This window comes from Ochotona curzoniae, unplaced genomic scaffold (genome assembly GCF_017591425.1).
Source record: "Ochotona curzoniae isolate NIBS_2020 unplaced genomic scaffold, NIBS_Ocur_1.0 scaffold_3208, whole genome shotgun sequence".
In the NCBI taxonomy this organism is placed as follows: Eukaryota; Metazoa; Chordata; class Mammalia; order Lagomorpha; family Ochotonidae; genus Ochotona; species Ochotona curzoniae.
The window spans coordinates 27,656,697-27,800,533 of NW_024467106.1; the positions used below are offsets into that span (position 1 = coordinate 27,656,697).

Consider the following 143,837-nt stretch of genomic DNA (forward strand, 5'->3'; position numbering starts at 1 on the left):
TAGTCCAATCACCTATGCACACTGTGGGGTACTTTGTGTATGGAGAGAGTATGTATGTGTGGTGGGAGATAGGGAGGATAGGTGAGCCAATGACACAAAGCTACATGACATGCACAAGGGAATAATGGATGTTTAGGGCAGTGTTCACATGACAGACAAAATTCAGGGCTGAGAGGAAGATGCAGGCAAAAGACAGAGAGGAGCTTTTCACAGTGGGGTAACACTGTGGTTCTTAATCTAAGCATTGGGACACACTGCTGGTTGTTTAAATATCACATATTTGAGATGTATGGCATGCACACATATGAATACACACCTATTACTGACATGTATAACTAAGCAATAAGCCATGACTCTGTGGTTCTTGAGCGCACAGCCACAAGTGGAAGGCTTACATCACAGCTGATATATCACCCAGTGAGATCACAAGAAAATACAGAGGCATTTCATTTCAGCTAATTACATGACCTTGGGTAAGTCATTTCATTTCTGGAGGCCTAATTCTTTGCATATATTACTTATACATAGAAATATAAAATGTATATATGTTATATATATATTTATCTATGCAACACATACATAAGTACATATATGTACATAATGGATTTAGTATGAGAACCACAGTTTATATATATAACATAATGTACAATATACTATATATTACATATAATATATAAATATATATATAAACCATGAAAAAAATGTTTGACCAATTGAACCACGAACATGCGAGATAGGGTGGGCATCTTTGCAATTGCCACTTTCTGCTATAAAGCGGCTTCCCCATAATGTTTGGTGCTCAAGTGGCAGTCTGAAGCAAGTAGAGTGGCTGTAAATTACTCTCAAACTAGCAAATTTTGTGCTAGAACAATAAGGTGCCATTGGCTATTACTGAGTAGTCTGCAATTGTCAATACCAAGACTTGGAGCTTGAGAGACTCAGGGGCTGGCAGAACAAGGAGGATGAGCTGGGGAAGCTGGAGCTACGAGCTGGCAATACGCTGCACCATCTCTGATGGAGCCTTTGTGTGGTGGGCAGGCCCTCACTGCCACTCTCCCGCAGGGCCCCGGCAGGTGCTGTTCCTCATGTCCAAGCACAGATACAGATCCCTCCCCAGCTCCTGGGAGCCAAGGAGGAAGCATAGGAACACCCTGGCTCCTGGGGTCACCAGTGGACTTTCTCATGAGTCCCAGACCTGTCCTTGCCCCTCTCCTCCATGGGACACAAGCACAGATCTGCAATGTGCTTGCTTGAGCCCCACATTTCTGCTTCCCTGTCATCTACGGATGAGGGGTCCTGCCTCTGAGGCTTGCTGTCAAAGAGTAGGGACAGATTTAGTATCAGGCCCCAGAAGTTCAGGTTCATGGATGCTGCAGACTCACTGACTTCTGAGAGCAGACTCCAGGGATTCTGCCTTCTGGGATGGAATTCGTATCAGAGAACCATGGCCACTGATGCCAAGACTTGATCAGATTATTTATCAGTCATGGCAGGTGGCACCCTCAACCAAGGTTTCTGAGGCAAATTTAATAAATGGGTTTTTTCAAGAGACGGCAGAGTATGGAGAAACCACAAGAGGAATTTAGAATGTCACTGAGCTCATCAAAGCCCTCATGACAACAGGTGTTATTCTCAGGCCAGGCCTGAACAAGTGAAGGGAGAAGCACTTCAGGTACTGGGAGAGAAAGGCCTGCGAGGAGAGGAGCCACTTGACAGGAGGTGCTGTTTCTTTCTTTATTTTCTTTAAAGATTTATTTAAAAAGAGAGAGAAAGGAGAGAGAGAGAATCTTCTATGCATTGCCTTACTTTCCAAATGGCCATGATTGGACCCTGGATACCCATCTAGATATCCCACATGGGTAGTAGGGGTCCAAGCACCTGGGCCATCTTTCCTGCTTTCTCAGGTGCATTGCAGGGAGCTGGATCAGCAGAGGAGCAGCTGGGACTTAAACTAGTGCTCGCATGAATGCTGGGGTTGCAGTAAGCTGGCCTCTGAAGTTAGTTTTCTTTCTTTTTTTTTTTTTTTAGATTCTTCTTCTTATTATTTTTATTGGAAAGCCAGATATACAGAAAGGAGAAAAGACAGAGAGGAAGGTCTTCCATTTGTTGATTCACTCTCTAAGTGGCTGCAACGTCTGGAGCTGCACCAATCCAAAATCAGTAGCCTGGAGCTTCTTCCAGGTCTCCCACATGGGTGCAGCATTCTAACGCTTTGGCCCGTCCTTGATTGCTTTCCCAGGCCACAAGCAGGGAGCTGAATGGGAAGCAGGGCTGCTGGGATTAGAACTAGTGCCCATATGCGACCCCTGTGCATGTAAGGTGAGAACTTTAGCCCCTGGGTTACCACACAGGGTCTCTGAAGTTAGTTTTTAATGGAGGGATGCATGCCGCAGCCCTTGGGGATCCCACAGAGAGAGGAAATGGGCAGACAATACTCTGAGCTCATGCTCCTCTCTCCTGACTCTACCCAGTTGGTTGATCGCAGCAAAAGGGTCTGATATTGTACTCAAGGGAGATTAGGCACAGAGTAGGGGGAAGTGGGAGCTCCTCATGGTCTGGCTGTGAGGCAGGGGCTACAGAGGCCAAACCTAAGTATCACAACCCTAAGCTGGCAGGCCCAGAAGGGCCAGAGATGACAAGTACACAGCCAAGCAGACCCCTGGGTATATAGCAACTTCAGGCCACAGGGATTCAGGGACTGAAAAATCCACCCCAGAAAGGGATGGCTCTGTGAGCAAAAATGTGACCTTGATGGCTGAATTATTCAAGCACCGTGTGTATATACCAGGATGAAGTCACATCTTTGTAGAGATATTTTTGGCATGCAAGAAGTGAATCCATTTCTCAATTTTCACTTGCAGCTCCAGGTTGAAATCTCCCATCAACTGCTTTCAGGGATATTTAAAAGCACATCTGTAGCAGATACACTACTATTTACTTTATTAAGCATCCTCAAATGACTTCATGGAAAGATCTTTGTGCAGGGATTTAAACACATCAGTCCTTGGACCCACAATGCTTCTAAATCAATGGTTTTAAATCCCTTCATTCCATTTTCTGGGCTCTGGTTGCCTCCTGTGGAATGTGAGAGGTTGGCTGTGATTCTGGCATGCAAAGATTCTAACAGAGACCGTGATCAGAACAAGTCACGCATATTAGCTAAGCCCAGCTTGACAGTCACTATGGGATTCCATTCTGTAAGCTGCATTATCATCCCTTTGAAATACCTCTTTTAAATTAATTGCTCCATGAGTTTAGCATCAAGGGATAAGTCTTTACTTGAATACCCCCATCCTATGCCTGAGCTCAAGTTCTGGCTTCACTTATGATTCCAGCATCCTGCTAATGTGCACCCTGGGAGACAGCAGACTCAAGTACTTGGTTCTTGTAGCCCATGGGAGAGACCTAGATCGAATCCCAGACTCCTGGCTTCAGCCTCGCCCAACCCTGGCTGTTGTGGTCATTTGGGGAAATGAACCAGTGGAGGATAATGTGTGTGTGTGTGTGTGTGTGTGTGTGTGTGTGTGTGTGTGTGTGTGTTTGCTTTTCTGCCTCTCAAATAAAAAGCAAAAATAAATAAGTAAAAATTTTACATTGCTCCATGTGTTTGATGTGGCAAGCAGCAAAACAAAATCATTGCTCTCCCGTGGATTTGAGCCCATGAAAACAAACCCAAGTGTACTGCTACTAAAAAGGATCTGTCTGCCACACTTCCTATTTATTTGACAGTGGAGGATTGGACGAAGCAGAGTCGAGGAAGGCACGACACACGGCACTGAGTCACCCCTGGAATGGCTGAGAGCCCAGCTGGCAAAGAACAGGCTGTTTTCACCACTTCCCCCTTCGTGTATTCCTCCACAATGCACAGCGCTCGCACTCACTCACTTCCTCATTGCAATTCCTGTCCACCAAGCTCCTGGCTTGTTTAAGTCAGAAGAAAACAAAAACAAAAATAAACAACAAAGAAACCAGGGCCCTGAATGCTCACTCTTTCTTCAGGTCCTGTTATCCAGCGTGACTCTGGGCACAGTCAGGGCTCTGTTCTGTTTGCCCACCCAGCTTCTTACTCCTTTCTGAATGGGAACAGCTGGCCTCACCTACTGCTGCTGTTAGACAATTCCTGCTTCTCTACTTCAGTCATGCTGTTGATTCGATGTGGTTGCCAATCACAGATTCCTAAGGGTCAGGCTCCAAGGAGGATGACATCACCTTGGCAGTGTCATTCCCATGTCTGGGGGTTTCTCCCCAGCAGCAAGGAAACCAGTGGGTCATTTTGCAATTCAGCTCTATCATTGTCTACCTGAAAGTAGCACCAGGTCCCACAGGTTGAGGACTCATTCTCCATTACTATTTCTGACCCTCCAGGCCAATCACAAGCCCTAAGTCTCTCTACCTGTGCTTCTGATTGACCTGCTATAAAGCAAGGTCCATGCAACTCCCATCTCAGAGTGATGAATTTGTTCATGTCATACCCAGAATCCAGGGAAGCATTTGGTCTAAATTTACCAGTTTATTGGAAAGAAGATTACAAAGGGTACTGATGAAGTGATGCGTGGAGCGAGGGTAAGATAAGGGCATGGAATACCACTCTTCAGGAGCCTCCACATTGCTTTGGTCCAGGAGCTCTCCAAACATTGGGCTTTTTTTTTTTTTTTTTTAAGATTTATTTATTTAATTAGAAAGGCAGAGCTACAGAGAGAAGGAGAAAAAGAGAGAAAGATCTTCCATTGACTGTTCACTTTCCAAATGGCCACAATGCCAGAGCAAAGCTGATCTGAATCCAGGAGTCAGGAGCTTCTTTGGGGTCTCCCACATGTGTGCAGAGTCCCAAGGCTTTGGGCCATCCTTGACTGCTTTCCAAGATCCAAGCAGGGAGCTGGATGTGAAGTAGAGCAGCCGGGACATGAACTGGCACCCTTATGAGATCCTGGTGCTTGCAAGGTAGAAGATTAGCCAGTTAAGCCATTGCATCTGGTACTCCTTTGGAGTTTCAATGGAGACTTTATTTCATTAGCAGGATGTGGCCTGGATAACTTTGCCAAAGTGTGATTGGATAAAAAGAGTGAGATTCTGGCTAAGGTTGTGAGTGGGGGCACAAAACAAGGCCTGTTTGTTCACATTTCTCTTGACCTCTCTGTAGTCTTCTTTCCTGGATACCGTAGGACTACTGCATTGGCAGCATTGCAACCTATCCTACAACAAGCTAGATCAGAGAATTTCTTTATGGCCAACTCTAAGACAGAAAGGTGGGGCGTGGGGAGTTCCTATCATCATCCTTAGGAAAGGGAAACTCTAGTTGCTAATGGTCTGTCTTAGGGAGGGAGTTATGAGCCAGCAACTGTGTATAAAACCACACCCAGTCATCAAGATTGAATGAGGAAACTGATCAAAGCTGGACCAGCCAACTGGAACTCTTAGGTTCTGTAAAACAAGGGATGGAGATAGTAAACACTCATTCCTTTGGCAGAGCTGAACTGAATATTATCAGCCAGGGGTTCTGGTGGCCATGATTGTCTTTGCTAGGATAAAGCCATTTGTGTAAGAGACTGTGAGGACCACAGAGAAAAGCTGAGATAAGTGGTGGAGGGGAAAACAAATGGAAGATGGGAGGAAGGGACTTGACAACATGATTTGTTTAGCTGGACAGTGATTTTGATGCCAGACCCACCCATTTTATAAGAACTGCTCTCCCAAGATCCCCAAGGCTATAGAAACAATGGGAGGACAAAAAAAAAAAAACTTGTGGATGAGTCCTTGCTATTTCTGTCCCAATAGATGGGATAGAAGTTCTTAACTGATGATAGCTAGGATCGTTTCTTATTCTCCTTTTAAATGGGAATGTTGTAGATCTACCTGGTGCAATGTGGTGCAGTGTATCATTTAGTTATAGTTGGCAAGAGCATGAGGTTGTCCAACAGACTTCTCAACTATCATCTGAACAAAATGTTATTTTTACATTTATTCAACATACAGTTACTGAGCTCCTGCTAAATGGCAGATACTCTTCTGGGCCTAGAGATACAATAATGAAGCAAATAGCCAACCGTAAACCTATCTCACCTTCCCAGTCATTTCTGTAAGAGGAAATAGCATCACCATCTAGGTATTTGGTCAGACCCAGATCTCACAATCAGGCTCCTCCTAGGGACTTTATCCCATATCTTCCCACTTCTCCCTACCTACACTGCTTCAACCACTGCCCCAGGACATTGTCTCTCTGCCAAATCATCACAGAAGTGTGTTAGCTGCTCCATTTGCTTCTGGCATCGTCCCCACAGTCCCTTCAAACACACAGAAGGCACTGAGGTCTGTCTCAAGTACAAATCACTTAGCTACTCTTAAATCTAATAGATCCGTGGAGAGTAAACCCCCAGGCAGTTGTATCCATCCCAATAATAAAAAGAACAGTAGCTGCAGTGGGTGGACAGGTGTGTGTATGACTGTGTATTTGAGCAGTCCACATGGTGCTATTTTTCTGACAGTGGAAGCATCACCATGACACTTCCAGTTATCTAATTTGCTACCTCAATAAAATCACTTTATTTATTGGAACCAACAAGTCTTTAATTATAATGTCAAAACTGTTATCTCTAAAACAAACAAACAAAAAACAATGCTAAAAAAAGAGTAAAACCTATTCAGGTATATCATTTATTTCCAGAAGTTTCTCAGAGCAAGCAGGCACACAATATTTGTTTTGTTCTCCAGTGACCCATGTGATGCACAGCTGCCTGCCTGCCTACCTTCCTATGTCTCCATCTGTCTTTACTGTGATTGCTATTTTTTTTTTAAGATTTATTTTATTTTTATCGCAGAGTCAGATATACAGAGAGGAGGAGAGACAGAGAGGAAGATCTTCCATCTGATGATTCACTCCCCAAGTGACCCCAACAGCCAGTGCTGCGCCGATCTGAAGCCAGGAGCCCAGAGCCTGTTCTGGATCTCCCACACGAGTGCAGGGTCCCAGGTCTTTGGGCTGGCTTTGACTGCTTTCCCAGGTCACAAGCAGGAAACTGGATGGGAAGTGGGGCTGCCAGGATTAAATCTTCCGTCCAATGATTCACTCCCCAAATGACCGAAATGGCCAGTTCTGCACCAATCTGAAACCAGGATCCAGGAATTTCTTCCAGGTTTCCTATATGGGTGCAGGGTCACAAGGCTTTGGGCTGTCCTCGACTGCTTTTCCAGGCCACAAGCAGAGAGCTTGATGGGAAGCAGGGCTGCTGGGATTAGAACTGGTGCCCATAAGGGATCCTGGTGCGTTCAAGGTGAGAACTTTAGCCACTAGGCCACCACACTGGGCCCCACCATGGTTGCTCTTGCTCCAGCTCCTGCCAGCTTCCCCTAGCTACACCATTATGCTTGTCAAGGCTTTTTTGTTTGTTATCCCTCCCTCTTGGGACACTCTGCTCCCAGAGCTTTGCAAGCCTGCCTCCTTCCCATTGCTCAAATGAACAGGGTGTTCCATGAATTGGGGGCTCTATGTAAGGTGCTCCAAGACGCGCAGTCCCCTCTCAGTGCTTGCTAAAGCGAGGGGTCTAATCTAACCAGCCTTTCTCCATCCTTCCTTCCCTATACCCTCCTTTTCCATCTGTATGAGACTGGAAGAAGGGGAGGAAAGAAAAGGAGGAGTTTAGGATTAGCAGCATCTGCCTGTTAGGAGTTTGCTTAGTGTTTGTGAGGAATGGCCATCCTACCTCCTCTCCCCCAGAAGTCAGAATTTAGGGATATGGCCACGTTTACCTATAAGCTAAATGTCTCCCCTGAAGCACTCATTGTTAAATTCAGAGGTAGTACCTGTGTCTGTGGCAGCCAGAGTGGTTTGGGTGACCAGCAGGGAGGAGTGATGCTGCCAGAAGCCAGCCAAGTTGTTAGCAACATCAGCACACCTCCACCTGTCAGCAGAGCATTGTAACCAGGGAAGTGGTCTGGCCACAGGGGACAGCTGTGGCTTCTCTTCCTCTTGAAAGAGAATGAGTCAAATGAATTCCTGGGCAAAGGTAAGGGCTCTTGGAGCACTTGAAGGAAGATTTTTTTTAAAGAATATTTGAGGAAGAAAAAGACTAGGCATTGTGCTAATTTTGTACCCAGAGGATCAGACTTAATAATTTGGCTTTAGCCTGGTCCAGTGTCAATCATTATAGCCATCTGTGGAGTGAACCAGAAAATGGAAGATTCTCTCTCTCTCTCTGTAACTTTGCTTTCAAACAAACAGATTTCAGGGAAAGAAGGAGACAACCAATTTTTTTTGAAAACTTAGTCACCTTAACTTCATATCAAATAAAAACAAACGTGAAATGATGAAATCAGCCTCTACTTGGCATCTATCTAACACATATTAATTATAAAAGCTAAGACCACTTCAACCCAAATGTAGTACACACAGCATACATTAGGAAACATGGATTTGGCATAACAATAAATCATACTGACCTTGCCTCTCACCAGCTTTCCAGGATGAGCTTGGGAAAGAATTTCTGGATTTGGTAATAGATCACGCTATCTTTCTTACCTTATCACCAATGTCACAAAGTGCAATTTTTCAGATTAAACCCAAATTTCTTTGGTATTTCTGCCTTTGGGGAAAACAGAGCTGTCTACAGATAAAGAAAGAAAAAAAATTGACTAGGACATCATGGTGTGCTCTTATTTCTCTGCTGGTTTCTACCTAGTTACAGTTCTTCCATAGAGTCTGTTTCTCAGAATGAGTACCTGAAGGCTATAATTTTGAGATTTGACAGTTCTGAAAGTGTCTTTTCTTTATTTTTGTACATGAAGGTCTTACTGGCTGTGCAAATTTAATATAATCCTTAACCAGGGGTTATTTATATATTGCTCAGTTGTCCTCTAAATTTTATCATTTGTTTTCATTTTATTTGAAAAGGAGAAAGGAGAGAGACAGGGAGAAAAATTCCATCCCCCGGTACACTCCCTAAATACCTATGGCAGCCAGCACTGGGTCAGGCTGAAGCCAAGAGCCGTAAAGTTGATCTGGACTTCCCCCAGGGCTGGAAGGGACCTCCATTCTTGAATCTTGTAAACTTAAATCCCTCAGAGGTCTAGGCCAGGCAGGGTGTTGTCTGTACTGTGAAAATGCCCTCCTAAAAGGAACGTAAACCATGACCAAGAAAGCACCTGCCAGGAGTCAGGAAATGCCCACCATAGCTGAAGAAGCTTCCTATGGTGATCAATGACCCATTGTTTACTATGACTGGATGGCATCTAATATGTGTCAGGAGGAATAGAGAGAGAAAGAGAAGGGGAGGGAGTGAGGGGGAGGGAGAGAGGAAAGGAGGGAGGGGTAGAGAGAGAGATGGATGTATTCCATCCACTGGATTCACTGTCCAAATGGCTGCACCTGCTGGGGCTGCATCAGCTTGAAGCCAGAAACTCCATCCTGGTCTCACACATGGGTGGAAGGGGCCCAAGCATTTGAGCTGTCTTCTGCCGCCTTCTCAGGCACATCAGCAGGAAGCCGAACCAGAGGAGGAGGAGCCACAACTATAACCTGCATGCTCATGGTGGATACCAGCATCACAAACAGCAGCTTCACCACTGCATCGCAAGGCTGGCCCCAGCTTCAGCATTTGGAAAGGCAGTGCCTCTTGCAGGTGACGTTAATGCTGACCCATGCACCAGTTCCCTCGGGGGAGGCTGCTGAACCTCTTCTGATGACCACTGACCACAAGGTTCACAGCCCTCTGGGTGCTGTCAACCATGGTGCTGTCTCTGTGAGGGTCACTTGCTTTCCTTGCAGCATTGATTTGCCTTCAGCCTCTGCAGGCATGGTTGAGTGGGCACCAGGCTCAGCTCAGACTTATGGACATGCCCAACCTTCTCTGTAGATGGAGTCTCTATCCAGGTTTACCAGGTGTCCATCTTGCAAAAAGCCCTCATGCTTCAAACATGTTTGCAGTCCTTTTAAACAGTGGTGTTGCAAGCTGTTTTTCTTCGTGTTTTTATCCTTCCAGTACAATTTGAGGAAGTTGATGTGAGCTCAGATCTTTATCTTGAAATCAAACCCCAGTAGCTTCCTGTTAGACCCTTATGTAGTAGGGCCCCAGACCTCCAAATTCTGGTTTCTACATACACACATCTCTTTGCCTGAGACTATTTTCTGGCAGCCTGAGCCCATTCTACCTAGGTTTGTGAGGCTAGCGGTCCCTGGAAGTTGCTGCAGTGTCCCCCGCTCCCTTGTTGTCCAGTGACTTATGTATAAACATTTGCACTTCAAAAAGCTTATGAGAAACAATGAGGCAGGCATTTGGACTAGCATTTATAATGCCTACCTTCTGTAGTAGAGCAACTAGAGTTGAGTCCTGACTCTGGATCCTCACCCGAGGTTTCTGCCAATAGACACTGGGAAGCAGTGCTCATGGCCCTAGTACTTGGGTTCCTGACACCAAAGTGTAAGACCTGGAGAGAGTGCCTGGCTTCGAGCTTTGGCATGGCACAGTGGAGGATACTGCAGGTATTTATGCAGTAAACTAGCAGATAGGAGATCCCTCTCTGTCTTCTCTCTCTATGTGTTTCTCTCCAATAAACCATTTAAAAAAATCTAAGTAGTCATCATGGAAATACCCTACCTTGTTGAGCTTCTTAGCACTTACCTTATGGTTTATCATTGTTATTGTTGCTATTATCGTTCCTAAGGAGACACTCAGTCAATATTTGTTGGATGAGCAAGTAAATAAATGGCTCCCAGGCTACTGGCTGGACAGCACTGTCACTGACTGGTAAAAGAACCAGAGAAGAAAGAGTAAATCTGCAAGGAGAGGAGGGCAGGAAATTTCTTCTAACCACATATCGTGTAACAGGGTGCTCTGAGCAGGCTTAGACAGGGAGATAATAAATCTATGTAACCGTCATTGTGGCACGTGCTGCTGTCAATCAGAAGGAATCTAGCCCAAGAGTCAGGGCTGAGGCTGGGAGCCCCTGCTGAGCCAGATGACAGCATATGCTTATTGGGGTACAGGCAGGATGGGCAGTGAAGTGGGGCTACTTAGGGAATTAGGGACCTGGAATAGTGGCTACTCATCAGGAGCAGGTAGGCAGAGTTGTCAGCAGTGTGTATATGTTGAGTCATAGCACAGGATGCAGAGACAAGCAGAGAAACCAGGCAGACAGAAAGAGACCACCTGGCAAGGCTGGAGGAAGGACACACAGGCCAAGGGGACAGGTTCTACATCAGCACTCCACCAGCACTCCACTCCCATTGCTTCCAATGCATCAACGCAAGGGAGAAATGTTCCCATTTTACACATGAAGAAACTAGGTTGAAGGGGAAGGATTCTATGTGGGACATTATTTTCTTTCTTTCTTTCTATTTTTGAAAGATTTATTTATTTTTATCAGAAAATCAGATTTACAGGAGAGACAGAAAGATCTTTTATCCCCTGGTTTACTCTCCAAGTGGCAGCAACAGTCAGAGCTGAGCTAATCCGAAGTCAGGAGCCAGGAACTTCTTCTGGGTCTCCCACATGGGTGCAGAGTCCCAAGGATTTGGGCCATCCTCTCCTGCTTTCCCAGGCCATAAGCAGGGAGCTGGATGGGAAGCAGAGCTGCCAGGATTAGAACTGGGCCCACATGGGATCCCAGTGCATGTAAAGTGAGGACTTTAGCCACTAGGCTATCACTCCAGGCCCACAGGGGATTATTTTCAATAACTTGGAGAGTTTCAGTTCCTTGCCTGTAATTTCACAGCTCGTAGGAGGTAGAACTTCAATGCTTCTGCTCACATGATTGTGCTGTAAGTTGGAGTACGAGGGGAAAGGTGACGGGAAGGAATTAGATAGTGGTCATTGAGCAGCTTTGAGGAGGCTCAGTAATGTCCCAGGGGCCTAGGAGTGAAAAGTCTCCAACGTCCAGGTCAAACTATCCACAGATGCTGGTCTCAGATAGCAGGGTTTCTGAGTAGTTACAGCATGAAGTTTGAAGGCCTTCCCCTAGAATTCAAGGCTGGCATGATCTCTCCCACTCCCCTCTCCCTACAACTTAGGCCTTCTCTGCTGCCATGTGTGGTGCCATTTTTTAAAAAAACCTTCTCAGTCTTCTCTTTTCTCTGGTCTCTTCCACTCTATGTGTGTGTATGAATGTGTGTGTGCACACACATACATAAACACAGACATCCAGGATGCAGGAATTGTTCCTTGCATACAGCTCATCTCACGGGGCTGAACATAGGCACATAACACAAAGGGGGCCCATGCGAGTTCTTTCCAGGAATTCATGCACTCCCAGAGGGGAGAGGAAGCCTTTTCTTTCTTCTTAAGAATGTGGTAGAGTGGTATGAGCCTCAAGCTGTCTGTAAGCATCACTACTACATGGAGTCTCCAGTTGTGTTGAAGTAATCATATACAGAGAAAAGCAGAAGCCATACACACACACACTCACGAGACCAAGTGACCACATTGTGAGACTGTGTAAGTATATATTCCCTGTCCTTTCTGGTCTCATGAGCCAACACAGGATTATTTTGACTAATCCTCATCTGGACCAGATTGCTCATTGTTCCTAGAATTCACACCATCTCTCCCTTTCATCCTTGGCAGGCTCGTGTGACATAATGCAAGCCACAGAGTCCATCGCGAAAGGAAATACGAGGGCTGCCCTCACAGCCCAATCTATTGGTTCTGCAGTTCGTCACCAGACCATGTCACATAACCACATCCAGGTGGGCAGTGGGGATTGTCCTGTATCTTTGTATTCTGCGTCATCTCGACATTTTCTCAGTCCCTTTGCTCTTCTGTCCTATTCAAGTGGAGCCTGGACACTGGCTTAAACTGGCAGTTGGTTCTGTTCTGCTTCCTTTGTCATTTCAGAAAGTTGGAAGTACCAGAGCTGAAAACCCTAAGGGTGTTCCACAGAGAACTTGGGGTCAGAACCCCAAAGACCCCAACACCGTGACAATGGCTACTTGTGGCAATTCTCCCTTCCTTCTTATGTCTGAGAGTGCCAGGCTCCTTCCAGACCCCCAGACACAAAGCTAAGTGCAAGGCATAAGTCCCTTCAGCCGTGGTGTTTCAATCACATGGCAAGATTCCTTATTGGGTGTGCAAAGGGAGAAGCATGAGAAAGGCCCAGCAGGTGTAGAGGACTCAGAGGCATCTGCCATTTGGCAAAAACGGGTCAGGACAGACCTGGAGTGAATGAGGCTTGCCTGTAACAGGGCAGGGCACAAACAACAAAGGAGTCCCTGGGGCTTGCCTAAGTGGCTCTTCAGGCTCCAGGCCATAGCCTCAGTTGCAAAGCTGCTATATGAGCTGATTGGCAGTGGAGGGTGTTGCTTGCCAGGCAGGCCCAGGGTTTCCACTGGCATTCTCAGGGTCCCCACAGGGCTGTGGCAGACTCAGAACCTGCTTCTTGGATGGCTTGTCTAAATCTGCTGCAAAGTGTGAAGAAGGCCAGGAGTCAGGAAGTGAACATCTATACCCTGTCCTGGGCTCCCAGGTCCTTTCCAGGTCTCCATCCCACTCTGTCCCATTTGCAGCCCTATGGGCTGTTCCTAGAATGTGTGGCATCTGACTTTGTGGCCTCAGGTGCTCTACTCCCCTCCTCTGGGGCTTCTATCACCAGTTCTTAATGACTGAGGAGCTTCCCACTATGCTTCTGCTTGGGAGTCCTCTCCATGGAGGTTCCGGCTGCTGGGTTTGGTTGTTTTCCCTCTCCTTTAACTTCCTTTCTACTGCCCTGGCTTGGAGGGTGAATTGACTGTGTTGAATTACTGGGCCAGCTCAGCTGAATGACAGGAAATATCCCAGTGGGCCTCTTGCCTGGTGATTATGTTTCACCTCCAGAGCTGGGAGGTAGTGGAGAGGAGCCTCGCACGGCAGTTCCTTGGAAAGATCCGGAGACAGATTCTCTGTCAGAATCCAATCCTGCGGCCCTCAGCTAGGGGATCCAGAGCAAGCCATTTTTGCACATCTGCTTTCTTTTTCTCACTCACAAAGTGGGACAAAAACATTTAGCTTGCAGTATTCTCATGAGAAATAAGTGGGATCTGTCATGAGTCTAATGGTTAATAACTGGGAGTTGGCATGCTTGTCTTAGCCTACCTTCCTTTGGGAGAGGGAGTGAAACACACCCCCAAGTCACACACTGAGTCAGTGGTAGAGGCACAGCTCATCCCGAGTCCCACTCAGCCAAAGCTGCCCCCACCAAGTGGGAAATGACAGGCAGGAGCCAACGAGCATGATGGGAAAATCTTTCAAGTCTCTGATCACCGTTTGACTGGCACAGGTGACAGAGGCAAGATCAGCAAACCCAGTGTGGCCAGCTTCCACATCAGTGGAGGAGAATAAAGGACCCAGGGAGGAAAAAAAAGTCAAATAGAAGAAGGTGCTTGGAAAAGATTTTTTTTTTTTATGTTAACTTACATGGAAAAAATCAAACTATACAGCATGAAGATTGTTCTCAGAAAAATTCATCCATATGAGCCAGTCTGTGTGAGTGGCAGTTATAATTCAAGAATTGCCAAATGGAAGTCATGGAATTGGAGGGTGGGGGTTGGGAGGAGAGCAGCTAAGGCCAAGGTGGTAATTATGTCCCATTTCTCTTCTCATTTCAGATAATTTGGAGTTTTAACTTTTCCAGTAAGTCAGTCACAGGAACAGATGTCATAGTAAAATATGCTTGTGTAAAAATAGAAAACTCCCAAAGCAACGATGGCAGTAATATTTTAGGGAAAGAAACAATAAAATCTGGTAATATCAAAGGACACGAATAGGATCATTTGAGCACTTCTGTTTCTTTGTATGAACAGCAATGTAAATGACAGATGTATGTGAAAGAAAGAAGCGTTCGGTGTACACATAATTTACATTGGAGTAACATTTCTAAACATTGACTTAGTAAGAAAACATGAAGGACATCTTACACTCAACAAAATGGTTTAAAGAAGGAAATCACTTTCTCAAAAATACAGTGGGCAAATGCCAAAGCTTTTGTTTTGAGCTTGCCCTTGATTGTGGTGGGTTGTGTTCACACTGCATGGATTTCCTGGAGAATCTAGCACCGATAATGTGGATCAGATTTTGTTATTGATCTGAGTCCTTCATGTCTTCAGTTTTGAGTGTACTGAGGTATGTTTTCTTTGGTTGTTGCTGTGATGCATGTGTAATAAAAAATGTATAATATTTACAACATTTAAACATTTTTAGATTTCAGTGTCAACTCCTCTTCACATAAGAAATATTGGAAAAACTTTCTGAAGAATCATCGGAAGTATCGCTACTTCCTAGCGTCTGTCATGAAACTGTTCTCAATACACAGAACAATTAGCCTGTTGGCACAGCTATAGGCCTTCTGGTCCAGGATCTTCCCTGTGCTCAGCTGGGAGGCAAACCCTGTGACGGCCATGTCCGCGGTTCGCCACGCTTCACAGTACTTATCCACGAGACGGACACCATGGGTGCTGGAACCATGCCATACGACCTTCTGGGGCCTAGAAAGGCAGGTTGTCAGGTTACTTTTGGAAATGACATGTGTCTTGCAAAGCAAATTGGCATATGTTTAGTGAGTCAAGTCAAACTCTTTAACCGTTTATGGTCCAATGCCAAGCCACCTATGTCCGTGAGATTTCTTCTGACTTTCTGAACATAGCTTGCCCCAGCCATACCCAACTTGCAGCCATTTCCAAACAACCCCCTCAGCTTTTATGACGCTGTACCTGTCTTCCTTAGACTCCTTAGTCTTGAGGATAATCCCTAAAATTATCTGCCTAGGGTAGTGATTGATCCTTAAGAGATCAGCAAATACCTCCTTTTGTACATGGCCTTCTCTGATTCTCACTCCTAAGGAAAAGTGATTATTTCTTTGGATACACAGTCCCCTGGCTTCCAGATCAGGGATTTCTGCATGGCCCTCAGCTGCCTTGTTGCAGCTTTGTGTTGGCCACAGCACACGGGGCAGCTAAAAGAGATACTCCACTGGTACACGCCTCCTAAATCCCTCCCAGGGAGCCTACGAAAACGTCCACCTCCACTTACCAAGAAGGATCTGTCATGATGTCTCGACCGTCAAAGGAGTAAATCGGAACATGTGTGTTGAACTGACCTCCATGGCCAGCAAAGATAGAATCCCAATTATTAAAAAGTACTTGGCCCTATAGAGACAAAATGTCATATTAAGCATTGTTGTGCCATCAGCCTACAAAAGAACTAGAGATTTCCTCATTGTCCAGGCCTAAAGCCATCTCACACAGAAATCTCTAGCCCCAAACACAGACTCTGGATGTAGTGAGAACTTGGGAATTATTTGTGGTTGAATTTTAAAATTTGACCTCTTTTTAAAACTAGCTTTTTTTCTAGTATTAAATCCTCATATTATATGTGTGTCTAAGGCTCCTCCCCATATAGAGAGTTTTAAGTCTTGGTTTTATTATTGTTATCTAAAAATTGTAATGCATATGTATTGAGCTTCACTTTATACCAGGCCTTGTCCCAGTCTACCCTGTGGATGATATGGTCATAAACCTTAGTCCTTTTCCTAAAAGATCCTGGTCTTTTAAGGAGATAGGAAGAATACAGATCATTCAAGTGGGTAAAGTGGTTGGAGTAAAACCTGAAAGATGAGATGAAAAGTGCTGACTATAGGGTCAGGGTGGAAATTACCAGCCCCTGGATTGCAAACTGGAGTACTGGGGCTACAGGGATGGAAAGGTCTCAAAGCCTCATAGAGAACTACTTAGTCATCAGGACCCAGGAGGCATGTGAGCAGCAATAAAACCACCCTTCAATAGCCTTAAAGGAGCAGAGTGATGCTCTGGTGCAATTGAGTGATCTTTCAGGACTCTAAGGGGGCTGGAGGAATGTCTGCCAGGCTCTGATGATTTGCAAGTGCAGAGAGTAGCAAGCCAGGCTCCTAGCCTGGTGCTCTGCAGCTTACTCGGGAATTGCTCAGCTGGTGCCTTCTGGAGAGTATTCCTGAATGGAGCAAGGTACAGGAGTCAAGGAGAACAATTCTAGTTTGGCAGTGACGTTGAGTCAAGTTTTCTCCTTTGGCAGACTGGAACGAGAATTACCATTCTTGGACACTATCTATTAATATAATAAAGTTCTTTGTAGCAAACAAAAGAGGTTATTATTCTCCCTCCAAGAGTCACAGACCAAGGCAGCAGGAACGGCCACCATAAGTATGAGGAAGTTGAGGTCCAGTGTGGGTAAGTGACCCACTCAAAGTCTCACATGCAATCATGGAGAGACCTGGGCCTTGAGTCAGTGCTCTTATTCTGTGGGTGTCATGGCCATGGCCACCAGGGGACTGGAAGGGAAAAGAAACAGTGTTTGTCATTACCTTGAGGTTCACTATGGGAAGGCTGTATCGCTCTGCTTTCCTCACAATGCTGGAGAGGTCTTGTAGATGAGTGGATAAGAATGCTCGGTAGGTTGACAATAATCCCGCAGCCCTGGCCTGCTGGAAGCACTGAAAGTCAGCTCGAATGTCCCCTGAAAATGGAGTGTTGAGGGCCACCAGGTGCAGCTGAAAAAAGTAAGAAAAAGAGGACAGTAAGAGGCAAATCAAGTCCCAAGACCACCGCATGTTCCTAAGAAGATCCAGATCTTTTAGATATGTTTCCCTAGATGCCATGAAGACTTAATAGCAATGCACAATCCTATTGGCTGAGGATTAAGAGGGGAGTTGGGAGACAGAGGTAATGAATGGATTTTTTCATTCATATTTTTACAAACTCAAAAGCAATTTGTATGCATTATATTATATTTTCACAACATCTAAGAAGAATGAAGACTAAATAGTAAAGTCACCTATAGTTTCACCAACACCATAGCCATTCTCTAGAGAGCCAGCAGGACAGCTTCAAAGAATTGATATGCCCCTGCAATACCTCACTCTAGTTTCTAAATTTGAAGGACACCTTTCAGTTCTTTTTATGGGCCTCCTGGCAGCCTCTGACACTGTTGGCCACTACCCGGCTTGGCATTCCTTCTTCCTCTCCGGTTATGGCTTCCCAGTCCCCTTCTCGTATTTCTTCCATCAGCATCTTTTTGTTTTTGCTCCTCATAGTCTGATCCTTTTTGCTGGACAGTTTCCTCTTTCAGGAATGCCACCACTCCTGGAATAACTGCCGTGTCACTCAGGTCAGGTCCTAGCACAGGTTTTGGGTCCTTAGCTCCCATTCCCTCCAGGTGGTCTCCATTCAAGCATCCCACCAGTGCCTCAGACTCACCAGGCCCCAAGTTGGGATCTTGTCAGTCAACAGTTGCCCTATATGAGATACGTGTCTGGTATTGGTCAGGTCCTACTTCTTGGGAAAGTATACCCACAATCTTGGCCTGAGATCTTCAGCTTCCTTCCCTCAGCCACTCCTGATTGGGTTAACAGTGGGTACTTAACCCAAGGGAAACCACCAGTCTATCTCTCCCAAGATGGAGCTGAATGAAATCAGGCTGGGCTCTGCAGTTGTATGTTCACAAGCAGCTCATGGCACAATAACTCACAGCCATGGGCATGCTCACATAACCAGCCTCTGTGCTGGGGTGTGGGATGCATGGAGGAAGCGAGAGTGATCCTTCTAGAAGGAGCTCTACAGAGATAATGAAGCACACTTGTAGCACAGACCAGAGTCCCCAGGCCTGAGCATGCTTCCTGTGATTGAGTCCCATGCCAGTCACATGTAATTATTTGAACAAGAGCTTTACTTAAGCTAGCAAAATAGAGTAAGACTAACTTATCTCCATCCAGAAATCATCCTGGGAAAGCAAAAAAATCAACATGTAATTACCCAAGCAGAAATCTGGGTCTCCTGCTTGGTCTCCCACTCTCACTGCTTTGTATCCAATCAATGACCACATTAGTCACCCCTGCCTCCTTGATGTCACTCCACTCCACTTCCTTGAGTGCATGTTCATTGTTGGGATGCACTTTAGATGGTATAGGAGCCTCCTAACTGATCTCTGAGCCACTGTTCCAGTCCCCTCCAATACATTTACATACTAGAACCAAGGTGTTTCCTGAAACATCAATCTAATTATAGCCTTCTCCTTGCTTTTAACCCATCAGCAGCTCCCAACTACCCACAGGCAAAGGTCAAAGTCCTTAATGTGGCCCAGCATTCATCTGGCTCACCTCTACAGACTAAACCCCTGTATTTTTTGCCTTGGACTAGATGGAAATAGTCATAGGAACACACAGCACTACCCGTGCCTTTCATTTCATCTTCCCCATGCCTGGCATTCCCACCTTTTTTTGGTCTATCCAGCTCACCCCTATATTCAATTATGTTATAGGTCTTAGTTTGGTGGCCACCTCTTTTAGGCAGACTTCTTGGACCTTTCCCATACTCCAACATCCTGTATTTGTCTCACCCAAACAAGACCTCTGCTGTGTTTGCCACTCTCGCTCTCTTGCTAGTTTGTAAGCATCCTGATGGTAGGCAGTGTGCACCAAGTATGAGGCTTAGCAGAGCAGACACACACCTCCAGCATGTGCAGAGTGAATGTGTGGACTGTACTTACAGCAGGCCTCTCATAATTGGCACTTAGAACAGGGTTCAGTGGAGGTTGAGGCTGCAGCTGATGTGGCTGGTAAGACAAGAGGAAAAGTATCAGTGCTGATTGCAGATTCAGTCTGTCAAACACCAGGATATGTAGGAGTGACTATAAAGAGTACAAAGTTGACTTTGGAAAGAGACAGCTATGTTATCAAGAGCACTGGACCAAGGAAGCAGGAGACCCATGTTTGGTGGTCCACCTGTTCACTTCCTGGAGCATACCACCTCTTCAAAGCCTCCATCTCACCATCTGCAAAATGGGGGTGACAGCACCTGCTTCTAAGTGTGGCCACGGCTTCAAAGAAGCACAACACCAATTGTGCACCATCTCACAGTGCCCATAATCTTACAAAACAGGGGGCATCAAGCCTTACCACCCATGTCAAACACTGATTGCACAGATGAATAAACTGAGGCCAAGCGGGGGGAACCCTTTCCAAGGAAGATTCAGCAGGTGGGGGCAGCAGGTCTCGAAGCTCTGGATCCAGCTCTCCTTACACTATATTGAGAGAATGTTCTATGGGTACCCAGTAATGTCTAGCATTCCACTAGATCTTCCAGCATGCAGAGTTTGCCATGCAGTCTGGAAAATAGGGGGCTGCAGACCGCAGGACACTGGGGGACCCATTGATGAACAAAGGAAGCACAGCATGGCTGGGGGACTACTCACATTGCTGGCGAGTGCAGGGGGCGGCGGGCTGTCAGCAGGGATGGGGATCAGCTCCCCAAGCTGGAAAGGAAACAAGACACTGACAATGAAACCCCCACCAGAATCTGCATGCTTATTTTCAACACACAAAAGTAGTATTTATGAACAGTAAACTATAATTTTCAGAGGGTATTTGGAGGCAGTATGTTCAAGAAAATGACAAAATTACCTGTAGCTTTTTCCAACCATCTCTGACGCGAATGAAGAACTCAGAGCTGTCCCTCAGGTAGACAAACGTTCCCTCTATGACCAAATGTGCTTGCTGTAGCATCTCGTGCATGCTGCTGAACGCTGTGATCTGCCGAGAAAACGGCTGCTGCTCAACTGAGTGGCAGCATTACACACACTCACACAGTCAACAGCAACTGTACTCTAACATAGAAAGGCTTATTGTACCACACACAGAATCATAGCATCATTACTGTTTCCCTCAATTGTTGGCTTATTGTGGAGGCAGAGAGAGATATAAAGACAGAATGCTGTGCATTGTATGTGCGTGTGCATGCACACGTGTATGGAGAGAGAGATTGGTTCCATCCGCTAAGTCCCAAATATTCACAATGGCCAGGGTAGAAGCCAGAGTGAGGAACCCAATCTGGGTCTTCCACATGATTGGTAGGAACCCAGTTACCAGAATTGTCACCACTGCCTCCCACGGTCTGTGTTAGCAGGAACCTACAGTCAAGAGCCAGAGCCAGGAATTCAACCCAGGTACTTTGGTTTGGGATGTGTCTTAACCGCCAGGCTAAATGTCTACCCCACAACATGCTTTGTGCTAAAAACAAAAGTATGTATTACTTTGAAACACAACACCACATGATTTAAAGATTTGAAGGGTAGAATATATATAACAAATGTTTTTTTGTTCTGTGGCTTTTTTTATTTCACAAGCCACCTGAATAGATACTAACATACTCTCTGTGATTTGCAAAGTTGCACCAATTCTGTCACCACAGTCTTAATTCTAAAATAAAAAGAGAGTTGGTCCCTAAGCACTTTCTTAAGTCTTCAAGAAGCTCATCCAACGTGGGATAATGACAACATATCCATGGGCAATGCTACTCACCAAGTTTCTGATTCCCGGAAGTCCTGGTTGCCCTGGAGGGCCAGGTGGGCCTGGCAAGGCCACAGCTACAACAAAGCAGAAAAGGGAAGTTACAAAAACACACTCGGAAAAGTATGTCTTGGATCAGCTTACTTCCATGCTGCAAGGTACCACTCTGCACCTGCACCCTGGGTGTTCTGGCCCCAGAGCACATCTTATGCCAAAATGACTGATCCAGGGAGGAGCTGAGTCCAAGCCACACTGAGAATTTTCCAATTTTCTAAGTACATAAATTCATTATGCTGTTATTGTTTGTAAAAGCTGATTTAAGTAATCAGACTCCTGCATAGAAACAGATCCTGACTCATCAGACCTATTTCTCCCCAGAGACAATCATGTGACCCTTGAGTAGAGGAAGTGGGCTCAGGAGGAAGAGAAGGTGCTAGCGGCTGTGGGAGGCAGTGGCGGCAGTTGTATGTGTACGCGTGGGTGTGTTTGTGTGTGTAGTAACAGGAGCTCTGACCCTGGGGCTGGAAGACACAATCAGGTCCCTGAGCTGTCAGCTCCCAGGGGGTGGGGGCAGAGGATCTTGAGGAAACAGCAGCTCTGAGAAATGGGGTCAGGCTTTGCTCCTTCACGGGGCTGTGCTGGAAACCAAGGGGAATGCAGAGAAAGAATGTGTTTTACCAACTGTCTGGCATTCAAACAGGGCTTCTACAGCCTTTGAGGAGTAACAGTGCCTTTCAGAGACTCATCTGGACTCCATGCGTCCAGGTGTACACACACACACACACACACACACACACACACACACACACACACACCACTACAACAACTGAGGCAGCAGATCCCAGAGGCACAACTTTGAACTCTCCATGAGTCCTTCCCCTAAGCAGTCGTAAAACAGGCTCTTCTATTTCTCTAATCCCCCGCCCCTCAAAATGCCTGCAAAGTTCTTGGTGGAGTTAAAGCTACTTTTATAAGTCCCATAAAATTACTGTGTATGATTATGTTTCCTTGGGTCATTGCATGTAAGTCTTTAGTTTCAACATGGGACTTGCACATCCATATAGTAGTGATAAATGTCTGATGGACAGAAGGTCAGGGAAGGACTTGGATTGGGATCCCAGTCATGTAGTATATATGACCTTGAGCAAGTCTCTTAACCTTTCGGAGCTCCAGTGTCTTCATCCATGAAATGAGCTTTGTAATAATACCCATCTCATCTCCCTCCAGGGTTGCTGTGAAGGTTAGAGATGATAATGGCTATGCAAGTGTTTTGTAAACTGTGAATTACCGCACATAATGTGAAGGACAGTCCTTGTTCAACGCAGCAAGGTGTCCTGGGTCTTCCAGGCTGCTAAGGACTCCAAACTCTCTGTACCCTGCACCTACTCTGTGTTTGCCCCTGAGTTGTATAGCTCCTACTCAGCTCCCAAAGCCACATAAAATTCCAGGTTCTATCCACCAGGCACCTCTGGGCATCTACCATAAAGTCAGAAAGGGTCTTCCCACAGATGAACAGATATTCAACATCATTAGTTATTAGCAAATGCAAACCCAAACCACCACAGGATAGAACTTTATGCTCGTTGGATGACTATACTCAAAAAGATATAATGAAGACATAACAATAACAAGTGAAGATAAAGAGAATTTGGGACCTTTATGCAGTATTATCAAGAATATAAAATGTGTAGCTTCTTTGGGAAAAAGTTGAGTAGTTTTCCAAAAAGTTCAACATAGAATTACCATACGACTCCCAGGCATACGTATTCCCAAGGGAACTGGAAACACACATTCACACACACACACACACACACACACACACACACACACACACACACTCTGCACATGAGGAGTCACAGCAGCGCTATCCTCAATGACCAAAACATAGGGACTATCTAAACATCCAGAAACAGATGAATGAATAAACAAAGTGTGTACCATACCATGGAATACTATTTGGCCATGAAAAGGAATGATCCATGCTTCAACACGGAAACATGATGGAGCCAGGCACAAAGGACCGTATGTTGCATGTGTGATTTACATGAGACTTCATTCCTATGCAAGGTCCCAAATAGGCAAATCCTGAGACAGAAAGAGGACAAGCACTTCCAGAGATCCTAGGGGAGGGGCAGTGGGTAGCAGAGAGGGACTGCTAATTGGCACAAAGGTTCTTTTCATTGTGAGGAAAATGTTCAGGAGTGAGAGCAGCGCAGCCTGGGTGACTTTATGAATGTATTAAAACCACTGAATTGTACACCTTAAATGGATGAACGTTATGAGGTGTAAATTATATCTCAATTTTTACAATAGAATAGAAAGCAGCCTGTACTGAGGAAACAGCCTTCAGTAGACAGTGTGGTGGTGACATGTCACCCAGACATGGCAACCTTGAACATCACAGGAAGACCTTGCCCACAGTACTAACCTGCTCCTAGGATTGCCGGAGGTCCCGGTGGTCCTGGGGGTCCTGGGGGTCCAGGAGCACCAGGTCTTCCAAATCCAGGTGGCCCAGGCAGGCCAGGAACGCCAGGGGGGCCCTGGGGGCCGATCACAGTTTCCCCTTTCTGGCCCTGTCCAGGCAAGCACACAACTTCAGAGGGAGGAAGGAGATTAATCCTAGAAGTGTCACCTGTTCCTTTCCTGAGCAGGTTAGGGACACGAGCTACTGCTATGAGCATGATATGATATGATATGATATGATATGATATGATATGATATGATTACTCTCCATCTTGGGTGCCATTCATGGAGATGCAGGCCCCAAGAGCAGTAGCCCAGGAGTGCTGAAAGACAAAACAGAGAAGCTCAGGGAGCCATGGAGTCAGGCGGGTTCTTGGCAATGACTTGCATGGCCTTTAAATGTCACAGATGAAGAAATCAAGGCTTAGCAAGAAGTCATGCTAGAGGCAGAGCTAGAAGCAGCAGGCTGAGCTTGCTGGTTCTACCTTCCACATGAGCCTTGGGGCTAATCATGTGGATCCTGAGGTCAAAACTGGGGTTCCAGGAACAGGCCTTGCTTTTCTCCCTGGAGAAATCTATCAATCCAGGGAGGCCAAGCTACCCAGCAGACCCTTCTTTGGAAACATTTTGCAAGAATCCAACAGCCTTCCACCTTCCCTGAGCTTCTGCTGAAACTAACTCCCCGAGCTTCCATTTTGCCTCCACTACTGGATATGCTCATAGTTCTTTGCATTGAGCAAGATTTCTACTATTTACATGAACAAGGCAGATGGGTTTGTGGTTTGGTCAGTTGGCTCCCCTCCATAGATCTCCACCAACTTCCCCACCAATCAACAACAGCAGCAGGTGGGGAGAGCTGGCTGAACCCCAGGCCCTGCCTCCAGCTTGTGACTCTACCATGAACCCTGGAGTCTCAGGAACTATACTGGCGGGCCTCAAGGGAGGTTGCCAGTCCCCAGAGAATACGACACTACTCACAGTGAGGCCTGGACTGCCCGGCAGACCTGGAGGCCCAGACACAAAGAAGTTGTCATTTGAGTCGCCTTTGTCTCCTTTGACTCCCCTATCTCCATTCTCCCCCTGGAAGAGAGAATACAGGAAGACAGTAAGAGTGGGGTAAACTCAGTCTCAGACATGAGCCCAAGAAAAACTGGAAACAGGTTCCTTAGGTCTAATGGTGTCCTTCAAATGGCATCCCCAAAGTTACAGGTTAATAGTCGTGAGAGGCGGGATCTTTGAGAGGTAACTGGGTCATGAGGGTTTTGCTCTCAGGAGGGGATCAATTCATTCATGGGTGAGCAGATCCACGGGTTATCAAGGGAGTGGCCTGGTTATCAGAGCCAGTCCTCTCTGCCTCCCTTGCTCTCTCACCACATGATGCCCTGAGCAGGCTGGGAACTCTGCAGGGAGGTCCCACCTGTAACATGGCCTGCATCCGATGCAGCCTCCAGAAACCAAGAGCTGAATGAACCCTTCTTCTTTATAAATGACCCAGATTAGGACAAAGACCAACTAGTTAATAGAGAGAGCCTCACCTTTAAGCTGTTGAGAATATGTCTCAGGTAGGTGGGATCCACTGGCGGACCTGAGAAAGAAATGCTCAGTCAAACCACAATCTCAATGGCAGAAGTTTGAAAATGAACCAGGCTGGCAAACCTGGGATTTTTCTTTAGAAATGACCCATGTCTTAGCTAATGAGAGTCAGAGCTGGGCTTGAGGCAGCAACAGGTGATGGGGATCCTGGGCCATTCCCAGGGTTGCATATGAAGCATGAACAATGGAATTTTTGGTATCTCTTGCCAATGTTCCAACTTGGCCAGGCTAAGCCCATGATGGGGTCTCCAGCGAACATGGTGGAGCTTCTGGCCAGGCTGTTGATCCAATTAATCTTACTCTTGGACCCAGTTGCATTTCTAAAGAACACAAATCAAAGGTGAGGTCTAGAACAAGAGCTGGAATACCTGGTGGTCCCTGGGCACCTTGGTCGCCTTTTTCTCCCTTTGAGCCAGGTAGACCCCACGATCCTTTCTCTCCTTTAACTCCTGCCACCAAACATACATGAATATTAAAACATGAAACTTGGAAAATCATCCTTACTCTAGGTCAATCTTTCCTGAGGTAAGCTGCAAACTGATCCTCTATTGCCAAGTCAAATAAAGGTCTATTGAGAAACTACCTCTGCTAAATGAAGGAGAGGGCAGAAGCAAGTGTATCCAACCCAATTCCTGATCTTGAAAATTCCAGTGACACTAGGGAGCTAGAGACAGCTTGCAGTAACACAAAGCAGGGCAGTACATGTTGTTACCAGCCATGTATTGTGGGAGACCAGTAGATGCTACTGCAAACTCTCATGGGTGTGGATAGGGGCTCAGCTTGGGTTCAGTTGTCCAGGCTCAATTCGGCTGGGCCTATGCAACCACAGGATATAAAAAGAGCAAAGGGATCTCCTGGGAATGCCCAATGAACACAGCCAAGAGTGTGAAGTGTCCTCTTCCATAACTGAGGGAATGTTATGGTACCCAAGGCACTTCCTGGCAGGACCAGCTGGAATCACTGCTTCCACAGCACTGGCATTACAATCCTACGCTTCCCCCTAGGTCTTCAACACTGGAGGGTTCAGAATACAGCCTTTCCTGGCATCAGCATTTGGGAGGGAATGGAGGGGAAAGCAATTCAGGTAGGATGGGCAGTAGACGCATGTCTTGGTTTCTGAGAGGTGTAACAGATTGGCCGAGGGTAGCAAGTGTGGAGTTGGGAGTTACAGAGTGTGGATGAGGCTTGGGGGTTCAGAGTGCTAAAACATGGGTGGAGGTCTGTGAGCCTTAGAGATGTGAGGGTGGCTGCTGCAGCAGGGAAATGCAGCCCCATTTCTTGAACCCTCAAAACCAGGGCAGTTGCTTGAGTGTGGGAACTTGGACTGCAGGAGCCTGGGGGGACTTTGTTTCCTACATCAAGACTATGGGCAGCAAAAACAGAATCAGTGAACTCACCACCACGGGCCTGATGAAAGGGGAATAGGATCAAGATCCACGAATGAATAGGAGGACAAGTTCTCTCCCCCATGGGCCAGGACATTCAGAAATGTCTGTCTGCCCCCTCTCTGGGCACCTGTTGCTCTCCAGTGTGCCCTCCATGCAGTCTTGATCAAGTTGATGTTTACTAACCAAATGTCCAAGCTTGGTTATCCCACCTGTCTTGGGAGCTTGTGAAAGGGCAGGTGCTGATGGGGCAGGGTGTATGGAGGGGCCCAAGCCTCTGCGTTCCTAATCTTCTCCCAGAGGATGGTTGCTACAGCTGCTCTGTGGCAAAGGTCTTTTGAGCTCCCACAGCCCTTCCTTGTGTCAGCTCTTGGTCTAGAGCACTGTATTAACTGTTATTTCCCTTAACAGATTCCCAGAGCCTAGGATCTTTAGACTTCATCTGTCTCAGTGCCATATGTGGGATGATACTCAGCAAGGAGTCAATGAAGGCTTTATGGACAAATGAATGGACAAATGGAGGCCTTCTGGCTATCAGAAGAGCAGTCAAACATGAGCAGTACAGACAGATATGTGATAAAACCACAGGTGCCCATGTCCACAGCCTGGGTTAGTTGCCACTCCTGCTGCTACACCTGGTCACAGCTCCCTGAGAATTCATTTTGTATCAGCACAGGGCACAAAACAACCATCTCCTTCAGAGGTTCCTGAGGCCAGATCAGGAAGATGAAGCAAGCAGTACATACCATGAAAGGTGATGAGTTCTGGGTCTCCAGAATGAGGGGTACCAACCTGAAGAATGAAAGGCCAAGTCAGATGCTGACAACCTGGCCATAGCATCTACACACACAAGAGGGATCATAGTTCAGGGGTGGGGCACTGGCACAAGTGGCGAGGTCCCAGGATCAGGAAGCCATCGCTTTGGCTCTGGAGCCCCCTAAGACTCCTTAAGCTCCACTTGGCATATAGCTGGGCTGGGGCAGACATAACTGAGACCTACTGGCCCCCAAACCCAGCAAAGGGCAAGTCCTAGGCTTTGAAGAAACAAAGTATGGTGGGTGATGGTTTGGCTGAAGATGAGCCTTGACTTCCTTTGGCATCTGAACCTTGGTCCCTTTGCATTGGCCTGAGGCCAAGTCAGCCATCAGCTTAGCTTTTGCACAAAATCAAAAATGAGCATTAGGAACAGGAGCAGATGGAGTAGTACCTATTAAGGGGTGCGGGTTATCATCAGATTCAGGGGGTTATTATGAGATCCCCATTAAATGTCAGGGATATGGGGTTCAGACTGATCTAGAGACTGTCCTTTCTCAGATGCCTACATTTCCTTATGCATGAGGATGGAGCCACCCGCAATCTTGTTTTTATGCATCCACTTTTACCTCTTTCCCAACAGATACATGAAATCAGGGTCTGGTTGGTGTCTCAGGGTCTGGCTGGTGCCAGGCTCCTTCCATGCTTACAAGGCGAGGGTCACAAGCTGCTCAGAAGCCACCAAAAGAAGACTGGGGCTGGGGAGGCTGGGAGGGAATCTTCTAGGCAAAACATCTCTAAGTTAAGGACAAAGATTGCAGGGCCAGCTGCTATTTTGCAGCTTTGCTGATAAAGTTGCTCAGCACAAACATGAGCTGCCAAGTACAGTGGGACCGGAAGGGGCTGGGATGAGAAGGAACTTGGAAAGGCTGCTACATGTGAGAGGGAGGATTCTTGTTTTAAAATACGCACTTTGAGAGCCAGTACCCCAGTTCCCATGGGGCTCAATGAGACAGCTTGAAAGGCAAGTCACCCAAATAGGCTCTCACCCTGTGCTTGGCTTCTTTTAGGGTAGCAACTCCATGATTCCCCCAAAGGCCAGTGTTACTGCCAAGGGTCTCAGCATTGACCCTGGTCATTGCAGTGACATTTTTCATCAAGTTTCCTGAAATTTCTCCAGACTGATATGACTGTAGGTGTCACATGAGCCGCCCATGGGAAGCCCCTAGCACCCAATCAACATCAGCCCCAGAACCAACCCACTGCTTCTCTGACTCTTACACAGTGAAGGAAGGGCACACCCTCCCAGGAGGGTCCCTCCGCATGGTTATTCTGTGTGTCTTTGAACCATCAACAGAAACATAGACTAGGATGTTACTGTCCTTGCATAGAGCCAGGAGTCAGCGAGCCCTTTGTCACCTTCCACAGGCAGGTCCTGTCTACCCTCTACTTCCTGGGCTGCAGTTCCGACAAGACAGTATAACGAAATACTCAGCCAAGCTGCATCATTTGCAAGTCTCATCACTAGCCCCAGCCAATGCCAATTACACACCCACTATAAGGAATATCCGTAAGTCATAACCAGCGAGCCCCTGTGAGCATGGACCACGCCTGTCTAGCTCACTTCTGTATCCCCAGGGCTTGGCAGAACACTTGGCACTCCATGAGTGCTCAATAAATATTTGTTGAGTGAATGAGAGAAGGAACACATGCAGTCCTGTGACTCATGCCTGGGCACAAGGGAGGCTCGCCTGCCACCCTGGGAATGAAGCTTTCTTCATCACTACGAGGGGAAACCTCAGGCACAGTGCTGCTGAGTGGTGAAAAGACCAGGAGAGTGAGCCCTTGGATCAGCCCCTGCACCTTCCGCCAGGAGGTCAGGAGACCTGAGTTACAGTACCAGCTGCACCATGCCCCATGACAACAAGCTCTTGTCAGAGAGCTTCTCAGCAGGCATGGGGAGAGGGAACCCCTGCCTTGCCACACTGGGAACTGTGTGGTGATATATCACTAGGAAAGACCAGAGCATGGTCAGTGACAAGTTGCAGCCCCAAAGCACCAATGCAAAGACTACAGGGCACCCTTGCTGGTTGGTCACCTGTATAATTCTAAGGGCTCTATTTCTCCAATTGTATGCCACTCTGAGCATGGTGTTTATGTGGTCACAATAACAAGAGACTCTGTCTTCCCCCTTCTTTTGGACTGCATTAAGAGACGCATACAGCCACCATGTGCCTCCTTGGGAGATCCAGTGTACAGGGGCTATGAGCACTGTGGCATGGTAGGCTAATCTGCTGCCTTTGATGTTGGCTTCCCTTGTCAGAAATAGTTTGAGACCCAGCTGCTCCACTTCCTATCTCTGCTAATGTTCTTGGGAAAGCCATGGAAGATGGTTCAAGTGCTTGGTCACTGTACCGATGTGTAATTGCAGTTTTGTGGCTTCTGGCTTTAGCCTGGCCCAGCCCCAGCCATTGTGGTCATTTGAAAAGTAAATTAGCAGATGGAAAATTTCTTTGTCTCTAATTCTGCCTTTCAAAAAATATAAATGTTAAAGAAAAAGGTCCTGTATACAGCTATGCCATCTAAAAACAGGATGAATTCTAAGAAACACATACTGAGGCAATTTCATAGTTGTACAAGTAGCAGAGAGAAATGCCTCGATATGTGATGTGATGCTTATACAGCCAAGGACAGCCACAGGGCGCTAGCTGACATGAGCTAATAGAACCACCATTGTAACACAGGTATAATCAGTGGAACCATCATTATGTACTGTGTGACAGTAGTTTGCTGCTACCATCTGCTATCTAGATGCTTCTGGTTATTTAATGGTTCACATGTAGGTAATAGAAGACATCCGAGAGGATGTTGGCGGGTAGACAGGGCCCCAGCCAGAGGCTGAGCTGCATCTCTGAGTTGCTATCCACGCAAGCCCTACTCTTTGCGCAGTGACTGTGTGCTACTTACTGGTGTCTTGCAGTGCGGCCGGGTAGGTATAGGGAAAACAGCCTGTGGGGTGAGAAACAACAGAGAGGCAAGGGCATGATGACCCCAGCACTGTTTGGTCCACACCCCTTACCGAGCCTCCCCCTTCCCACTCCTAGCTTACTCCTTTGATGTTCACCACAGCTCCAGGTGGTCCTGGGGGGCCGGGAGGGCCAGGTAAGCCAGGTGGACCCTGCAGAAACAGAAGTGAGGCTTTAGCTGAGTTTAGAGTATCATGAGGGTGGAGGTAGCCTCAGGACGCTTCCCTCCAGTGCTGGGACCACCACAGCTAAAGGAGGGTCCTTAGAAACCCACCACCTTTCCCCTGGCCACAAAGCACTCCTATGCCCATGATCTTACAGGAGCCTCATAGCAGACCAGGGGAGAGAGAACAGATCAGTTGGGCTTGTCCCTGGTTGACAGCTACACTTGATGATGCCTAGAGAAGGGAAGCAACATGTCCAGGACCTTACAGCAGCTCTCAGCAGATCAGTTCTGCTTTCAAGAACAGTGCTGGCTAGACAGGCAGCCTGTGGCCTCACTGCCAGCATATCCCCAGCATGGAGGAGAGATACAGTGGTGCTAGGGTGCCTCCTAAATGCATAGATCAACACAAAGACCCCCTCAAAGCCAGGTCCACTTGATCCAAACTCCTGGCAACAGTGTCCACTTGTGAACCTGAAGGCCAGACTCGCAGCAAGAGAGGTAAGGCCCTGGGTGCTTACCAAGATGGAGGCTGAACTGGCAGCTCTCCACACAGTCCACAGGTCACCTCCCAGGCCCACAGGTGACATGAGGCATGTACGTCAGCTTCCCAGGGCCTCAGGAAAATCATGTCCCTGGACTTACAAAGCAGAGCCTAAGTAGGACAGACAGCTGCAGCCGGGACCCCCAAGCTGGGTGTGCCTCTTGGCTTGAAGTGTGTATCTCCTGTTCCAGGCCCCAGTTTTCTCTGAATCAAATAAAGGCCCTGCAGAGTATCTGGTGGGACAGTTATCACCAAGACCACATGAGCTGCTATACTTAAAAACACACCCTGCATGCTGTCTTGGAAATGGCAGGTTCTCTGGAAACCCTGGTTTCTTTTTTGTAGACCCTGTACCTTCCTATATCCTAGCATGTCCCACCTAAGTAGCTGGGCTGCCTCGGACATTATTCAGAGGCGCTGCCTTAGTGAGGGAACCTGGAAAGGAGGGATGAGGGGGTGTCACCCTAGGGACAGAAGATCTGAGATTTAGAAGCACATTTCCTGAGCATGCTCAGACACCTCCTCCCACCACCGCCCTTGAGTTTGGCCCACTGTGGTCTTCTGGGTGGATGCCCTTGCTCCTCCCTCCTCCGGACATTGGCCTCGGGGCTCCATGCTTGGGGGTGTGGGGGTGGTAGGCATGGACTCACCGGCATCATGACCCCTCGGTCTCCTTTGGCACCCTTGAGGCCATTCAGTCCTGGGCGACCCTGAAACCCACAGGAGACACTGGGGTCAGTCCCCTGACCATGGGCCAGCTGGGTTCACACGCCCCATGCATGCAGAGTGAGGAATGCTGATACCTACAGGTCGTCCGGGGAGGCCAAACTCTCCTTTGTGTCCTGGGGGTCCTTTGGGACCCTAAAATCCAAACAAATACCAGTTTAGCAAGGTCCAGAAGGATGGGGTGCCCATCTGCCCCTGGGGATCAAAGCAAGGAAGAACTCCATGGAGAGCAAGAGATAATTCCAGAATTCTACCTGCCTGGCTCCTTGGCTGTCAGTTTATCCTGCACAGCTAGGAGCACTTGCTTAACCCCTCAGTACAACTCACTGTCCTGCAGGTGTGTCCTCTATCCCCAGACTCTGCACCCAACCTCCATGGTCAGGGTTAACTGAGAAGCAAGGAGTCAGGAGCTGGATGACTCAGTGCCCAGGTGAGCCAGTTCAGGATGTGACTTCACATCCCAGGGCTCACCTTCCCCTCTGAGGCAGCCCTCCCTCCTGCCGGCCTCCTGCCAGCTCTGCCTAGGAACCTGCTCCAGGAGCTGGCTCTTTTCTGTCCTGAGGCCCGGAGTCTTGGCTGAGCACCCAGTCCTCCAGCTTCATCCTCAACAGACAGAGTCAGTTGCATGGTCCTGCATGTCTGTGAAGCCACTGCCCCCATGTAACCGTTTCCAGGAATGCTCATGCTTCTTGCACCTGGGATATAGCCTTTTTGGATTATTACAGCACCACTAATGACCTGCTCCCTGGAATCTGCTCTGCTCCCAGGCTATGTTTTCCCATTCCTAGGGCAGAGTATGCCCTGGCTCCTAGATGAACTGCTGGTTTAATGCCCAGGGCCCTCCAACATCTTTCTCCCTGCTCTCATCAACATAGACAGTCATGTCCTGAGAGACGCCAGATAAAGACTGAGCTGCAACAGGTCTTATATGCAAAGTTCCCAGGCCCCCTGACTCTTCGGCAAGATGAATCAAGGGCAGGAGGCATCTGCTGGGTCTGGGCCACTTGGTTTGCATGATCCACTGCCACCTGGGCTTAGGTAACCTGCAGATCTGGTCTATGTGGGCTGGGGCCTGGGATTCTGCATTTCTACCAAGCTCCTGGGCAATGTGGGTGGTGCCAGCCCTTGCACCCTGCATGGAGTAGCAATATTCCAGTGCATTTGCAAGAGAGCGGTGAACTATGCTCACCACCAGGGCCACAGCAGACATGTGGTGCCTTCAATCAGATTAAAGAGTACCCCTCACTGCCTGTGCACAAGCTGGGCTTCAGTGGGAACAGCTGCCACAGCCATCTGCAGCAGCCTGTTGGCCGCTATTGCCACCTAGTCATGATTGCCATGGTTTGGCATGTTAGTCGGTGAGTAACTGGTTATAGACAAGACACTCTCAGTCTCCCTCGGCCCTTAGCTGCGCATACAGTAACCCATTCTCTTGACTTGCAAAGAGACCAAGGTCTTGCCAAGACTTTGGAAGTTGTGCCTTGGTGATGACAGATTATTCAGCAAGGACATGCATTTGTCACACAAAGGTGTGTCCCTGTCTTCCCAGCCAAATTCAACCAAACAGACTTCGTGTACAATTTTGTATGACTAAATGTATTGGAGGAATCAAGGGGCAGTTTGTTCAGTGGAGTATAGCACAAGGGTCCAGGGATAGGGTTTGGCAAGCTGGCCTCAAGTCCCCACTTATGTGCTGGGACTGCAAATGGGTTCTACAGACACTTTCAGCCATGATCTCTATAAAGTAATGGTTCTGAGCGTCACAGCTCAGGCTTGCGCAGATGGAAAAGGTGGCCTGCGTGGAGTGGCAGGACAGTGAATGGACTGCACCTGAATTCTCCTTGTTTCTTGGGAAGAACGATGGGAAAGTACAGTGTCTAATACTAAGGGAATTCCCTCAACACAGAAATAGGGAGAGGGAAGCTCAGAAGCTCAGCAGGCTAGCTCAAGGTCCTACAGCAAAGGAGTGGGGATCTGAAAAAGTCCAAGGATATTTTCTGGGGTTCCTTAGAGGAGTTCCCTAGGCAACTAGCAATCTTTAGCTGAGAAGTACCACAGGCTAAGTCCTGCCAATGAAATGTACTAGAAGTGAGGCACATTATTTTCCATTATCTTTCCCTCACTCCCTGACCTCAGCCTACCAGCTGGAAGACATCAAAATGACCCGGAGCCCACAAGATGGCAGAGTCCCATGAGGAGTACATACTGGATCCCTGCATCTCTGTGTGGCTGAGCTACCATTGCGTTCTATCATTGAGCTGTGTACCTCACTGCTATGAATCTACCCTTCACATTTAAGTGTTGTATCACATCCTTCTGCCACAGGACAACCACATCTAACTAACCAGAGAGTGAGCAGTGCCTCAAACTGAGTCCAGAGCCAGCTGAGAGATACTGTGCCTTACCATGGGTCCTGGGGCTCCGTGCATGCCAGGCTCCCCCTGAAACAGAAAAGTGCACACATGTCACTCAGAGGAAGCCTGCAAGTGGCAAAATTCAGGCCAAGAAGCCAGAGTAGACACCTGCCTCCAGGCCCTGGCATGCCCTTACCTTTTTGCCTCGCAGTCTTTCCAGAGGTATGTCCCCCGTCAGGATAGCGCCTGGCTCTCCCTTTTCACCCTGCAATTCAGAGAACCTTTCTGTGAAGCCACACTTCTTCCTCTTCCCAGCTCACCCGATGGGTACCTAAGGTCCCTTGTGGCTATTGCCGGTCTACCCCATAGCCCACCTCTCCTGGTGTAGGGCAGCAGTGGTGAAGGAATGTTTTCTTAGCTTTTCACTTCCAGCACCATCCTGAGTTCTGTCCTAGAGCCCAGCCACACCCCCTCTAGGACTTTCCTGGATGCCCAACCTGTACCTGCACCCAGCCCTTGCTGCATGAGACACGTTGTGTCTCTTGCTACATGGTGCCCCCTGTAAGCCAGCTCTGGCTGGTCTGCATTCCTAACAACTGGCTTGAGATCTGTTCCCACCAAGAATCCACATTCTTGCTAGAACACCCTGGAAGTAGAAGAGAGATAAAGGAATAAAACAAGAGGCCTCCCTCAGCCGAGAGCACACATGTCTCCAAACTCCAGTTTCTTCTTGTATAAACACTTCAAGGGGGATCAGACAAGGCAGACTGAGATGCTGGGCAACAGCAGACACATAGACTAGGGGCCAGGACACAGGATCCTGCTCTTACTCCTGTTAAGCACAGCCATCTACTATTGCAGGAGGATTCTGAGGAGACACAGGTTCCACAAAACAGCCCCCTGCGGCATGCTGGACTCCAGGTTTCTGTGCTGGGCCCCGGGAAGCTGTGCGAGGCCACACAGATGCCTCCTTCAACAGGGTGGGAAGCGACCAGGGCATAGGACCAAAGCAAGCAGAGCAGCCTGTTTTCTCCACCCCCCTAAGCCCACACCTGGGAATCGCATCTTACCACTCCGCTGATGAGGAGAGGCAGTCCTGAGTGCACCAGTAGCAGAGAGAAGCAAGCACACAAGCATTAGAGGCAGAGCGAGAGAAAGCACATTTGCTGCAATGGTCTGGGTGCCCATCCCAATTGTTCAAGGTGGCAGGGAGTTAGGAACATGGGGTGGCACATCTGTCCCTCTAAATCCACCTAAGCTTACCAGGCATTGCTCTGGAAGCCAGAGCTGCTCCAGCTTGGCCCAGCCTCCTCCCATGTTAGCATTGCCCCAGACCCAGCCCCTCTCCATAGGTTCCCAGCAGCAAAAGCTTCCTAAGACAATACCTCAAGGGGCACCAATGCTTTGCACAGTACTCTGAGCCCATTAGTCCTCCACAGTGTAGCATGATAGGGAATGAAGGAGAGAACCCAATGACTCCAATGGTCCCTCTTCCAGGGGAGAGGAGGAATGCATGCCCACTCTCCCTGGCTTCCTCTGGCAGCCCCAGGGGCTTCTCAGTGTGGCCCCGCCAGCTCCACACAAGCCTTCCTCACAGCAGTGCACATGCTCTGTTGCCTATCTGTTCCTTGTGTCTTCGTTTCATAGCCCTAGTGCACAGGACAGGAAACTGGCTGGTGTGTCTTAGGGGGTCAGCAGCCAAAAGACAGAGGCACACCTAACTGGATGGGTGCCTCAGTGGTTCCCATTCAGTCTCAACCACTTGTTTTCAGATGCCATGCTCCTCCTGACCTTTTCAAATGCACCTGAGACATTAGTTCTAGGAAGCAAACCTGAAAAAAGGTATGGAGGCCAGCTCTGCACCCATGGAAGTACTTGGGAGGGACTGTACAAGCTAAATTTTCATTCCAAAGACTTGGCACCCAGAGTGTCACCCAACTGCAGAGTGCTCCCACTTACACCTTGAAAAGATCTGCATTCATTCTATTCCTTCATGACACACTCTTGGACCCAGTGAGTGTTCTGGGTGTTGTCAGCCCTGTGCTGGGGCTGCAGCTATGGTCAAGGAAGGGCACAGGCCTGTGCTCAGGGAGGGTGCATTTAGCAGGACTGCCCGGTGAGTGGCACTGGCCACTTTACTTGGAACCAGAATTCAAGGGAGCAAGCCCACTTCTTTCCAAGTCACAGTGAAAATCAATTTCACTTCCTTTGATTGTGGTGAAACCTTGAGATTATGAAAGTTCACAGTTGCAGAGTGACTTAATGGTATGTGATTTCTTTCTGACATGATGAAAACGTTCTAGAATTAGATGGTGGGGATGGTTGCACAATCTTGTGAAACAAAAAAAGAAATCTTGCACAATTCAAAGGGGTTGAATTTTGTGGCTTGTGAGTTGTATCTCACACTTGATCTTAGCCAAAAGGTAGAGAAGCAATGTAAGTTGTATCTGAAAGGAGACGCCATCAAGCCGCTTTTAGCCAGTGTGAAGTACTTAGCAAACCCCAGAGCCTCAGTCCACCCCAGTAAGCTGGGTTCCTCTTACCTGTTCTCCTTTGAGTCCTGGAAATCCAGGCACACCAGTGTCACCCTTTGGTCCTCGAGGGCCCTGGAAGAAATTGTGGGGGGATAGCTTATTGTTTGTTGAGATGAAGACACATTAGCTGATTGGAAACTGTTTCAGTTCAAAAAGCACAATAGTGTAACAATCTTGTCTCACAGGCAGGTGAAAGCCTGATGAGCTGGGATATTTTCTCAACTAGAAGTGGTCCAGCAATTGTGGTCTGGGAGAATGTATGCAAAGCAGTAAGAGGTCTGGAAGCTTTGTGTTTCTCTCAAAAAAAAAAAAAAAGGATTTTCTTTTTTGTTTTTAGGAATTATTTATCTTTATTGGTAAGGTAGATCAGATTTACAGAGAGAAGACAGATCTTTCGTCCGCTGGTTATCTCCTCAAGTGGCCACAACGGCCAGAGTTGAGCTGATCTGAAGCCAGGGTCCAGGAGCTTCTATTCTGGGTCTCCCATGGGAGTGCAGGGTCCCAAGGCTTTGGGCAATGCTCTACTGCTTTCCCAGACCATAAGTGGGGAGCTGGATGGGAAGTGGAAAAGCTGGAAATGAACCGATGCCCATATGGGATCCCAGTGTTTGCATGGTAAGGATTTAGCTATTGAGTCATTGTGCCAGGTCCAAAAGAAACTATTTTTAATATCTTACATATTTGTGTTGTGGTAGGTTAACCCCTCACCTGCAGCACCAGCATCTCATGTCCTGCCCAACTCCCTGCTTATGCAATGGGAAAGCAGAGGAGGATGGCTCATGTGCATAGGCCCCTGCACCCATATGGGAGACCTGGAAGGAACTCCTGTTTTCTGGCTTCATATCAGCCCAGCTCTGGCTTTTGGGGTGATTTGGAGAGTGAGCCAGTGAATGAAAAATCTCTCTCTCCTTTTCTCTCCTTTTCATAACTCTCCTTTTCAAATGAAAATAAATAAATCTTTTAAAAATTTATTTATGTAAAAGGCAGAAGTTCAGGCAGCGAGGGCTCCCATCCATCTGCTGATCGATTTCCCGAATGGCTGCTACCATTCAAGTCCAGAGCCAGAAACCCAACCCAGCTGCCCCATGTCGGTGACAGGGACCTGACTGCTTGAGTTGCTCTGCTGTCTCTCAGGGATACATTAGCAGGAGGCTGCAATAGAGGTAGAAACCCAGAAACCTAGGCACTCTGATACTGTCCTAGGCAGTGCCTTAACCTTGAGGTTAAATGAGTACCCCTCTCTGATACATCTTTGAGGGATTCTACCTTGCTGGCTGGGTGCTGGTGAAACAGCTCTGTTACCAACCTCATGTCACCCCAGGCTCCTCTCAGGCTGTGCTGCAGCACCCTACCCCCCATTCACCTTCCAGGACCCCCTCTCCCTATCTCTAGCTCCCTTCTTGCCTATGAGATGGGATCCAAACATCGTAACCTGATATCCCAAACTAGCCCACCAGACCTCGGCCCCTCATTCTGGCTCTCTTTGCTCATCCTTGCCCCCTAATTCCACACACCCAGACTGGGGTGACCTCTTCCCATCCCCAGCAGATGTCAAATGTCTGTGCCGATGACTCATGCAGCCACGACGTCTGCCCCAAAAGGCATTTCGACACTTGATTGCTATTTAACTTTCCACAAGTCCCAGCTTGTCATCTGGGCGAAATGGTGACTTACCCATTCCAAAAGAGGTTTCCAAATATCTGTTCTTAGTAGATTTTTGCCCAGAAATGCTTTTTAAAAGTTATTTTTTATTTTCTTTATTATTATTATTCTTATGCAAATAAAATCTTCAGTGAAAACCCAACGTTTCAAATCTGTCATTTGGAGTTTCCCTTATCAGAGGTTGGTGGAAGGGCAGTGTGTTCTGTAACAGGCCCCAGGTCTGGGGCAGCCAAACTGAGGTTGCTGTTAGAGAGCTGGCCTGTTTGGCTAACCAAGTGGTCTTGTGGCTGTCACTACCTTTTGATTGATTGATTTTTTTGAGTGGCAGATATAGCGAGGGATGGAGGGAGAGAATTTCCCTATATACTGGTGTATTCTCCAAAATGTTTCAAACAGCAGAGGCTGGGCTGGGGCTGGGGCTGAATCAAAGACAAGAGTCAGGAGTGTGACCCAGATTTCCCATCTGGATTACTTGAGCCCCTACCGGCTGTCCCGCAGGGTCTGCACGAGCAGGTAGCTCAAGTCAAGAGCTGGAACTAGCAATCAAATCCAGACACCCTGACATGGGAAATGGGTGTTTTAAATACTAGGCTAAGGGCTGGCATTGTAGTGTGGCATGTAAAGCTGTCACCTGCTATGGACACATCCCTTACAGATGCTGGTTTGAGTCCTGGATGCTCCACATTCAATCCAGCTCCTTCTAATACAACTCAAAGACAGGAGGCGGCCCTGGACTTACATGGGAGACCCAGAGAAACTTCTTTGCTCCTGGCTTTGGGCTTGCTCAACCCTGGTTGTTGCAGTTAATTGGGGAGTAAGCCAATGGAGGGAAGCTCTCTGCTCTGTGTGTGTGTCCCTCTCTCTGTAACTCTGTAAACAATTTTTTTTTTAAATGCTAGGCCAAATACTTGTTTCCCTTTCTTGCACTTTTAATGTCCAATTAATACATACTTTTAGTGTCATCATAAGATATTCTCCTCGGAAAATTGCAAAATGTTTAGAAAAGTATATAGAAATAGATAAAGGGATCACTTAGAAATCTACCATCAGGCCTGGCATGGTAGCCTATTGGTTAAAATCTTCCCATCTTGCCACACGTACTGGGATCCCACATAGGTGCCGGTTCTTGTCCCGGCAGCCCTGCTTCCCATCCAGCTCCCTGCTTGTGGCCTGGGAAAACAGTGGAGGCCAGACCAAAGCCTGCATCTATATGGGAGGCCCAGAAAAAGCTCCTGGCTCCTGGCTTTGGAGCAGCTCAGCTCTGGCTGTTGCGGCCACTTGGGGAGTAAGTCAGCAGACAGAAGATCTTCCCCTCTGTCTCTCCTCCTCTCTGTATATCTGACCTGCCAATAAAAATAAACAATCTTTAAAAAAAGGAATCTACCATCAAGAGCAAATGTCTATTATAGTTTTGATACATTTTTCTCTAGTTGTTCTAGAAGAAGGTGCATGTTCCTAGATGGCATCAGGGCCTATCAAAACTGCAGCTTCTTGGAAAAATAGTGCAAGTCCCACCCGGGGACCAGACCTCGGGCCTCAGCATAGGCTGAAGTTGTAGGACAGATCCGATGACTTTCTCCATGGAAATGTATCTTCACGTTTTGTGGTGGAAGGTCCAAGCTGGTGCACGTAGGCTACAAAGCACTGGGTTTCTAGTTCCCTCCCTGTTTACCTCCCTCCCCTGTTACTGTCCTAGCTCTTTAAGGACTTCTTCTACTTGAAACGCTTGATTCATCCATCTACTGCAGTCCCAGGGGGCAAACTGCTAGCTCAGGTTTCAGTTGTTCTTGGGGTAAAGAGAGGGAAGTAAGATCTGACTCTCCACAAGCTTACTCACAGGACAGTGGAGAAGGGAAAGATGTGGGGTGCATGGACAGTATCCAAATCAGCAAAGGCTCATAGCAGTGTTGAGAACGGAGCCAGGGGGAATTCAAAGAAGGGGACCCCTTCAGGTGGAATCAATGAGAAAAGAGTCCCCAAATAAGAAGGTCACATAACTTGATCACATAGAGATGGTAGAAGGTGGAGGGAAGCAACAAAATGGGCACAGCCTAAGGCACTGGGAGCAGGTGGTACTTACCGGAAATCCTGGCAGCCCAGGCAACCCGTCTGGCCCCTATGACACAAAGCAAGAGAAGCTGGATAAGCAACAGCCAAGGGACCCCTGTGCCTGGGTTGATTCCCTTCTTGACCCTTCCAAAGACTCCAGCCTGTTCACACACGGCTGGGCTCACAATCCCATCTCACGGAGCAAGGCGCAGAGTCTGAGGAGGGGAGAGAACTGAGCACGGACCTACAGCACCATCAGTGCCAGAGACAGAGGCTGCACTGAGGCTTCCAGAGCTCCACTACCCTGGGTGGGAACTTGCTCAAGGTTTGAAACCCCTGAGTGTGGTGAACGCAACAGCAGTACTTCAGCAAATATACCCTGAGTGGAGCAGGCTTGGGGGAGTTGGGCCATTGCAGGTGGATGTAGGTGCATGGCAGGGCATCCATTTCTTAACAAGAGGGAGCCTTTTAAGGGATCAAATGTTTTAGAGGATGCAGAGGGTTTGTGCTTCACTTCACTGGCTCCAGGGCCTTTCTTCCTGATAACTCAGACACCTGCAGCTATTACAGGTATATGAGTTTGGTACATGTAAAAAAATATTTGCATAAGCATGCATCCATTTATCTATGTATCTATCTATCAAACTAGGTAGCAACAAACTCGTCAGCACACTGTACCTATAGCAAAGCAGAAAATGGTAAGGAGGACTGACAGCTAGGACCTCGGCCATCTTAGGAAAGAGCTGCCAAGGTAGTGAAAAGCTTCACCCAGCTATGGTAATGAAAGGCCCCCGCAGGGTCTCGGTTGGCTGGGAGGAGAACAACTGCTTAGGGTGTGGGAAAGAGCCAGAATAGTGGGCAGGAGGCAGCCATGCAGGTAGATAGCCGGGGGTCTCCTACAACATGGACACCCAGTCTTGGGAGTTTGGGTTGTCTGTGTTTTGCTCAGTATCAACGCCATTAAATATACTTCACCACCATAGATAAGGGGAAAGTGAAGGCTTTCTGTGAATAGTCTTCTGTGTACTGGTTGGTTTGCTGTAAGGTTTGATTATTGTGGGTGTCCTGGATTGCTTATTTCAGTAAAAATCAAGCACAGGGAGCCCTGTTGGAAGCAGTACAGGCAGACAGGGAGACAACTCACAGACAAGATGTTCCTCTACAGGAGGAGAAGTGGGCGGCAAAACAGCCTCCCAGACACGCACAGTGGTCTCGGGGAAGGCATGGGATTTCCCTCAGGACGTGGTAGGCTGGGGTTTAGGTCAAAATCACAGACATCTGCAGGGGTAGTGACCCCAGCAGACACCTGGATTACCAGAAGTGGAGGGAGGAGCTTCTTCGTGGGCAAAGCAGTTTTGCATGCCTGGTCTCCCCCAAGCTGTCTAAAGACTGGTGAGATGTTATCCAAGGAGACAGGCAGAGCCTCGGGAGAGAAGGGGCTGGTGCAAAGGGGGCTTGGATCCCAGGGCTCTAAAACCAGAGCCCTTTCTCTCTCCTCTGCACTACCAACAGGCGCTGGAGGAAAGAGTGGGGCTTATCACAGCATGGGCCAGCTTTGTGGACTTGCGTTAATTCCCTGATCTCTAACTAGGAGCTGTTAGACCCAGGCAAGCCCCACACCCGCCTCTGGCTCCGGCTTCCCCATGAACACAGTGATCAGTGTTGCTAGGAGCTCCCTGTTCTGCAACAGTGAGATCATGTAAATAATGGTCAGCAGGAAGCACTGCTCTGGCATCAGTCTGCTACTCGGCATGGTTCTGATGCCTGGGACTAGGTGCCTGCACTGCAGGGGACTGCAACTTGCCGCACGTGCAATGCTCTCACTGGATCTAGCCTAGCTGAGTGCTTCAGCAGCAGAAAGGACTCCCAAACAGGCCTGGCTTGGTCTCCACAGGGGCATGTCTGTGGGAAATCCTCCCCCAGCAGCTGCAGGAGACGCACCGGAGGTCCCACGAGCTCAGGAATATCTGAGAAGTTCAAGGCCCCATGGGTCATGTTGATCAAGGCCTGTGAAGAGAAAAACCCAGACAATGAAGACCAAGGTGGCAGCGTGGGTGTGGCCTCATCTTTGGTAGTGCAACTGCACGGATGGTAGCACTCACATGGTAGCACTCGGCACCCACCAATAACACCCCCAGACCACTGCCAAGCTTATCCAACCCTGCCACTTGTTATGAACACCTTGAAGCTGCCTTGTCATTTCCATCCTAGAATCACTTTTAAAACTACATGCTAACATATGTGTCGTCTCTGATACAATCTCAAACATAGGTATGTATATGCAACACATGGATGTTCCCCTCTACAGCATATAGCATTTGTGTGTGTGAGGTTATTTTGCATAAATGGCATCAGCCTGTATTACTCCCCCACTTGCTTTTCTCACTGCACCATACTGGGTGTAGATCTTCCCATGTGGAATTGTGGAAGGTGGGTATTTTTAGTTTTAACCGACTGCCAAAGAGCCTACCCGAAGGGCCGTACAATTTACGCTTCCTCCAGGAGCGTCTGAGACTCCCTATTTGCCTACACACTCGCCCACACTTCAGAGTGTGCAATCATACCTTTTCCCCTTCTGATGCTAGTTAGCCTTTTCCTAGTTATCCAGGCCTTGTTGTCCTTCTGTTGTCTGCCAGCACCATGTGACTGCTCTAGGCAGGGCCAAGATTTTTCACAAATGCAATTTCCTCACATGAAGAGGCCAATGCTCTGCTCCCAGCCCACATTCCAGCCTTCTTTCCAAATGCCCACCCCTCTCCACCTTCCCCTGCCAGCTCCCTGTGCCATGGCCAATCACATGTTGTCCCACTCCCGGCTCTGGCTCACGGTGTCCCTGACATCTCAACTCTGCAAATTCTTTCCTTCATGCCTAGCAGGTATGGGGAAACTGATTTCTGTCAAGGGCCATTTAGATATTCATAACATCCTTCACAGTCCATACTAAATTGTTAACTTATATGTTAGCCTGCTGGAGATGGCATGGTGAACATTGGGTAAAGCAGCTATCTGCAATGCTGGCATCCCATATGGAAGCCAGTTTGTGTCCTGTTTCTGACCCAGCTTCCCGCAAATGTGCCTGGGAAAGCAACAGAAGATGACCCAAGTGCTTGGGCCTCTGCCACCCAGGCAGAAGACCCAGATGATGCTCCTGGCTTCTACTTGGCTCAGCCTGAGCTGTTGCATCCAAATGAGGAATAAACCAGAGGATGGAAACTCTCTCTCTCTCTCCCCTTTCTTGTTTCTCCCTGTTTCTCTTTCAAATAAAGAAATACATATATATTTTAAATTAACCTGCTATAGGTTTACTGAATTTCAAGTCCTTCCTGTAATTGCTTTGGCAAGGCCAGACCAAACAATTTCACAGGTGCACGTGGAAGCCCTGGTATCAGAGATCTGCTCTGCAGCCCCCATAACTCACAGCCCTAAAGCCTCCAGATCATTTATAGCCTCCCCTCGCAAAACCAGGAAATCCATAAGTCAGCTGTGAGCTGGGTGATACTCACGCTAGACAGGACTTCGATGCGCCCAGGTGGTCCCCTCGGCCCTGGGGGCCCCACAGTGCTGGCTCCATCCACACCTCTGTCACCCTGATTATAGCAGAGAAAAGTAGAACAAATGAAAAAACAAACAAAGCAAAAAACTCTTTGGGTAGGCATGGATGATGTCCCAGAAGCCCGACTGGAAGTCCCTCCATCCCATTTCACATCCAGGGCCTCACCTTGGGTCCCTGGTCTCCTTTCTCTCCCTTGGGACCCTGGTAAAACAAACAGGTAGATCTGTCAATGCTCTCTGGTTTTCTTCCATTAGTTTTGCCCACCCCGTTCCCACACTACTGACTCTCCTTAAGCTCTTCACGATGATTCTCTCCAAAACAATGAAGGGGGACAGTCCCCTTCCAGAGCCAGAAGTGAGGAACACCCCACAGGAGTGAGAATCAGAGGCTCCCTGCTGCCACACACAGGCATCTCCCCACCCCTCCCTGATCCTGCACCCCTGAGCGGGGGAGGAGTCTGCTCAGTCCATAAGGCAGGTGTCACGCGGTTCCAGCCTGATAGGGAGGGCTCAGCTCAATTTGGCAATGTTCATGAGATCAAGGTCTGGTCCTCATGAAAGCAGGTGTCATAGCAGGCAGGGGTTTGTCACCTGCTAGGGACTGCATGCCTCAGGCAGGGGCACAGGTCAGGGGCCCAGGGCTTGGAGTATGGTACGGGCCAACAAAGTAGGGATGCTGAGAGAAGCAATGATGTTGTCCCCAGGAAAACCATTCAGGCTCCTCCCCCTCGCCCAGCAGGGCACTGGGGACACAGAGAAGGTGAAATCCTGGAAGGCGCAGGGCCAGGGTGGGCTGTGCAGCCTGCTGGCTCTAGTGTGACAGCACCATCCCATCACAAACACAGGCTTCCCAAGTCCACATACACTGGGAAGTGTGGGTCCAGAGAGTCTGGGTTCATTTAGTAGACTGATGCTTCCAGAGCCTTCAATATCCTAGGAAAGAAGGGAGGAAGAGTTTCAGGTCCAACTCCTGAGCCAGGCACAATGCCAGCTGGGATCTCAGAGGAGAACATGGCCCTCCAGCCAGCATTCAGTGAGCTGGTATGTCCCATGGCCCTTTGCATGCTCTACTCACAGAAATGAGGAGACACACCTCAGATCCAGTTCCCATGGTACAGCCAGGGCCTGGGGGCCCAGGTGGTCCAGGAGGTCCTGGGGGTCCCATCACCCCAGGGGTGCCAATTTGTCCATTTTTTCCTGGGGGCCCAGGTAAGCCTCTGTTGCCAGGGTCACCCTGTAAGGAAGAGGACAGGCTGATGATCCAGCCCCAGGCCACTCAAGGAAGACTGTGGGCGGGGGTTGGGGGAATCCCTCTGTGAAGTTGAATGGGCTCGAGGAATTCTCCAACAAGCACTGTTTCATGATACACAAGCAGCTGTCTTGCTAGTTGGCATTGCACTTGGAGAGCAGCCACACTCACTGGGACACATATGTAGGGAGGGGTGAGCAAAGGGAAATGTGACAAAGGCATTCATCCTCCCAGTCCTCAACCAGTCATTGTCTCTGCTCTGCCCTCCAGCCCAACTGGAGGTAGGGGTGATGGGAGAGGGCAGCGAGGGTTCCCAGTTACCTTTTCACCAGCTGAACCAATAGGTCCTCTTGCTCCCTGACAGACAAAAACAAACAAACAAACAAACAAACAACAACAAAAAACAAAAACGAGGCTCAATTAGCATGCGACAGGAATTTCAAAAAATTCATGGAACATAAAATTAAAAGGTAAGTGTACATCAGTGAAAAAAGAAATTGAAATCCACTAATAGTCTTTTTGAAATACACAATATGCACCAACTTTTTTCGAAGGTTCCGGTTATATCTCATTACAAATGTTGAAGAAATAGAGTGTGTAAAGCAAGGGGCATAAATAAAAAGGGTCTCTTTCTGTTGGGGCTGAGCGGCGTCTCCAGGATGAGCACATCATAGGGGAGTCTGGGAAAGTCACCCTGAAAGCTTGGGAAATCCATTTTCTGGTGAGCGCATCATCACTTACCCCAAGAGCACAGCAGAGGGCCAGGCATCGCTGTGGACATCACTGTGGCTCAGTGAGTCAAGCCACTGTGTGAGATGCTCACAGGCACCTCAGAGAGGATCATCAGTTCAAGTTCCAGGCAACTGGGAAGCAGTGAATGATGGCTCAAGTGCCCGAGTCCCTGCTGTCCATGTGAGAGATTCAGATGGAATTTCTGATTCCTGGATTCAGTTCAGCCCAGACCTTGTTGCAGCCATTTTAGGGAGTGAATCCACAGATTCACTTCTCTCTCTCTCTCTTTCTTTCTCTATCTATCTCTATCTCTCTCAATCTCTTTCAAAGAAATCCAAAGGAGTAAACATTGATCCGGGAAACACACTAAAGAATTTCCCCCAGAGTTGCCTGAGTGCTGGGCAGCTTCCTCCTCATCTCTGCCATAACTGTGACAAAGGAGACATCTCCTGCCCCCAAACCAAGGGAAGGGGTTCAGGAACTTGATATGCAGGCCTTAGATTTCTGGAGAATGAGTGATGAGAACTTTGTTCTAGAAAGACCTCAAGATCAAAAGCTGGCTGGAGTGGCTTGCAAGAGAACAGATGGCACTGGACAAAGCTGCAGATCCACTTGACCACATACAGTTTCCTATATGGTGGTGAATCCTCAGAGGGAATCTAACTGTGATCTCCAAGCAGGCGGTGATTGGCTGCCATCAGCTATAGCGTACCAGGCAGGGGTGTAGGTGGAGAAGCTCCAGGGAAACCACAGACCCACCTGCCTAAGAAGAAGACACTGCACAGCCCCAGAGGGGACCCTGACAGACTGCAATGAGCCAGTCACCCAAGAGAGTGTCCTTCCCCTAACCCGTTTTCCTGGAGCACTATCAAATCCACAGGAATAACAGAATGCATAGTTCTAAAATAGACATGCTCCAAGGGAGTCATGTTGGACCTGAAATAAGAATGCCACAGGGAAAACAGATGGGAAGTTGAAGACAGAAACGACAGAGGGAAAAGTACCCTGGAAAGTAGTGACAGAAGCCAAGAGTAGGGTGTGGCCAGGGACCTCTGCCAAGGAACGAGGCTGAGATCCTACAACAAGACGGACTGCCCACCATCCCTTGCTTCCTGATCCCTATCTCTGTCAAGGGGCAGAGTTTCTTCATATCAGAGCTGTAAAGGCTGCACATTAGGAGAGAGCCCAGGTGACTAAGGAGCCCCACACCCAGACCAGCTAATGGCACATCCCACCCCTTCCATCCCTTCTTGGAACCTGTGAGTCTCAGAAGTAGCTACAGCCCCAATGCTCAGCAGTCTGTACAGAGGCAAACAGAGGCAGACTAAAGCAGGATCTCAATCTCTAAAGCCATCACAGGAGCAAGACGCCCTGCATATGCAGGAAAGACAGTGTTATCAAACACCATTGGCACAGTCAATAGCAGAACACAACAGAACTTCAAGGTGGCAGCAAAACAGAATTCAAAGACAGGGAAACTTAAAGACATTTTATTTTGTTGCCAAAATATTTTGTTGCCTGGAATCTGACATCCAGGCATCATTTTTTTTTTTATGATATGCGTTTTCCATGAATTTCTGAGCAAATGAAGTGAAGAAAGCAGGTCCATCAGGACTTTCAATGTACAATGAATGCTCTCAGAGAGAGGGATGCTACAGTCACAAAACAAGGATCTGTTATTACGAAACAAGAACAGGCTTATGAAAGAGAACCCATTAGAACTCTCAAAAATAACACATATAAATGCTAAATAATGGGTTCTTCAGAGAAACTGAACAGACACTACCTGAGTAAAGAATTGATAAGAGAAGACTGGGCTACCAAATTCTCCCAGAAAGAATCCAACAGCATGAAGACAAAAAGAGACATAGAAGACAGAACCAGAAGTTCCAACATCTGCTTAACTGTGATTGTAGAAAAAGAGACCACGCACATAAAAAGGCCATGGCTCACATTTTCTGAAAGACACAAACCACAGAAGCCTACTTTTCCCCCTTCAAAAGGCCATGAAGTAAAAGAACACATTTTTAAAGACGGTGTGCATTTAGTCACAACTGGTAGGAAAATTTTGAAAACATCAAGAATAATGAAAAATACAGCACCAAGTCTGACAAAAAAACTCAGAGAGGAATCTGACCTGAGGTTTAGTAGACAACGATAATTATTTGCGAATCCCTGAGGGAACGTGACTTTGATGCTAGACGTCTATATTTCAGCAAATGAGAGTGGAAAAGACAGTTTTTATAGAACCAACGTTTAGAAAGTTTGTTGTCTGCAGACCTTTACTGCAATTGTCACTACAGGATGTACTCTAGCAGCAATAAGGAGGAAACACAGAATGTAGGCAACAATGTACAACATATTCTTAATTGATTTTCACAATTAAAAAATCAATTTAAAATATCTACCATGTATTTGCATTGTCCCTTTATTCAACAGTTCCAAAGTACTTCCTCACTGTCCACTTCCTTTGCCAGGATGTAGCTGGAAACCAAGGGGTTAACATTTTCACACACACCTTTTGGCTCTGACTGTTGGTATTTGAGAGGAAGCCTAAAGAAGCTTTGGCATAAAAGAGAAAGTTGTGGCCACACTATGCACGTGGGCAGTCTCTACACCACAACCTTCCTCTCTGCTTTTCACATGGGGACTCCAAGTTCCACTCTCCGTGGCTGTGATAACTCCCTTTGGGAACTGGCTGCTCCCTCCCCTGAGTGGGGCTCACAGATTTATCAGGTGAGGGCTGACTACAGGTGCTGGGCGAAAATGAATGCCTCATGTCTGAGGGAACAACTAGGGCATGGGGCACAGCGACAATACCTTTGTTCCTCTGTAGTGTCACCTTACCCTGTCCTTGGTATAGGAATGGGCCAGAGGTGAGGGAGAGGGATGGACCTCCAGGAGGGGGCACTAGACTCCTGGAGCAAGGAGAATGACACTGGGGCAGCCATGAACTTCTGCACTTAAAACCCTCTTCAGACACCCCTACCTAGGGCTGCTTCATGGAAGTGTGGGTGGCCTCTCTGGTCATGGGTCTGGCAGGAACACCCTGGTCTTAGGACAGCTGGAAGGAGGAGTGTTTGGGGCAGGAAGTAACTGCAGCTAGTCCCTATTGCCCCACTGCTGGCCAGCTGCACCAGGGAGAAACAGAGGAGTGACCCTCCAACTTGGAGCAAAAACTCGACTCAAAAGCTAGAGTCCCCATTTTCCTGCCTAATCCTGAGGCTGCAGTTCCTGCACCTACTCTTAGGTGTTTAGGTGTGACCAACGATATTGTTTTCTGCTACTTGCTGTAACCTGTCCCTTTTGGAAGTGCCAATTTCATGCAACTTTCCAATTACAGGTCAGGGGCATTTACTTTCCAATTACTAGCAGCAGGGGCATTGTGAAACAGGAGCTGAGAGAGGCTTGTCTCTGGAGACTTTATTACAACTATGCTGTCAAATGATCCTGTTAAAACTATGATCATAAAGGAAAATGTATTTTTTTAAAAAATTGACTTTGCGGGCCCGGCGCGGTGGCGCAAGTGGTTAAAGGTCCTCGCCTTGCACGCCCGGGATCCCATATGGGCGCCGGTTCTAATCCCGGCAGCCCCGCTTCCCTTCCAGCTCCCTGCCTGTGGCCCGGGAAGGCAGTCGAGGACTGCCCAAAGCTTTGGGAACCTGCACCCGCGTGGGAGACCCGGAAGAGGCTCCTGGCTCTGGATCGGCATAGCATCGGCCCGTTGCGCTCACTTGGGGAGTGAATCATCGGACGGAAGATCTTCCTCTCTGTCTCTCCTCTCTGTATATCCGCCTTTCCAATAAAAAAATAATAAAAAATAAATCTAAAAAAAAAAATTGACTTTGCTATTCTTTTCAAAAAAGAGTGCACCTTGTAGTGGTTTCCAAGGAAGTTCTAGCAGCTCTTTTGGACTTTGCTCTGGGTCAGAAACGGAGGGTTTTACCCATCTCATATACATCCCATCCTGTGGTTCACAGACATGCTGGCCACAAGCTTGGAGTATGACCCTATTATCCCAGGGAAGGAAGAGCCTATCCGACTGGAATTTGTGTGAAGAGATGGGAACTCCAATAAAGACATTCAGAAAAGACCCCACACTCCCTGAATGGTGATGGCAGAGCTGTTCTTCATTTGCTAGGGAATTCTTGTGTAGTAAGTCTACACAGTATTTGGAATTTTACCAAGCAGAGCTGGAAGTATGGGTGCAAGTGATAGTGAAATATGGAGAGATGGACTCTACACATGGAAACATTCTAATGAGGTGGAGTGGTCTTGCAAACTTAAGGCATAAAATTCATGAAAAATTTTACATCCTTATGGCGAAATGGATGGCTACATTACTATACTGCAGCCTATGGGAACATCAAAGAACCTAACATTTTTTTTTTTCCTGTTGAGTCACCTGGAACAGCAAAACACATTGTCTCGTGGATGCTTGTTGGTTTTGCTGGTGGTGTTAATACTGATAGCTTCAGTTTGTTATCCACTAAAATTGACCATGTTTTTAATCTATTTGATTTTTATGGAGGCCCAACATCTAGATGTTGGTCCAAACACGGCTGGTGATGAAAGAAGATACAGAATGAGAAATCAGGCAAACAGTGCGATGTTTCATTGAAATACATAGTTACCAGTCTTAAGCCAAAGACAGGGGCTGAGCCCAAGGCAGCAGTGGCTCAGATTCTCGAAGGCTTCCTGATTTGTGTTACATAAGATGTAGAGAATTGCTTAGAAACAGCTGGGATTACTCTAAGGGCAAGCGATGATAATTTAATTGTGTTTCTCTTACACATTATGAAAACACAAAATCTGATTTTACAGCAACATTTAGACAGCTTGATAACATTACTCAAAGCTAGTTACTAGGAGTTCAACCCATTTCTGCATTTCTGGGCACTGAATAAACTTTCAAATGTTTTCTAGCTTGAATGTCCCAAGACCTTTGAGGCTACAAAAAGTGTAAATGACACAGATTCTGATAGAACACAACCAGGACAACTGTGATTCTGAGCTGTGATCTGAGGACCTGGTAGGCAGAACTGAAGAGCACAACATAGGAAGGAATGATGTTTTGGGGCCCCTTTGTGAATTCCCCTTCATGCCCTTTCCAGAGCACTCTGCAGCAAAGAAAGCAGGCTGCTTCCTGGTCTGTTCCTTTTTGTGCCAAGGATCTCAGAGCTAGCTATTCTTGTGAATTTTGGGAAAAGGAATGTGAAATAGGTTACTATATTTGATACATTCTTAATGACCTTCCACATACCCATGAATTTCTTACATTTTAGAATAATGATTACACATACCAGGGTGCTTCAAAAAATGTGTGGGAATAATAAATTTAAAAGATAAGATTGTCTTGTTACAATGCATGATGAAATTCACACTTAGGAAGGACCTTCACAAAGATCCTGGAGAATATATATTGCAGATTTCTAAACATTTAACACTATCCTATGCTTATCTTTTAATTCCATCTTTTCACAATCACTTTGAAGTACTCTTGTGTATAAAACTTTCCAACTCAATACATGGAACTTTATGAGAGTAAATCCTCATAAAGAGAGATAACCATCTAGATGGTAATCTAGATGGGTGCCTGCACCCTGCAGGCTGATTGTCTCCCTGCATGAGGAAACACTAGGTGAAAAGAAAGAAAGAAAGAAAGAAAGAAAGAAAGAAAGAAAGAAAGAAAGAAAGAAAGAAAGAAAGAAAGAAAGAAAGAAAGAAAGAAAGAAAGAAAGAAAGAAAGAAAGAAAGAAAGAAAGAAAGAAAGGAAGGAAGGAAGGAAGGAAGGAAGGAAGGAAGGAAGGAAGGAAGGAAGGAAGAAAGAAAGAAAGAAAGAAAGAAAGAAAGAAAGAAAGAAAGGAAGGAAGGAAGGAAGGAAGGAAGGAAGGAAGGAAGGAAGGAAGGAAGGAAGGAAGGAAGAAAGAAAGAAAGAAAGAAAGAAAGAAAGAAAGAAAGAAAGAAAGAAAGAAAGAAAGAAAGAAAGAAAGAGAGGAAGGAAGAAAGAAAGAAAGAGAGGAAGGAAGGAAGGAAGGAAGAGAAAGAAAGAAAGGGAGAAAGAAAAGAGAGAAAGAAAGAAAAAAGAGAGAGAGAAAGAGAGAAAAAAGAGAGAGAGAAAGGGAGAAAGAAAGAAAAAGAAAAGGAAGAGAGAAAGGAAGGAGGAAAAGAAAAGAAAGGCAAAAGTCACAGACAAGTTTCCCCTCCAGCTATCAGATGCAAATTTCAAAGTCCTTCTAGAATCTTCTGTTATTAGACCAGAAAGCTGATATCAGAAGTACATATTGCAACACACAAAAGCTCAGCAAATTTCAGGAGAGAGTGAATCCACACATTTGCCTGATGTCCAACAGCCACCTGGAATGTGCCTGCCATGGTTACAGGCTGGGAATGGAGCTCTTTAAGTCAGAGACAGCATGTGGGAAGGGTGTGAGGGGCTGGGGAGCTGGTAAGAAAACAGGCAAGGGAGTGTAGGTCTGGGGTGCTTCCTGTGACACTGCATTTCTTACGAAACAGCTGGTGTGCATGCAATGAGTTCTGCAAAGCTTGGCAACTGGTTCCCTTTCTGAGAAAAGAGCTTTCCATGAAAACCAGAGTATTGTTTCCTTGAAAATAAACACACTCGAGAGCTGACCACACTGGAAATTTAGTTCAGTGACAGTAGTGGTGTCTGGGGAGTTGAGGGGTGCTCTGCAGAGACTCCCATTTCCCAACTCAGCTGAGAGTACCCTCTGTCCTTGGAACCTGGCAAAACTGCATCAATCCTGTCGCTTAGTATACACCTTGTCTTCATTGCTTGCTTTGCAGGATGTGGCTTATTCCAACAGTTCCACCTGCACCTGCCACGGCCCCAGCAAGACTCCCATCAGAGAAAAAATGAAAGAATGGAAACAGGCCAGACTCAGAGTGGCAGGTTGAAACATGTCTGCAGGAAGTCGCAGTAATTCACCATACACTGACAAAAGCCCATGCTGGGAGCTGAGGTAACAGACACAGAACTATGGACTCCATGGCAGAATGGGGGTGAGGATGAAGCAGGCAGACTAACCCCTTGAGTGTCATTATCTGAGAAGGTTCTCGGAAACATGAACATCATGTTAACAGAGAGGGAAAGAGGAGGAAGGGAGCTTCCCAGGGCATAGACAAGTACACTGATCAATCACTTTCCTAACATTAAGCAGAGATTTCCAGAAGTCATTCCTAAGTGTTAAGTTGTGCACTTGTTCTGACTAGTGTGATAAAACCTCATCCCACGCACTCCATCCTATCAAGGATGTGTGTCATCCCTTTGGCCAGTGTATCCATGTTGTATACGCTCCCCACTCACTAATCACTCAGTAGTCAGTTCTGTTATCAGGCCAACTATTGTGGAATCAAGGCGATTGTGTTCAAGGAACTCTTCTTTATCTTCATAATGACCCTAAAGTCTTAGAGTAGGGATGCTGTTCTAGTGTTCTATTTTATTATCAGTTACCTTTGTTAACCTCTTAACAGATGAGAAAAGGAAAAGTACGTGCCAGACAAAGAGAAATCCACACGTGAAGGCATGGAGAGGCTAGTGGAGAGGAGCCTTCCCAAAGCCTTATGCCAGGTTGGCTTCCTGGGCTAAGGGCCGTGTGAGGCCAAAGGGGGAAGGTGGCTGGTGCTGCTGGAAGGGCTGCAGGATTTGCACAGAGGGGACAGGGCCATGACTGCTCAGAACCTACTTTGGTACAGTGGCTGGGTAGGTGGAGGCTGGAATGTGGGTGCCGAGAACAGGCTCCTGCCACAGCATGGACCAGGGTGGAGAGGAGTGCAGGTCTGTATGGGCAACTGACCAGATATGGCAGGAAAGGGAGAGGGAGGAGGAGATGGTGAAGGCATCTGAGCCCAGGGGACTGCGTGGATGATAGGACCATTCACTGATCCTGGGATGCACAGGGGTGGGCAAGGAAGGGGCTGCTGCATGACAGGGGAGTCTCAGGCTGATGGGGTATCCATCAGGGCTGACCAATAGGGGACCACAGGCAGTCTGTGTTAGACCCCTCACTGGCTTCTTACCTTCTCCCCTTTCATCCCAGGAAGGCCAGAGGCTCCATCAAGTCCAGGTTGCCCCTCAGGGCCCTGAGGGACATCAATGACAGTTAGCACATTTTCTCCACTATACCTCGCATACAAACCTGCCCTAGATGGGAGGGCTCAGTAGCAGGCAGTGAGGCCATGTGTCCAGGGCAGGAGTGCCAGATCCCACCCCTAGTGGGAATGGCACTCCCTGCAGGTGAGTACCAGGCATCCTCTGGGTTTCCCTTTGTACCCTGTTTGGTATTGGGCTGGATGATCTTCAAGACACCCCTATCTGGGTCAGACTCTCTGAGTCTGCACAACCTGCACAACCACCATCAGCACTCACACCACTACAATGGATTAATCAGCACAGGAGCACCACTGCTCTCTCCTAAGGAGAGCCCCAGACTTGGAGGGGGTGTCCTGGGCTCTGAGACCTGTGCCAGACCTTCTGCCTCTCCATTACAGGAAGCCCCAAGGTCAGAGTTGGCGGGGGCAGGGGGGGGAACCTCAGCTGCTCACCGGGGGTCCAGGTTCACCAGCAGCTCCATCTTCTCCTGGAGACCCAGGGGGGCCTGTGAGAACATCAGTCCCTGGTTTTCCTGGAATCCCAGGTAAGCCCGGTGGGCCTGGTGGGCCTGGCGGACCCTAAAGGACAGATCTTCTGTTAGCGATGGTTGGGCAGGGCAAGCATAGACATCCCTCACATCCTATCTACGCCTTCCACAGCCTAAGCTTTCGCTTGGTAGATGAGGAAACTAAAGCTCAGTGAGATGTTGTGACTCAAAGACGCATACACACGTACACACACACACATACACACACACACACACACACACACACACATATACATACACAGAGCTAATCAGAGCAGAGTGGGGATTAGACTCTAAGGCTAATGTGTAGGCATCCTAAATGGGCACTGGTTCAGGTCCCCAACTGCTTCACTTCCAATCCAGCCCCCTACTAATGTGCCTGGGAATGGCTCAGGGCTTGGGCTCCTGAACCCATGTGGGAGACCTAGATGAAGCTCCTGGTTCCTGGCTTCCACCTGGCCCAGCACTGGTCATTATGGCCCATGGGGGAATGAACCAGCAGGTGAAAGATCTCTGTTTTCCTGTTTCTCCCTCTCTCTCAGTCCTACTGATTACCAAATGAATAAATAAATACTGTTTTAAACTTTGGTCTTTTTCAGGCCAATTATATATCATGTTTTCTTCCAAATGGAGGTACGATAAAGATCCAGTTAGTTGGAACTCCCAGGGGTGTTCTGGCTAATCGAGTTGTCTAACGTGAGTTTAGTCAGAAACTGCCTGTCGTTAAGATGCTTCTCTCTAGCCTCCTGCCAGGCGAGCTGACCCTCGCCTGGGGAGGGGGTGGTTCATGGAAGATCCACCAGCTCCCACCCCACCCATGTCAACCTTGGTCATGAAGACTGAGCAAGGAGCAGCCAACTTGGGCTTCTAACAGAGTTGCAGCACAGGTGCACAAGGGGAGGGGTGGAGAGGAGGTTGCAGGCTGGGGAAGTACCAACTACAGCTAGAGGAGGGAGGAGCTCCCCTGGAGACAAGAGGTGGAGCCTCAAGCTTTGGGCAGGAGGCCAGGGGAGCAAACACACCAAGGAGGCAGAAAGTGGAAGAGGGCTGGTGAGCAGTAAGGAGAGCCTCAAGAAGCAGCTTGAAGCCAAAGGGTGGGAGTCCACCCAGAGAAGAGCCATGTGTCTGTGATGAGTAAGGGGTGAGTGTAGCAGATGGGAGAGTAGAGGCTGACTTGTAGAGGTGAAGGTCAGGCAGTGTATCGGAGGCTGCCAGGGTCAGGGAGAGTGAGGCAAGTGGAGAAGAAATAACCTGGCCACAAATCAAGCCTCATATTCACTTAAAACAAAACAGAACAATGTGGAAAATGTCAAACACATACAAAAGCCAATGAAAGACTCGAGGCTCACAGTCCTCAGCAAGGCCCATCTGCTCCCATTCACTCCTCCCTCCTCCCTGCCAGGATCCCAAGCAGTGTCATCCTCCACACTCACCCTCAACAGCTCTTCACTGGCCACCGGGTCCCCAGAGCCAACATCCAAGCCCCAGCCTAGGCTGGAGCCCTCAGACTCTGCACCCACCTGGAAGGAAAAGAAAATCTCCTACAGGGTTCTCCAGTTTCCAGGGACCGCCATGCCACTGGAAGCTTCCCTGGTGCTCTGTAGCGGGAAATGTCTGCTCCCAATTTTCCTTCAGGCTTTTTCCACCACTGCTCTCTCTATGGCCTCCCATGTGTGTGGCTAACAAATGTTAAGCCCTCAGCCTCCTCTCCTGTCACTCAAACTCCTTGGCATCTTTTCAGGCCCCGTTCTGCCATCACATCTTCCCTGAAGCCCTCCCTAATACTCCTCCCGGCAGAATTCATCTCTCCTCCCTCAAAGCCCCCAGCCTCTGTCCCAGTCTGGATTGAGTGCTGAGACCACCTGACTTGAAGTGGACTTGTGCATGTGTCAGTTGGCCTCACAACCAACCAGCAGGATTTTACAAAATCTCTTGCTGGCTTTTCATTCCTGCAGTTGGGAGCCAGCCAGGGAAGGTCTAAGGCAACTGAGGAGCTGTATGAGAATCAGAGCCCTACTGAAAGGCTCCAAGCAGGAGCTGGGTCCAGCAAGGCCAGTAGCAGTGGAGGATGCATGAGTGGGAGAAGGGAGGTGAGACCCAGATCGGGAGGAGGAAGTGATGCAGGGCCACAGGGTGAAGTGAGGGTGGCCCAGTTGGGAATGATAACAGGACACCCTGAGGATGTTTCCTGGCTTCTCTGTTGGCACATAGGGCACCATTCCCAGACACAGGACCTGGGAAAGAGGGGCAGTTTGGGATGGGCTGAGGTGAAGGGACATCAGGCCACCCAGAGTGCAAGAGATGGCCTGGATAAGACACTTCCATCCTTGAGTGCAGTACAAGCTCCACTAGGGCTGGGAAACCCTGGGTCTGAACAGAGTGTTTCCTAGGAGGCTGACAAGTACTGGTCCATGGTGTCCCTGCAGGCTGTGCATGGCATGAGTCCAGTTGGGAACTCACCGAGGGTCCAGCAGGTGCAGAAGATGTGGGGGACCAAGGAAAGCTCTCCTCAGCTTCATCCTGAAGAGAACAAAGTGGGTGGTTAGTGATGTGCTGGGCACCCCTCCTATTGTTCCCTCTCCTTTCTGAACTATCTTTAAGGTCAGACTTCACTGTCCTTCCCACGGCCAACCAACAAGTGTTTGTCCACCTACTCTTGTCACTCACGAGTCCCTCCACCTTGACTATGCTCTGGGCTCTGCAGGAGCCAAGTTGTGCAGCCCTACCCTCCCACTCCTGCACCCAGCCCTTTGTAGCCTGCAAGGGCCTCTACAATTCACAGGGCTGCCTCCCCTGACTATGGGAGGACAAGCATGGTTCCCTCCCGGCACACAGCAGCTGCTTGGGGCAAGCTTCTAGAATGGTAAGGCACCCCTTTGAAAGGAAATGGAAAAGAGACAATGAGAAGAAGGACCTCCCAGGAGGCACTGGCTGCCACCTAGCACCAGGGAAATGGCTGTCTTAACAAATACAGTGATGACACAGCTGGACCATGCAAAGGAGAATGGAAATGTTCACAAATCCCCTACTGTCTCAGAGTCCACTGTGGTCAGAGGCAGAGGTAGGGGAAGACACCAGCCTCCCTGTCCTAACACTTGCTGCCACATTCAAGGGGGCCCACATCCAAGGCCTGAGGCAAGAGCACCCGCTACCCAGAGGGCAGAGGAGTGGGGACCAGCATGAAGGTGGGAAGGGGCCCCAGTGGCAGCCCAGCAGACCCCTGGGCAGAGCCTCCTGGTGAACATAGGCTGCAGCCAAAATGATGCATCCAGTTGTTCCACAAACAGGAACTTATTACCTTCCTACGATGCCTGTCAGCTGACAAAGCATTCCCTAAACACTAGCTCCTGGCTTCCTGGTGATGACCAGTGCCACCTGCTGCACACAGGTGAGGCAGCTGGAGCCAAGTACAGAACACCTGCGATTTGCAGCTTTTGAGAGGCAAGCCAGATCCTGAAGCTCTGCCCCATGCTTTCCCAGGCAAACAAAAATCAGGGGTGAATCTGGAGCAGACACAAAGCCCCAGGACAAGAGGGGCTCTGGGATAAAAGATGGGGAAATGAGGCCACGGAGGCCGAGAGACATGGTCTCAGTCGGTAGGGAGATGCCAGGCAGGACTGCTCTTCTGTTGCATTCATCACTCTCCATGCTTCCTGATTGCATTTTCCGTGGGCTCAGCCACATTAGCTGACTCTATCGCCTCCATCACAACTGAATAAATTAACCTCAATAACATGCTCGGGACACTTGACCAGGAGCCAAGATTATCTCTAGAGCAGTCACAGCACAGACCTCTTCTCCTTCAGGTGTGGCTTGTCCTTCCATTTCCATGTGCATTTGAGCCTGAAACAAGAAGAGCTGGTTGAAATGTGGTCATGATGTCTTTGGGACATGGAGCTGCTGACCTCTTGATCCTGGCTATGCTAAGGGGAGACCATGACATTGGCGTCCCCAGACCTGATAGTCTAATCTTTTACTAGTGTCCCCAAGCATGCTGGCACTTCCTCTCAAGAATGATATTCTCCATATGTTCTCTCAGATTCTAATGCACAGTCCCTCATGGGATTTGCTAACCAGCTTCATGCTTATGCCTGGACTTGGTGGTTGTGGACAGTGCAGAAAACCAAGGCAGAAAATCAATAGACCAAAGCCCTTGCCTCTACTTGACCTCTGGTGGCTGGATGACCTTGAGTAGAGTCCTAGGCATCTCTGAGATTCATCTGCAGAACAATTTTACAGAGCAAGCTTGGTATGCAGTACCACGTGATAGCTAGAGTTTTTTTCTTAATGTATGACATATATCCACAGGTAGGTAGGAGGTTCAACAGTTATGTGCCCCAGTCATGCAAACATAAAACTAAGAGAGAGAGAGGTACAGAAATTGGTCTTAGATATGTGGCAGAGCCAGGCTGGGATACCATTTCTCACCTGCTAAGCTAGTTAAAGGACCCGCCACATCTATAAAATCAGCCAGCTGTGGAGACTGTATGCAGACCCCTTGCATGCATGGACTTCAAATTTATTTGCACCAAAATAAACTTATTTTTAATGCCATTTTCTGCAAGCTTTTTGAAGTACCCTTGTGTCATTTCAAAAAGTGTAACATTTACATGGTGTTAGGGATTAAAAGTAATTCAAAGACGACTTAAGCAACATGGGAGACGTGCACAGGTCATACACAAATTCTACACCATTTTATAAGAGACTTGAGTATGTTATTTGTTTGTTTCCATGGGGGACAGCCACCTTGGATAACTCTGGGATTCAAACCATCCTCCAGATATTTTTGATTCCTTACTGTGGAAAGCAGCAGTAATGGTTCAAGCAGTTGGCTCCGAGCCATCCAGGGGGGAGAGTTGGATGAAGTCCCCAGCTTCTAGCTCCACCCTAGCTGAGGCCATGCCAACAACTGGGGAGTAAACTAGCTGATACAAACTCTGTGAGTCTAACTCTCAAATAACAATAATAACAATAAGAACAAAAGTAACTTATGCACCAGGCATGCTAGCCAAGCAGTTAAAGTCCTCGCCTCGCACATGCCAGGATCCCACATGGGTACTGGTTCTAATCCCAGCAGCCCTGCTTCCCATCCAGCTCCCTGCTTGTGGCCTGGGAAAGCAGTTGAGGATGGCTCGATGTGTTGGGATCCTGCATATACATGGGAGGCCTAGAAAAAGCCCCTGGTTCCTGGCTTTCGATCAACGCAGCTCTGGCCATTGCGGCCGCTTGGGGAATGAATCAGCAGACAGAAGATCTTCCTCTCTATTTCTCCTCCTCTCTGTATATCTGACTTCCCAATAAAAATTAATAAATCTTTTTTAAAGCTGTTTTAAAAAATCGTAACCCAGCCCATAGTAGAAAATATCACTATGTGTTAAAGCCCTAACTCGCAGTTTCAACACTTTGAGGCAATAACTGCTAACATTTTGCAAAGCATTTTTTCTAGTGCTTTCCCATGTGAATAATTTTAAATAGTGAAGACCACACAAAATGCTCAAGCTTATTAACATTACATGGTTAGCATTTGCCTTCATCATTAAATACTGCTAATAAGAATCATGTTAATACCTGCATAGTGTTCCATAATTTGGATATGTGGCTAATTCAATTAATTGCTTCTTGCTGACTGATTAAATTGTGCTTGTAGTCTCTTTATGGACAATATTGACATTAACACCATTGTCTACAGACTAGGTCCATTATAACTGATTGCTATGGCAGAAGTTTCTGGTTTTAGTTCTGTGGTTGTTAGTAAATGTGGACAAAGACTTTCCCACGGGTAGCAAAGCCTCAACACTCCCACCAACACAGCTGTGCTCACCCTGCCAGCCTCTCATGGCACAAAAACAAGGATCTAGGGACAAGGACCCAGTGAATTCAACAAATCCATGACCAAGGGCAGGCGGGAGACAACCAGAAACTCACAGAAGCCTAAGAGCTTTCTCAACCAAGTGCTTGTTTAGATCAGAATCCAATCACCAGACCCCTTTCTTCTTAACCAACCAAGTTACTAGATTACAAGAAGGGATGGTTGATTTTGTTGGAAGATGATGACATCGTGGCTACAATAAGAAAAAAATGCCACAGGTCAACTGTTGGCAGCATGCAAAAGTTATCTGCAAGTTAAAGGATAGGCTGTTTGTGACTTAAAAATTATAGTATTTTTTTTTAAACTTAAAAGGCAGCAAGATTGGCAGAAACACACACACACACAGACAGAGAGAAATATAACATTTGCTGGTGATTCCCTGGGCTGAAACCAGGGGCCAGGAACTCCATCTGGGGCTCCTTTGCAAGTGACAAGGCCCTAAGTACATGGGTACATGGGCCATCCCTTGCTGCTTCCCAGGGTATACAGTAGCAGGCAGCTACATGGGGATGCACAGGCACGCATCCCCCAGCTGCAGAGCCAGAGCTGGTACTCACGGGGTGTGAGCAGTGAACGTCTATCATCCCAGCCTGCCTGCTGCAGGGCCCAGGGCTGGCTGCCCGCAAGAACCCACAAGGAGCCCCAAGCCCCAGCCTTAGTGCCTCGCTTTCTTGATCTAGCTTGGGACCCACAATCACATGGACTTCAGTCACTAGGATTGCAGGCCAGAGTTCTTGCTCGCCTCTCATCCTCTGTGGAAGAGGATGGCCAGGAGGCTCATAGCCCACCCTCAGGAGTAAGCTATGCCCTCAGCAGGTGGGTGAAGCTCAAGGGCTCTGCAGGCCACCATGCCTGGGTTCAAACCCCAGCTCTGACTCTCAGAGACCTCACCCAGAATGGAGGCTGTTCACCTTACATGAAGATGCTGGCATGCACAGAATCAGGTAAGCTGGAGACACGAAGTACTTCACCCATGCTGGGGTACCCAGCTAAGGTCCTGCCCTTCAAACTGTGTCTGCCTCTATTGTAGCTGCCTGGATCTCGCAGGACTGCTCTGAGGCCCAGAGGTAATGTGTATGAGCAGAGCGGGGGGCGGTGGGCACCAGGACAACCCTGAAGGGGGAGCATAGGTCACAGAGAACCGGCAGGTTGCTGAAGAGGCTCTTGGACAGGAGGTGGGCACTCAGGGTCCCTCAGGGGGATTTTTGGCATGCTCCTTGCCCCTAGCATGGGCCAGTTCTAGTGCCCTGTGGTCAGTGGACCACACGACTAGAATCTGACTCATGTCTTTCCAGGGATGCATGAGCAAGCATATCACAGGTAGCTGCCGAACCCAAGCTAGTCGCCCATGGCGTGCTTTCTTTTAAAACTCTCCTCAAGGGTGGGTGCTTGGCACAGCAGACAAACCACCCCTTGGGATACCCTTTTCCCATATGGGAGTCCTTGGGTTCCAGTCCCAACCCCCTCTGCTTCTAATACCAGCTACTTGTCAAGATGCACCCTGGGAGGCAATGGGTGATGATGACTCAAGAACTTGGCTCCTTGTCACCCACATGAGAGACCTGGGTGGAGTCCCCACTTGGCCCAAGCATTGTTCTCTGCATCACGCAAGCCCCACCCACGGGTATCTTCTGGGTTTCCTGTTTCTCACAGTCACAGCCCTTAGGTGGTGACAGAGCAACATAGCACTGTCCTCCCAGCCAGGGAAAGGCAGGTCCCAGGCAACAGAAGGAGCCACTGAAGGTGATGCCAGGGCAGCCCGTGAAGGAGAAGCGGCACCAGGAGTCACTTGCTGGTGACCCTGCAGCCTGAGTGCTGCTCTCCCAGTTCCCTACTGCAAAGCCAACTTTTGCATCTGTGCCTAGTACTGCCTTCCAAAAATAAAATTGGTTTAATCAAAAAAAGAACAGTTGGGGCAAGACTCTGTCCACTGCATTCTGTTCCTCAGACCTTTTCCTCTATAAATCAATGTACCCAGGGGGCTTATGTCCCTCTAAGGCCCAACTCTGCAAACACAAAGGAACCATTCACCTCCTACCACTGTCAGGGCCAGAGGCCACCCCTCCCCCAGTTCCAGCCCTCAGCCTCTCCCAGGTAAGTTGGGGCCTGGCCAATCTCTACATCCCTGGGTGCACTCACCAGAGTGACCCGTGGCTCAGGAGCTGCTGTGGGGGTGGGGAGTGGCAGGGCCTCAGGGAGGCCACTGCTGGGTTCCTCCTCTTCTTCTGCAGAGGTAAGTGGCTCCGGGGTGGTGGCCACTGCTGAGTCCACTGTATCACCAGGTGCCTGCAAACAGAATCAATGCCAGGAATCACCTCCCTTGGCCAGTGTCAAGACAACTGGGGACAGCAGCACTGACAACCCCATCTATGGGTGTCAGGTCAATTTCATTGTCCTTACCTGACACATGCCTAGGGGCCCAAACTCATGCAAGCATTCTGTAAATCTGCCATCTCCTCTAAGCACCCAGCCTTTCCTGCCCAGGGAGGGAGTGCCCACTGCTCTCTTCCTAACTTTAGACCCCTTGTCTCCAAGGAAGCTCTTGGATACTGCTTGGGGCATGGCATGTGGGAGCCAAACACCCAGTGCCCTGATGCCCTCTGGCTATGCATCCTTCCATAGCCCTCTTCCTCCCCCCCAACCCCCCCTCCCCGCGCACTGGGTCTGACCCAGACCTACCCTACAATAAAGCTGGATGTTCAGGAGCTGAGACCTGCCTCCTCCCCCAATCCCCTCCCCGCCCCAACAGGATGCTGGCCTTTCTCCCCTGCCAGCCAGAGGGGACAGATGACACTTACAGAGGTAACCGCCGGCCCTGGGGTTGTAGTGAGTATGAGGGGTGCCAGGACATCTGTAGGGTACCCGCTGGCCTCCTCTTCCTCGAGAATACCCAGGGACACTTGTGTCGCAGCTAAGGCTGCGGTTGTGCTTTCCGCGCTCTGTGGGCCCTGGAATAAAACATGGAGCTGCAGGGAGGAAACCTCCCAGGCTTGCGAAACTGGCATGTCCACACTTCCTTCCCTTGGCTCATGAGAGACCCACACCTGAGCCCACAGATGCCTCAGCCGCAAAGCATCTGCTACACATCCCTCTCTGATTCTCCTCTAGCACATCCTTGCCAAGGGCTTATCTGGTCTTCGTTTGTGTAGCTCTAACCAGGAGCTCGCTTCTGCTTTGAGACAGCTGCAGTCAAGCTCTAGTTTCTATGAAGCTAACAGTTGCTGGAATGGGGATGTGCACTGCGGGAAGGCCAGCGGTTGCTACCAGCACCTGATGTTCCTTACCAGAGTGGCCTCTGCCCCAGGGGGCTGGCTGGATATGGGGAGGACAGGATCCCCCGTAGGTCCCCCACTGGTGGTCTCAACCTCCCCAGCAGCACTGATGAGCTCCGGGACCCCCCCTGCTGATGTGACTCCCAAGTCTTCTTCCAGATCTGTAACCTGAATGGAGAGAGGCCATCAGTGTCCCAGGACCCGGCCTGGGCCATTATCTTGCTAAGCTTGCAAGACCCTTCAAGCTCTGCCCACCACTCCCAAAAATGGAGCTTTTATCGGTGCTGATATCTTAGTGTTGGAACAAAAGCCTCAGCTCCTCAGATTCCACCACTCTCCTGCTGAAGGAGTCTTCTCCATCATGACTGTGTTCCTAGCCCAGTGTCTTCTGGCTTCTGCGTTTCTTATATCTTTAAAACTGCTTGTTCTCTCTCTGTCTCTCTACTTCTCTCTCTCCCTCCACAGTCACCCAGAGCCACATTTACAAATGCAAATGGACATTTTTTGTGCTCAGAACTTGTGGCAGGATCTGATACAGGTGACCCTAGGGCAAGCACACACCTGCAGCTCCACAGCCAGACACGGCTTTCCACCGCAGCCCGCTGTGTCCAGACCTGCCTCCCCCTGCCTTCCTCCAGCGCTGGCCAGGGTGCTTGCTCTGGATTTATCACCTGACCCCCTCTCTTGCTTGTTTCCCACTCTGCTGTGACTCCCCATGTCTGCAGGATCCTCTTGGGCTCTGTGACATGCCTCCCTAAGCTCACTGTGGTTTCAGGGAACTCTACAGTCACAGCCCCTCCCCGCCCTGCTCAGTCTTGACCCACAGGCATGGTATACTTCTCGAGTGTGGCAGTATGGGGACTTTGCTCCTACAACAACACCTGCCTCACGTCTACCTCCTCAGCTCATCTTCCTCATGCTCCACCCCCTCCCCAGGCAGCCTCCCTACACCCCACCCTGCCCCCTCAAGACTGGGTTCTGGGCCCTTTCTCAGAGAATTCTGGGTTTCTCCTCTTGAACCTTGTGCCACTGTGTCCCCAGGGGCCAGGCCACTCCTCTGCATCATGACTCCTTACAATCAGGTTGCACAAACATCTGCAGTGTGAGTCCGTGTAGGCCTCAGCCACCTGCTCAGGGTCAGCTAGGATCTGGCCCCAACAGGCTATCCCTCTGCGTTCCATGCACAGTCATGCTCCCACCAGGACAGGAGTGTGGGTACGCTGAGCTACTTACTGGAGTGGCCCCTTCCTTGGGGTTTTGGCTGGACACGGCTGGGGTCGGCCCCTCCGTGGCCTCGGCTTCTCCAAAGGTTCTCCCAGGCCCCTCAGCATCTGCTACAGCAGTTGTTGCTAAACCCTGGAAACAAAGACACTGCAGGTGTCACTGGGGCTTCCCCCATACCTGGAAAAACCAGAGTTGTGGAGAACGGGCCTGCACCACCCGCATTTCTGAAGCTACGTCATCCCCAAGACTTTGAAGCCAATGACTTTCCCTCAGCCCCACACTAGCTCCTGAATCATCAAATCTGGGGACAGGAGGGGCCATCCAAACATTACTGTGCATCCATAGTGATGGGGACACCACCGCCTTCCGAGTCAGCCCCCTCCAGTTCCAGATGCTTCTATCTGAGATGCCTGGGTCATTGCTTCCCTATGACCTCCCAGATGAGCCCATCCAGAAGCCATAGCACAAAGTCACTGCCCACAACACATGCTTTAGAGGCACCCAGTTGGCACCTACATCCTCCTGAGGCCTCCCTGGACCACACACTCCTTTTCCTGGCATCCCCTGTGACTTGGTGTCCCTGAGCTTGCACAGGCAGGCCTCTCTGATGGCCACAGAGCAGATGGGCAAACTGCAAACAGAACAGCTTTGGCTGCTGCTGCCACCGCATGGACCATGTTTCAGTTCTGTTTTCCAAAAGATTTGTATTTTGACTTTTCTTTCTTTTGCAGAATGTAGTTTCCTGGAACTCCTAAAATATGATCACAGACCGATTTCCAGGCTGCAGGACTTGTCAGAGTCTGTGAAAGGGGCACTCCAGAATGAAGCATGACAGAAAACTGACTTGACGGTGAGCTCCATTTTCATGGAACAGGCTGTGTCCCTGCAGACACATTGTTTAGATTTACAACAAACACATCAGACTCCTTCTGAGCAGTGTCCTGAAGGGCGAGGCCAATGGCACAGGTCCCAGGGAACTGCCCTGTGCTGGAAGAAGCATGTTTATTGGGTGTGCCCAGAGACAACAAAAGCACCTTCAGTTCCACAGCATCAGCCTCTCTCACGCCTCATAAAGGAAAGCACCTGTTCGGGGCTGAGCCCCTGGAGAGCCCCTTGGAGAAGATTTTCAGCATACTGTGGTTCCTTCCCTCTGCTGTCCACCCTGCAAACCAGTTGGAGATCCAGACATGGATTCCTTTGCACGTAGGAGACACAGGGACCAGACTGGGAAGCACAACAGGTGAGTGTGAGAGCCATCTAGCTCCAGAGTAGCAGGCAGAGGAGGGAGGAAGGAGGAGGAAAGGAGAGGGAGAGAATGGGAACAAGGGTGGGGGCAGAGAGGAAGGGGAAGCCCTGTCCCTCCTGTCACTGGGCAGAAAGATGCATTCAGTCCCAAGGGCATTGGCAAAACTCTCTTGAGATGGACAGTGCCCTGAGAGCATCAGGGCACCCAGAGGCGGGGGCTGGAAGCCCAGGCTGAAAATTTTAAAATACCTGTGGACCTAGTCTGATACCAGTTACTGATTGGGAGTGCTGTGAGTGAGAGTTGCCTATGCTTTAATTCAGAAAAGAGCGGAGCGGCGAACTGGCCTCATGCGTTTTGAGCAGGGGATTTGTGAGAAAATGTCACTTGCTTCTGTTTTGCATCCAATCCCACTCAGCATTTCAAACTTGGCAGGTGCAAAAGGAGATGACCAGGCAATAGCCTGGATGCACCTGCAAATATTTGTCTTCTTTCTTGCAGGAACTCACAAGGCTGGTGATGCTTTGCACCTTCATGGTTGGACAGGCGGGATGGTTTCCATGCATCCCTCCACCTGTCCTGGGGCATTCCCAGAGACACCTGTGGAGTTCAGGACCCTCTCTGCTCCTGTACCATGAAGAGGCGGGTGGCCTTGGTAACGGTTCCCCATGGTGCCAGGCAAGGTCACAATCAAGTTTGAAATAAGCACCCAAGCTTACCACTGACTTATCCAGTGAAATCTCCCATTCACTCACCTCTCCTGCAGTGACATCAAGGAAGGGCCCGGCTCCTGAGCCTATGTCAGTGGTAGGGTCACCGTCCACAGTAGGGAGCCCCTCTAGCGTGTCATTCAGGATCTCCCCAGACCCTGTGGGAGGTAGGCATTCTGTCATTAACAACCACATTCTGCATCACCTGTCATCTTGGAAGGTACTTGTGACCCCACAATGCCAAACTGAGAAAAAAGTGCCACATTGCAAAACAGTGTTTGGCAAGGTAGCCTGGAAAGACAGCTGCCATCATGGGCTCTGGCACCTCCTGCCGGCCTGTGGCCCAGCTTGGCTGCTGACCAGAAAGGCGATCTGAGGCAGGTGGTTTCACCTGAGCCCCAAGGTCCTTCTCTATAAATGGGGCATCCTCGCCACTCTCACTTTATGGGCTGTTTTGTTCATGGATTGTCTAAGTTCATGTAAGAAAGGCACCAAGCACAGCAATAAACAAATGTTCAGTATCAGGGTGGAGCTGATTGATCAAAGGGAAAAAAAACCTTATATATATGAGCACACATATTTTATCATTATAGGCAGTGGTTCCAAAACATGGCCACATGACATAATAATTATTAAAACATATAACATACATACATAGCGATGTGTGTCCATACATTTATGCACTGTGCTGGTAGTCCTCCCGGCTCTCACCAGCAGGGGGTGCTATGTCAACAGCCAGTTTAGGGACACAGTGCAGAGGGGTTAAGCCCGGAGCGCCTCTTCTGCGCCAGGAGCACCCACACACCTCCTGTGTATCTGGGAAGCGGGCAGGAGCTACAGCCAAAGCTGGCAAATGCTCAGCAGCCAGCCCAGGACTGAGCAGGCTGCCTGCCCCCCAAGATGTGTGCAACACCTCCCTAATTCCAATTCCTTGGACGGATTACGGCTTTATTTAAATTACTCAGGAGTCCTATTCATTCCCCTGTGCCTTCTCTTACCCACAGACTTCTCAAGTATAGTTGCTTAGAGTGGTATTCAACAACTCACTGCATCAAACATGATAAATGTCATAGGCAACTTATAAAATATAAATGTATAATTGAATTGAAACTATTCCCATTATCCTATCTCCCAGAGTCCGCTGCCGAGAGCATCTGCAAGCCCATTGCATCTGCTGAGTCTAAGACACATGTGCAGTGCCCTACAGGGCTGTCAAGAAATCAGAAATCAAGAAGTCAGGTCTTAGCATGCACAATTTGGACATTGGTGCTTTTGGTGGGATGCACCATTGCAGATCTCTGGGTCACCAATTTGTTGCCAAAGCCAGTGCTGTGTGTTTGCGTGTGTGTGTGTGTGTGATGAGACACTTTCCCTGAGTGATCCCTGCTACAGGAGCTTTCGTTGCTTCTGTCACTAGGGAATACTGTTCCAAGAACATGTCTTGCTCCTGCATTTCCATGCTCTGGCCTTGACCGTGACTGTAGTCCAAATGGAAAGTAAAGGTTGACCATCATGGGCCTTGGGCACACGTCCAGCTACTGCCTAAGGAACTGGGTTTGACCTCTGTGCTTTTGGCACTGCTTCTCTACATGGGGAAAAGGAGGACGGAGAGAGGCCAAAGTGCTGGGCAGGGAGCCCTGAGGGCCGCTCAGGGCTTGCCCTGGACTGGCTGGATGACCAGAGCAGCTCCTGCATTCTCTAGCCACCATCATCATCAGCTGACCTGGGGCTCTGAGAGTCAGGCAGTTGGGGTCAGAGGTCAGCAAGGGTGAGATAGGGGCATGCAGTCAGTCCCGGGCTGCAGGCTCCGAGTGCCAGAATTTTCTACATGGAAATACACAGCGTGTGTGGTCAACACTGGCATTGGAGAGGCAGTGCATTGTCCCTAGACACATGGTAGATGTTCAAAAAGCAGTGACTACTTTGTCCACCCCACAAGGGGTGAGATTTGGGGGTTTAAAGTTCAAGGGTCCAAGACCCAAGACCTACACTGATGTTTGAGAGCCACCTGCCCTTGGCTGGGGTCCTCACCCCCCTGTGACTTGATGCCCTCCTCCTACCTGTAGAGAGCAGGTGACTGACATCTGAAGGAGGGCAAGAGAGATGCTAGGAGCATGGCCTGGGCTGGAGCTACTACTGTCACTCAGTAAAAGGTCACACAGGACTTGCCTGGCTCAAGGCTGCCGTGTGGGATGACACTGAAGTTAGCAGTGTCCGGAGCGCCCTCGGGTGTGGGTTCACCGGAGAGCTCCGTGTCCTCTGTTGGAGAGGCTGGAACCAGTGGGGCATCGATGGGCTCAACTCTGGCTTCTTGAGGCTGAAAAGAGAAAACAACCAAGACTAGACAGGGTTTGCTTGGTAGTAAAGCAGGGGGAAAAACGCAACACATCCACAGAGCATGCAATACACCACACAGCCCAAGGTCATTTACACCTGCTCATTAGCATGAGTTTGCCCACCTCCCTGAGCAGGTGAACCACATTCTGTGAGTTTTGAATCCCAGGCCAGCACAGAGGAGGGGCTGAGTAAAGGCTCTGCTAGAAGACAGAAGGAAGGAATGAAGGGACGAATTAATGAATCGGGCTGCACTTAGCGAAGGCCGAGTAAGCAACTGAAAAACAAAGGTAGCACCGGCTTACTTCCCAGGAAACCTCCAGTATCCACAAAGTTTGTCCAAAGTGAATCAGTGCCTCAGCCACATTTACCAACCAGAGGTGAACACATCACTTCAGAGATGAGGCCCCAAAGAGCACAGCGTCACCCAACACCCTTGTCTCTGCTCAGGAGACTCAGGGCTGACAGTCTGGAAGAGACTCAGCCATTGTTCCTGAGATCGAAGAGTCAGGAGCACGAGCTACAGGTAGACGAATGCTCCTGCTGGCCGATGATGGACTGGGGTCAAGAAAACCCAAAGCTTTGGGACCCTGCACCCCTGTGGGAGACCCGGAAGAAGTTCCTGGATCCCCGCTTCGGATCGGCATAGCATCGGCTGTTGCGGCTCACTTGGGGAGTGAATCGTCGGACGGAGGATCTTCCTCTCTGTCTCTCCTCCTCTCTGTATATCTGACTTTCCAATAAATACATAAAATCTAAAAAAAATAAGAAGAAGAAGATTTGTTTCTCGCTGCCAGATTTGGCTACTACCCCAGGTCTTGGTCACATTGTTAAGCTGTGTGGATTGAAAGGGGGACACTAGGGGTGACTTCAAGAGATTAAGGCATAGGAGTGCTTGGCATGCTCTTATTGCTTGTGCACACACACATCTCACACTCATTAGCACAAGAACCTGTGCAAGTGCAGGTGGACAATAGAAAAATGGCCTCAGTGTGGGAGGGGAGGCCTCAGAGGACTGGGCCTCGAAAGGCAAGCAGAGTTTCCAAACCAGAGGTGGGGGATGTGGGAGGCTGGTCCTGGACCGCTTGAGCCAAGGGTTGGGTGGAGAAGCAGCAAGACAGTCTAGAGAGGCAGGATGACGGAGGGTTTGTCCTTTACCCAGGGGGCCCAGGGGCAGCTGACAGCAGCCATGGGCCATGAAGCTGGGGTGTGGCATGGTCAGCTGTAGATTTTAGAGGATCTGAGCCAGAGGTGATAGGAGTCTCAATTAGGGGAGGTGAGACAACGGTTGGGAGACCAGGGATTGCACTGAAGAAACCCTTGAAGCAGGAGCCAGGCAGTCATGGGCCAAGGAGCAGGCACCTGCTGAGCAGGGGCTGTGGAAAGGGCCAGCTGGGACATATGCATTTCACCCCTCAAGGATGATCTTTCAGGGCAGGTAAGGGTCCAGTCCTGGAGGTCTCTCTCCCTCCTTGCAAGGGATCATCATATCATCATGGCATCACCTGCAGCCTCACAGGGTATACACTAACAGGAAGCTAGAATCAGAAGTGGAGCCAGGATTGAGCCCAGGTATTCTGATAGGGGATGCACCTGCAGCATCTGTGGATTTCACCAGCACGTGGGAGGTCTCTCTCTCCTTCTCCACCCGCCTCTCTCTCCCCTCTCCTTCCCCTCTCTCTGACAAACAAAATTCAAAAACAGGAATGCCAAGTTGTAGGGCTTTAAAACTTTTGAAGTGATTAACAGATAACAGCCTTGTGCCTGCTGAGCCTACACTCACATTCATGCAATCAGACTTACTCATTCAGTACCAATTTGCTGCTGTGCTGCTGTGTGCAGGGTCCCTGACAGGGCCCTGGGAATACAGAAATGATCAGACATGACCATGTGCCTCTCCTCAAACTGCAGAATTTGGGGAAAGAGGACCCAGACCCAGCCACCTGTGCATTAATATGGACGGCAGAGGGAAAGGAGAGGTGGAAGGAGCGGGTGGTGGGAATGGTGTCTAGGGAGAGGACATGCACTAGGTCCTGGAGGATAAAGAAGAAGTGCCAGGCTGAAGCAGGGCAGGCTCTCCGGGCACACAAAACTGCAGGAGCTGAGGCCTGGGTGCAGGGGAGCGGGTGCTTGGCTAATTCAGGGAGCCCTGAGCCATTGGGTGTGGCCGAGAGGCCCCATCCTTGGGTGAGAATCACCTGGAGCTTTTGTCAATACGGAGTCCTGGGCCTCACTGCAGCCTACTGAAGCTGAATATGGAGGGCAGACAAGTGGCTGTTTTTAAGGACACTCCCCCCCCAACACACACACACACACACACACACACACACACGTTCACAGGTGCCTGGCTGCACACCCAGGGCTAACCAGAGGGAAGCTAAGCCTAATTCAGTAAGTTCAGCATAAGATAAAACTTGCCAAGAACTGGTGCAGAGGGCTAAGCCAGCACCTGTAACTCTGGCATCCTATAGGGGCTTCAGTTCAAGTCCCAGCTGCTCTACTTTTGATTCGGCTCCCTGCTGGTACATTTAGGAAAGTAGTATGTGCAGGATGGCCTGAGGCCTTGGGCTCCTGCCATCCTTGTTGGAGACCTAAAGGAAGCTTCTGGGTTCTGGATTTGGAGGTGGAAACCTTTGGGACAGCAGGAATGGTGGAACAGAGGTGGGTGGGTGGGTCTGATGACCAAAAGTGACAAGATAACAGGGAAAGGGGACAGGGCCATAGCCCAGGGGGAACCTCTTAGAGATCAAGGGCAGCCACAGGGGGTTGGCATGGTGGTCAGGCTCAGGCGCCAGCTGAGCAAGCAGCAGGGGCTGGGGAGCAGACACAGGAGGCATAAGACATCCACGCTGTGCTGGCACTGAGGCCAACCATGACTACACATCCCTTCAACCTCATAGCAAACCCCACTAGTTGGCAGTGATCACCCAGCTGGCACTCATAGCCAGCTGCCACATGCCAACCTGGCCCACATGTGTCATAGGGAACCCCTCACCTAAGTCCCATGCCAGCCCCATGGATGCTCAGAATAAAGCCAAGGCTTGGAGAGGTGAAGTGACTGGCTCAAGATCAACCACTAGAAAATGGTGGAGTTTGAATCCACACACTCAGTGGACAGTGATCTGTGCCGAGCAAAGTAGGGCAGAGGATTCAGGAAAGAAAGTGTGTGGAGTGCTCCAGGCCTCTAGATGCTCCATGACCTCTGGCTGCCCATGACCTATGGGTGCCCTGTGGTCTCTGAGTCCATCATGTCATCAACGAAAGGTTTCTTTCTCATTTCTCCAGACCCTCTGTGGATTTGTACCCTTCATGGCTGACCCGTGTCCTCATATCTGGCTCTTGTACCTGAACCTGTCCAGGAGAAGGTCGGGCTAGGCTTGAGCCACTGCTCTCCTGGGAACCTGTCTCTGCTTCTACACTGTGAAGCTCATGTCTGCTCCTTGCAGCATGCTTGTAAATACACAGACCCAAGTGCCAGGTACCCAGTTGGTACCAGGACATGCCACTTTCCTCCTTCCACTCTCATTCCTCTTCCTGTCCCAAGCACTGCCCAGCTCCTTGTGATCATGTCATGCTCTCAAACCTCACTCCCCTCGCCTGTCCCTCAGGGATCCCCTTCGGGTTGCTGGCATCTCTGGAGAGAAGCGCTTTCTGGGCTCAGTGACTCAGGCCTTGCTCGCTGTTCCCATTAAAACTGACCTCCTCAGCGTTTACCCCATCTGACTCAGAAATTTCCAAAGCATCTGGACCATGGGCGCCTTCCCAGGAGGGAGGAGGCCTGGGCACTGAAGGAGGTTGCCTTTCCCATGGGGCATGAGGACCCTGCGGCCTGCCAGAGCCTGGGACCTTGGCTTGGCTCTCAGAACTACAGCCTGGAGCTGAGGCAGCAAAGGAGTGGTCATCATTCAAGGTCACTGCCCTCGAGCCAGGCACTGGGCTGAGACTTGTGTCAGCCCTTGCAACAGCCCTGCACATCTAGGCCATAGAGATCACCACCACAGGGAGGAGTAGCTGGGGTTCAAAGCTGGGAAGCCACAACACACAGCAACAACTCAAAATGGGCCTCCTGTGGCCACAGGCCACATGCAGCATCAAGGTTGCTGGCATTCCAGTCCACCTAGGGTGTAGGCTGAATGCCTTTTGGCCAGTGCCCTCCTGACTTCTCCACATGGGCGAGCGAGGACATCAGAGGACCTGCAAGCAGAGACCACAAAGCCAGCAGTCCAGCACTCACCGGTGCCTGCGTGTAGGTGATGGCTTCTAGAATTTCTGCAACCCCGTCTGCCTCCTGAAGCCCGCTGGCTTCTCCTGATGCCTGTGTAGAGACAAACCATGCCCCACGTTGGGCACAGAGAACATGTTCTATGGAGCCCAGTCACAAGGAAGGGCAGAGAAATCTGCTGCCATCTCCCCTGGGAGGAACTGGGTGTGTGCAAGTTTGTACAATGTGTGCATGCATTCATGTGTTCACATGTGTGTATGGGAGAGTATGCACAGTCAGGGGCATATGTGCGCATGAGTGTGTGTGTGCGTGTGCGTGACAGAGTGGGGCTAAGGAGACAGCATAAGTGCAGCATGCATGTGTTTGCACATGCATGCATTCCTGTGCGCATGTGTGTGTGAGACAGAGAATAATATGTGCACAGTGTGCATGGCTGGTTCTTGCTCTTGTTGCCTTCTACATTTTATGACTCAGATAAACACGCCCAGCCCCAACTGCACAGCCTAACATGTCAGCTTCACATTGTGTCCAGGGTCTCTTCCACTTCCTGACTTTGTCACTGGAACCCACGTTTTGAAGACCGATGCTTTGTTGCTACTCAATCTTCATCCCTAGCCTTTGAAGGGCAGCTGAGGAAGTCTGTGTGCCACGATTTCAGTACTTTACCTATGGCAGTGATCGGGGCAATGTAGAGATGTGTGAAGGATGGCACCAGGGTCTCCTGGCTTGCAGAGGCACTACAGGCCCAAGGAGAACAAACCCGCTTGTAGGTAGAGCCTGGGAGATGGTCCAGCCCAGGGGCAGGATATTTTTTTAAATGAAATCAGCCTGGAGCTTGACCATGATTGACACCAGTCAAAGTCCGCCAAGGTTCTAGGACACTGCCTTGTCCTGATCACCCTGGGCTTTGGCACCTGTTCTTCTGCCTGAGGCTGTGGGCCTTGCAGCAGGCCCCAGCTTCTCCCTGACTTGTTTCCAGTTCCCTGTCCTTCCCGCCACCAGCTGAGCAGCTCTTTGGCTGTGAAGGACTCCCTGTCTCCATCTCTCTTGGCTCTGTCATTCTGTCGCCATGTGAGTGATCAGTCAGAGGATGGGGACAGTTTCCAGCTGGTTTCCACTTGCCCCCTGGGCAGGAGCCCACCTAGCAGGTGCTCTGAAAACCCAGGAGGGAGGAAGGGGCTGCTTCTCTCCTGGTCCACCATCCCACTGCGGCTTAGGAAATAAGTCCCTTCCCCAACATAGAAGTCAAGTTGGGTTCGCTTTTTCATTTTGAGAGGAATTTGCACCCAGACTGAGCCTTTCAGCGTTGGTTTTAGAATCCTGACACCTTTTCTTGGCAGGAAGCCTGGAAATCAGGCCACCGACTGCCACAGACAGGGAGGCAGACACTCCCGCCCCGGAGAGCGGGCTGCAGCTCTTGAACATGTGAAAGAAAGCCAAGCACCTAAAATAGGACCCGGGGCGGTGCTTGCCAACTCCGAGAAACCTCAGAGGCTCCGTGACGCATGGCATGAAGCATGGCCTGAGCACCCGGTCACCCAAGCCTGCTCAGCCCGCAGCAGGGGCACAGGACTCACCGATGCCTCGTCAGCTTCACATTGCTCCTCGGGCGTCCTGGGGTCTGAGTACAACGTCAGCCTCTGGATGGAGCCCTGGGGAGAAGCAGAGGGACCACAGGCCACGGTTTGCGGTTTGCACAGCCATGAGCTGACCGCTGGTGGAGGGGAGCATGATGGGATTTGAGATGGAGACAAGTGAAGGTGGGGAGAAAGCATGGCCCGTGTCTGCAGCCAGGCAGCCAGGCAGCCGAGCCAAGCTGTCAGGGCCAGGGAACTTCCTCAGTAGAGAACTCCTGGGAATGAAGGCCTACCGCCCCTTCCTGACTACTCCCCTCTCTTCCCCCTGCCCCTGTCCGGTGCCCAGCCAACCAGAGGCAGTTCCTGACAGACAAGGCCTCCCTCTGCTGCAGTAGGTGTTCCCCAACCTCAACCCCACCAGCTCAAAGCTTTGTCTGTAGCCAGGGGCTTCCCTCCCCCAATCCTGCCCCAACTCTGCACAAACTCCTTGAGACACCTGGAGAGAACATTTAACAACTGTCCGTGAGAGGCAAGTGTCTGGAACAGCGATTAAGATGCTACTTGGGGGCCCGGCACCGTGGCCTAGTGGCTAAAAGTCCTCGCCTGGATTCCATATGGTTGCCAGTTCTAATCCCAGCAGCCCCGCTCCCATCCAACTCCCTGCTTGTGGCCTGGGAAAACAGCAGAGGACGGGCCAACGCCTTGGGACCCTGTACCCATGTGGGAGACCTGGAGGAACTTCCTGGCTCCTGGCTTCGGATTGGCGCAGCCCCAACTGTTGCGCTCACTTGGGGAGTGAATCATCGGAAGGAAGATCTTCCTTTCTGTTTTTCCTCCTCTCTGTATAACTGACTTTGTAATAAAAATAAATAAATCATTAAAAAACTAAAAGATGCTACTTGGGGTGGCCTGCATTACACATGTAGAGTGCTGGGCTTAAGATCTGGCTCCGTTCCCAATCCAGCTCCTTGCTAACGCACACTTCAGAAGGCAACAGGTGACTGACTGCTCAAGTACTTGGGTCCCTGCCACCCACACAGGAGACCCAGATGGTGTTTCTGGTTCCTAGATTCAACCTAGCCCAGCCCAAGCTGGCACAGGCATTTGGGGGGTGAACCAGCCAATGGGGGCTGTTTCTCATTAGGTATGTGTGCATCTTTGCCTTCCAAATAAAATAAAGATAATATATATGTATATTCATATGTAGCATATATTTATTTATATATTTAATATAACATTTATATCAATATAGTATTTATTTATTTAATACAATATATTATATTTTACAAACCTTTCAGCATATTTAACTCCATTCCCCAGCTCAACCCAAGCTGCATGCTAAGGTACCGTGCTGAACACCGATGAGGTATCAGTTGATACCTGTGCTGGCTGTATGAACAGTTGTAACGGTACCTTCTTTTTTTAAAGAATGGTTTATTCATTAAGGCCCATTTTGACAGTACAATCAGTCTTGTGGAATCTTTCTTAGGGCACATTGTCTATAAGTAGAAAGACAGGCTTCCTCTCATGCTGGAATTCTAGTTTACTCCACCCTTTTAGAAATTGCTTCCACACACTTGACACCTATGGCAAGAGAAAATCATCAAAAGACGTAACACCTCCGATTCCTTCTTTCTAAAGCTTCAAATTCCACCAGATGCTTTCACAGAGGGACTCTCCATCGACTCTACAGCCTGTGGACTGCTTTTTCTCCTCCCCCCTGCCTTCCTTCCTTCCTTCTTTCCTTCTTTCCTTTCCTTCCTTCCTTCCTTCCTTTCTTTTCTTTCTTTCTTCTTAAGTATTTATTGGTTTTATTGAAAGGCAGAGTTAGGGAGAAACACATACACAAAGAGATCTTCCATTTGCTGGTTCATTCTTCAAATGGCTAAAATGGCCAGAGCTGAGCCAAGCTGAAGCCAGGGGCCTAGAATCCTATCTAGGTCTTCCATGTGGTGGCAGGGGCCCAAGCACTTGGGCCATCTTCCACTGCTATCCCAGGTGCACTAACAGGGAGCTAGATCAGAAAAGGAGCAAATGGGACCAGACCTAGCACTCATATGGGATGCCAGTGTCATGGACAGCAGCTCAACTTGCCATGCCACAGTGCCATCTTCAGGCTGGATTTGCTTACAGGTAAGTACATGAGATCCTGGGTGCCAGCTAGGATCCACGGGCTAAGATGAAAACCAAGGCTGGCACCCAGGCTTTTGGGTTGCAGGTCTCGCATCCTTCCCACTGCCACCTGTTGCCTCTGCCGGGATGCAGAGGGACACAGTGACAGTGGCTGGCAGTCACTGCAGCCTGAGCTTTTGCCCATCGCCCTGCCCCACCAGTCTCTTGGCCGCTGGGCGTGTACTCACAATGAATTTTTCCAGCCCCGTGGCTCCTGCGCTGCCCACAAAGATCCCCGCGCTGGGCTCAAAAGCCAAAGGCCGGGAAGACCTCTGGAAAAGGACGTGGCCTTGATCCTCACAGTCCAGCAGGAGGGTCACCTCCTCTCCCTGGATCATTAGGGAAAAGTGGTTCCACTTGTTGGTCATCACGGGCACCGCAAACACAGCAGCCTCATGGGACACGTGTGAGCCAGGCTCCGTGTAGTAGAGAATGACCCGCTGCTGGCCGTCCTCCACGCCCGAGAGCCGCAGGCCCAGGTAGATGACCTTCTGGAAGGCATCGGTGATGGCAAAGAGCACGCCTCCGTGGGTACTGCTGGGCTTCACCGTGACGCTGATGGCAAAGTCTCTGAAGAAGGTCGGGGGTAGGAGGGTCCTGGCTGGGCGGCCCACATTGGCATCAGGCCCGAAGCTGTAGGCCGGGAAGCCACCGTAGCCCGTGACGAAAGACACTGATGATGGCAGGGGGACGCCGATGAGCTCTGTGAGGTCCAGATGGCCCTGGGAGGCCATCTCTGTGAGGGGAGAGACAGAGACAGAGAGGCCACGTTGACAGGTGGATCAGTGCATGCATGGGAGGGAAGGTGGAAGCAACCACATGAGAGATGGGATCCCTTTGACCCTGCTGGAACAGCTGCTTCTTCTGACACTGCATCCCCAGACACACATGCACAAACAAGCACACATCGCTACCCAGAAACAAGCACTCCATAAAACCCGATTGACTTTTAATACTTGCCAGACACTCAAATCCTTTCCTTTCCATTTAATTATTCCCGTTCTCTTTTAGTTGATGAAAAACAATCTAGAAATGACTCACCAATTACCTTCATTATCCAGCAATGGGTCAAGATCTGTAGTCTGAAAACATTTATACATAATTGGAATATATCACTTGCCTCCACCCACTTGGAGATTTTTTTTCCTCATTATAGAAATGGATAGGTTTATTTTCTCTCATGTTAAACAAGGGCTACAAGTGAAGTGTCAGGCTATAGTGGGAAAGCCAGGGACAAAGTCAAGTGTGGCAAGACCTACACCATCATCTCCCTCGGGGTGGTCACGTTGTCTTCAGCATCGTCTGCATTCCCTGGGTTCTCATTTGGTCCTAGGTGCTGTTCTGAGTTCTTATCTGTTGCCTTGTTACCCTCGCAACAACTCTAGGAGCTAAGGTGCTATTATCCCCCTTTACTTCTGAGAACACCAGGACTGTGAGGAGCTAACTTACTCACAGTTAGTTCACTGCAAGGTGTGAACCCAGCACACCCAGCTCCAGTGCCTATGCTCTTCCCTTCCACACTGATGTTCCACTGCTTGAAAGCTCTGCCAGGCTCGCGCTAGTCCATCCCATCTTGGTCCACTGAGTGAAGCTGCAGCGGATGTGCAGTAGGCTAGGAAGGCAAGTCTGGGGACAGGTGCAGTCAGGACAATGCCCAAGCACCAGCCTCAGGTATTGCCAGTGAAACGGGATCCCAAGGATTGTGCTGGGTGAGGAGACGCGGCATGAGTGAGGCTTGTGATCAAGCAGTGTCCTCCCCGGGAGGTCACAGGATGGAGCAGATGCCTTGGTGACCGCCTGGGCTACAGCCCAAGGTCAGACAGAAGTCCTTGGGGAACAGGTGGCTGGTCTCCAGAGAAGACTCAGACCACTTGAGGGCGCTAGTAAGTCAAGACTGGCAAGGTCATGCAGGCTCTTTGATTTACCCAACTGGCCAATGTCTTATCGAGGATAGCTCACCAGCTGTGTCAGTTGGGGGATGACAAGAGTTCTCTCCCACCCCACCCAAGACACTCAAGGTTGAGTGTCTTCCTCTATCATTTGTAGCCAGCACATGAACTCCCAAAGCACAAATAAGTGGTTAGGGTTGGCTGCAATACACTCAACACCTACTACTCTTCGTTACACACACCAAAACCCCCAAGAGGACAATAGGAAGGGATTGTAGCCACCCCTGCTGTGTCCACAAGAAGGATGATGCTAAGCCGGGGTCCCATCTCTGCACCCTGGGGCATCCCATTCAAGGTAACGCAGGTGCTCTTCATGCCTGGCTTTTCCTGGTTCTCTCTACAGTCATGGGAATGAACCCACTGTTGTCCCATTTTCAAGCTAGGGAAGATGAAATAAGTGGTCCAATGTCATTAACAAGGAGGCAGGAGCTGAGGGACAAGACTGGGAGCACCACAGGGGTGCTCCTGGCACTCCAGCCAGTTCACAGGCCACACCAATGCCCCTTCAACAGCAAGAGGGACACAGATGAAATGCCAGGAGTGCCCACATGTGTTCCCAGAGCACTGGAGACAGACACAGAGAGACCCTGAGTGTTATGCTTCACCCCTGCCCCACAGCATCCACCCAAAGGCTGCATGTGCTTAATGACGTGTGTGTGTGTAAGAGAGAGACACACAAATGCTAACTGTGGGAAAAATTACTGGGTGCCATACAGTACATGATTTCAAGATGGTTGGAAGATCGTAAGGCACCAGCCTGTGCTCACTCCTCCCTGGAGAGAAAAACATCAATTCTGAACTTCTTTCTCCTGGCATTTGTTTTTGGTCTTTAATTTAAAAAACATTTTTTTTTTTTTTTAATTCAGTGCCGTAGTTTTCAGATCCATCCTGCTTGACTCCTGTGGTTTGGGCCTTAAATTTTCACCGCAGTTCTTGATGGTTTAAGTCTCGATAGACTGATTCGCACGTGTGCTGATGGAGTCTACATTTTCTGTCACTATTCAATACTGCAGTGGATACCCTGTCCACGGCTCCTTGTGCTTGCCTGAGCAGGTGGCGCCACCACCTGGATGGACTGGCTAATATGGACATGTGTGCACTGGCAGCGTGACCACCTGCTGCTGAGTTGTTCTCCCAAGCAGTAGTACCAGTGTACACACCTGACAGCCACCATTTAGGGCAGGGAGACAGATGGAGCTCAGGGGGTGCAGGGGCTTATCAAGGGTAACGACGTTTATTTTTAGAATTTAAGTGATAGCCAGGCCAGCATGGTGGCACATGGGATTAAGCCACTGCCTGTAATGCTGGCATCCTGTATGAGTGCGAGCTGGAGTCCCAGCTGCTCCCACTTCTGATCCAGCTCCCTGTTAATGCACCTGGGAAGGCAGTGGAGGGTGGCCCAAGTGTTGAGATCCCTGCCACTCATGCGGGAAATCTGAACAATCCTGACTTTGAAGTGGGCATTCAGTGACTGAACTGGTGCATGGAAGATTCTCTCTCTCTCTCTCTCTCTCTCTCTCTAGCTCTAGCTCTGCCTTTCAAAAACAAATAAATCTTTTTTAAAATGACCCTCTAGGTGATATGCAAAAGAAGAACTGACAGCATTTTCTGGGACTTCAATTCCATGGCAATCATTTTCCAGCGAGTGTATGACCAACCACCCTCTATTCGACAGAGAAGTACACCCCAACTTGCTGGGCCCTGCTTAGAAGCTGTCCACAGCTCTTGAGGGGCAGGTCTGTCACCTGGCTCGGAAGCCACTTGAGGCTTTTCAGTGTGCCCCGCAAGTCCTCCTTGATCTATCTCAATGTCCTCCTTGCTCCACCCTGGCTATTTGGCCAGAGTAACTCCCACCCATCAGTCAAGATGCCCCATCCTCCCCTGTGGTCCCCGCTTCACCTCCCACAGCCACAGTTCCCTGTTGCAGCTGTAGGAGAAACCCCTGAGCAGGGCTGCCAGCAGATGGATGTCCTTGGGGGCTCATCTCTCTCTCTCTCTCTTTCTCTCTCTCTCTCTCTCTCTCTCTCCATCCCCTGTCTCAATCTGCTCTGGATCATCTCTGTGCTTCCAATGCCCAGCCCAGGTGAGGAATGCATGCAGCCCAAATGCCTTATTTTACAAAAAGACTAACTGCAGGGGGGCAAGTGTTGGCTGGCCACACACTCAGACCGGATGCTCAGTTGAAAGCCTGCCTGCTTCAGTGCACAACTTATTTCCAACAGAAATTATGTTTAAGCAATTTGGGATTAAGATTAATGAAGATCACTACTATGTGAAATAAAAAAAACGGGGGGAAGTTCTTGCTACATATATCACAGACCACAGCCTCATTTTCCTGCTATCCCAAGAGTGACAACCCAGAAGAAAAATGAGTGAAGAAATAGGGAAATGCAGCAAAAGAAATAAAAATGGCTCATTTCTTCATAATACATCTTGTTGCTGACTTTGCAGCAGTACCTGAGGGCTCACACCACTGACAGCCTGCATTGTATTCCATTGTGTGAAACGTCATAGTGTGTTATTCACTTAGCCATTTCCAAAGATGGGCAGTTAGGTGAATCTTCGCACTCCAGTGCGTATCCTGGTGCAGGCTTCGTAGTTCATGTATGTAACACTATGCACTAGAATACTCATAGAGGGGTGGGAGTTTGGTGCACAGTGAAGGTGCTATTTAGGATGCCTGAGTCCCTTGCCAGAGTGCCAGGCATCAAGTTCTGGCTCTTAAACACATGGATTCAAACTGCTATAGAAGGATCCTCAATAAATTGGGGTCACAGGTATTTTCTGGGTAAGGAGGCAAGGACTGATGGATGGGACGTTTCCTTCAAATTAGAAACCCTTTTAGACTTTTCTAATATATTAAGCATTTGGTATGGAAAACAAACATATTTGTATGTTTTAAAAGACATTAACTTCTGGCATCTGCTTTCAAAAATTATAACACCTACGGCCGATGCTGTTGCATGGTAAGCTGACTCACCATCTGTGGCACTAGTATTCCATAGGAGTACCGGTTCAAGTCCCGGTTGCTCTGCTGCCAATTCAGTTCCCTCCTAATGCGCCTGGGGAGGCAGCAGAAGATGGTCCAGGTGCTTTGGTCCCTGCTATGCACATAGAAGACCCAAAGGAAGATCAGGCTCCTGGTTTTAGCCTGGTCAGCCCTGCCTGTTGAGGCCATTTGGGCAGTGAACCAGCAGCTGAAGGATATCTTGCTCTCCCTTAATCCCTGCCTCTCACTCTCTCTCTGTAACTCTACCTTTCAAAAAAAGAAATTATAATACCTATTCTGATTGCCTTTCCTCAGTCACCTATAGCCCATCTTTATAAGGAAGGAACAAAACAAACAAAGGAAAAGAAAAACGCAAGCATCCAATGAGATTTCTTTTCTCCCCTTTACACAAAACCTCCCACAGCCAACTGCTGCCTCTACTTTCTTCTACATTGGTCTACTCAGTGTCCGCCCTCTCCACCTGCACACAGCACAGTGCTCTAGGCCTGGGATACCAACCGCCACATCCAGGTGCTCTTACAAGGGGTGTCACCAGGATTCCTGGGCCCTGGGGGTGGGAGGCTGAGAAGCTCTCGCCCAACAACCCAGAGCTTCCCTGTGAAGAAGCACCAGCCTTGCCCACTGCAATTCTGGGACTTTTAATCCCAGGAATCTACTTGTAAAAGTTGGGTCTGCCCAACTTCTTTTTCTGCAGAGAAGATAACTGACGGTCAGGGAGGGAGCTCCACAGATTCATGGCCAGAGACGTCAGGTAGCAGCATTTGGGCAAGGCTGGAGAGAGACTCAGACTCTGAGTCAGGAGCCAGCATGCTCCCCCTTCCACAGCCCTGTCCATTGTAGCCAGCTGGAGAGTAGGCACAGGGAGGCAGCCTGCAGAGCAGAACGCCCTCAGCCTGGGACAGAGCCAGGTTCAGATACAGCCTTTGCCTTTTATCCAACACATGGTCCCAGGGCACATGACTTGCTGATGATAGACATTCCCACCATTTCCCAAGGTTGCTTAAAGGAACAAAAGATCTGCAAGGAGTTTCCTTCCCTGGCCACCAGGGACCCCAGATGTGCAAGGGAGGATGGGTGTGCAGGTGCCGGACCACAAGCCCGTGGCCACCAGCTTGACCACACAGACAGTCAAGCCACGGATCCGGAAGAAGCCCATGTGAAGCCAATTGCACCCTCAGCACTGTCCCACGGCATGGTGCACTGGGGGGTGAGCTGGCCTGGAGCCACCTGTGCTCAGAGCCGTGCTTGGACCTCTTGGCTCATCTCCCCTTGGCCACCAGCAAAACAGCCACCTGCTCTGGAGGCCACCAAGGAGGACAGGGGAGAAGCCATGGAGCCAAGACAAACAGGCCTTGCAGCTTCCAGGGGCTTGTCCTGAGATGGCTCCGCACTGGGCAGGAAGCAGGGTGGAGGCCACAGCTGATGGGAGTAGGAAGACACCCCATCATCCTGGAGGCCAGACCCCTGGGGAGCTGGGGGCTGGTCCCAGAGCTCTGGACCCAGGACCCTTGGAAGGAGTCCTTTCTTCCCCACAATTAATAATCCCTATCTCATAGTACCAGATGCATAGCTTCAGTAACACCAGGTTGCTAAGATGTTGATCAAACTGTCACACACAGTGGTAGCTACTGCATCTCTAATGATGAGCACTAGCCTATTTCTCCATGCAATGGTTATTGGAAACTCCAAGGGTCCTGAAGACTGCTGCCCCTTCACACCTTCCAAGCTGTTTCTGCCACCTGAGTGTGCTCCCCCTTTCCAAAGCCCAGCTTCAATGCCATTCCTAATTCCGAAAGTCTTCCTGTATACCTCCACGAGGTGCTCTGGACATCCTAGCACCTGCCCTTGGCCCTGCACCCTATTAGGTCTTATATTCCTTGAGTTGGTTCCCAGCCCTCCCTGCCACCCCAACCACCAGTCCCTGGTCTGAGCAGATGTGAAGGAAGCATTTGCTGGTTGTCCTGAGTTCCCATCTTGGAGTCTGGGGCCCTGGGTACAGTCATTGAGGTGAGCTCCAGGCAGATTGTCAACCGTGACCTCACTGCATGTTTGTCCATCCCCTGGGGGCCCTCCTGGGAGATACACAGCTGTAGGGCCAGGAAGAGGCTCTGGCCAATCTCTGGGGGAGCCCCAACTCCATCAGACTGCACCTGTGCCCCAGGGCCAGTTGAGCCCCCTCCCCAATTCAGGTCTCCTCATCTGCACCTTGGGGAGCTCAACAAGAGGGACTCGTAGAGCCCTGCCCCTTGGGGACACAGCCTGCATGTCTTCTCTGCTCCCATGGGGTGCCTAGAAGAAAAGCTGTTGATCTAGGTGATGGTCAGCTGGCAAGCTGTTCAGGCCACTCCCTAGCTCCATCACCTTTCATGGCTCCCCAGTGAAGTCTCACTCTGTGTCACCCCTTCGTTCACTACCCCTTCACTCGGACTCATCCCTCCCCATCTTCTCCCAGGAGATCCCCTACTCCCTACACACATTTATCCCACATTCAGCACCATCACCCCCTACCCCACCATAAACACTCCAGAGGACTTAGCCCAGGGCAGGCACTCAGGTGGCTTGGAGGAAGGGAACAGACACTCCCTGTGGCCTCACTGTCCTCAAGTAACCTTGATCCAGACTTGGGAGCCCAATTCTGGGGCACCTGCCCCCACCACTGGCCACAGGAAGGAGAAATCAGAGGACTTCAGGGATGGACTGGACAGAGGAAAATCTGAGCAGTGACCACAGGGTGCGACTCCTCCCCAGGGTGCAGAGCTGGTTTCCATGGAAACCAGGGCTGACTCTTAGTGATGGAGTAACAAACAGGGTCCACAATTCAGGTTTTCCTTCCACGGAAAGCAGGGAAATCTAGCCAAAGCAGGGAACAAGGGAGCCCTCAGCTCTGGCCTCCTCATTGCCACAGGCTCTCCCCCATCCTGCCCATCCCTTCCTGGCCAGCCTCCATCTCCCCTTCTAGGCAATAAACCCGGTCAACATTTACATCTACTTCCAGGCTGACCTCCCTCAGGCTCTGTGTCTGACTGTGCATGGCTCCAGTGCCCAGTGTTCACCTTTATTAGCACTGAAGGCCTGAAGGAGCCGAGGTGCATCCTTGGCACTCTGGTTGCAGAGATGTGGGGTCCCACAGAGAAGGGAGAAGAGGGATGGGGAGGCGGGGTGGTACTGGGGCCTCTGTACGCAGCAGCGGCCTCTAGCGGCCACGCAGCGGCCACTGCGCCTCTTCAGCGCTGGGAAGGCTGGGGGGCTATGAGCAGCACTGAGTTTGCAGGTGACAATGGAGAACCCAGGTGTCAGCAGTGGAGTGGTGATCAGGGGTTTGCAGTGAATACAAGAGAGCATGCCTGAAATCACGCAGTGCTCTGAGGTCAACCCAGGACTAGACTCCAGTCGCCTACCTCCTATCCTCTGGTACCTCCCTAACACCTGCTACCTGGAAAAGGCCAAAGGGACCCTCCCAGCATCTCTCCCAGGTCCGTCCATGTCTAAAAACAGCTGAAGCCTTTGGTCAGCGTCCATGAGGACACATGAGCTCCTTGTTCCTGGGGACCAGATCTTGGGGATTCCAAATGACCACATACTTACTGGCTATGGCATGGGACTGGAGCCTGCAGATTCGGAGTATGGAGGGTCAGATGGCTGATGCCTGCCCTTGGGAACCCAGCAGGGCCTCCCTGTTGTGAGTTTACCTGCCTCAGCCCCTGGGGAGAAAAGAAGTTCCCAGGCCCTGTCTTCTGTCACCTGCAGCATGAGCTGGGCCCTCTCCTCTTCTCAGGCCAGGCTGCCTCGACTCTGTCCTTTCCACACCCGCTGGACACCCGTGCCCAGAGGTTGGTCCGTGGGCACTCTGCCCACATAGAAATCAGATGTGCCCTCATCCACAGGTCAGCAGGAGTCTGCTTACCCATCTCCACTGCTGGGGGTGGGGGATGGGGGATCAGATCCCACCATGGCAACCCTAACAGTGGCAGGACCATTCTAAGTCTTCAGAAGTTCCTTCCAGGTTGCACTGACAGACTCTGCCACCATCAAGAGCATTCTCCTTCTTGTCCAACCCTCAAACTGTAGGCTGGGAATGAGCCCTTCCTCCCAAAGCCCTTGCCAGGCCCAAGCACCCAGAGTCCTGCACCCTGCTCATCTCCTGTCTACTTTGGCTTTCCTAACTGTCCTTCCCCATGGCTGCCCTCAAGCCCATGGCCCTGAGACCTGGAAAAAACAATCAGTAGTTCAGTTCTGCTTACAGACATCTGTGGCCTGTCCAGGAGCAGAGAGCACCATGTCCAGAAAACGTCATAGCTCTCAACCCAGCAGGGAGCTCAGCCGTGCCCAGGCTGGGGTCTACGGGGGCTCTACATGCAACCTGACTCCCTTCCTGAGGTAAAGAAACACAACACAATTCATGTCACTGGGGCATCTGTACCCGGCATAGATGCCCGAGGTTCTTAGAAAAACCTACCACCCAATGTATTTCTTAGAAGAAGGACTGTTTGCCTGCCAGGGGAAAAAAATCTTGGATCAACTTTGAAAGGAGACCTGGCTTGGCAACAATCAAAGACCCCATTTTTCTGAGCTACAGAAGCACATTTTTCTTCAAGTAAACTTAGTACGCCTCCTTCTCCTTTCCGGTTTTCATATATAGCATAGGAATTTTCCTGTTCAATGAACTCACTGTGTGAGCACTCTCTCTCTCTCCCCTCTGCACTAAACCAAAGGGTTATAGCTTTGTCTCCCCTGCCAGGCACCCAGCCCAGTGGAGAGACCCAGTAGGAATGAATCCTCATCCATCCCACCCTCTCTGGCTTCCAAAGCGCCCTGTCACCTGTTCCTTCGCCCAAGAGGAGAAGCCAGGCAGGGGCCATGCTCAGTGTTCAGAGAGGCCAAGTACCTTGCTCAGGGCCCTTGTGCAGGAGGAGCAAACACTGAAGACCAAAGCCAGGCTCTCTGCTCCTTCCAGCCCACTGCCTCCCGGCTTGCCTTGTGGCTCTACCCAGCACACGTGCATCCCTCTGTGTGCCCATCTCCCTCACTCAGCCCTTTACCTGGACGCCCTCCTCCACCTGCCTCCTAGTATCGGTGCCCTCATTTCTCACCTCCATAGGCAGGAACTCCTGGGCACAGGCAGCTCATCTCTCAGTGCCCAGTGCCAGGACAGAGCCTGGCAAGGGTGGCCTACAGGTGAACTGAATGACTACAAATGGAAGTACTGGCAGCTAAACCCTGCTGCACAGCAAGAACAATTCGAAGAATATCCCATATTGGGGCCAGCATTGTGAGCACAGTGGGTTAAGCCACTGTCTGTGATGCCCACAACTGCTATGAGTACTGCAGTGAATTCTAGCTGTTTCACCTCTGACTCAGCTCCCTGTTGATACACCTGGAAAAGTAGCAGAAGATGATCCTTGTGCTTGGGCCCTGGTCATCCATGTAAGGGACCCAGATGGAGTTCCTGGCAGATGGTTCAGCTCTGACTGGCATGGAATGAGCCAGCAGATGGAAGAGATCTTTCTTTCCCCTTTCTGTCTCTCTTTATCTCTGTATCTCTGCCTTTCAAATAAATAAATCCTAAAAGAAATTTTCTCACCCACCAGGTTGCCTCCACACTTGACACTCCATGGGGTAGGCAATATCATTACTCTTATTTACAGACCAAAAAACTACAGCTTCGAGAAGTGCTCACTGATCCCAGGCCGTGACGTTAGTAGGTGATTAGAGCCCGGCCTCAGATGGACCCGAATGGATGGTCTGAACATTCTGAATGCAGTCATAAGGTATCTGACTCATGCAGGAAGCTTTGACAAGTCAGAGAATTCTAGGGCCTGGCTTGGGGGAGTCAAATGTTGTCTTCCAGTTTGACATCCAATGGACCTGAACTTAAGTCCTGGGTCTGCCACTCGTGATTGTATGACCTTGAGCCAGACACTTCACCCCTCTTAGCACCTAACCTGTATATAGGGTGGCAAGGGGACCTGCCTCACAGCACTACGGTAGGGACACGTGAGCACCACGCTCAATGCATGCTCTGGTGCAGAGTGACACTCAGCACATGGCCCGAGTCCTTGCTCAGCATTCCCAAGCTCCCAATGCCTGTTGTCTCGGCTCAGCCCCATCCACCCCTCCAGCTGTTAGCCAGGAAGGAAGGATTGCAGCTGGATTAATGAGCCCATAGACACAGAAGATACAGGGGCTTAGCCCAGGGAAAGCATGGAACAATTCCCTTATTCGTGCCTGGGTCTACTCCTTACCTATCACACATACACAGAAGCACACGTATATACACACACACATGAACACACACTAGACCATGGGACCACACAGCATGGGCAGCATCCAAACCTCAGCAAGAACATGAGGGTCTTGCTGTCTGCCTCAAAAGGGCCTTTGAGCCCCTCCTTCATCCTCTGCAAACCTCAGTTCCAGGAACCCATGGACAGAGGCAGTCCATGGGCTAGGTGGCACGCTGGAGGATAGCAGGTGTGGGCAGCTGTGAGCAGCTGGGCCTCTGGGAAGGGTTTGGCATTGCACTCAGGTCCTGGTCTCCGGACCGTATGGGGAACAAAGGCCCTTTGAGTGGGTCCAGGCAGGGCTCCTGTTCCCCAGGCTGACATTAACCCAAGTGAGTCACCGCCCCGCCCACAGGCAGCTCGGGTTGGGGGGAAGTGTGCAGAATGTCTTCCAAACATTGCTGGGCTCAGTGTGTGTTCAAAGGGGACAAGAACCCACAGTGGACAGGGCATGTAGGGCCTGTGTGGAGGGCTAGATCGCAGGGCTCCAGGGGCATTGCCAGAGCTAGGGATGGGCCACGAGCCATGAGAGAAGCCCTGTCCCTGGGCCACCTAATAATGCACATACACACATTCACACTCACCACTGGCTGTTCACACACATCAGGGCACTCCACAAAGCTCAAGGAAAAAAAATGAATGAAAAGAGAAATTCATCTCAGTGCAGAAATGTTGAGTTCCATGCTAAAATGTTTTCATAATACACACTGTCCATGAATTTTCTCGAGGACCTCTTGTACATTCCTCACAAACGTGTGTAGCGTTACACTCACACTTGTGACCACACACACATACACTTGTATAGACATGGCACATACTCTCATGTCCACTGGTTTATGAACCTTCACTCACACCCAGTCCAGACTTACACACTCACTCACGCTCACACATCAACAACTTGGACCTAATCTATGACATGGGGACTCAATCCTGGTCACGTTTGAAGATGAAGTTCAGTGGCTGAACTCAGCCAGCAGACCCAGCCCTTCCGCATTACCACCTGCCGTGGAAGCTGGGGGCACAGTCAGGGCACCTGTCACCTGGTGTGGGGAATGCAGTAGGACCCCCACATTCCCTTCTGCCTCCCTTCACTGGCCTGGAACCCTGTCCACCACACACAGAGTTTCAACGTCCCCAACAAGGGCACTGTTTTCACATTGTCCTGCTGTGCCTTCCCATTCAACCTAGCATGCCAGACTTGACAAGATGCCACGCCCCAAGGCAATGCTAGAAGCAGTCAATATGCAAAGGCAGCTGACACACTGTGTATGTATGTGAACACGCACGGCAAGGCTGGTGTCCATCTGCCCCTGGCCTTGGGCAGATTCAGGGTACTCAGTGCCTCACTGACATGGCAGTAGCCCTCAACCCTGGCTGTGCTTCAGAACTGCCTGGAGAGAATTGTTAAATAGGAAAAAAGAAGAAGACAAAGAAGGAGAAGGAGAAGAAGGAGGAGGAGGAGAAAGAAGAAGAAAAAAAATTGCTACCCTAGGCTCAGGCCACAGGCACCCTAAGTGTTGATTGAGCCAGTTAAGGCTTGGCCCAGGCATGGGAGTCTGCACACACACTCACGCGGTGTTAATCCAAACACATGGACTCTTCACACTTCCACCTCCACCCCATTTCTTGATTCTGATTTACAGGCATAGGAACAGCAGCCCAGAGAAGCTGAGTCCCTTGCCCAAGAACACACAGCACTCAAGTCCCTGAAGTGGCGATTTCAAACACTCATCTGTCCTGCAGGAGGGTCTTTGTCCACACGTTCTCCTCTCTGGGAAGGCCACTGCAGCCCCAACAAGACCCCCAATGGCCTGGCCCTCCAGGAACCCAGACACAACGGCCTTTCTACTCCCTTGGCCCTGCCCGTGCCACCCGCAGCTCAGTGTCACCCTGCAGCACTGGGTTACCTGCCCGCTGTGGGCATGGAGGCCACTGACAACAAGAGGCAGCTTCAGCTGGGCTGCATCCTCCATCCAGTTGTGGGAGTGCAGGAGCCCTGGCACGACTGGCCACTGTGCTCCACCTGGCTGACCTGCTGCTCCTCCAGAGCGAGAACGAGTCTCCTGAGCCAGCAGGTCCCAGAGAGACTTAGCTCACTCTGGCATCTAAGCCCTGCTCTCAGCATTTTCTCAAAGCTGTGTAACTCAGAACAAGATTATTTGCCTCTCTGAATCTCAATTTCCTACCTTAAAAATTTGTACTTAATTTATTTTACCGGAGAGAGCGAGATCTCCAATCTACTGGTTCATTCTCCAAAGGCACATAACAGTCAAGGTTACATCAAGCCAGAGTTATGAGTCTGGAACTAACTCTAGGGACCCAGCTACTTGAACCATCACCTGCTGCCTCCCAGGCATCAGGTGGGTATCAGCAGGGAGCTGGAATTAAAGGTTCTCTCATATTGGATGGAGTCCTCCTCCTAAGAGGCAATTTCACCACTGAACCCAACACTTGCTGCCACTTCTACCCACTGGATACAGGAATGATGCAACCTGCTCAGGACCTGGTTTTAAACCTGAGTTGTCATACACAAAGCTCATGACCTAAAAATACGTGTGTTTAACAAAGCTCGATGCCTGCTAGAATTATTGGTGAGATTGGCCTTCCTCTCACTTAAGAAGAAGTATCTGGAATTGCCACAAAAGCTAGCTGTGTACAGTGTTCCCTCAGAGCTTCAGCTTTCTCTCCTGCAAAATGGGGTGATGGAACCTCTCTTTTAGATTGCAGTTAGGGTCAAGGACAGTTCTGCATGGGAAAATGCTGTGTCCAGCACAGTTTGCCCTGATCAGCAACAGTGAACACAGGCAGAGGGTCCCAGGGAGGGATCTAGGGTCCAGGAGCGGTGTTTTCCTCAGATTCATGAAATGTGATCTCGCCATCACCCAGCCAACATGGCTTCCTGAGCAGAAATCCCTGTCCCAGCCTGGGAAAAGGCTGAGCCCAGGAGAGCGGAGCCAAGTAGCAGCTGGAGCCTAGGAATTAGCTTACTCCTTCTCCTGCCAGGACAGAGAGCTGTGGATCCAGCTCCACTGCAGCTGTGGAAAGGAACAACTCAACGCTGTTCAGAATAACAGCCCCTGTCCCCTTTTGGGGGACTCAATGGCGATCCCAGAAAAGACATGTCCATGTCCAAGTCCCCTGCGGCTGTGATGTCATCTTGTTTGGAAAGTCTTTGCAGAGAGCATTAAGGATCTCAAACTAAGGCAATCAGCCTGCATTAGCTGACTGGGCCTCAAAGCCGCTGACAAGTGTCCTTCTTACACAGTAGCCCCCGGCATTGGGAGTGTGGGGGAAGATACGACAGATAGGACGGGAAGAGGCAACATGGTCACAGAGGCAGAAATTGCAGGGATGCAGCCCCCAGGCAAAGGAGGCTGGTGGGGCTGGTGTTGTGGCATAGTGAGTTAAGCCACTTTCTACAACACCAGCATCCCAAATGGGTACCAGTTCAAGTCCCAGCTGCTCTACTTCCCATTCAGCTCCCTGCTAATGCACCTGGAAAGGAGTGGAAGATAGTTCAAGTGCTTGGGCCCCTGCAACCACATGGGAGACCCTGAAAAATCTCCTGGCTTCTGTTTGGCCCAGCACTGGCCATTGCAGCCATTTTAAAAGTGACCCAGCAGATGAAAGATCTTTGTCTCCTCCTCTCTCTTTCTCTTTCCCTCTGTGTCTCTGTAACTCTGGTTTCCGAATAAAACAAAGCTTTAAAGGAGCCAGAAGAGACCAGGAACAGATGCTCCCCTAGAGCCTGGGAGGGAATGTGACCCTGCCAAGAGCTTGACCTCTGATCTCTGACCTTTGTTTTAAGTCACGTGGTGTGTGGTCATTGTGACAGCAGCCCAGGTCACTAATGCGGTACCATGTGCTCATTGTGCCATCTAAGGGTGACCAGGGCAGGGTCCTTACCACTCACAGTTACCAAGAGACAAGATGTTCTTAGTACCAAGGAAGTTTAGGTGCAGGAGGATGCGGACATTCGGTAACAGGCACCATCTGAACTTGGACACAGCAGCCTGGCTTCAGGTTCCCAAGCCCATCTGCTAAACCAAGACAAAGGGTGCTCCCTTGACCAGTGTGGCAGCAGCATCTGGGGACTGACAGAGATGCTACGTCCTAGCCCAGAGCCACTAAACCAGAGGCTCTGAGGCAGGCCCAATAGCCAGCCAGCATCCTACCCAGCCCCAGGGTGTGTCTGACACTCATTCAGGTTGGAGCCGCACTGTGCATGGGGTCATGGGGAAGAATACAGGAGCAGGCTCCAGGGCTTCCAACAGGAGACAGAATCAAACAAGGCATAGAGTGGAGAGATGCGGCTCCCCTCTGCTCACAGCACAGCCACCAAACCAGTTCCCAGCCAGACTCATGGGACACTGAGTCTCCTGAGTGATTAGACATTACAGACAGAAAACGGGAATGTCTCAGGGTATGGTGCGAGTGGATGGGAAGCAGCCAGGTGGCTCTGGTAGAGAAGGAAGGTGGTCCAAGGCCATCTATGGAGCTAAGTAGGTGGGAGAGAGCCTTGGAAGCCCTGCCCAGTGGGCCCAGGAGTGTTGGGCAATGGCCTGCAGCCAGGACTTCTGTCAGGGGTCTCCATCACAGGTGTCACCCAGGGTAAGTAGAGGAGCCACACCTTCCAAGAAGGCCTGAGGTCACTGTGTCCCTGGCCCACGTTGGGCTCTGGGGTCTGGAATCATCCAGGGATGGACCCCATCCACTACTGGACTCCAGCACACCGCACGTGAGCGCTCGGGAAGCTCCAGTCCACTGTAGGTCATTGTTCACCTGCCTTGAGCCCGGCAGGGGGCAGGAGGTATTCTCTGTACCAGGAAAGGTGCATAGGAAGCATCGGATGGCTATGTGGACACATGGATGAAAACAAATGCCATGTGAGGGAATGAATGAGCTGAGTGCATGGGGGACTTGAAGCCCTTCCCTGCACGCCACACCCCTGCCATCTGCCATAAAGGATGCTAATGACCATCACAATTGGTACAGCCACATCTCGGGCACCTTCAGCCTAGTTGTGTGCATCATAACATAGAACCTACCTGACCCCACTTGAAGGGACAGGTCCTATGGACAAACACACAAAGGCTGGGGTGGGGAGAACCAAGAACTTGTAGACTGAGCAGCTCTCTGCAGGGGCTGGGCCTGCCTCTCACACCAGCCCCGGCCTGGCTTCTCACCCTTCACACCCAACTCCAGCACCTCCATGTGGAAAGTTCTGCAGACAACTGATGCAGACCTTTCCCTGACGTGCACTACAGGCATCTGGGAGGCTATTCACAGCCCTTCAGCATGCGAGGGCATGGGCTGGGGGGCACCGAGCAAGATAGGATGGGACAGGCAGGCTCTCCATACCCTGGGAGCAAAACAGATTCTTGCTGGTCCTCCTGCAGGTGGAGTGACCTTGAAAGAGTGCTGTAGTTCTGAGCCTTTCTAAGTCCTTCTCCACATGAAGCTTCTCCTGGAGTGTTCCTTGAAACCTCGACTTAGCTGATATGGTATGTCCAATAACATCAAACAGTTGTTCTGCAGCCCAGCCCAACACCAGAAGGGGCGGAGGGAGAGAATACACCTCCCCATCATGCACACTCTCTTTCCTGATCCCAATCTGACCTTGCCCACTGCCCAGCAGGCACTGGGCAGCCCTGTCTGGACTCTGCCCTGGATGAAGGCTAGGATGAAGAACGAGGAGAATCAAGATGATGCTGTTGGTCCCAACTAGTTCTCAGCCTCGTAGAGAGCGTCAGACACCAAGGTCATGTCCCTGATACTGTGGCCTGAGTTCAGGGTCATGATGAAGGGCAGCGGAAAGTCTACAGGGGTTTACAGGTGGGGGGCCTAGGCAGGGAACCTGAAGGAGGGAGCAACTGACGTGGGCCTAGAAGGCTCTACAGAAGAGGTCCTGGTGTAGTGGACCAAACATAGGCAAAACATGGGGTTAGGGTACTAGGGGTATGCCAGCAGCTCCAGGGACAGGAGGTATCAGGTCTTTAGCAATTATGCAACACCAGAGCATAAAGGATGGAAGGATGGTTCTGACAGATATATAGCTCTAGAAATATTAAACACACCATGCACCCACTCCTTTTGCCTCACTTCAATCTGATGAGTGAGGTGTTGGGGAGGGCAGGGGACAGGGCTATGGCTTTCCCATTTCTCAAATAAGCAGACTGAGGCTGCAGGTGAGAGGGACTGCAGAGCTGTCAATGGACTCAGTTGGGACTTTGTAGTTCTTTCAAACTCCAGCAGCTTTTGCACCAAGGAGAGGGGAGTCGACAGTGGAGGGTGTTCACCGCTAAGCCATGGAGGCTGATGTGGTAGTGGCCAGGGAGCCAGGCTGCAGCTGACCATTTTAGGAGGAATCCACCGCTTCATCCTGAGCCTGTGGTGGGCAAGCCCCCTTCCTGCTCCTTGCCAACAAGAGGGTGGGTGCATTCGGGTGCTGTGGAATGTGGAGCAAAGGCGGGCGGTTGGCAGCAGCAGGAGACATAGTTTCCTGCAGTCTCTCAGCCCTTGGCATGTTATGCCCTAGGCAAAATCAAGCTGCCCTGGGAACAGCCCAAGGCGGCCCAGCAGAAGAGCTGGTGTGAGCAGCCTGGGCGGAATGAGCTCATGGCTTCGGCAGGCACCGTGAAATCTCGCCTACTCTGCCCAAGGCTGGTGAGGAATTGGGGCTGGAAGGATGGAGCTCAGAAGAGCCCCAGCTCCATGTCCCATGAGGGGGTGTGCTGCCTTCGTGACTGGAGCATGTCATGTGCATTCCTAGCTAAGGCCAGGCACGGAAGGCCCCACACCTAGAGCCTGGCGCATGCTCAGTGCCACAGGTAGGGATGGATGTGCTTGGATACACCAGTAATGATCGGATGGTATACTGGAAAATAAATAATGCAAGAAACGGTTCCTGCAGTTGTTACCAACCTTCTCTGTCTGACACAGGAGCCCCACTTGGCTTTAAAAAGGGACTGGGGTTTAAGGGAACAGCCGGAACAGATGGTGACCCTGACATCATGTTTGGAAACAGACTGACTCTTGTTTAATGTTCATGAAAGTACAGCTTGACGGTCTCCAAATGTGTGCTGGAGGAGGCCTGTGGATGGCTACTCCCTGCCCCCATCCCCAGACCCACCCCTGACAGCCCAGAATAGCATGAGGGGCAGTCAGACCTTCAGAGTTGAGAACCCCTCAGATGCCTCCATTTACAGACCAGACCGTGAGTGAGAAGGTGGCTAATGGAAGTCAGCCCTCATTTAGCATGGTACCGGGAGAAGGATCCAGAATTTGGCAGCAGGCAATGCTACCAGCAAGTCCCTTACCAACTGGGTGACCTTTGATACACACTTAAGCGTCTCTAAGCCTGAGTTTTCTCATCTGTACGTGGACTTGGCAACAGCAGGCTCTCAGAGTGGTAGAGCCAGACGCACCCTGTTCATGCCCCCGCTCATCCGTTTGTTAATTCACCAGTGACCAGCAAGTACCAGTCATAGTCTGCGCCTGGCCCATGCTCACACTAGATCCAGGATGAATAGGACTGGTGAGGATGACCCAGGATTGAGAGCTCCTCATCCTGGCTGGAGCAGTAGGACACCCTGGAGGCTTTAGATTATCAGAGCTGGCTGCTACTCAAGCTGAGTCCCACTTCCCCCGCCTCTCTGCTGAGGCCCAGGCCCTAGGATTTCTTAAAGGCTTCCCAGCCCTGCTGTGTCATATAAAGAGTGTGGCCTATAGGAGAGTTCTCCCTCACCCAATACCTACTGTCCCCAGGCTGTGTTCTGCAGGCTTCTTGGGGTTCTCTGTTGAGTATCTCAGGGCAGCCCAGCAGGCAGGACTTCTGCCACCCCTCTGTCCATAGGTTGAGGAAATGCATGCTCTTTCTGAGCCACATGCCCCAAGTCATGCATCTAGTAAGGGCCAAGCTGACGACATACGAGCTCACCCTCATCCTGCCCTGCCAGGCTCAGTCCATAGCGGGTGCACCCTGGTACCACCCCTGTGGCCGAGCAGCACCAGGCTATTCCCATCTGTATACCAGAGGACACATCTCAGCCTTTGAGTCCATACAAGCTCCTGGTTCTTTCTGGACCTCATCTTGATATCCATAATTTGGGAGAGCTAGAAGAAATGACTCTCTCCCTAAGCCCAGCATTTTCTGGGCCCCCAAGTTCACAGGGGCTTTCAAGCTGTTTTGGGGGGAACTTGCAAGAATGAGGACATGGGAACCCAGCTCTCCAACATGCATGAAAAGGTGAACTGTGCCTTTTCTCACAAGAAGCCAGTGGGCAGCCTGGCTGAATCGCACTGGGTAGGAGGCTGCCTTCAAAGGGCAATTCTTAGAAATCTTGTGCTTCAGCAAGACTGGCCAGTCTCTCACATGCATATGCATGAATAGCATTTTTCACATTCCACCCAAGCTTCCCATGCAAAAGCAGCCCCACACACATATTCCTGGAAAGGTAAGTACAGGCTGAGCAATGAAAGCATCTTCTGATTGCTTCACTCACTCACTCACTCACTCACTCACTCACTCACTCACTCACTCCTAGTCCCTGACCACCTGCTGCTGCAAGGCACGCATTGATCCAGGTGCTGCAGCTCCACCAGCCACAGAAACAGCTTCTTCCCTCCTATAGCTAACAGCTCACAAAAGTGATTAATATCAAAACCTAGCCCCCTTTCTCTCTCTCTCTCTCTCTCTTTCTCTCTCTCCCTGTCTCTCTCTCATTAAGCATTTGGCTTCCAAGGAAATGGTTTGCAAAAATGGTTTCTGGCTTGCTTTCCAACAATTCTGAGCCCTTCCCTACATATACTCAAATTGGGGACCTCAATTCTCTATGTGACATCATCTTCCCGGAGGCACCCTATCTTCAATGGGCACCAACATCCATGGGTCTGAATTTGCCCCAAGGGCTCCCAGGAGCCTGGGTTGTCATTCAAGTCTCCTCACTTCATAAGTAAGAACTTTTCTGGTTTCACACCCCCTCCCTACCACATGTGTGCTTATTTCTCTGCATAAAATAAAATGTTCTAGATTATTTTTCAGTTGTTACTGATGTCCTTACCCAAACTTACCAACCACAGAGTGGAACAGATGCTCTCAGAAATAAACCATGTGGCTCTTTGCAGGCCACTGTCCCCTAGCCAAGACCTACCAGCCTACCTTAGTTCAAGAAACAGTTCTTTAAAGGAATGGCTTGAACAAGAGAGGGCCAGGGCCTCACCCACGCCCCACTTGTGCAGCCACTCCTGAAGGATTTGCTCCCCTCCTGAAAAAAAATACACATCAAAAAACCTCTCACTCCAGTTATTTCTCCCAAGATCTCTTGTTTGTTCCTTGTCCAGAGAATTCTGCTTTGTGTCCATGGAAGCAAACTCTCAATATAGAGACCCAGGAAGGAGAGAATGAGAGACCAGGTCAGAGCTGGACAAACCTTTGACTGGGTCCAGCTGCTTTCTTGTTGAGAAGCATCACAAAGCCATAGTTGGTGGCATCTCACTGCCAAGTGCAATTCCCAGAAACCTTTTCTCTCTTGCCCTTCACTGACCCTTGACCAGGCATCCTGATTGTCTGAGAGGCTCCAAGGTGATTCTGGCAGGCCAGGAGTCCCTGGGCATAGGACTCTTCCCAGGGGCCTGACTCCCCAACACTGCACTGATTCTCTTAACTTCTCCATTCCTGGGGTCACACAAAGCACAAACCCTTTGTCCCTACCTCAAAGCAATTCTCTCTCCAGTCAGTAGAGGCAGGAGTGGAGACCAGCAGAATCCATCGTCCTGTCCAGTACTCTTCCCAGCCTGGAAGCCTTCAGCTGTGCATCCTAGGCTGTGACTGCTATGTGGGACCCATGGTACCCTGGAAAGCCAGGACACTCGGCCAGGGCTGGGCTGGGAAGGGCAGCTACTGGGTGGAACTCTTGCTTTCACACCAGAGTCTACCCAGGCTCTAACCACAGGCAGGCAGCTTCTTCAGGACCCCTCTGCATCCTGTTTCTTTTCTCCAAAACAGTCCACTTCCCTGGCAACCCCCAGCTTCATCTTCTTCATCACCTTCAGGTCTTACTGGAAACGTCCATCCTTGGGTAGAGTTTCCTGACTCATAGTGCAGACTGTCCCCTGCTGAGGGCAGAAAGCAAACCCACTTGCTCATCAAGACTGCTTTCCTCATCATGTTACAGCTAGCAGATCACACATGTCCTTGTACCCAGCAGGCACTCAATAAGTACCTGCTCCTCCCATCCACTCTTGCAAATTTCGTGTTCAGCTATACTCACTACTCACCTCTCCTGCACTTGATTCCCTTGCTCATCTCCCTCAGTGACTCTGAAGATGTGTGACCTGGTCCCAGCCCTCCTCGTCCACAGTGAGACGGACTTACCAATGTGTTCTGACAGCCAGTAGATTGAACTGAGTACAAATGATGCAGGGAGAGGCCACGGGAAGGCTTGGGGATTACATCCTAGGGCTAGTATTGAACCTAAGACTAGCATTGATGGTCTATAGGCTAATTCTTCACCTGTAAGCACTGGCATCCCGTATGGGCACTGGTTTGTGTCTTGGCTGCTCCATTTCCCATCCAGCTCCCTGCTTATGTCCTGGGAAAGCAGGAGAGGACAGCTCAAAGCCTTGGGACCCTGCACCTGCCAGGGAGACCAAGAAGAAGCTCTTGGTTCCTGGCCTTTCCAATAAAAATATCTTTTAAAAAAGATTGAACCTGTGAGCATGGCCATTGTGTTTGATTGGGGCTTATGATGGACTAGGGTCTATACTAAAAGCTCAGAAAAAGGCTATTATTTCATGTACATATCATAGGGAGTCTGAGATAGGTATTAGCATTATGCCCACGCTGTGGATGAGGACTAACAGACTGTCCAAGCCCACCAGCTGGTGTGTGCGGAACCCACAGCCCCTGTGCTTACCCACCAGACCACAAAGTACTGTAGCCCTTGCATGAGCAGTACGTACATTACCAGGGCCTGCCTTCGTACAGAGTCTGATGCTCTGAGTCTGGGGCAGGCCCTGGTACTCTGCATTGCTAACAAGCTCCCAGGTGGTGCTGACACTGCAAGGCCAGGGTCCACAGTCTACAAAGCAATGAGGACGGGGACCATTTCCCCATGCCAGGCTGAGAGAGGGCAAGGTACAGGCTCGTAGAAGGAAACCTACATGTTAAATACAGAGATCAGCAAATAGCTCAGGGTAGCTGGAGCCAGGACACAGCGAATGCCGTGAGGAGGGAAGAAGCCCGGAACTTCAGTCCAAGGAGGGTGGAGGCGATTGTGCCGTGCTGTGTTGGAGGAAGTGATGGAACAAGAGGGTGCCTGAGTTTTAAACTGAGAGGTGAGTGAGAGGAGACATCCCACTGGCAGGGACAGCCACTGCCACAGTCCTGGGAGAGAGTGGAGCCAACGGGGCCAGGGCTGGCAGGGACAGATCGCATGCAACTCATAGACAGGGCCAGGACTCACTTTATTCTTTAAGGTTCTAAACATGTATTTACTTATATATTTACCTCCTTATTTTTATTTGAGAGGGAGAGGGAGAGAGAGAGAGAGAGAGATCTATCCACAGTTCACTCCCCAGATGCCCACAACAGGGCATTAACCGGGAGCTAGATAGGAAGTAGAGGAGCCAAGACTTGAACCCAATCACTCCAGCATAATTGTGCACATCCTAAGCAAGAGCCTAATCACTGAGCCACAAAGCCCGGCTCCAGAATGAGTTTCTTTAAAGCAAAGTTCCAATGTTCTTTCCAAGTGCTGCTAGAAGTTTCTCAGCCATTCCATGTGCTGGAGTCACAGTGCAGTGCAGAGATTTCAGAAGGATGGCATAGACGGGCACTGGGGACAGCAAGTTAAACCATGGCTTGAGATGCCCACACCTCATATCAGAACGCCTTGGTTAACCTCCACCCCAGGCTCCTGTTAACACCCTCGCCCTGGGAAACAGCACTGGCGTCTGTCACCTACGTGAGAGACCTGGATGGAGTTCCTGGCTCTGCACTCAGCCTGGGCCAGCCCTGGTGGCTGCAGACATTTGAAAAGTGAACACTGGACAGAAGATCCTATGTCTCTCTCTGCCTTTCTAAAGAAATCATAAATAAATAAGCTGCCGATAGATACAAACAAAATCCTGTAATATCTCAGACAGAACCATTTTTAGCAGTGGGGCGCAGTCGCCATTTCTTTCCAAGCCAGCCACTCCATGTCTGCAGGGGGAGCCAGCCTTTTCTTCACTTAGCACATTTTCTGAGTCCAGAGGCTACAAGTGACTTGGCCAAGCTCCCAGGGCTGGGTCTATGTGAAGCAAGCCCTCCTGACCACTAAACCAAGGCTGTGTGTCCAAGAGACTGTGGATCTGTCCACAACAGAGAAATTGAAGACATTCCTCTGTAAGCTGGTAGCAGCCACACTTGGCAATATTCCACAGACCCAAAACCATTCCGTTTCTGAAACTGGCAGTAAAAGGGGTGGGGGAGACGCTCCAGTTAGACCTGAAATAAAATTAGAAAATGTGTCACATGGAAAGACTGCGAGGAGAAATAGCTTCTTTTGCCTCTGCCTTTTTAATTTTTCTTTCTGTAGGGAGTGAGTAATCTGGCATTGTAGCTGGGCAAAGGGAGTGAGCAGTTGCTGTCTCTGTTTTGCACCAACACACACAGTTGTTGGGCAGTTCTGTGGCCCGGCTCATGAATGAGATGTCAGGCAGGGAGGCGCCAGCAGTGAGATGAACAACGGCTGAGCCCAACACAGTCAAATCACTGTCCCCAACGGCCACAAGGTTTGGCTAGACTGGACTCAGACGTTCTGGAATGTTCTGACTAATGTGCTCCCTGCTTTGGAGTCTGCTCCTTCATTTCTGCTGATGTGGAAACTGAGGCACAGAGTGCAACAAGGATGCAAAGCAGAGGAAGGGCCCGGCAAGGACAACGCTGGGGCCCTGGGAGGGTGCCTCTCTGTTGCCCTACTTGCCCCAGCTATCAGCGGACCCTGGGTGACCGGTGGTAGTGACCAGAAGGTATCAGGGCTCCACTGGATTATTCCTTCAACAAGCACTACCTGAGTATCCTCCCTGGACTGGGCACTATGCCAGACGCAGGGTTACAGAGGACAAGAACCTGACTGCACTCCATGGATGTCCCAGGCCAGCCACTTGGCAGTGCTGTGCAGTTTGAGACCTGGCTACAGGGAGGGAAAGGCTAAAATGAGGTCTGATTTGCACCCGTGGCAGCACAGTTGAGGGTCCACCACTGACTGCTTCACCAGTGTCTACGAGAACAAACTCCCCCAAACCCAATGATGCATTTATGACCTTAGATGCTGAGGGGTTAAACAGAGCCCAAAACTCTGAGTGGGTTACAAACCAAGGTATCCATGTACTGTGCTTCTTTCTGGATGTTTTAAGGCAGTCTACTCACATTGCTTGGCTTGTGGCTCCTGCCCCCATCTTCAAAGGCTGCAGAAAAGGCTGGTCAATCCCCCAATGTGCTCACAGTACTCCCCTCATCTGTCTCTCCCACACATAAGGGTCTCTGGGATTTCCTGGGGCCCACACAGATCATTTGGGGGTAGACTCCCGCCACTGAGCCCTAATGATTTGCAGCCTTACTTCTACCTGCGACCTCCATGGTCCTGGCAGTCCCAGTTGCCACAGGTTAGGACCTGCCCAGGGGGCAGCCTAACCAGAGCTGGTTCCGGAGTGCACCTGACTCACTTGCAGCTCAAGAGCCTGCAGATTCAGGTTCAGTGGCTTCACAGGTGTACTACAATACTGCCAGGGTAGCAGGTGGGGCTGGTGCTACTGGACAATAGACCACGTTTGAGTGGCTAGAAGCTGCCAGGGCTCAGACTGTGGCTGCAGTATTGGGAGCGAGCTACAGCATGGAAAGGATGCAGATCGGGCCAGATTTGTAAGCTGTTATCCAACCCTAACTGAGTTTTTTCTTGCCTGGTTGTTGTTAGAGTTAAGTATGTCAAAAGCATGCACACACATACAGGCACACACACACATAGAAAGCATATATGGAAATGTATATGCATGCATACTTGATCTTAGCCAAAAGGCCAAGAAGCAATGTATATGCATATAAAATGCATGGAAACATATTTAAGAGATCTTCAGAATTCATGGAAAATGCCTATTAGGAAGAACTGTAAGGGTTTTTTTTAAACCAAAATAATTCCATCTTTTTTTTTAAAGATTTATTTTTATTATTTTTTCATTGGAAAGGCAGATATACAGAGAGAAGAGACAGAGAGGAAGATCTTCCGTCTGATGATTCACTCCCCAAGTGAGCACAACGGCCGATACTATGCCGATCCGAAGCCAGGAGCCTCTTCTGGGTCTCCCACATGGGTGCAGGTTCCCAAAGCTTTGGGCTGTCCTCGACTGCTTTCCCAGGCCACAGGCAGGGAGCTGGATGGGAAGCGGGGCTGCTGGGATTAGAACCGGCGCCCATATGGGATCCCGGGCGTGCAAGGCGAGGACCTTTAACCACTTGCGCCACCGCGCCGGGCCCAATAATTCCATCTTTTAAGGTGATCTTCACAAACTTTCTGAAGTATCCCCATATTCTACTCACACATGCATCTATGTATTATAGCACATATATATATAACTAACATGGTAAAACTACTGACCACAAATCCTATTCTCATTGTTTTCTTGAGTCCTTTTGAAAGTCTCTAAGCCCCTAAGCCCTGGTCTGGGAGTCAGGACCCAGCTGGTCACCTGCCCTACCTATGAAAAACAACAAGAACAGGAAAAGCCACCCCTGAGACAATTTGGATGGAGGTGGAGAAGTAGCAGGCTGAGCTCATTTCAGGGGAGAGTTGCAGATAAGATGCTGTTGAAATCACTCAAATGCAGGTCAATTTGCTGTCAGCTGGCATCTCTGCTCCTCCATCCCCTGTGGACTAAATGGTCACAGCTTTCCAGCATTGAAAAAGCAAGCTTTCATTTTTCCCTCAAGAAAATATTCCAAAGGTTGGCATCGTGGCACAGCAGGCAAAGCCGCCCTCTTCAACACTGGCATCTCATATGGGTGCCTGGCTTCTCCACTTCCAATGCAGCTCTCTGCTAAGGTGCCTGGGAAAGCAGGAGAGGATGGATCTAACGCTTGGGCCCCTTCCAGCCAGAGGGAGGGCCCAGATGAAGCTTCTAGCTTCAGTCTAGCTTAGCCCTGGCTGCTGTGGCCACTTGAGGAGTGAGCCAGTAGTTGCAAATTCTTTTTCTGTAACTCTGACTTTCAAATATACAAATAAAAATTTTGAAAGTTCTCTGAGCATTTCTATCTATATATTTATATGTGTGTTATTTCCCAGCTATCACCCTATCCAGTCCCTTGGTCATCACAGCAGTTGGTGGCAGCAGGGTGGTCTTCCAGTGAGGCTGGAGGCATGCATCGACTGCCACGGTCAAGGGTTCACATGCTGGGTTTTCACTAAGTTCTCCCCAGGCCAAGGCTTTGAATGACTCATTCATTAACATACTCAAATGCTCATTGTATCCCTTCGGTGCCATGTCCGATGCTGGGGAAACATGGATAAATAAAATAGCATTCCCACCCTAAGGGAACCCACAGTGACGCGGCAGCAGGGAGGTACTGAATGTAGTTGCTAATGATCGGTCTAAGGTTTAACACATTAATTCTCCCCATTGTTATTACTGGCCCAACTTACAGATAAGGAGGGGGATGATAGTGGTGGTGTCAGGCCCCAAGTGCCAGAGCTAAAATTTGAACCCAGGATCTTGGGTTCCAAAGTTTGCAGACGTCAGCTGCCCCTCCTAAGGCTCTCTCTCCTTGATGCCAGCTGTGTTTGGAACATGGATAAAGGCTCCTCCTCTCTGGGCCTCTGAGTCACTGCATTGTTGGCCTGTTTGGTGTTCTCACCCTAGAATCCAACCAAGAGGGGTCAGCATGGTGGCTCAACAGACTAATCTTCCACCTGCAATCATCAGCATCCCATATGGGTGCCAGTTCGTGCTCTGGCTGCTCCACTTCTCAGTCAACTTCTTGCTTATGATTTGGAAAAGCAGAGGAGGCAGACCCAAGTCCTTAGGCACCCTGTATCCATGTGGGGAACCTGGAGGAGGAGGCTCCTGACTCCTGGCTTCAGATCAGCTTAGCTATGGTTGTTGCAGCTATTTGGAGAGTGAAAGATATTTCTCTCTTTTCTCTGAAAATTTTGCCTTTCCAATTATAAATAAATAAATCTTTAAAAAAGGAATCCAACCAGGAATTTCAAAGCCCAGTAGTAGCTGGAGCTGGCCTCAGATGGATCAAGACACTGAGTAGGAAGCAGACCTGGCTCAGGCGGAATCCGCAGCAGAGAAGCACCAAGATCCTTTGGCCTGAGCTCTCACCTGTGTATCCTCTTCCTCTCTGGCCTGACCACACAGCACATGCCACGTGGACAGACCAAGAGGGCAGAAAGGCCTCTGCAGCCCCATCTGACCAAAGCATTGTCCCCTTCAGATGCCATCATTGCTGGGCTTGGGTGAGAGACACGACAACAGTGGACCATGGCGGGGGAACCATGCATTCTCCTCGACTGTTATGAGGACAACAAATTACTGTGAGCTTCCTAGAGAACGCCATGGAAACCTGAGAAATGGGCATGCACTAGACTCCACTACTATTTCTGTCATTTGTGCCAGGAAGTAATGGCAGAAGTTGTTAAGCAGCTGCAGGAGCATACTCATCACAATATTTAGAATAAGGAGGTGTTAGAAACAGCCTGAAGATCTGTAAGGAGCTATTTTAGTCACATTTTCAATGACAAACGGTACTATAGGAGAATATCTAACATTCCAGAGGAAATGTGTAGGTGATTAGTAAGGGGAAAAGCCATCAACAAAATACAATGTACAGAATAACCTACTTGTATTATAATGCATGTGAATATTTAGGTATAAAACATAAATTTGGAAGACAGTCTGCCAAATGTCAGCGGTATTTATCTTTAAATTACGATAATATTTGATTTTCAGTTCTTTTTTTGCCCTATGCTTTTATAATGACTATACATAACTTTCATTAGCAAATATGCTTAATATTATTAAAAAATAAATGTCCACTTTCACAGGTTGTTTACATCCCTCCTCTTCCCCATCTCCTGGTGAGAATGGATGCCCCACTTGGGTAGCACAGAGGCCTTGCTGCCCTGTGTCAGGATGCTCAGAACAGGCTCATCAGCACTGCACAGTCATCTCTACTACAGGCTGGAGTTCCTCCAGGATGGGTGCTGGCTCCAAAGTAGCTCTTTGGACAACCCGTTTCTCACTCCTGGAAATGTGGGAGGAAGGCAGACTTCTGTAAGAGTGAGAGTCTGTAAGAGCAGCCACAACAGGGAAGACGGCAACAGTGTTCTTCAGGACACAGACACCTTGGAGTTGGGGAAGGGGAGCTTTCCGGCTCCATTTGATTCCCTCAGTGATGGGAGATGTGATTTCTGTTTCTAGAGCTCTAAGGTTAAGTTGCTGTCGCCTAACCACCATCCTCTCTGCCAACCCAGGACAGAGCTCTCTGACACCTGAAGCTGGCTGTCCTGGTCACTTAAAAGAGATAGCAACGTCCTGAGAACAGTTTTCTTCCCTTTACAATCCTATAAGTCACTTGTGACATACAGCAAGTGTGAGCTGGATTGGATTAGGTTGGGTTGAGTTGAGTTGAGTTGAATTGAGTGGAGTGGAGTGCAGTGGAGTGGAGTGGAGTGGAATGTAGTGGAGTGGAATGGAGTTCTAACAGAGATGAGAAGTTAGATACACCATCAGGTGACTTAGGTCCCAAGTCTCCCTCATAGATGTTGCTCAGTAAAAGGTCTGGGCTATCTCTCAGAGTCTGCAGGAATCCTAGACTTTTAATATTCCAGGTGACAGAATAGGGCAAGGTGATCCATCAGCAAACCTAGCTCCTTCTCACATCTCTAACACCATCTCAGCCCTTCTAAGCTCTGTTGCTTACATAGCTCAGACCCCAAAATCTAGCGCTGTTTGAAGCCTTAATGGTGATCTCTTCACCAGATGGTCATCTCTTCATCTTACATTGAATCTTATTGTAAGATCGTTTTCAATTTCACAACTCTCACCTATGATACACGCCTGGTACCGAGTCACAGTAAGAGAAAATTTTCTGATAAACCTGTCTGTTCTAAAGAATCCTATGCTTGACAACTGGGGAAGGAACAGTTCCTTTACTAGACTTAAAAGCATATTTCAAAGTAAAAATCATCAAAACCATGTAGATTTGCACACATACATACACATAGACACGTCAAAGAAAGTGACCAGTATAGAGATTCCAGAAATAAATTGTATCATTAAAAGAGAAAAAAGGTAAACTACACACCATCTAACAATAAGGGGATAATATCTCACATTTTAATTAATACTTAGGAGAATCCTAGGTACTACTTTGAAAAATAACCAATTTTCAATTATACCATAATCTAAGACCCATTTCAGCAGATCACGCTGTAGATATAAAAACAGAAAATAATCTCATATGTTTAGCTAGAAGAGAAAAGACAAATGTCTAACTTCTGACAAATGGAAGCTACCAGAGACAAATAAATAGCCAAATAACATTAGTATAAATTCTAGCTAACTAGCTGCTTCTACAAAATGGAAAGTCCCATAACATTCCCTGATTACTCAGCCTTGGTCACCCTACATTGGCATGGTCACAGAACAATCAGAACGATCTGGATGACCTACATACCATAAGAACATGGTCAGTTGGTACATTAGACCACAGGCTAGACCAATTAATTCAATGTTGTTTTGGTTAATTGAAAACCTTTGCTGAGGGCCCACTCTGTGCCATACCCTGTGGGATTCTACTTGAGACAAGTCCCAGTCTCTGCCTGGGGAATCTCTGGTGAAATAGGGGAGGTCCCTGCATACTCTGTGTGGTCCTGTAACTGGCAGACACCAACGTGCTCCTGAGGGCAGAGTTTCAGCCCCAGGTCTGAAGAAGGAGTTCTTAGGTAGACTGGAGGAAAGGTATTTTTAAAACAAGGCAGGTTTGGGCCCGGCGCGGTGGCGCAAGTGGTTAAGGTCCTCGCCTAGCACGCCCGGGATCCCATATGGGCGCCGGTTCTAATCCCGGCAGCCCCGCTTCCCTTCCAGCTCCCTGCCTGTGGCCCGGGAAAGCAGTCGAGGACGGCCCAAGGCTTTGGGACCCTGCACCCGCGTGGGAGACCCGGAAGAGGCTCCTGGCTTCGGATCGGCTTCGGATCGGCATAGTATCGGCCGTTGCGCTCACTTGGGGAGTGAATCATCGGATGGAAGATCTTCCTCTCTGTCTCTCCTCTCTGTATATCTGCCTTTCCAATGAGAAAATAATAAAAATAAATCTTTAAAAAAAAAAAAAAAACAAGGCAGGTTTTTTTTTTTTTTGCAAAGACACAGATCTGGGCCATTAGCAGTCTCCTTCCGAAACTGCCCAGAGGTTTGGTGTGAGCCCAAGTCCAGGAGGCTCAGAGTTAGTGGAGAGTTAAAGAGCTAGTGCTTCAAGCAGGGCCCTCGGGTATTCCAATCTTGGTACACTGTGAGCTCAAACAGGGCAGTTAAACCAGGGTGTAGCACAGTTAAATTTCTATCTAAGAGAAGTTCCATCTACATATGTAAGACCCATCAAGGAGTTCTCTTCTCTGGCAGATGGGTACATTTGGGAGAAGATAGCCAAAGGAAATAATCCACAACACAAGCAAGCAGAGGGCAACTGTCTGAAGACATTCCCAGCAGCACTGCATGTCATGAGAGCATCAAGGGCCAAAGCCAGGTGGTCCACTGTAGACAGCTATCCTCTGGGCAGTGGCCACAGAGGACAATGCTGCAGGCTCTCAGGTATGGCTCTGACCTACGTTGCCCTCACTCAGGACGGTATGTCAAGCAAGAACGAGCAAGAGTGATCCTTAGCCAGAGTGATCTTATTACAGGAAAATTCTGAAATACTCTGATCTGGATGTTTTACCTTAAATTGCAAAGTCTCCAAAGAAGATATTCCAACAGCCAAAAGGCACTTCGAAATGATGCTCAACATCATTAGTCCTTACTCAAGTGTGAATTCAAGCTGTAGTAAGATACCAACTCATACCCACAAGATGACGGTAATCAAATGACAACAGCAAGTACTGGTGATAAGAGGGTAACTTCTGAACCTGCCTACAGTGCTGGTGGGGGGAAGGATGCAGCCACTGTGGGAAACAGTCTGGTGGTTCCTCCAGAGCTTAAACATAGAATTATCAACTGACCCAGAAATTTCACTCCTAGGTCCGTATGCAAAAGACTTGAGAACATAGATTCACACAGATCTTTGCACACAAGTGTTCACCACAGCTGTGGTCACAACAGCCAGAAGGTGGAATGATCTTCATCAACGGAGGAATGGATAAGCAAATGTGCTCTAAACCCAGTAATGAAAAGGAATAAAGAAAACTTCAAGTAGACTCAAAAGATCATATGTTGTATGGTTCTATTTATATGAAATATCCAGAATAGGTAAATCCATGGACAGAGAGCAATTTCATGGTGGCCAGGGCCTGGGAGAAGGGGGTTATGCATATGCAATTTTCTTTTGGATGATGGAAGTGTTCTGGAAGTTGATAGAAATGGTGATTTCATGAAGATACTGAGCTTTAAAATGGTTAACTTTATGTTACATGAATTTCATCTCAAAGGAAAAAAAAAGCCAGTCAGAGCATCCCAATAGTGCCTCAACATAAGAAAAGGTGACCAAATTGGTTATTAATTAGAAAAAACGAAAACTATAGCCATAGTAAGGTTCTGAAATGCACCCCTTAGCAATGCTAAACTGAGGGGAGCAGGCCTGGCTCCTGCTTGGGATACCTGCATCTCATGTGCCTTTATAGGTTCACATCTTGACCTTCCAGTTCTGATTCAGCTTCTGGTTGGTGTACCCAGGAAAGCAGCTGAGGATAGCTGAGTTTGTGCATCCCTGCTGCTGCATCCCAGTTCTTAGACCCATTTGAAGAGTGAATCAACAGGCAGATCTCTCTCTCTCTCACTCTGCTTTATAAATGAACCATATCTAAAACACTGAAATAAAATCCAATAACAAGATGAAGTGCTGGTGAGAACGTGAAGAAATATGACTCTCACTTCTGAGGGACCACATGTGTCACACTCACTACAGTGAAAGACATGCTGGCATTGTCAACTCGGAGGGTGGTGTCGCCCAACACTCCACTTGTGGGACAGCAAGGAAATGATGCTTATACAAGGTGCACAGGAGAGTGTGGGCAGGTATCTGAGTTTTCGGCCTGGTTTATATGAACTTCGCTCTGTGGTAAATCACTGGCCTGAACTTGTAGCATATACCCTCTGGATGGTTGTTATTTTCATCTATAACTGGATCAAGTAAAAACAAACAATTTACAAACATCTGCACTTTATTAACAGGAAGAAATGACTGGTGCCCTCCCTTGTTTGCCCCAACAGGCACCCTCTGGTCCTCTGAAACAACTGGCTGTCCAGAGGATACTCTAAGGAAGGGGTGACACTGTCTTCCAGCGTAGCCCCACTCCAAGAGGCCACAGCAGTGACACCTAAAGACAAGGATCTCTTTCCGGATGAGGGTGGCTGTGCACTGGACACGCTGCCGAGCAAAGCCACAGCACGACATTGACTGCCTCTGAGCGAGAAGTCCCCGGCACCAGTGTGTATCAGACCCTGGCTGGGCCTGGCCAGCAGCAGGGCTGGCCCTCAGGATGTATTTGTTGAACTAAAACCATGTGGAATAATCAAACCCAGACTAGATAAATGCGGCTGTGTTTTGTTTCCCCATGTTTTAAACTGGAGGCACCACAGAGATTAGACACTCTCTGTTTGATGGGTGGGAAAACAGAGGCTCGTGAAGGGCAGGGTGACTCAGCTCAGCTCACAAAGGAAGTCAGTAATGGGACCCAGCTTGCGTTTTGACTTTCGGGTGTGTGTGTGTGTGTGTGTGTGTGTGTGTGTGTGTGTGTGTGTGTGTGTTTTGGTGGGGTGGGGAGCAGGGACGTCAGAAAGCAGGAATGATCCACTGTTGAGCATTTCCATGATGTGTGTGCTACTTTGTGCCTGTGTCCCACCCCACCCCTCTTCCACATACACAGTGGCACTTGGGAGTGGGAGTGTAGCAGGGGAGGCCTAGAGATACAGGTGGGCTTGGTTATTTCAGGTGGGTCTCTGGGCCCATTTCCCTAGTGCCCTTCGCAGGGCAGGTTAGGTGCCTGCCTTATACCAGGCTGCCCTAGGGGCTCCACAGGGAAGCCCATGACATCTGGAGACAGGATGCATGCTGTTGTTGTTCTAGCTGTCGGAGGTAGACTGTACAGTCCGTAAAATTCACCCTTTTAAGTGCACACTTGGACAGGTTTCAATGAAGTCATGAAGTTGCCCAACCACCAACACAGTTGGGTTCTAGAACACTTCTCCAGGGTCCCTTCACACCATTTGTAGCCAATTGTTGCTTCTCTCCTCAGCCCAGGCAACTACTGAACTGCTGTTTTGTCTTTATAATTTTGTCTTTATAGAAATTGTATCTTAAATGAACTGTTAAGATACACAGTTTGTTCTATCTGGCTTGTTGCACCCAGCTGAATGATTTCAAGGTTTGTTCAAACAGTAGCATATATCTGTACTTCCTTCTTGTTCACTGTTGAGTAATATTTCATTGGATAAATATCCCACCTTTGTTTATTCCCAAGTTGTAGGACCAGTCTGTACCCATTTTGGACCATTAGAAATAATGCTGCCATGAATGTTTGTATACAAATTGTTGGGAGGACATATGATTCTCTTGACTTGAGTACCTACCCAGAAGCAGAATCCAAGGTTATAGTGAAAGTGAAAGTTTAACCTTTTAAGAGACTGCTAACCTGCTTGGAAAATGCATGCTAAGCTCACAACAACCTACCGACAAAGATGCTTCCGGAAGTCACTCTGTTTACATGTATAACACAGTAATTAAGAGTAAAAATTCAGTAATTGACATTGAAGCACAGGCGGGCAAGCCACTGCCTGCAATGCTGGTACCCATAAGGGCACTAGTTTGAGTCCCAGATGCTCCGTTTTTTGTCCAGAGCCCTGCTAGTGTCCTGGAAAAGGAGCAGAGATCGGCCCAAGTGCTTGGGTCCCTGCCAGCCATGTAAGAGATCCAGATGGAATTCCTGTCTTCTGGCTTCAACCTGGTCCAGCCATAGCCCAGTCTCAACTGCCACAACCATTAGAAAAAACACTGGGCATGAACCAGAGGATGAAAGACCTCTTTCTGTCTCTCTCTCATTACTCAGCATTTAAAATAAACAGATTTTTTTTTAAAGTAGAAAATTCTGGATTCAGACCCTCTGGGTCTAAATTGTACTTTATTTTCTTTAATTTAAACATTTTTTTTTATTGGAAAGGCAGATCTACAGAGAGAAGGAGATAGAAAAATCATCCATCCACTGATCCATTGCCCAACCAGCTGTAATGGTCAGAGCTGAGCCAATCCAAAGGCAGAAACCAGGAGCTTCCTCTGGGTGTCCCATGTGAGTGCAGCATCCCAAGGCTTTTGGCCATCCCTTTACTACTTTCCCAGACCACTAACAGGGAGCTGGATGGGAAGTGGAACAGCCAGAACACAAAGCGACGCCCATATGAGATCCCAGTGCTTGAAAGGCAAGGATCTGGGCATTGAGCCATTGCACCAGGGTCCCAAATTATACTTTCACCACTGAGGTTTGCATGTTCTTGGACAAATGACCTTGTACCTCAGTTTTTCATCTGTAAAAGGAGATGACTGTTGCAGTTGACATGAAGAATGAGTGAGTTGCTTCACACGAGACACTCAGAACATGACTGATTCACATAAGAGCTATGAAGCCTATTTTTTTAATAGCCAGTTGAGCAATGGTCCCATGGGAGAGACAGCACCAGGGCTGGAGACCACAGATGGAGGAGGCCTGTCTTGGACCTGCCCTGTCACAAATCTTGTGCTCTCTCTGCCTCTTCTGGAAGAGGCAATCAAACTTACTGGGTAGATGATCTGATGTTTTGGGACAGGTGAAGTACTTTGTAGGCAGCACAATGTCATGCACACATAGGGGACCCATGCCACGATGGCGACACGCTGTGGATGGGGTTTCTTGATGACTACAAGGGCACCTATACCCTTCTCCAGCTAGGGAAGTCCCTCTCCCTGAAGACCAGGATGCTTAAAAGCAAAGACTTAGGAATCAGACAAGCTGCCTCAGATCCTACCCATCATGGCGGAGGCTTGCAACACAGACCTCAGTTTCCCTGCCTGACATGAGAACAGTCCTGCTGGAGTGATTGTGAGGGTTGCATGAATGAGATCTGAACATACTCACACATCAACCTGAACTTGAGGAGCATGTCCAAGGCGACAGGCATATTGAACTGCATACAGCACTTGGCTGGTGGTAGGCTAGCTCATATTCCTACCAATTCTCTCCAGATTCTCCAAGGAACTCCAACTAACCCATCCACAGCAAGTGGCCCTCCCTGGGCTCTGCTCCATTCCCCAAATGGCTTCCTGGCCCTCTCCTTTTATGCTATGGAGGGGAACAGGACTTCCTCCATCTTGGAGACAACAACTCTGACCTGACCTTGACGGCTGCCAGTACAGGAGGAGGAAGAATTGCCTGAGCTCCCTGCCCCGGGGCCCTTCCTCCTTTGGGGGAAGTGGCTGCTGCCGCCAGTTCACAAAACATATTTGAACACCTCGGCTGGAAAGTTGGCAGGAACCTCTATCACATGCAAAATTGCAATGCTCCAACATAGGTTGTGGTGCTGAGAAACCAAAACCATGCTCCAGTTGCCCTTTGGTCTGCAAGAAGCGCCAAGCAAGGCATTCTGGCAGAAAAATCTATCATTGCATCTGGGCCTGACTCCCCAAGGGACAACTGCCCAGCTCTCTTGGACTGCTCCAAGCACACAAAGAGTTAACAAAGGCCACACTCACTCAACCCCCGTTTCTTTCAGGAGACTAAAGGTTGTTTCCCAGACCTCCCATTCCCTCACCAGATTGAAACTGTGGACTAATGCCCTGAATCCAAAAGGAGTCAGAGGTTAGAGGTCAGAGCTGTGTTCTCCTGCAAAGTTGCATTGGAAAACCGCTGAGCAAGGAGACGTCTGGAGACCCGCTTTAAGGCCTGGCTCTTGGACCTGCCAACTTCCTAAGCCTGTCTCAGACTCCCTGTAGCAATACTGTCTGCATTGCTTTGCAGCATACATACATTGCAAGGGTCAAGCACTCATTTCTACAACATTGCTCTTGGCACATACCAAACACATCCTCTCCCCCAGGATCCCTGGCAGATAAGATCAAGTTATTCTCTACTCGGAGGAGGAAACTAAGGCACAGTCAGTTCATTGCCCACGATCACACAGCCAAACCACAACTCACACTCTTAACCCAAACCCGTTGGAACTCAAACGCCACTCTAAGCCATCCAAACTCCTCCTAAGAGAGTTCCTGAGAACAGAGGGGTCCACATTCCCTGGCTCTTTCCAGCACTCTGGCACCTCAGCCTATGATGGGTGGGACTCCCTAGCCAACTCGGAGCTAACTTAAGTCAAAGAGAGATTAGGGTTCGTTATTTCTGGCACTCGGCAGAGGTGCCAGGTGATCCAGCTATGGCCACGTTGCCGCTGCCGTCGCACCTGTGTAGGAAGGACCAGCGTGGTGCTTCCAGGGAGGCAGCTGGTGCGCACAACCGTGGTCGGGGCTCTGGGCGCGCCAGGATAACTGTCGCTGGTACAGGCGCGCCGCTTCCCAGTTCCCAAAGTTTGAGCAGCCGCGCCCAACTGGGACACCTCGGACGCCCGGGTGGTTCTACACCAATCCCGCTCTGTCCAGGGACCCGATTCGCTGCTGGAAGTCCCGCACTGCCCGTAGAAAGCCGGGGCAGGACCGCCAGCTCGCGCGGAGAGGCGAGGACTCCCTTTTATGTCCAGGAATGAAGCGCGCACCGCAGCCGCGCCTGCCGCTCAGAACTCACTTCAGGGGCGCGGAGACAGCAGCCGATGCGGTCCACAAGCTGGATCACTTACCTGTGGCTGCGCGAGTCTGGGTGACAGCGGAGAGGAGCGCGGAGAACCGTAGCAGCCACAGCAGGCGCCAGCCCTGCCCGTTCTTCCTGCAAGAAGTGGCCGAGGGAGAGAAAGTGAGGCGACCAGGAAGATCCGAGGAGCTCAGGGAATAGGGTAGCGGATCTTACCTTGGCGCCATCTCGCGGGTCTGCGGGGGTCCCGAGCTCCGCGGAGGCCAAGGGGCGCTGAGCTCTGGGCTCTGTCAGCAGCGCTCGTCCTTTCTGCAAGGAACAAAGGCCGCCCTCGTTAGTGGAGGCAGCAGTGGTGAAGACCGGCAAGGTCCCGGTTCCTGGCCCGCGCCCTGAGTCGCCCGCGCCTTGAGTCACTTGTGCTCTGAAACCCGACTCCTCCGCGCCCTGCGCTCGCCTGTGCGCTGCGCCCCTCCTCGGGCAGCAGCGGCGCACGCTCCGGCCAGGGAGTCCCGCCACGCCGGCCTCTTCCCCACGCCCCTTCCCCCTCTGCTGCAGTCGCGCGCTCTTCCCTCGTGGCCTCCACCCCAGACAACCCGAAAGTAGCGTGCCCGCACCCAAGTGGTTCTGAGCACACGGACACGGCCGCCTCCAGCGCGGCCCCAGTCCGTCTGGCTGCCTCCTCCTTTCCCCACCCTCCCCCAGGGAGTCCTTTCCAACAGCCCAGGGGTCTGGGATGCCTATGATTTCCTTATATGACAGACCAGGAGACTGAGGCTCCAAAAGGAGGAGCAAGTGTCACGCAGCTGGACTGAACCTCCACAAGCTCCACTCAGCACGCGTGGTGGTTCGTGCCCCACTCGAAGGCGCGGGAGTGGGCGCATTTGGGCAGGCTATGGTTCTCCCCTTCTAGTGTCTCAGGCGTCCCTCTCTAACTTGCCTGTTCCTTTGGACATAGGGTGAACTCCAGGAGGACACGAGTTCTCTGGTTTGTTCCTTGCCTGACACAGTTCAGGTAGGACACGTGGATGATGTGCATTGCATGAAGAGTCCCCCGCAAGCCCTGGGCTAGGGTGAGAGAGTAGAGGAACTTGTACTGGCCTCATAAGAACCGGGATGTAGGGTAGCATAGCCTGTCGCACAGAGTTTAGCGAAAAGCACTGGGTGAACCTCAAGAGCTGTTGTTTTGTTGTTTAGATTGCAGGAATTGTGGTGCAGTGAATTTAACTGCTCCTTGGGACATTGGGGTCCCACATCAAGGGGCCCGGGTGCATGTTTGGCCTCTGTTGTTGGTTCAGCTATTGCACACCCTGGGAAGCATCCAAATGATGGCCAGAGGACTTGGGTCCCTGCCATCCATGTGGGAGACCCAAATGGAGTTCTTGGCTTCTAGCTTTGATGCAGTCAAATGTTGCTGGCATTTGGGGAGTGAACCAACGGATGGAAAAAATCTCTCTTTCTCGCTCTCAAATAAATAAATAAAAATGAATAAATACAATTTTGAATGTTATCATGTGAGATTTTGGGGGTTAGAACAGGCACCACTGATGATGGCTTTGACCCAGCCCGTTCTGAGGCCAGGCTAACCCAGGAGTGTTTTCTCTCAGTACCCTAATTGCATGGTCAGTTGCTGGGCCTCACTTGGCACTACGGTGCCATAGTGGGCAGGTCATCCCACCTGTCAAGTGAAGACGACATTTAAGTTTGCCCTGCAGAGATGGCATGACAATGGAGATGGCAACTGACACGAATTGAACGCAGATTTTATCTCAGGCTCTGTGTTCGATGCTCTGCCTGTGTTCTCTCATGGAGTCCCACAACAACCCTTGGAAAGGGTGTTGTAGTGACCCTCCACCCAGTAATTCATAAATGAATAAGCCCAGGCTAAGGCGTAGGGTCCCAGCACACGTGTTCTTTAGTATTTAGCTACATTGCCTGTTTGTGAACAAAAGAATTAGACCTGCTCCCTACTCCTGTGGGTTAAAATGCATGGGACACACAGTACTCCCATGAAAGCAATGAAGCCAGCCCAGGCAGTGAAAGCTCAGAGGAGGGACTGGTGGCCTGGTGATCAGGAACTTTAGCTCCAGTCTAGCTCTGGTGGCAGAGTGAGTTGGACAAATCCTGCTCCAGATCTGGCTTTAAAAAAAGAAAAAAAGATTTATTTATTTTTATTGGAAAGGCAGATATACAGAGAGGAGGAGAGATAGAGAGGAAGTGACCGCAACGGCTGGAACTGAGCCAATCCAAAGCCAGGAGCCAGGAGCTCTTCCGGGTCTCCTATGCTGGTGCAGGATCCCAAGGTCTTGGGCTGTCCTCAACTGCTGTCCCAGGCCACAAACAGGAAGCTGGATGGGAAGCAGGGCCCCTGGGATTAGAACCGGTTTTAATATGGGATCCTAGCACGTGCAAGGCAAAGACTTTAACCACTATACCATCACACCAGGCCCTAGAGCTGACTTGCATCCCTCTGTGTTATGGATACAATGATTCTGATCTGAATGGTGATGGCTCTTGCTAAGGCAACTGGTACCCTGCAGGGTGCTGTCCATTGGAAAGTGCTGTGTGGGTGTGAAGGATGGAGGCTACAACTCATGCACCAGTCCTAGAGAAGTCAGGAGACACTTTCTGGAGGCTGTGGGGTCAGTGGTGAAGAAAAGCAAGGCAGTACACACAAGGATATTTGTGAAGGCACTACTCACCTGGGCTGGAAGGGTACAGGTGCTGTAGCATTGAGACCTTCCATGGCAGGCTGATCAGTGGGGTGGGTGCCTGTGGCCTCAAAGGCAATGTGAGATCGTGAACCATTTGGAATCCTAGAAACTTGCTCTAGCCACTTTCCCACATCCCTGGAGACAGAGAAACAGAGGTCTGTGTAAGGCATGCAATATACCAACTCATCCACCTAGTGAGTGACAGATTCCTGGAGGATACTCATGAAAGAACAGAACAATCTCCCCACTCTGTAGAATACACATGCAGCCATTCCGTGACTGGATAATCTTACTTTATTATGACACACTAACCACAAGGAACCCACTTTCTCAGTTCTCGATGTCTCTATTGCTTGTAAAATGCCGCACCAACTGGGAAGATAATTGCTTTTTCCTAGAATTATATTTCTATACTGCATTTTAGAAAGCCACATCAACCACCGCTACATAGAAGTTCCAGGACTCAGTTTGACGGTTAAAACCAGAAATGGTAATCTGGTGGTGGCTCTGGACTTTTGAGTTTTGTTTGGCCTGCAGGGTGTCAACCTCCCAATTAAATTAGTTAGCAATGCTTTATAATTAGGAAGTTAGCTTCTTTTTAAACACTAGGGAAGCTTGACTATGTAAGGCCTCCCTTCCCTGTGCCAACAGTGGATTCGAATTAAAGAGACACTAGTGCCTTCATTGAGATGATATTCTCCAGTTTGCCACTCTCCCCTGTGATCCTCAACACCAAGGCTAAATCTCCACCACTGCTGTTTATCACTATACTTTTTCACTCTACCTTTGCTTGTAAGAATAAGTGGCACAGATTGACTGTTCATGTTGCTGTTGGAAGCAAGTCAACAGAAGAGAGAGAAGACTGTGTTTTAAGAACGATGGGAAAACATATGTTTATGCATTTAATAAACAATGTCTGCACTGACAAAAACAGAACAAAATTAAGACATCGTTATGAAACACATTCAGCCAAGCTCATTGTGTGTGTTAGCTGAAGGACAAAGCCATAGCTGTGTTGTAACTGGGGGCTTGCCTGTGGTCCAGTTTGTCGAGTCTAATACACCTCTGCACCAGGCAGAAGATTCCTGTCCTGCCCTTGCAGCGGAAGCCTGCATGTATGATCCATGTCTGATAGGTTCTGTGTAAGTACCTGACAACACCAAGTTCACCAGGCTCTAAAATGTAAGGTCCCACGGTCTATTTCTCCCAACAAATAACTGGAAATAGATACACACCCACATTATTGGTTTTGTACCTACTCCACCTGGCAAGCCAGTCCATGTTCCTAAGCGTGAAGAGCCCTCCTTTTAGAGTTTGGCCTGGAGGTAAAAATTATAAACTTAAACTGATTGAGGACAGGGAGAGCCCTGGCTTGGGAGCCAAATGGTTCCAGCTGTGGGTGTGGGAGGGATGGGGCAGGAAGCCAAGGAAGGCATTTCGCCTCCTGCCAGACAGTGTTTTGTGGGCTTCAGCGATTTCCTTCCATTCAACATGAAGTTGTTGAAATAGCCAAGAGGAAGCTCCATGTCAGACTTCTGTTGGTCTGAATTGTTTGCCTTGGTCAGTACGATCTGCGAGACTGGGGCATATAGGGACTGGGGATCTTATATCCCTGCTCTTCCACAGCTCTGCTAGATGAACAGGCTGTTTCATTTTCCTATAATCCATCCAAATATTCCAAAAAGCTTAGTATCCAGGAGCCTTCTCCAAACTGTCTGAAGCACCCAGAAAGGGCACAGAAATCTTCCAGAAACATCTCAAGCTCTGGGTTTGGGAAGAAGTTAGCAAAGCTAGGGAATCTCATTCCAAATCCAAGCTCTCTCGCCATCTGCCCATTATATGCACCTTGCAGAGTCCTGGTGCTCAGGAGGCTCTCAAAGCTTGCATCATAGTCATCTGATTGAATGCATAGAAAAAGCAGAAAGTACATAGCAAGTCCACCAGAAAAGAATCACCAAAGAAGACAACTGCCTTTTGGAGAAACCGTGACAGCTAAAACCCACAACTGCCTTCCAAGCAGGAACATGAATGCCTGGATGTGTCAGGACCAGACTAAGAAGAGGCAATTTTTTCACTGATGGACAATGACAGATTTCACAATTGGCAAACTGGGAGGGAAGGGAGCAAGAAAACACAAGAGGAAGAGTGGATCCAACCCATCCTATGGATCTGTCTGTGGACCCATCCTATGGACCTGTGGGTCCCTGTCCTTGTCATGGATGTGCACAGTGGTTATCTCCCAGCTGCCAGCACCCCTTTAGTTTAGCACCTTCTACAAACATGGCTGCTGGAGTCAGCTCTTCATGCAAGTCCAGTAGCTGTGAGTGCCAGGGAATCAATGGTGCCTCCTGACTTTGTGATGCTTTCCACCAATAGCTGGTGGACCACACCTCAGCTCCATTGAGCAGCCAGGTACCTAGGAGTCCCCAGCAGAGCATGGTGGGCTCACACCTTCTTGGATACCTCATTTTGGCACTTCCCTTACAGTGTTAACCAAGGAGACTGAGTAAATGAACCACTTGCCATGGAACCCTAGTGTCAGGGTCTGCATCTCAGGTATTCCAGATCAAAAGAGCTGCTCCAGGGTCTGCTAGTCTGACCTGTCTCCAGCATCTTCAATTCCAGTCCCCTTCTCAGTGACCAACTCTACCTGGACTCGCACCAGCACAAGGCAGGTGCAAGTCACAACCACATTCCTCGTGCCCATGTTGACCATCTCTTCCTTTCCTCCCGGAGGTTACCTGCTGATACCAAGATATGTATGACACCTCATGGTCTGTTGAGCACACACAAATGAGCAACCTGGAATAGCAGGGCAAAAAGTAACACCCAAAGGGAGAGGGACTTTTTAGCAAGTGAAAGCCACCAAATACATTTTTCTTCCTTCCTCCTCCCAATATGCTGTCCCAGAAAACTAAGGTGCAAGACACCCCAGAAGATGGCGTTACAATTCTGTGCCAGAAGTCATATCCAATGCCTCTTATGGGATCTTCCTCCTTCGCTGCTTCACTTTCCTTTGCTTCAATCCCTAGGATTGTATGCCCTGACAACAGAAGTGCTTAGCCCTCTGCCTTGGGTGCTGCTGCCTGAAGAACTCAGAAGAGAAGAAGCATCAGAGTCTGTTTCCCACCTGCTAACTCATCTGTGCATCTTTAATAGATTGCCTGACATAGTTGTCGCTTTCTACTCATTGATTGCAATTAGACATTGATGTCTCTAAGCCTAGAGCACTAGTGCTAGAGTCTGGCAGAGTCCCTCTGGACAACATTATAACAGATAAACGGGTAGTTTCCGTAGCATGCAGGCACACAGTAGATAGGTAAAACTGTCCTTGCAACGTGAATATGGCTCTCTGTCTTCCTCTGATTGTGTTTGCCCAGTTCTGCTGCATCCCATGTGCCAAAGGCAATCATTGATGTGGTAATCTAGTAGTGAAGTCAAGTGTATGGCAATTGATTATCATCTGCTACAATTCATCCAAAGGAATTAATAGAAATATGATAGTACTTACAGCAGGTGTGTCAGGTCCTAATAGTGGCTCTAATCTCTGAAGTATTGCCTGGGAGGTGTTGCAGCTGAACTACAATTGCGAAGTGGGGGAAGAGAGGTCACTGCAAGGACTTTCACTTGAGTTTGCCTTCCAACCTCTAAAAGTCAAGTTGCTAACATAAGGATTCTGCCAGAAGTTAAGTGTGTAGCCGTCCCAATTATATATTTGAGGTGAAGTCTAAACAAGTCTAGAAAGCACAAATAAACAATGTGAACAGGTCAGTTAATTCTCCTGCTTCTCTTATCACTCTGTAGCCACAGCCTTTGTTTAACTCATAACTTCATAAGTGGTTTCCTATGACCAATAAACAGGGAAGGAAAGAACTCAGGCTGCTTCCCAGATGAGATAGTCTGACACCTTGGTGCTAGTTGCAAAGGGACTCTGACTGCATCATGGCTACTCCAGAGTGGCCCAAAAGGACAGGGTAAGGAGAATCCCTCCAAGGGGGTACAATGAAGGCAGTGCACTTGGTCAGCTCCTTTGAAGGAGGGTGTGGGTGTATAGCTACAGGCATATAGTTGTCCAAGCAAGGGGCTCAGGTCTTAGACAATTGTAAGGGGCATGAAAGATAAAACTATGAGGTGCCAGTGTTGTGGCACAATGAGTAAAGCCATCATCTGCAACTCAAGCATCTCACATGGATGACAATTTGAGTCTTAGCGACTCCACTTCCAATCCAGCTCCTTGCTTGTACCTAGGAAAGCAGTGGAAGATGAAAATGGACTTTGCAGCTATCAGCTGAGAAGTGAACAAAGGGTGTACACATGCAGGACGCAGCCATAAACTAGGGAAGCGGGAGCCCAGCGTAGGAGGGGAGCATAACAATGTCAATTTTCTGAGAATTTAGGGCATGAGGCTTCCAAAAATCACAGAATGTTGAGAGACAGAGGCCATTTTCGAGGGACAGAGAAGACTCATACAACACCTGACATAGGAGCCACAGAATATCCAAAATCAGGCTGTATGAATTAAATTTAAAGACTGTCCCCTGGGGTCAGTGCAATGGCTCAATTAGCTGATCTTCTGCCTGCTAGGTACCAGCATCCCATATGAGCACCAGTTCAAGTTCTAGCTGCTCCATTTCCTATCCAGCTCCCTGTTTATGCTCTGGGAAAGTAGTAGATCTTGACCCAAATCCTTGCGACTCTGAACCCACATGGGAGACCCAGAGGAGGCTTCCTCATTCTCAGATTAGCTCAGTTCTTGCCATTGCAGCCATTTGGGGAGTGAGCCAGCAATGGAAGATCTTTCTCTCTGTTTCTCCTTCTCTCCGTGGATCTGGTATTCCAATAAAAACAAATAAAATCTTAAAAAAAAAAAAACCTCTCCTAGGCAAGGTGTTTATTTAACCTCTCTGGGCCTTAACTTTTATGAGTTAATACAAAGTAGATAAGTGTCCAGGCACACAGCATCTCACTAAGTGTTCTGTGTTCTCATTATTACTGATTTCTTTTGTTTGCCTAGTGCAAATAAAAGGCTCAGACTTACAATCACAGGATATCAGACCTAGAAGAATTCTCAGAGCTCTTCAAACCCAGGCGCTTCTCATGCCCAAGCCCAGCTTCCTGCTCAGAACTTTCTTCTCTGCCTGTTGTGCCTCCTGCACAGCTCCTTCACACACCCACAGCCAAGATCCACACAGATCAGAACTGGGAGTATTTCATGCTTCTACAAGTTGAGCCATTCCTAATCCAAAAATCCCAGGTCCTTGGGAAGTTTATGGCCCAGTAAGGATGACAGTTAGAACACCCATGTCTCTTGCCCCATATTAATGTGCTCCCACTCATAGCTCCAGTTTCCCACTAATGGGGATCCTGGGCGGCAGTAAGTAAAGGCTCAGGTGACTGTGTTCCTGCCATGGATGTGGGAAATTTAGCCTCCAGCCCCAACCGGGGACCTCTGTCGACATTTGGAGAATGGATGAAATTTCTCCTCATCTTTCCCTCTCATATTAATTAGTTAATCAATTTTGGAGATTAAATTGTTTTCTTAAGCTCTATTTGTTTTACTTGAAAGAGTTAGAGAAAGAAAGAGAGAGAGAGAGAGTTTTCCATTTATTCATTCACTCCCCAAATAGCTGCCCAGACAGAGCTGGGCAGATCTGAAGCTAGGAACCAAGAACTTCCTCTGAGTCTCAAGACCTTGTACAGTGTTGCACTTCTTTCCCAGGCCATTAGCAGAGGGCTGCTGGGTCAGAAGTGGAGCAGGCAGGACTCGAATCAATGCCCCTATGGGATACTGGTAACACAAGCTAGGGATTAGTATACTACGCCACCCTTAAATTAATTTTTTAATGTGAAATTGAAAGCGCTCCCAAATCCAAAACTTTCTAGAGCACCTATGATGTCATAAGTGGAAATTCTCACATTCTGGGATACACAAAAATTGCTAAAATTGTTGCCTAAAATTACCATCAAGCTATGTACACAAGGAGCATATGAAACATAATTAATTTTTTGGTCCAATCCCTTAGATGTCTTAAAATGCAAATATCCCCAGACCTGAAATTCTATACCATTTTGGTTCCAAGCAATTTCTATGTGAAACTCTGAGCCTGGGACATGCCATGGACTGCCTCAGGAAGCACCACCCTGCCCCAAGGCATTAGTCAGTGGCAGTCCAGGCCCAGGTTTTAGAACCTGGGACCCAGCTGCGGCAGAATCCCTTGTGGAAAAAAATGTTGAAAGCACAGATTCCCCACGCTTCACCCAACACAAGTTCGGGGGTCTGCGGAGGAGGCTCAGGGTTAGAATCTGAACCAGCTCCCTGGGTCCTTTTTGCACACACTGAAGTTTCACATCTGTATTTCTCATGACCCCTGGTTCCCAAGCCCCGCTGTGGAATGCCTTGCATTAGAAGACTTTCTTGCTTCAAACACTTTCCCCTGCAATGGTGCTTGTGCTGTCTCCAGCTCAGACACACTGCCCAGATCCTTCTTGGATGAGTCTCACCACTCACCACTCCCTTGGAAGAGCAAGAAATCATGTGTTTTATCCGAGCTAAGTCCTGGAGGACTAAAACCTTGGCAAGAAAGTAGTCCAGATCTAGAAAGGCTCTGCTTTGAAGATTCGTTGAATTTGCAGAAATGGACCACCGAGGAGACCCCTAGAACCTGGGCTTGACCCAGGAGGCCTGTCAATGGGGTCGTGAGACTCCCTGCCTTCCACTGTCCCCAGCTCCCCTTTCAGTGCACCAGACACTGCCCGTCATTTCCCCAAAGACCATCAGGAAGGGTGTGGCAAACACAGACACATGAAATTTCACTGCCATTTTTATCTCAAGGAAGATAAGAGTAGGTAAGCGTGTCTTGTCTTGAAGATAAGGCTGTGAAGATAGGACATGAAGTCTGGGCAGAGTGAAAGGAATTTTATCACCAACTGAGGCTTGATGTCCCCCAGACAGCAGGACCACACTTTGACCTTGAGAATGACCAGAAGCATAGATGACAAAGAGCAGAGCCCTTGCTTATCCCCTCTTAGGGGTCACACTGTCTCCTGCCCACCAGTTCCACTGGACTTAACTGCAAAGCACCAGAAGTGGCCAGGTAGATTGGCAACAGGTTGTAGCCTCCTTCTGTCTCTCAAGGTCTGGAGCTCAGGACTCACCCAAGCATTTATAACTTGACAGTAGCCCTCCTGGGGGCAGTTGCTTTCTTTACAACAGATTGGAATGCTGCTGGCCTTTGGCAGGGCAAACAGGTCCCATTGTGCAATGTCCCAGCAAAATGGTGCCCACTGGGCAGCCTGCAATTTTTTTTTTCTGCACACGACCCTTGATCTCACAATCCCACAAGCACACACAGCTGAAACAAGAACCATGTAGCAATGCGTGCTTCACTGCATGCAATGCATTCTGATTTTTCAATTCTATTCTGTCCTGTTACATCAAAAAGAAGAAGAGTCATGATTCTCAAATGGGCAACACCATACTAGGGTGTGAGTATTTCAAAACTCTTTATTAGCCCCAGTGGATGAGAATACAACATGAATTTGCCCATCAGAATATTTGTTAACCATCCTTTGACTTAAAAAAATTCAAGATTAGAGCTGCTGCTATGGTGTGGCAAGTAAAACTACTGCCTACAACCCTAGCACCGTATATGAGAGCTAGTTCAAATCCCAGCAGATCCACTTTTGATACAGCTCCCTGTTAATGGCCTTGGGAAAGCAGGGAGAAATAGCCGAAGTCCTTGGGCGCCTATACCCACTGTGGTAGATCTGGAAGAGGCTCCTGGCTCTCATTCCTGTGGCCATGGTTTCTGCCAAGTGCTGTTCCAGCCCATACTGCTCAGGCAATCCATATGGTTTGTGTTTCCTCCCAGAGGGAATGACTGGGTCCAACCCATTCAAAAGCTCTTGCATCTCAGTGGATCAGGGAACCAGTTACCACGGGAATCAGGTGAGCATAGCACCAATGATCTCAAATCAAGTGGAAAGCCTTAAGGAGCATTTCTTGGCTTCACCAAGCTACAGCCCGGTACTCTGTGCCTAACAGGCAGCCTAGCTCCTAGATCAATTCTAGAAGTCATTGCCACCATGAATGAGCAAACCAGGATCTGAGCAATCTGGGATCCAAGCTGCCCCCAAGCCATGGACCGGGCCAGGTCCTGGCATGGGATCTGTGACACAGCCTGGTGGGAAAACTGGCCATACTCTGATCACTTCTTAATCACAAAGGTTTCAGATAAAATCACCTGATTCCTTCTTCAGACCGCTTCCTCCTAATGTTTATGCCATACCCTTAGCACCCATGGCATCAGGATATTAAACGTTACCATTTTCAGAAGCTGGGACCCCACCACAGATGACCCTTCTCTGTCTTGCTTGTGCTGTTTTATGAGTTCTAAGACACTGCTCTCATTTGGAGAGAGAACATGTGACGTACCACACATGCCCTCTGCCAGGTACACACTTGGTGTACCACCAAGGACCACGTGCCACCTTGACCAACCCCCACATACTCCAGAAAGCTAACCATACAAAACCTTGGTTCTCATTCACTTCTTGTTTAAGATTTTAAAAATTTTATTGGAAAGTCAGATTTACAGAGAGGAGGAGAGACAGAGAGGTAGTTGTTCCACCCAAGTGGTTGCAATGGCCAGAACTATGCCAATCTGAAGCCAGGAGTTTCTCCTCTGGGTCTCCCATATAGATGCGGGGTTCCATGGCCTTGGACCATCCTTGACTGCGTCCCCAGGCAGGGCAGGTAGATGGATGGAAAGCAGGGCTACTGCGTTTTGAGCCAGTCCCCCATATGGGATCCCAGCACATGCAAGGCGAGGACCTTAGTCCCTAGGCTACTGCATCAGGCCCCTCATTCACTTCTGTTCTTTCAGTCCTAACTGGTGGTGATCCCTTTCGTGGAGCCTGTAAAGCTTGTTCTCCACATCTCTTATTCAAGGATCCCAGCAGTCCTAGCATTAGTATCCCCAGTTTAGAGATGAGGCCAGTGAGACTCAGAGGAGCTACATAATCAGTTTTCCCGAGGTCAATATGTTGCTAAAAGGCAGAACTTGAACTTGAGTCTTCATACTTCACATTCCTGTTCCTACTCCCATTGTACCTTATTCCATTATCTCAGGAAGGCACAGTTCTCTTTTTGAGAACTTCAGTCAGCTACCTTGCAACCGGTCACTACAAGGGCTTCAAGTTCACACAATGAGTGGCAGGAGTCTACAGGGGTCTCCAAGTGGGATGCAAGGTCTGTTAGTAAGACAAGTCCAGAGAAGTCCCAACACACTGTAACCAATGCGGGGGCCCTGCTGTTTGGTTGGGGGGTTAGATCTGGGATCTACAGCTGCAATAGTGGCCCATGTTCTGGGAATAAATGGAAAAGAGCTGGCTTGATGAGATTCTTCTTAGAAAAGCTCAGAAGTGAGACCATTATGCACAGTGAAATAAGTCAATCATGAAAGGACAAATACCGTATGTTCTTTCTCATAGAAGAAAACCATCATGCAAATTGGGCTTTTGTGTTTTCTTTTCATCACCCATGCATTGGTTATTCAGTGGCATGTTTTATCGATGCTATCATGCTGTATTGATTTTCCTTTTTGTTTTTGCTTTAACTTCATATCTGTTGTTGACCTTATTTCGTGCCTTCTCTTTTCAGGGAATATATAGTGATGGAATAGTAGAAGTTACCCTATCCAGATGTGAAGATGCAATGCAACATGCATCCTTACTTCCAGATCAAAGATGGACTTTCAACGAAACTGTTGGACATATCTAGACAATGGGATGCTGGAATGTCTGACATTGTCTGCACCAGCAATGTCAAGGCTCACTTAAATAACAGACAGATGGAATTACAACTTATTATGAAGGACTATACTATTGTAACAATATGGGCAACATCAGATAGGAGAGGTGGGAATTCGGCAAAGGGGACTTGCTGAATCTCAGACCCTACATACTTGTACCATAAAATTCAAAATAGAAAAATAAAAATAAAACAAAAGCTCAGAAGTATAAAATATCTTTTAAAAGACTCTCATCAAAAACAAAGAAAAAGAGACCTTTTTAATTACTTCGAAAATCATCAGAAATAGTTGTTTGTCCAAATGTTAGCCTACAAGGGATTTTTTTGTAAGCTAAATTTCCTATTTTATGTTTGTAGACCTCATGAAGTGGAACACCTACATTCTTCAAAAGATACTTTGAAGCCATAAAAATGTTCATTTGCTTTGACTTAGTCATCCCTTCTGGGAAGTTAGCCTAAGAAAATACTTTGAAATATGGAAAAAGTCCTATGCAGAAAACAAAATTCATCAAAGAACTGCTTGGTGAAAAACTGGAGTCCACCCAAATATTCTGAAGGAGGAAGAAGGGGAGTTAAACATAAACCTTAAAGAAATATCCTATAACCATTAAAAATAATGGTCTGGAGTTTACAGAGAAGCACAGAAAATGCTTGTGATAAAATACAAGGCACAAAAAGTCAGGGAAAATACTTGAATATGCATGCAATATAAAAACAGCAAGAGAAGATTAAAAATGCAGTTGTTGCTATGTCTTAGTGGCTAGTTGAAGGATTTTACCTTGTTTTCAAATTTATGTACTGTTATGATATCTCTGGTATATTATTTTCTAAAGTTCCAATCCTTCAAAAAATAAATAAATAAAAACCAGCAATAGAAGCTCTTAACACTTCAAGCAGAAAGAGATTTCGTGTAAAGATTCTCTAATGCCTACGTTTTCCAACTGCTAGGCACACACAAGAGGCTTCTTGTCAAGATCATTTATTTCAAGATTGTTTATTTTGTTGGTGACTCTCAGGGAGCCTTGGTCAGTGAGAGGTGGGTCTTGTATCTATAGACACATCTCATTTCTCACTCCACCATCCAGAACACTTGGAGCCCTGGAAGAACTGCAAGGAAGCTCCAAAGTTCACATGGAAAGAAATGTATTTGGCAGGGCACATGTCCCAATCAAGTAGGCGGAGAGCTATAACTGCTGCATACCCAACGTGCTATATATGTGGAAATTGGAGTCAACTTCTACTCCAGACCAACTTACAAAGGCAATTAACTAAGTAGAAGGTGGGGTGGGGATTGTCACAAACGCAACTGCAAACATCTGGGAGAATGCAAACTGGAAGTGCACATCAAAGGAACACAATTCTCCCATGGCACAGTGGCCTAGAGGCTAATGTCCTCACCTTGAATGCCAGGATCCCATATGGTCGCCAGTTCTAATCCTGGCGGCCCTGCTTCCCATCCAGCTCCCTGCTTGTGGCCTGGGAAAGCAGTCTAAGACGGCCCAAGGCCTTGGGACCCTGCACCCACATGGGAGACCTGGAGAGAGAGCTCCTGGCTCCTGGCTTTGGATCAGTGCAGTACCACCATTGTGCTCACTTGGGGAGTGGATCATAAGATGGAAGATCTTTCTCTCTGTCTTTCCTCCTCTTTGTATATCTGACTTTGTAATAAAAATAAATAAATCTTTGAGGGGAAGAAAGGAACACAATTCTCACCATCAATAAAATGAAAACGGAAGGAGACCTACTCCAATTGCTTATTAGCACATCACAAAGTACCCTCAACTTGAGCAGCTTAACACAACCACCATTTGATTGTATCTTCTGACTTTAAGGGTCAGGAATTGCAACAGGGCCCCACTGAGTGGTTTTGTTGTTGTTCTTCAGGACACGTCATGATATTTAGCTGGAAAATGAGTTCAGGGAACCCGAAGACTCTCACTGGCTCAGTGCCTGGGGAGGCTGACACCACGTGCTCTATCGCTCCCATCCTAGACTTTCTTACATGTGGTCTTGGGGTGTGAGGTGGCGGATCCCTTTCCCAGTAGCTGTCATTCCCCAGAGCGGGTGTTCTCCAGAAAGAAGCTGCAAAGTTTCTTACAGACTAGCTTGGACTTCTCCTAACTGCACTTCTGCCTCACACAGCACAATTGGGCAAGCAAATCACGAAGAGGAGTCTGGCTCCCACAAGCAGAAAAGCTAGATTCTACCTCTCAATTCCTGGCCACTTTGGAGCTATGTAAAAATTGCTTTAATGTTCTTACACTAGAAGGGAGGAATTGTAGGGAGAAAGAGTGAACATACAACCCAGGGCAAACCAAATCTCTTGGAGATAGAGCACACATGACTTAGGGATGGCGCAACCTGGGCCAAGTCACAGAACATCTAAAACCCCTCATCCACTTGGCCCCACAGTCTCACTTCTGGGCAACCATCCCAAGCAATAAGTTACACCAGAGACATGAAAGATGTACTGTTATGTGCCAAAGTGACAAATTCAACAAAACCACCAGTTCAGCGGAAGGAGAAAGCTCTGGGGTTGACATCACCCTGGGAGGATAAGTAGCTATTGAGAATGTTAACAATGTAAATTTGACAGAGAAATGGGGACGATCCTTACCATGTAGCCTGAAAAGCAATAAAAAGGTAATGTGTGCATAAACAAGGATGTGAAGGGAATGGGCAAGAATGACAAGTTTTACCCAGGGTGATGACATTATGTCTGTCTTAGTCCATCTTCCGCTACTAACAGCATCATTCCACAGGCTGAGCATGTCATAAATAAAAGGGCTTTGCTTTGACTCATAGCTCTGGTCTGTGGTTGAGGAGTGAGCTCTGGTGATGGTAGACTTGCTTGCAGTCACATAACACAGCCAAAGAGGACCAGACTGTGGCTTTCCTAGTAGACCCACACTTTTATTTATTTCTTCATTTATTTATTTATTTATTTAATGATCTTTACATAGTTGATTAGGGCTCAAAGGGTAAAGGGTTACAGGAAAATGGATAAGACCATTGTTTCCACATTCTCTTTTTTCCTTCCTACATCTGGGGTAAGGGAAGAGATAAAGGGAAAAGCCCCACCCAGCCTCCCAACCCATCCCAGGGTCCCTGATGTGGGGCATGCCCTAAGGGTCCTACTCAAGTGGTTTTGATGGTTCAGCAGTTATGAATTGCTGCCAATCTCACCATTCCAAGTGCGATAAAATCTCTCCAGAATCCACTGACTGACATAGTCCACCTTAGAGTCTTCACTCTCCCAGATTTTAGCTGCCAACACTTGGCTGGGGTGGTTGATTTATTTGTTCTGTCTTCTTTTCTGGTACCAGGTGTCCTCTGCAGGCTCCAGTGTACTGCCATATTCTCCATGTGCACCTGGATATGCCATCCACTGCTCCAACTGAGTCATTGAGGAGGCTCAGCATTGACACACGCACTCCACGGTCAGACCATAGAACCTGAAATTCTCTCCATGGTTGGGGTTCTGAGTCTAGCAGTTCGATTGGGGAGATACCCAAAGCAACTTCGTCTGAGGTGATCCCAGACCAGATTTTTGTGTGTGCTTGCCAGTACAGCGTCTGTGCATCGCCCCAATTAGCCTATGCATATGCTGGTGGTTGCAATTGCAATTGCTGGGTCAGTTCTGCTTCCTGTCTTCTACACAAACCAATGGGTGTTGGAAGCCAACCTGATCCTGCCCACCACACACTCAGCCCTCACACTAACCAGTGGAAGCTGCAACATAGTTGGGGTGACCCACAATAACCCCCACCAGTCCTGCCCCCTGCCATGGTTCCCATGCTTGGCAATATGTACAGCAGACTGGTCCAATCTGTCCCACATTCAATTCAGCATTCATATATGTCAATGGGCATTGAAGCATAGTTCAACCCAACCAACCCCATTATCCAGCACACACACACGTCGGTGGTGCCACTCTCTGTCTAGCCATACCTGCCCCAGTCCTGGTTCTAATGCTCACCAGACAGAGTGGCAAGCCAAGAGGAAGGTACCCACTGTTTCCCTACTAGGCCACTCCCACTCCCAGATCATGCACTCTCCAGGTGGTTCTGCAGTTTGGCTTGAGAGAATTAGCCCCTAATGCCAGCATCTGCCAGCTGATGCTATGGCAAAACCCAACCTACCCTCACCCACTCTGACTTATGCTTGCACCAGTAGGAATAGTCAGCCCAGCCTGGTTTTTCCCTGATCCAGTTCACATGAGGAAAACAGGTGTTGTAGCCCTGCCCAGCCTGGTCTGTCCCATCCCAACTCATGCTCTCCAGTGGGAATGGTGATCCAGCAGGGGAGCCCCATGCAGCCCCACTACCAGCTTTGCCCCCTCCCCGTCAGTTCTCACTTGTGCTGATTGGGTGCTGCAGTCGAGTCTGGCATGGCCTGTCTCGTCTCAGCATTTGTTAGTGGGTGCTGTAGCCTGGTCTAGCATGGCTTACCCCTAATTCCAGCTCATGCTGGTGGGGCCTACAGCCTAGCTAGCACCCAGTCACAGCCTTCATGTGTACTGGCATGTTTTGCAACCAAACCTGACCCAATCCACACTCTATTTTGGTGCTCGGATTCACCAACGGGTGATGTGAACTGGTTCAGCCTGATTTACCCCTACCTGTGCCAAATGTAAGCTGGTGGGTACTATTCCCTGACCATGGTCTGGGCTGCTCCCTATTGTGGTTCTTGCGCTCATGTGCATGGACTGTGTCCTGATAGAGGAGTTTCCTAGGCTCCTCCATCAGCACCTGTCCCATTGCCAGATCTTGTGCATACCAGTGGGTACCTGGGCCAACCCTTCTTAGTCCACCTCCTGTCCTGGCAAGAATAGTGGCCTTTCCTGACTGGCCTTCAACCTATTCTGGTTCTTACTACTGTATGTTTCAGCCCAGCCAAGCCTGGTCCACATCCAGACATAGCTCATATATGGCTCAATAGGGGCAGAGACCTAACCTAGTCCGTCCTACATCTACCCTGATTCTCACAAGCACCAGTGGATGCTGGAGTCTAACCCAGTCTGGTGCACCCAGCCCCAGTCCACACTTGTGCCAAGGGACACTGAAGCTATATCCAGACCAGAACACAGCTCCAACTCCAGCCCCACACTCACCAGTGGGAACCCCAACTCAGTCAGGGCGTCCCCTTAACTCCTCAACAAGGCAGGTTCCCAGCCATAGATTGCATACATGTCAGTGGTTACTCCGACCCAGCTTGGCATAACCCCTCACCTGTCTTGGCCTTTGCCTTAGATGCTATGGCCTGGCCTGGCCTGACCTGGCCTGCCCTCAGTCCCACCACTCACTGGTAGGTGCTGGAACCTGACCCTAATCAGTCTGTTCCTATCCCTGGCTCATGCAAACCAGTAGGTGTGATAGCCTAGCTCAGCATGATCTGTGCTCCAGCTTGATTTTTACTCTTTCTGGTGAGCTAAGGTTTGCTCTACCTGCCCAGCCCCCTCCAAAACCAACCCACACATTAACCAACAGTTGGAGTTACCCTGCCCAGCCTGCCTGTCTCACAGGCCTGGACCACGTGCTCACCAGTGGGAGCTATGACCCCATAAGGGAGTTTCCCAGGTTTCCCCACTTGGCCTGCTCCCTGAGCCAGATCTCACATGCACCAGCAGATGCTAGGCCCTTGCCTAGCATAGTCTGCCCCTTCGTCTTTGCCTTTGTATGAGCTGGAGGATGTTGCAACTTGGCCCACTCCACACCCTGTTTGAGGATGCTAATGCAGATGCTGCAGCTTGGGCCTGCCCAGCCTATTCTCGGCCCCAGTACCTTTGAGTGTGGGCGAGTTCCATGGTCACTCCTAGCTAAGCCCATCACCACCCCAACTCTTAAGCTAACTAGCAGGACTTACATTTCCACTGGATTGGTTCCACTTATCCCCTACAGAATCTACCCCCAGATCTGATTCTCCTGCCTGATCCAACACCCAGTCTAGTACTAGGATCTAGTCCTGCCAGACAGGCCCCCAGCCATAGCTTTCGTGTGGGCTAGGGTGTGGTGGTCAGCAATGTTCTGTACTAACAGCCCATCTCAGGACTCCCAGGTAGGCTGGTGAATCAGTCTGACCCATACAGACCATCCGGCCTTTCCCCTCCAAACCATTAGGTCTAGGTCCCCTCACTGACCTGCAATTACAGTGACCCCATCACTGGAAGTCACATAAAATTCATTCCTCACCTACATGCACAATGGTTTTATCCATGGATGTCCTTATGAAGCAATTACATACCTCCAAGACCCTTGAACTCACTGCCAGGCAGCCAGTGGGCAAAGCACAGTGCCACTTGGCATGGTGGCTGCCCAAAGCCCAGGATTTGTTCACCATTTGACAGCAGTGACAATGGCCAGGACCCTAAGCAAGAGTCAGACCTGGTTTGGGTACCCCCAGCAGCTGCCATGCTGCTGGAAGCTTTCACCACCCAAGCTCCATGGCTGAACTCCCCCTAGGCCCTTCCCTCCGCAAGGTGGTAGACCCACTCTTGAGAACACACACTAGCCATCACCCATATGGGTGGACCATGGGTTCCTCAAGGTCTCAGCTGGCCCCACCCTTCATTATCTCCTAATGGGGATGACATTTTAACTTAGAGTCTGGAGAATAGAAACCATGTTCAAACCTTAGCAAGGCCATGACAGTTTCTTTCAGACTTTAAAGTACAAGAAAAAGAGGAGCATGTGAAACCACACCCACACAGCTGCAACAGCCAAGTGCGGATGCTGGGACATTAATTCCAGAGGCCAAGGGACCAGTCTGTTGGACAAACAGGTCACAAGGGGGAACAAAAATAAGAATTGAAAGATAAGTGTGAGAAGTATCGCTGTGCAGACATAATTCCAATCCTGGTCCAAACAAATGCACTCCCATGACAACATACTGACCAGCCATCAGGGGAAGATGAATGGCCAACTTTTGTAATGTTGAGAGCTGTTTTATTTTTAAAAGGTGATAAGGGTACATGATAATTTCTTTAAGCTTCATGTTTTAGAGACAGATGCTTACAGATTAAATGGAGCATGATCTCAGATGTATGTTAAAAAATAATTGGAGATGGGCCCAGTGCTTTGTGTGTGCCGGGATCCCATGTGGGCACTGGTTCATGTCCCAGCAGCCCTGCTTCCCATCCAGCTCCCTGCTTGTGGCCTGGGAAAGCAGTCAAGGACAGCCTAAAGCCTTGGAACCCTGCACCTGGGTAGGAGACCTGGATAGGTGCAGCTCCGGCCGTTGCGGTTGCTTGGGGAATGAATCATCGAATGGAAGATCTTCCTCTGTTTCTCCTCCTCTCTGTGTATCTGAGTTTCCAATAAAAATGAATAAATCTTTTAAAAATTATTCAGAGAGGGAGCAGTGAGTAGGGTAAATGGGCAATGCGATGGGATAGGGTGGCTGAAGACAAATAATGGTTGGGAAGGAGAGAGGGAGGTATTCACCGACCCACTTCAAAAGGTGTTAGGTGGGTCAGCCAGGAGCCCTTAGGTCTTAGCTCCACCCCTAACAGCCTATGTTCCCACACCAGCATTATATCACTTTCATCTGTATTTCTCTGAAAGTTTCCCCAATGAAAGGAGGTTTTTGGCTTGTTTCTTTCAATGTTCTTTAAGGTGGCTGAACTAGGGACAAGCCAGGCAGCAGTTTGGAGCAGTGGCCAGAGTGAAGGTCTTGGGAACCACAGTAGGTCCTTACAAACACTAGACCTGCTTATGACTGCACGTGGGCTCCTTTAAGCCCCGGGAGCCCCCGAAGGCCTCAATTCCCTCAGTCAAGAAGGGTCAGAAAGACCCTCTCCTCCCCCGGGGGGTGGGAGATGCTACTGAGAAGCAGCCATGAGGCTGATTAATGTCTCTTGTGGGCAGAGTGGCTGGGGGTGCTGGGCATGCGTTAGCAGCAGCATAAGGCACAGCTTCATTCTGAATGGCTCATGGCCTACCCACTCTTGGCACATTCTGTGAGTAGCTACACAGTGACCACAGCTGCTACTGATCCAGTGGCTAATTACTGCTCAAATCATAACTAGAGAGAGAATGCAGAGGTCAGAGTCTTGTGGAGGAGACAGACTTTGTGGCCCTGATCTTTAAAGAAGTCAGAGGCCACTGGACCACAGTAAGTCACAAACTGTTGTAAGGACAGGCATTGGTTGAGGAGCAGACAGGGAAGAGCCAAATGTTAAGGATCTTATCAAAGCCGGAGAGATGCTGGGCCTCTAGGGGACTCTGCCTGCTAGGACGAAGGAAAGGATCTGAGGGTCCTGCAATGAACTCCCAGCCAACAGCTGTCCCTGCTTGTGTGTCCAGTGCCAGAGGCCCAGATGTGCCACATATGGAGAGGAGGACAGCTGCAGGGCCAAACCACCATCCTAGCTTGCCCGGGCCTATGGGTTCTCTTGGAGGACAAGGATGCCTGCATTCAGATGCATAAGCCAGGAGAGGCCAGTGTCCAAGAGAAGTGGAAAAAGTCCCCCCACTCAGCTGCCTTGCTTTGTGCTAGAGGGAGCCATGGCCCAGAGAGGATGCCACCTACAAAATCCAATGATGGCAAGGTCAGGGCAGAAACCCATACAATTTTTTTTCTTTGTTGTTTTAAAGACTTCCTGCTTAATTTGAAAGACAAAGTGACAGAGAAAGAGGGGAAAAGAGAGATCTTCTATCCTCTGGTTCACTAAGCAGATGGCTGTGATGGTTGGAGGTGGGCTAACCAAAACCAGAAGCCAGGAACTCCATTTTGGTCTCTCACATGATGGCAGAGGCCCAAGCACCTGGACCATTAGCAGGGAACTTGATTGGAAGTGGAACAGTCAAGGTCAAACCCACAATGCAATATGCAGGCAGTGGCTTAATCCACTATGCCACAAAGTTGACCCCATAGGATCTCTCACTGGATGTTCTAGCCCAGAAAGCCTGATAGTCACTGGATCACGCTATCTTTCTGACACCTTCTCTTGATGCTCTCTACCTATAAGGTGGGGTCTTATCTGCTATGGGGGCTGCCTTCCCATCCCCTTCCCAGCAGTAATTTATAGCAAGAGCAACAAGACCACCAACTCACCTTGCAAAGGTTCAGTGCCCCATGGTCCCCAGGGTCAAAGGAAGCTCCACCGATTTCCTCCAGAAGCAAGAACCTTCCATCAGAGGAAGTTTTGTTTTGTTTTGTTTTTTGGGTTTTGTTGTTGTTGTTGTGTGTGTGTGTGTGTGTGTGTGTGTGTGTGTGTGTGTGTGTGTGTAGTGAAGAAAGAGAGGAGAAGGGAGGATGGTAGGCAGACACAGGAAGAGCCACTCTTGCACTTGACTTCCTGTGCTTGAGAGCGCCCTGCTGTGGAGAGGAGGGCAGGTGGAGAAGGGGAGTGGAGACAGGTGGGAGAGAGCTCTTGGGTATCAGCTTCACAGCCACACTCCTCTTCCTAATTCTTCGTCAATGAGGAAGCCCTTGACATCTCGATTGGAGCTCCAGGTACAGCTGGCATGTGCTGTTTGGCAGGCAGGATCTCAGGGGGAACCTCAGGATACAGAAGTATCCTTCTCAGGTAGGGTCCAAAAGATTGGACCAGGAGGCAGTGGGAATTCCCCCAAGAAGTCAGCATCTCTAAGCAGAGGTGCTCAGCTCACCAGGAGCCCCCCTCACAGACTCAGGCCTGCAGCCCAGGGCTTCCCTTGGCTCAGTCTGCCTGTGGCCTCAGGAACTCCACACACACAACCAGGCTGACAGTTCCTGTCCTGATGGCTTTATGGAACCAAGCAAGTGTGTGAATAAATTCAGATCTTCTCTTACTTCAGGGCCAATGGGGGAAAGTCTTGGAGACAGAAACTGAGGAGGATGAAGAGACAGTTAACTCTCAGACCTCAGAATCATGTAAAACATCATGACATGTTATTAGCTAACCCTTCACCTTGCAAGTGTCAGGATTCCACATAAGTGCCAGCTCATGAGTCGGCTGCTCTGCTTCCTACCCAGATTCCTGCTTATGGTCTGGGAAAGCAGCAGACGATTGCCCAAAGCGTTAGGCCCAGCATCAAGTGGGAGAGCTGGGAGAAGCTCCTGGCTCCTGGCTTCGGATCACCTCAGCTAGGGAGTAAAGATGGATGGAAAATCTTTGTATCTCCTCTCTCTGTAAACCTGCCTGTCCGATATACAGAAAGAAATAATCTTTAAAAAAAAAAAGTCTCAGCCAGTGAACATTGGAAAGGGTCCTCTCCCATCTGCTGAGGAGCAGCCACAAAGCCCCCAGCTTCCATCAGATGTGGTGGGAAGGACTGGTTCCCCAACACTCCCAAGAACAGGAACAATACAGAACTTCTGCTCCACTCTCATGGCTATTTTGCATTGTAACAGAGACTCTAGTTAGTTCCCAGAGGCAAGAAAAGTGAAAGGCATCCAAAGTGGAAGGGCAGAAGTGAAACTGCCTTTATTACAGATCACATCATTACTGATAGGAAAAAAAAAGTCCAAGGAAATCTACAGTAAAGCTGCCAGAGCTAGTAAGTGAGTTTACTGAGGTTGTAGAAAACTGGACCTGGAGCAGTAGCCTAGTGGTAAAGTCCTTGCCTTGTGAGCACTGGGATCTCATATGGATACCAGTTCATGTCCTGGCTGTTCCACTTACCAGCCAGCTCCCTGTGTGTGGGCTGGATAAGCAGTCAAGGATGGCCCAAGGCCTTGGGATCCTGTACCCCTGTGCGAGACCCAAAAGAAGCTCCTGGCTCATGGCTTTGGATCAGCTCAGTTCTTTGCAGCCGCTTGAGGGGGGAGGGTGGATCAGTGAATGGAAGATCTTTCTCCCTGTCTCTCCTTCTCTGTAGATTTGCCTCTTCAATAAAACAAAATAAATCTTTCAAAGAAATCTTTTTTAAACATTTCTGAGTCTCAGTGGCCTCATCTGTACACTGAGGATGATAACTGCACCAGCCTCTCTGAGGCTGATCAGAGGGAGTAGGACGAGGCAGGTACGCTGCTTAGACCACACTTCATGATTGGCACGTCAGTGCGAAGCGCCCTTGCTCTGGCCGTGTAAAGATTCGTCATCATGAGTAACAGCCGTGCAGCTGGTGCCTGACTTCAGATGCTTGACTTACAGCAGCGTGGGAGCTTACCCCTGTAACAGCTCTGCTTTACTCACAACCAGAGTGTTCCATAACTTATGTGACATGGGCAATATTTTAGCATAAAATAAGCTTTGCGTTAAACACTTCTATCCAACCACAGACTAAAGTAAAAGTGTTCCCAGCACATTTGAGGTTGGCTAGGCTAAGCTGTGATGGCTGGTACGCTGCATGCACATCAGCTTGAAATGGTGTGTCTGCACAGAAGCCCGATCCAAGTTAAGCAGTGTCCCTACAATATGTCTTAAAATCTTACAGAAACCTTATATGTTGGTAATTGTGAGGAGTGGCTGGGACTTCAGCCCCAAAGACTGATTAAATCCCGCCATTAGAGACTCAGCACCATTTTAGATGCTCTCTCCCCCTTCTTCACTTCTGCTAGATCCGCATTCTTTAGAAGTTTTGTAAGCCAGCTCCTGATCCTTAGCAAGATCTCCAAAACAGGAGACTTCCTGTTCCTTCTCCAATCCACAGTTGCACCACAGCCCTGACAGTTAATTCACAAATCCCTACCGGCCCCATATCCCTGGCCCATTAATAGAAAAGATACATTCCCTTTGTTCTCATCTGCCTTTTTCCTTTGCTTCGTGCTGGTGGCAGCTACTTCTCTTACTGGAATGAAGACCCCTTGTGTGACTTACTCAGGTTTGTGGTAATAAAAGCTGGCAGTGTCGTTGCTCATTCAGGGGATGAGCAAGGCAGGTGCTATCATCTCCAGGGAACTTCAGCAGCATTGAGGCCCTGCTGGTGCCTCCCCGGGTCACAAGGAGGAAACCAGAGGTCCAGGACAGACACAACTCTGCCTTGATCATCTGCAGCTTTTCACATACAGACCTGCAAACTTGGGTGGCATGGCTCTAACAGTTTTAATTTAAGCACCTGTTATTTGCGCACTACAGGGGAAAGAAGATTTGGATGATGGCGATGATGTTGGTTATGCATGAACTTCTTTCCTCGCTTAGCACCTGGCTTATGCTTGCTCTCTGAAATCCTTTTGGTGAGGGAGGCCGGGCCCTGAGACAGGCAGTGGATGGCAGAGAACAGCTCCCTCCCACCCCAGCTCCAATTTCCGACTGCAAAACTTGTTTGAGTACATGACATTGAGCAATGTACCTCGCCTCTCAGCACTTCCTTTTCCTCTCCTGCAAACTGGGGTACTCCTCCTCTCCTACCACGCTCCCAGAACAGCCTTGGCTCCCAAATGAAATAATACGGAAGATGTGGAAGCACTTTGCCCACTGCCAAGTGCATACCTGCATTTGGGTGGAAAATTGAAGGGATGGGGGTAAAGCAAGTGTTTACTGCTGGCGAGCACCCTATTCCCTGCCAGCTGTGAACAGCCCTGTTGGACTGGCCAGGACCAGGCACCATACAGCTAGTGGGAGGGAGGTGGGGACAGCCAAAAACTTAATCATGATGTGTGGCGTGACTCTGGTCAGAGAACGGCATGCTAGAGCAGGGAGAGATGAGAGACTCTGCCAGGTAGACCCTTGGTAGAGGCCATCAGCTTGGGAGAGCCCACTGCTGCCCTGCTTCCTGGCCAACTGAAGCTGTGTTGTCAGTGCACAAGACGACTCTAGGGCAAGACTCTCGCTCTCCGAGGCTTGTTCTACAAGACAAGGTGACAGATTGCTGGACATGTGGCCTTGCGCAAGGTGCCTAACCCCTTGGTCCCTTGATTCACCCATCTGCAAAAGAGAGATCCTGGTCACTGCACCTACAGGTCCCAGCAGGTGCCCATTGCAGTGGGAAGCTGTCACTGTCACCAACAGCACCAACATAGCAGAGACCATCCTGAGACAAGTTCAGGGGAAATCATAGAAGCTTGAGACTTTTTGTGAAGGCTGTGGGCACCCCTACAGGGTTACTGGCTGTTTCTTTAAGGGATTTGGGTGCAGGAACCATAGCCTGGGAATCCCTGGCCAAGAGTCCGTCCAAGCTTCTGGCAGGTCCGAGGACATCTCAGTTGCACTGAGGCTCAGCCAAACCTCTTAAAAGAAACGCGTATGCTCAGCAGCAGCTGGGCCTGCAGTGAGGCCAAGGTGGATCACAGGCTCAGCCCGGCTGCCTCCAGTCCTGTCTCCCAGGACCAGGGTCCGCTGGTAGAAGCATACATCACAGGAGCTTGCAGCCTCTGGTCAGAGCCTTGCTGTCCCTCCCACTTCTATGATCTAAAAAGCCCACGAGGGAAGGAAATGGTTATTTCAAAGGCTGGGTGAGCCCGCCTGGCTAGGGGGGTCGGAGTCCAGAGCTCTGCTGAGGAACTGCTGGGAACGCAAGTTGAGCCCGTTTCCTTCATCTCCCCCTTCCTTTCTTTGTAAGCCTGCTCTATACATACTTCTCATAGGTCAAGGTCAAGGAACAGAACTCAGGATCTGGGTAGGGTGGACCTGATGCAGGGGCTTAGCCAAGCTGGCTCGGGGTCTCCTGCAGCCAGAGCCAAAGTCAAGTGGATAAAATTCAGCCCTGCTGATAGTTGGAATCCACTCTCTCTCTCTCCCTCTCTGGCTCTTTACCCCTAAGTCAATCAAGCAGGCGTTCTTTTCCCATTACTCAAAGAAACTGAGAGCGAGAAATGGAATGATAAAGCTAAAACTTGTAACTAACTTCCACTGAGCCCTCACTAATTTGAGAGAGGAGTATACTAAGGATTTTCCTTGAATCATTCTGGTTAATCTTCACAGGAGCTCCAGCCATAGGTTCTTCTGCTCTTCCCAATTTATAGATATGGAAACTGAAGCACAGAAATGTCAAGTAGTTCCAGCACTATGGAACATCAGCACCCACATTTCACCATCACTAGCTACCCCAGTCTCTGCCCATGAACTACAGGGAGAATGAGAGGCATGCGGGAAACCCAGCCCAGACCTTGGGACTCATTCCAAGCCTAGTACCCCTTTCCTTCTGCTGTCGTTCTGCTGCTGTGCGATCCACATGAGGCTGGCCCCTCTGACCCTCAGCGTGGAAAGGAGTGAGCAGTCTGTTGAGAAGGGCATTGCGGCCAGAGCTTGCTGACCACATGGAGAGATGCTGAAGAACCAAGGGAAGCTGGACTTAGCACTGGCTGTTCGAGGGCATAGGAGTCCCTGAGTTCCATGGTGGATGCTAAGACATTTTTGCAAAATTTTCAAGAGCCGGGTCCGGCAGTGTGGCCTAGTGACTAATGTCCTCACCTTGAATGAGCCAGGATCCCATATGAGTGTCGGTTCTAACCCCAGCAGCTCCACTTCCCAGCCTGCTCCCTGCTTGTGGCCTGGGAAAGCACTTGAGGATGACCCAAAGCTTTGGGACCCTGCACCCGTGTGGGAGACCCAGAAGTTCCTGGATCCTGGCTTCAGATCGGCATAGCACCGGCCATTGCGCTCACTTGGGGAGTGAATCATCGGTCGGAAGATCTTCCTCTCTGTCTCTCCTCCTCGCTGTATATCTGACTCTCCAATAAATAAATAAATCTTAAAAAAATTTCTAGAACCTACCTTTGCTCTCCATTTTCATACCATCCATTTCTTTCCTTGGTATGCATTCAGTTTTTTGTTTACTGAGTGCCTGCTGTGCCAGTGGATATGACAGATGGATGGAAGGGACAGACACAGATCAGCCTTCTCAGAGTTTATGTCCCGATGATCTACACAACCCAGCTGGCTACCTGGAAGTCTTCTCAGTCAATAGTCCCCACTTCCTGTTGGCCTTAGCTCAATCTTCCTCTACCTCCTTCCACATGTAGCCAGCTCCCTGTCCCCTCATCTGGGATGCCTTCTGTGGTGCTCTCAATGGAAGTGTCACTTCTGCCAGGCACTCATGAGCACTGCAGGGGACCACCCTATCTCTAGAGCAGTTGGATTGTTCTACGTTGGGGTAGAGAGTTCTACAGGAACAGGAGCTCATGAATGGCAGGAAATGTACCCAGTCCTGGCTCCCCAATGTCAGGCACTCTAGCATAGACAAAACGTTCATTCACTTGTTCACCCATTCATTCTCTTTGCACACCTGTTATGCACCAGCCGCTGTGCTGTCATCAGGTTTACAACAGAGAACAAAGCTGGCAACCAGCCCTGGTCCAGTTTATGTTCCAGTGGGAATCACTGAGCAAGTTGACGAGGAATGGAGTGACCATCCACAGAGTCCTGTAAACCCCTTGTTGAGACACTACGCCTAGAGAAAGTTGCAGTTGAGTGCTGTCCACAGAGCCACAGGCTACATGTTTATCTGAACGAAGTGGTGCTCTTGGAGCAGGCGTGCCTTCCTCTGTGGTGGCGGAGGGGAGAAAAGGATGTGGGGTGTGGTGAGTGTTTGAAAACCCCTGGAAAAGGACTGTGTCCTAATAATGCTTTTCTGCTTTGGGAATTCAGGGTCACCAACATGTAAGCCCCAGGGCTTGAACGCAAACAAAATAAACTCCACTTGGAAACTCACAGCAATGACTGGATTTCAGGAAACACCAGGCCCAAGGACTCTCAGAACAAAAATAATCACAGTCAACACGGACATAACAAGTAGCTTATGTCCGATAGAGGGGAAGCCCTGGGTTCCCAGCAGGTGACAAGGCCACCACTGCGAGGAAGGGGAGGCCTCCCTGACAGGCGCTGTCCCCTGGCTTCAGGCTCCAGTCATCCCGTGATTAGCAAAAACTTCCATCACCAGTCCTGGGAAATGCCCAGAGATTTAATGGTCAAGAATTGAATGACACAGATCTTCTCCAGCGACAGGAAATGTGATGCCTTAAAATAGAAAAATTACGTCCCCAGGAGGAAATCCCGTGCAATTATGGAACTGTTTTCATTCCTTGAAAAGAAGGTTGGGGAAGCACACTTATTGAACACCTATTGTATGCCAAGGCTTGATTTTCATATTCTCTCACTCATTGTTCAGTACCATTTGAATACACAGCTACAGCCAGGAATGAAATAGAACTATCCATCCCCCAGAGTCCCCATGCTGCCAGGACATCCTGGAACAGCTGGTCCACAGGATATAACTGTACATGTCTCGATTCTGCCTAGTGTGAAGAACAGCTGCCAGGGGTCTTCTCATGCCCTCGCCAGCTACCCACGAGTTGACGCCAGTAAAACTGGGAGGACCCTTGGGCCCGGTGTCATGGCCTGACGGCTAAGGTCCTCGCCTTGAACGCGGCATCATCCCATATGGGAGTCGGTTCTAGTCCCAGCAGCCCTGTTTCCCATCCAGCTCCCTGCTTGTGGCTTGGGAAGGCAGTCGAGGACGGCCTAAAGCCTTGGGTTCCTACACCTGAGTGGGAGACCTGGAGAAAGTTCCTGGCTCCTGACTTCAGATTGGTGCAGCATCGGCCATTGCAGTCACTTGGGGAGTGAATCACCAGACAGAAAATCTTCCTCTCTGTTTCTCCTCCTGACTGTACATCTGACTTTGCAATAAAAATAAATAAATCTTAAAAAAAAGAAAAACTGGGAGGACCCAGCTCTGCTCAGGGGCAGATTGACCAGGCTCTGTTAGAGATTCTGATTGTTGCCTCTTGTCTGTCCTTCTTGGGCCTTGCAGCCTGTGGGGAGGAACCAGCACTCCTATACACCTTCTAGAACCTGACACCATTGCTTCCCTGAACACTCTTCCCAACCACTGCCTTCCCAGACCCATCACTGTGTCCTGCGGTACCCTGAGCCCTGCTGGA

General features: G+C 49.3%; 1 protein-coding gene across 1 annotated transcript; it reads right to left on the reverse strand.

The window, feature by feature from the left end:
- Positions 1–14,345: 14,345 nt before the first annotated feature.
- On the reverse strand, positions 14,346–114,796 carry COL15A1 (collagen type XV alpha 1 chain). The gene is made up of 39 exons (XM_040963581.1): positions 114,786–114,796; positions 114,619–114,704; positions 77,506–78,053; positions 75,146–75,220; positions 73,581–73,661; positions 69,182–69,329; positions 67,058–67,170; positions 65,069–65,191; positions 63,362–63,511; positions 57,155–57,247; positions 56,128–56,214; positions 54,621–54,746; positions 54,096–54,158; positions 45,645–45,680; positions 45,168–45,308; positions 44,939–45,007; positions 44,241–44,276; positions 44,026–44,109; positions 42,464–42,529; positions 40,554–40,589; positions 36,821–36,883; positions 34,474–34,542; positions 34,329–34,364; positions 32,005–32,058; positions 31,848–31,907; positions 30,574–30,642; positions 30,432–30,473; positions 27,458–27,503; positions 25,695–25,775; positions 25,269–25,318; positions 24,712–24,813; positions 23,699–23,843; positions 21,283–21,347; positions 20,386–20,514; positions 20,178–20,237; positions 19,473–19,538; positions 17,293–17,478; positions 15,987–16,102; positions 14,346–15,442 (listed from the first exon to the last, which is right to left on the reverse strand). The coding sequence occupies exons 1-39, from the start codon at positions 114,794–114,796 to the stop codon at positions 15,229–15,231; spliced, it is 3,825 nt and encodes a 1,274-aa protein (XP_040819515.1). The 3' UTR covers positions 14,346–15,228.
- Between the last annotated feature and the right edge of the window lie 29,041 nt (positions 114,797–143,837).

Excerpts from the sequence above, each read along its gene's own strand:
- COL15A1 (XM_040963581.1), bottom strand. Across the intron at positions 31,908-32,004 it reads TTGGCCTCCCCGGACGACCT|GGTCGCCCAGGACTGAATGG; the intron begins GTAGGTATCAGC and ends TGTGGGTTTCAG. Across the intron at positions 20,238-20,385 it reads ATGGTTGGAAAAAGCTACAG|CTTGGGGAGCTGATCCCCAT; the intron begins GTAATTTTGTCA and ends TTTCCTTTCCAG.